Source organism: Telopea speciosissima, chromosome 9 (genome assembly GCF_018873765.1).
Source record: "Telopea speciosissima isolate NSW1024214 ecotype Mountain lineage chromosome 9, Tspe_v1, whole genome shotgun sequence".
In the NCBI taxonomy this organism is placed as follows: domain Eukaryota; kingdom Viridiplantae; phylum Streptophyta; class Magnoliopsida; order Proteales; family Proteaceae; genus Telopea; species Telopea speciosissima.
Window position 1 is genome coordinate 19,828,092 of NC_057924.1, and position 144,179 is coordinate 19,972,270.

The 144,179-nt window shown below is 40.4% G+C and overlaps 3 protein-coding genes and 1 pseudogene across 5 annotated transcripts; 1 reads left to right on the forward strand and 3 right to left on the reverse strand.

Annotated features, from left to right (window-relative positions):
* Window positions 1-4,320, reverse strand: part of LOC122638727 — a 9,195-nt pseudogene extending 4,875 nt beyond the window's left edge.
* Window positions 4,321-15,062: 10,742 nt separating this feature from the next.
* Window positions 15,063-100,413, reverse strand: LOC122640969 (probable pre-mRNA-splicing factor ATP-dependent RNA helicase DEAH9). 3 transcript variants are annotated; one of them, XM_043834268.1, is made up of 19 exons: window positions 100,316-100,413; window positions 100,145-100,230; window positions 90,544-90,613; window positions 90,311-90,406; window positions 83,621-83,726; window positions 75,508-75,554; window positions 75,347-75,430; window positions 72,736-72,789; window positions 66,371-66,471; window positions 60,925-61,015; window positions 59,474-59,638; window positions 41,250-41,339; window positions 41,005-41,076; window positions 40,218-40,316; window positions 40,013-40,099; window positions 30,843-30,896; window positions 18,747-18,826; window positions 15,365-15,547; window positions 15,063-15,322 (listed from the first exon to the last, which is right to left on the reverse strand). In XM_043834268.1, the coding sequence occupies exons 1-18, from the start codon at window positions 100,376-100,378 to the stop codon at window positions 15,400-15,402; spliced, it is 1,593 nt and encodes a 530-aa protein (XP_043690203.1). In that variant the 5' UTR covers window positions 100,379-100,413; the 3' UTR covers window positions 15,063-15,322; window positions 15,365-15,399. The 3 variants fall into 3 exon arrangements, with proteins under 3 accessions (XP_043690203.1, XP_043690204.1, XP_043690205.1); XM_043834269.1 differs by having other exon boundaries at window positions 15,063-15,333; window positions 15,374-15,547; window positions 100,316-100,405; XM_043834270.1 differs by lacking the exons at window positions 15,063-15,322; window positions 18,747-18,826 and having other exon boundaries at window positions 15,371-15,547; window positions 100,316-100,405.
* A 14,812-nt stretch (window positions 100,414-115,225) lies between these two features.
* Window positions 115,226-116,585, forward strand: LOC122641158 (epidermis-specific secreted glycoprotein EP1-like). Its single transcript, XM_043834494.1, has one exon. It carries the CDS (start codon window positions 115,226-115,228, stop codon window positions 116,573-116,575), a length of 1,350 nt encoding a protein of 449 aa, XP_043690429.1. The 3' UTR covers window positions 116,576-116,585.
* Window positions 116,586-141,600: 25,015 nt separating this feature from the next.
* Window positions 141,601-142,149, reverse strand: LOC122638729. Its single transcript, XM_043831579.1, has one exon. The coding sequence runs from the start codon at window positions 142,147-142,149 to the stop codon at window positions 141,601-141,603; it is 549 nt and encodes a 182-aa protein (XP_043687514.1).
* Between the last annotated feature and the right edge of the window lie 2,030 nt (window positions 142,150-144,179).

Here is a 144,179-nt window from a genome sequence, read left to right on the forward strand (position 1 = left end):
ATAAAAATTACCTATAACTGAACTGGGGATAAGTTAAGTAGGGTTTCAGTTGAAGGTCAATAACTCCCAGTAGAGTGGAAATCCGGGAATGAAATTCCAGGTCTTGAATCACCCAAAGGTGTATGCCCTATGCTCCAAGTTTGAGCAAGAACAGAAAAGGATTGTTACAATTGTATTCAAATCTAGTTGGTTGCACGTACCGCACAAAACAGAATATCCATAGTAACAAACAAGGAGAATAGGAAGAATACTGGAGGGCAATAAAGAGAAATTAAGAATAATGGAAGAGAAGATTAACCTGGAAGGAGGAAATCCAGAAAAAGAGTGAAAGCTCGGATGGTTTCAGGGTTGGGCTCTAGGAGCCTCACATAGGGGATCTTGAGTGATCGGAGGACTGAGGCGAAATGTTCTGGATGGGGAAGATGTGCTGCTGTATTAGTCGATATGGTGACTCCAACTACTGGACGTGAAGATGCGCTGGAGATGGGGAGATGGAAGTGTGAGGAAGAAGAAGAATAAGCATGGAGGTTCTCAGAGAGAGACATTTGGGTGCTTTCTTCTCAGATCACTGGAGATGATTTATTTCTTGCAGATTCCCAGAGAAGAAAGGGATTGGTGGACGAAGATGACTAAGGGTATGTCAAAAATTGAAGGGTAATATGGTCATTTTTAAATGCTAAACTACACCTAACAGTTTAAACTTAATAGAACGGACTTATTTGAAAGCTTCACAATTATCCAGGGGAGGTGCATGTAAATGTTGAAAATACGGGTGGTGTTCTGTTATTATTTCAAACACTAGGGGGTGCATGTAATTTGCCCTTTAAAGTAATATAAATTTGACAAGAGTTTCTGATTTTAGACTCATTTGTCTTTGTAATGTCTCATATAAAATTTTGGCTGGTTTTACTATACCTAACCACCTTATAGGACACTTATCCTCCTTTATTTCGCCGTTTTAGAGTGCATTCATCTCTGGACGTCAAATTTCTGATAACATCATTATCGCCCACGAGATATATCATTATCTCAATCATAAGAAAGGGAAAGTGATACGATTGGAAGAACTCACCCTCATAAACCGGTCTACAAGGGGAGGGAACCCAATATTATATATGCCCACATCCAATCCCTTATGGGATCGATGTGGGACTATTGTACATAACATTATCCCACCCTTTAACGGCCGACGTCCTCGTCGTCCCTCTCTAGATTAGGTAGCCCTTTCTAGGCGGCTCCACCCTACTCCAGGACCCTTTCCCGACAGCAGGTAGCCCTTTTCTAGTGGCTCGCACTCTAGCACTAGGTCGCCCCTCCCAAGTAGCCAACCACAAAGGACGGGTCAATGAAAACACCAATTGATACGATTGAAATAACTCACCCTCATAAACCGGTCTACAAGGGGAGGGAAACCAATATTATATATGCCCACATTCAATCCCTTATGTGATCGATGTGGGACTATTGTACATAACAGAAAGGAGGATTTGTGGCCATTAAACTTGATATGACCAAAGCCTATGATAGGCTTAAATGGGGGGGGGGGGGGCTTATTAGTGTTGTCTTTAATTTCATTGGCTTTGGCAACAGGTGTTGTGATCTCATTTTGAATCTTCTATCTTCCCCTTCATTTTCCATCAAAATGGACGAAAGCCCTTTTGATTGTTCTAAGGCTTCAAGGGGCATTTGACAGAGATGTCCTCTAAGCCCCTATCTTTTAATTTCGGCCATGGAAGTCCTCTCCCATTTACTCTCGGCCTACAGAGATCTTGGGCTTTTCCATGGCATCAAGGTGGCTCGGTCAATCCCAGAGATTTCTCATTTGTTGTTTGTAGATGATACCTTTATTTTCTACAGAGCCTCAATGGATGACATCCTAACAATTAAAGCAGTGCTTGAGCTTTTCTCGGATCTCTCAGGGTTGGAAATAAATCTTAGTAAGAGTGTTTTCCACTTTAGTGAGAATGTTTCTGTTTCTGACCAGAGGAACATATGCTCTTTAATTGGTATTAATGAGGCAAAGAATTCTATATACTTTGGCACAAATCTTGTTCATTCTTGGTCAAAATATAAAGATTTGTGTCCAATGATCAAAAGAATGAAGAACAACTTGTCTTCCTGGAAAGCCAACTATCTTTCCTATTATGGAAGGAAAGTGCTTATACAATCAATTTTGGCATTCATTCCGTCCTATTTGATGTCCTGTTTCCTTTTTTCACTCAAAATTTTAAGAGTATTGACTTGGTGTGCCTCAATTTTTGGAATGGTAACACAGGTTCTAGCAAGAAAGCATGTTTAGTGGCATGGGATAAAATTTGTTCCCCCATTAGTCATGGAGGTCTGGGTATCAAAAAGGCTGAAATCCACGACAAGGCGTTAATTCTTAAACTTGGGTGGAGGCCTATTTCAAACAATAATGATCTTTGGGTTGAAGTCTTGAAAGCTAAGCATTTCTATAACTCGTCTATTTTTTATCCAATGATTATGGTTAAGAGGGGATCTTGGCCTTGGAACAACATATATAGCACATGTCCTACCTACTCTGAAGACCTTGGTACATCGACATACCGGTAATGGAAGGACCTCCTTTTTCTGGACAAATCCTTGGATTTCTTCCTTTCCAGGAATTAATATCTCTTCTATCTTTCTTGACTCCTTTAACTGTAAGGACCTTGTTTGTAATTATATGACTGCTCTATAATAGGCTGCCTTTTGCTTGTGCTTATGTAACTATTAATGTTAATGTTTCTAGTGATGAGGGAAATTTTCTACCAAATTAGCTGCTAAATTTTTGTCTTCGTCTAAAAGACATCCCACAAATTCTCAGTACTCAATCTGGTGGTGTTTTGTTACCAAAAAAATAATAATAATAAAAATTGGTGGTGTTTCTTTTGGAAACTTCCTTTGCATCCAAAATTTAAGTTATTTTTTTTAGCGTGTCTTACATGCAGGAATTCCAGTTAAAGCTAATCTATCAAAACTGGAATCAGATTGACCCCAATTGTGTTTTTTGGTGGATCTTGTATTGAATCCATCTGGCATCATTTCTTATCGTGTGACTAGATTAAGCACATATGGGCTGTAGGTCCTCTGGGACTGAGACGGAATACCTCTCCCAACCTTCTGTGGAACATGTTTGCAACTCTTTTTTTCTCTAGTAATAGTTTGGATAAACCACTTCTTAAGTGGTTTTCTTCTATTTTTATTATAAGTTGTTACTTCATTTGATACAACCAGAACAAGATAAGTCATGGGGTTGTTAAACCCGACCCTACTTGCATCCTCAAAAATATTTCTTGATGGCTAGGTGATTTTAATATCCTCCCCATCCCCTATTATTCCCAATGATATATCTATTCAGGTTAATCTTGATATTTCTATCTCCGATGTGCTCAAGTCATTACCTAAGTTACATTATCCTATCTTGATATGCAGGATCTTCTAACTTGGTCCTAGACAAAGTGGGGTGGACTTCCAGCATTCTGTTACAAGAACTTATTGTTTTGGTTGCTGCAGGTTTTTTGGACATAGGTCATTTTTTGGAGCCAATGATTATAAATTTGTCGAAGGGTCTTGACCATGTTGTGAAACTTTTTTTTTTATCCCGAATATTCTCTTGGACCTGGGCTGGCCCCTAGCCTTTTATTAATAAACAAATTAATCAAGAAAACATATTACAAGGGAGGACATACCCGCCTTACCCCAACCCGAGATGATTATCTCTCAACCACACACTCGCACAGCTGAGACCTCACTCCCATACAAAACCCAAATAAACAAATAACGTTTTCTCAAAACTGGAATACCAACAACATCCTCATGCAATATCCGCCTAAGCCTCGGAGGGAGCTCAGAATCAAAAGAGAAGAAAGTGTCATTTGCCAAATCGCATGCCAAATTTTCCAGCTAATCTACTGCCCTGTTACCTTCTCTACAGATGAAAGAGATCATTGGGCGGAGCGAGTCAATCAAAACCTGAATTTCATGGAACCAGTACCAACCTTTCCAAAGATTGCATCTTTTCGAGGAAGAACAACGCACAACCATGGTAGAGTCTAAGTTCACATGAAAATCTGAAAACCCCATCTCAATGCAAATTTGGAGACCATCCCTCAATGCTCTAATTTCTGCAATGGAATTGGTACAATCCCTATAAAAGTTAGCAAAAGCAGACAAAAAGCGACCATCATAACCTCTAAGAATGCCCCCTCCACCTCCAGGCCCAAGGTTCCCCCTGCTTGCACCATCCACATTGAGCTTGACAGCATTGAAGGGGGGACACCAGTACACAAGAATAGGTATTTTGTGGATAACAACCATGTTGTGAAACTAAATATGAAGATTAGGGAGATTTGGTGCTTGAATGAAGGGATGCTTGATCTTCTACCTATCCCAAAAATCCCCTATCTTTGGCATTTGGTTCCACAGCTTTTGAAGATTATAGATACTATCATAGGAATTCCTCTATCATATTATCAAGACTCTAACTTGTTGACTCTCACTAACATTTGATTCATTTTTCCTTAACAAATAGGCAACAATTTGTATTAAATGGAGACAATGTATATAGTGCTCTTTCTTAATACATTTGTTTATTATCAAAAAAATATATATAAATTCGATATTTGACAATTTGTCTCTTTAAGATATAATGGTGTTCTCTAACAACCATTTTGTTCTCTCTTTTTTTTTTTTCTTCTACCAATTACAATCCTAAAACACAATGAAGTTAAAAATGAATGAATGGACAACTAATATTGAAGGTCATATAAATACAAATGTCTAAATGCCCATCTTTCATTGAGCATCTCCTCTCTCTCTCTCTCTCTCTCTCTCTCTCTCTCTCTCTCTTATATATACTAGTAAACTCGCACGTGCAAATGCATGTGTGGGCAAGAATGTGCGTGTGTGTAAGAGAGAGAGAGAGAGAGAGAGAGATGTAGCCTTAACAAAAATACCATGATATGAGTAAGCTTTATGTACAGAATTTTTTGAGGCGCTCTTGTACAAGGATACTTTCCAATTATTTCTTTGAAAAAATGAAACATTGAAATACCACCAGAGAAAAAGAAAAGGGTGGGGGTGGGTTGGAGAAACTAAAATATATTGTTTATCATTAATGGACAAATAAATGTGAAATCTAGAAACATGATATCCACTTGAAAGCAAAGTAAGGCAATAACAGATGGATTGATGATTTTTTATTATTTTCAAGTTTGTGGGAATATTTGTTGGACTAAGAGTTATATGATCAAGTTCTCCATTAAAGATGAATATCATCTTTGCTTCAGCAGGTGCTGTTAATAATTCAAAACCCAAGAAATTTACTATGAAATTGCAAATAATCATAAACTAATTTTCCATCTTTTGTATTCTCAAGGAAAAATAGATAGGAGACTATAGTTCGAAGTCTCAAGAATAATCTTAAAGAAACTATAAAAATATGAATCACATATTGTATAAATTCAAAGAACCCCTGACTAGATTTTATCATTTTATATATATTGGGTAAATTACATGGAGACCTCCTGCATTTAGGCCTAAAGAGGAAAAGTCACCCAAAAACTTTCAAAATTTCAACTTTCCCCCTGAAGTGTAATATCGTTAACTTAAAATTTGAAATGTCCATTTTAACCCCCATTACTTATATACATAAAAGCCATTCAAATTGTGTTCTAACCTATCTAAACTCTTGGAGACCTACAACTCAAAGGGAGGCGACCATAGAAGACTTGAGAACTCAGGCGACCTGTACGCTACCACCGACGACTTGCAAACTCCCTCCTCCCCCACCTGCGACCTAAAACCAGGAACAGTAAGTGAACCTCACTTCTCTTTCACTCCATTGGGAGACTACGAGACCTATGATCGATCGATAGAACCCATATCGCTGCTTCTTAGGAGGAGGAGGAGGCTGGAGGGAGTTGGTAAGCTCTTTGTACAGAGGGTTGTGTATGTAATAGGTTGTCTCATGGTCATGACTACAGAGAAAAAGGCCATTGGAAGAACAGATATAGTCGTGCCCACTGGGAATTAGTTAAGATGATTCCAAATTGATGATGATATCTTCAACGTCTTCTTCTTCTTCTTCTTCTTTTTTCTCATCTCAAATTTGTCAAATACGAGGACATCTCAAGTTTCTCATCTCAAATTTGTGAACAGGAGGGCAACTCAAAGTTTCACACCAAGAGGCTGCTATTGCATCTTCTTCTTCTTCTTCTGTTACGGAAAGAAGGGTCAAAGATAAGGTGGTGCCACCTCTTTGATACACATTTGGATGTGAAGACTGATTTGAGTGGCAAGTGAATTAGAATCTCAATAAGAATGTCATCATTGCATGCAACACAAATCTGCCCCTTCATCTTCTTTGCTAGTGCTAGGCATGATTAATTGTTGCTGATCAGAATATTGCATGTGATGTTGTTCATAACACCGACAGATTCCAATTCAAACACGACCTAACTAGCTACCTCAGGATTAGGAAATGGTGGAACCTAATTAAGAGTGAGAGAGATGAAGTGAGGGAATGAAGATAGAGATAGTATCGCGATGAAGCCAATACTACAAATGCTGAGTCGGGAGCGAGGGAGAGAGAGAGAGATTTGGTACCTATTCAAATTCCTAGAACTGAGAATTTGTGATGTAGATGAGAGGATTAGGGACAGATAGAAGGGGGAAAACATACCTTCTCAATGCGCACGTCTTAGGGATGCTTCAGCGATGAACCTTGGTTGGAGATCGAAGCTTTATGGCTGGATTGCAGGTGTTGCGTCAAAAAACCTCTGGTGGGTCCTTCAAGAGTGGGACATGCACATGGTAGTAAATAAACAAAGGAAATGAATGTTGATGGGGTGTCGGCGAGGGACTCTCCGATGCATAAGTTAGGTCTCTTTTACACACACATGAAACAATAAGGGTTTCAAGAGTCCGATCCCCCTACATGGGGTGTTACCTTCCCTTTTATAGGGTTATCGTGTTGATATAGAGGTCTTCACGTGACCAATGATGGAGCTCTCCTCAAGGGAGGAATTGGAGTATTTCTCTATCTTAGATACCTATCGTAGGTCTAGAGAGTCCTATGTGGAGAATGCTTTATTGGGGAATGCCTCCTACATGCGTAAGGGCTCCTTTCAGTGTGTCACATTCCAACCCCCCTAGGGTTTTGGTATGACTAGGATGATTCCCAACATCCCAAACCACCACCAAGATCTCGATGCAGTGGCCTGAATCACAATCAACTAAAATATAACTCAAATGTATATCAGAGTGTGGAAGAAAACACATTTACAGTATAAACAAATGTAAAATCGAGAGTGCAAAAGGGTTTATCAACGATAAAAAGGGTTCAAAAGTATAAGTTATAGATAATATTGTACCTTACATTTTAGTCCAATAGATTAACTAAAAACTAAAAGCAATAGTAATATTCAAAAATTTATACAATGCAAATGATAAACTAAAAAGAAACAAAAGATGAAATTCCTCGATCCAGGTGCCCCTTTGGCACAGTCCTTGAATGTACACCCAGCATCAGAGTTCTAGGTCACTGAATCCGAACGGAACATAACCAACAAAAAGAGCACCGTCAAAACATCACCTGCACACATCTAAAATGGTTGTGCAACGAGGGATAAGCTTCACTGAGCCTAGTGAGGGGATGGGGTGTACACACACACATAAATACACATAATCTATGATGGATGAATTTATTAACATATTTTCACCTAACACACAATCTAGGTCACTAGGTATATGCTATATAACCACTCGGGAGACACCGTGGATCACTTATTTTGTCACCACAGTGAAACCTCAATTGTTAGCTTGGTGCAGCGCCGGTCGAAGCCCCAGATCACCCAGAGGTAGACCTCGATAACCAGTGATCATCCCTGACCTGGCCTCTACTAATCTCCTCAGGCCCGTAGGGAGTCCGGTTTACTCAACACCTAAACCCCTTTTGGTAAGGATACCGGGTTAGGGTTTGTGGCCTTATGGCGACAAATGGTCTTTAGTTTGATCATGGCATATCATTTTGATACATCAACATAGGGGGTTGGGGTCATGCTTCATAAATTAAAATAAATAAAGTCGCCACCTAGGATTCGGGCCTAGGACCCAATGGGTGTAGCCCTATCTGGGATGCACGGAAAGGGCTACATGATTCCATATGGTCTGGTTAGAGATTCTAGGTAAGTGGTCATATTACGAGCGTGGGAAGGTATTAGCACCCCATCTCGTCCGGTTAAACTGACCTTTCTATTACATGCTAAATTTAGAAAATTCTCTCATAATGACACATCCTATACCAACATGCAATGCTATATTATGATGCATCAAACATAAGAAAGAAAGACATTCATTTACTATGTACATTAAGTGAACTACTTTAATGGTCTACATTGTGACAAAAATATTAAGAAGGAAAAAGACAGATATCTGTGAAGAAATAAAAGAAAAAGAAAAATGTACTAAATATGAACTAGGCGATGTCCTACGGCTTAGGTGGAGATGGACGATCAACTTGCTTCTCTCTTGTCGGACAATGTAAGGGCTATGTGAGATGGGTTTTGTTACTCAGACTTCGAGTAGAGTAACGGCTATGAATGAAATCTTGGTTATCTGTATGTGGACAGAATAACGGCTGGGGTAAAGGCTAGAAAATGAGATTGGTAAGATCACTCCTCAAGCGGGGTAATCGATGGATCTACCCCTGGCTAAGGATGATCGAAGCTAGCAAAAGGGGGATTAAAAGGAATGAAAAAATGTTCAAAAGGAGCAAAAATGAGAAAAAAAAATGGAGGTGGAACCCACCCAAGGGACTTTCTAGCTTTTTGATAGAAAGTGAAGAAAAATTCAGTTACTATATTTAGTATTTTTTTGAGTTATTTATAAAATTGTTATTGGTAATGAATATAAATTGTTATTTATTTGTTTTACTTCTTTTCATTTTAGTTGCAATTAGACAAGACATCATTTGTTGTGGATTTGTTTAGGATTCAGATGAAACTGTCTGTAGACATATAGAAGCTGTTCACCACATGGCCAAATGGAAGACTGTGTTTGAAGGGGAATATTATGGAGTATAATTCCTTTTGCAATGCTGTAGGGTTTGTGGAATGAAAGAATATTTGATAATAAGGTAAAGTCATAAGGTAGTCTTAGGGTACTTATGCATTGCATGATAGAACCTTTCTTTTGCCTAAGAAAGTAATTCTCTTTTCCTGATTATAGGACTAGTGACTCATTTCCTTTGATGGCATTGTAGTTGGTTTATATTTGATAAATTTAAATTTTGGATGAATCTCAAGTGCATAAAATGCAAGGTTGATCATATTTTTACTATAACTAAATATTTTTTTAGAAAAAAATCATTTGTTGCGTTTGACTTTTTTTCCCGTTATAGAAATACTTTGAAGATAGATAATTTTGTTGAAGGAGATACCCTAGAATCATGGTTCTAAGTATCGGTATTGTATCGCCCGTATGATATGTATCGGTTTTACAAGTTATCGATACCGATATCATATCGATAGCACGGTACGAACAAGGGGTAAAATGGTTAGAATTCATTTTTTAAAGGAAATTTAGGGGTATTTTTATCCGATACAACCGATCCAGGCCGATACCGTATCGATATCATATTGGTTTTGAGTATTACCGATACTCGTTCCGATACCGTGCACTAAAACCATGCCTAGAATGACTTTAACGGAGCCTTTCATGAAGTTTCTTTTACTTTTTCTAGAGAAATATGAAATTTGGTTGAAAATTTTAACTTCGGTAGCTTTGGTTAAATCACTGAAAATCATTTGTAAAAATCAAACATGTTGAACTATAAAATGGAGATGAGACCTAAATAAAAATTGAAATGTAACTAATATAAAAAGGGATCCTCATTATTCAATTGTCAAAAGGATGGACCATCAAGAAATAATAATTGCTCTTTACTAAATATATATATAAATATATATATATATATATATATATATATATATAGAGAGAGAGAGAGAGAGAGAGAGAGAGAGAGAGAGAGAGAGAGTTTTATAATTTATTGAATCACCTTATAACAGTTGGTGATTGTTCAAGTAGTCAACTATTAATTTGGAACTCAAATGACACCAAGGCGCCTATGTATAATTACATATTAATGGCTTAATGCCACATGATCTCCAATATTCCAAGTATTCAAAGGCTCCATTGCAATATTTTCACATTCCTTCTAAATTGCTGCCAATGGATGTGTTTGACACCATCCCAATATTTTATGAAGGAGAAAAAAATATGCCAAGGATCTTTGGCACATGGATTTTGTTAATAATTCAAGCATATATATGGCCACTTTATTTAGACATGCATCTTAACTGTTTCAGATATAAATTAGGATGGTTTTTTAGATTGACCTTGAGTTAATTTTCAATTCAAAACTCAAATTAGGCCCTCATATACAAACAATGGAAAGATCTCCCTACCTTTTATAAGCTTTTGTTTTTTTTTATCTTTGGGATCCATTGTGGTGGTGTCTCTTTGATCATTGAATGCTGGGTGGTTTGAGCTTAATATTTGGCACGTGGTAGATTAGTAAAGACCTAAAAATCTATGTACAAGTAGAGACAACCCGGATCCTCTCCAATATGCATCCAACGGCTGAGAGCACCTGGACATGCATCTCAAGTTCCTCTAATCATCGGATGTGTGCTAGAGAGGATTTTCACGCCGAGTATAGGTCCCCAAGTACTCTTGACTATTTCTCAAGTTCAAACTTGGTCTAAATCTGAACTGGCATGGCCACATGGAGATATAAGGCGCTTTTTTTTTTTTTTTTGTCTTGTCATCAAAATATGGTAATAGTTTTGAGGGTTCATAATTTTTTGAATAAAAAAGATGGCTGAGAGAGTACAAGGAAAAGATGTCAATACATAAAAAGGGCAAATGATCGAGTTTTCTAAGAAATTTTACATGTGATTAATCCAAACCATATCCTTTCTAATTAACGACAGAATCTCCCCACTTACTCTTCATAGAGGATGTTAGGTGGTCCATCCAAGGAAAAGAACCAACAAGATGAACTTTTACCTTGTCAAACAGAGAAAGAAAGATGTATAACTATAGGTACTACAAGCATTTTATGAATATACCTATACATCTAAAATATTTTACTTTGAAAATTTAGAAAACAAAAGCAAAAAACGAAAGCTCTTATCTAGTTTTTTGGTGAATGGAAATAAGTTAAAAAAAAAAAAATTGCAGTTTGTGAACCTCTCTACTTGCTAGTTTAGAGGACCTAGCTATGATTCACGGAACGTCAGATAATAAAGCAAACACAGACCAATGCCATTCAGGAGAGTGAATAAATTGCAACCATCCCTCCAACTAAAATGAGTTTGTCCAGCTTTCTATATCCTTGAAGCCTTTTTTTGCTGCATCTTTAATTCATTCGTCAACAGCTCACCCTTTTGTGGATCCTAATATACCATAATCAAAGACAATAGAAAATTCATGATTCCCTAAGTCTATGTTTGGATGTCAAGAAAAGAAAATAAAAAATTAATAAAAAAATGAGTTTGAGAAGAGAGATAGACACATAAAACAGTCATTGCATTATCACAATTTTTGTCTTGTTGCACGAAGAAAGATACTATTCAGCTATGAGGTTTCCCTTTTTGCAACACTAGAACTAGTAATGGAAACAAAGAACTCTCTTGAAGCTTTCTTGATTTCTCAATTGATTGAATCCCCCTAATCTGGGGCTCAATGGCCTCTATTTATACAAGTTTCATCCCTCCAATCCCCCTTTACAAAGATCTGTCAAGTCGCTTTCCATCCTTATCAAGTGATTGAGTCATTCTCGGCTTAAGATCCTCTCGGGAGGAATGGTCTTCGATCTCCTATCTTTCAGCAATTAGGAATCTTTCCTTACGTGGATTATGGTTACCATTCTTAATGCCTTCTGGATATACGAGTCTTGGATGGAATGTGTTTCTTCGGCGTCAAGCTTCCAAGTGTCACCCTAGGACTGGGTGAATAAAAAAATATGATGTATGATGTCTTATTATGAATTTTTCTTTTCTTTTCTTGATATCCAAACATAGTCTAAATGGATCATGATGCCCACTCAGCTGGCCTCATAAATATGTTCCAAAAAGCTGCCATCTATGTTGATAAGTATGCGACCATCTATTGGTTTTAATTGTATCATGTCACCATGCATCAAAGGTAAAGGAGGAGGAGGATCCTCAAATTGTCTTAACTTAATCAAATGGCAAGAGGATCCATTGATAAATTAGATGCATTAAATGGATGGAATTTTGATTTTTATTATCTAAGCATACTAAATTTCTTTCATGTCAAGTGAAAAACATAATTATTTTAAAACCCAAAATAAAAAATCTCTTGAGATTTGATTTAAAAATTTTTTCTTTTAAATATTAATTAATCTTGAAAGGAATTAGCCACCAAATGTTCAGTAATCAATCCTAAAGGACCTGCGAATAAAATCCTCTGCGTATGAACAGCTAAAAAATAAATGCCAAAAAATTCATTATTTTGTTTTTAAAAATAACATGAGTGTCGACTTGGAAAAACAATGACAAAGTTCCTTAGTCAATAATCCTTTATTAATACACTTCCAAAGAAAGATATTGAATTTTGGGTGTAAACTAAGCTTCCAGAAAAACTTCCTTGGAAATTGACTTGGATATACATTAACATAAAAAAATTCTTTTGTGAAGATAGAAAACCACAATTTTTGTAGGCAAAACACCACTTGCAGAAATACGGCAAAAAATTGGTTCCTGAAGTCCAGATTGTGGAACTAATTTGAGTACTATGACTGACAATATTGTGAGGAAATAAAAACTCCAAGAAAGGTAGATTCCAGTTACAAAAATCTAAAAGCTTAGAGACAATGAAAAGATTGGTTAACCTAAACCTGTTCAGGTACTCTAAAATTTGGAAGAGAAGGAAACTCAGAATTAGACCAAATATGAACGACCTAGGAACTAGTTCCTATTCTCCAATACAACATTTGTTGGAAGGCCTTTTTTAAGGTCAATACACCTCTCCAAAAACCTGAATAATATCTGTTTTTAGAAGCCTTCAGAAAGTCAGTGTTTGGGAGATATTTAGCCTTTAAGATCTTCATCCATAGGAGAGATGGGTTATGTAGAATCCTCCAACATGGTTTGAAGAATAAGGCTATATTATGTACTAAGCCCCGTAACCCTAAACCATCAATGTTTTTAGGTCAACACACTTTATTCCAATGAATCGTATGAAGCTTTCTTTGATCCTTACTATTACCCCCCCATCAAAAATGACTTTGGATTGATTGGTTTTGGGAGTTTGAAAAGAGTCATCTGGTAAGTAAGAATGGATTAATTTCAAAATTGACTTGACCAAAATGATTCTCCTTGCTAGAATAAAGAGTTCATTTTCCATGATAACAACTTAGCTTTCATTCTAGAGATTAAGAAGGAAAAATTCCTACATTTAGATCTATCCATGAAAATCTTAGACCCTAGATAAAGGGATGCATGATTTATATTTCAAAAATCCAAAGGCGTGATGAGCAGTTTGTTTCCTCAAAAAGTTACAAAAGTAGGGGTTTAATGGTCAAATCATCATATTCTATTGCTCTAATGAAAATGAAGCAACTATCAACAAAGAAAAGGTGTGAGATTAGAGGGTCTGATCTTACCATTTTTATACCTTAAAAAGCCTCTTCTTGAGCTGTCCTTAGCATCCTTGAAAGGTGAAAGGCCTTCCATAATGCATAAGGACAAAAAAGGGAAAGTGGATCACCCTGTCTTAGTCCTCTAGAAGGAGCAAACTAGGTAATGCAATCCCATTTTGCTTCATGGAATATTTACAAGTGGACATGCACATTGAGACCAAGTCACACTATTGGTTATTAAACTTAAACGAATGAAACCTCATCAGTTCTATCCTAAGCTTTAGACATATCAATCTTTACCACAACACAACCTAACTTGCCCTTTTTATGATTCATGTAATGAGTAATCTCATGAGCCAATATTATATTATCTGAAAAATGTCTACCTCTAACAAAGGCTCTGGTACATGATAAATAAATCTATCCAGGAAAGGCTTAAGCCTATTACCCAAATTTTTGGAAATGATTCCATACAAACTATTCAAGGACTAATAAGACTAAACTGATCAATTTTTAATTCATTTTGTTGTTTTGAGATCAATGTAATGAAGGAATTATTAATCCTAGGGGGAAGATTACACTTACAGAAAAAATAAAAAACTTTTGAAAACATCAGGCAACGAGTCCGAACATTAGGAAATAAATTACCCAAACATTTGTCTAGAAGCATCAACATTACAAATAGGACTTAAATGTTTGAAACTTTTGACAACACAATCTACTTTATCTAGTTGTTTCTTATCTACTTCAAGGAGACCAAAGGAAGGATTTCGGATGGTGTGCAGTGGGTATCGGGATCAGGAAAAGATATTATCGACTTCGTACTATAGAGGGGTAGAACATTTATGATCCTAGATGAACATACTTTTCCTTTATTTATTTTTTGGGTAGCGAATTGGGAAAAGCACAGTTGTTTTTTATCCTTAAATGTTAGAAAAGGAAAAAAGGAATACTAGGCTGTTTAATTTTTTTTTGTTCTTCTTCATTTGACTCATAAAGGGGGCTTTGATCCTCTACAATAGACAGATCTTGTATCAAGGCATTTCCTGAACATGTGGATGGCTGACATGGCCAATCCAAACCTATGGATGTATAGCACGTGACCATATGGCTCCTCTTGGTCTACATTCTTTACCTTATGTAAATTTTTGGCTTTATGCAAATATTTGAAGGCTGTATTAAGTATCAAACTCCTATATTACAAAAATGGGAAGTCTCTGAGCAAATGGTGTATGTTATGCCATTTCTCTCTCTCTCAATCTTTCTCCTTTCTGCTCCCTATTGACGAACCGTGCATATGCTCAACTTCTTAGCTCCACAAACAGAGTCATGTCTAAACTCTCAAAGATATGATCAAATGTAGACATCCATAATGAAGAGCAAAACTGCAAAACAATGAAAACCCAGGATGCTTTGAGACAGTATGTTTTAAAGGAAATAATGACCTATTCTAACATTTGCTTGTCTATATACTCATGTTGCATTTTTTCTTCTTGATAAACCAACAACAGCTCTCTGTATAATTTATATTGTAACCAAGCCTGAAGCACGTTTTCGGCAAGGATTATTCCACTGCATCTTTTCTTGACCCACAAAGTTGCAGTTCCCTGTTAGGCCCAAATACCGGTCTGTCGTCATTTAAATCTTTTCCTGTCAAAGGTGATCTGAGCATGTGTACCAGACTTTTTAATGGTCAAATGGCTTTGCTCTCCTCCCCTTCAATGGAGTCAGTGAGCAATAGAATTGACCATCTGGTGCTGATAAAAGTGAGGAGCAGCCTCTATTAACCATGAAGGATCAATAGCAGTTACATTGCGCAAATACTGCCGATCAGTGGAGACAAGAGAATGGTAGATAATCCACTTCGGATTTACCCTGCAAAAAATATAACACTTGCATAAACTTATATTTGGATTCTAGGCTCAAGTCCAGCTGCATGAAAATTAAAGAAAGAAATGACAAGGAAAAGCAACAGAGAAAAAACAACATATCACTTGGAAGTTCAACTTCCTTGCATGCTATTCATAATACTATAATCGTATGTAGGTGTCAGGACACGAGGACAAACAGAAATAAGCCTGCTAGATCTGAAAATTTTTGATACTTTTGCCTATTTAAGGGACCTCATGGTTCTTGTGTGGCAATGGTTGAAATATCTGTTGAGACATTATATGTTAAAATGTGTTTTTGGTGATTCAAACTTGTGTTCAATTGTAAAAGCCCTAAAAGGCATTGTCCTATTTAATCTCTCAAGCTTCAAAGTGTGCAGAAATTCTGCCGGTGCAATGGGATGTTCTGTTATCAAGCCTCGCACTTGGAAGATCTTCAAGCTTGGTCAACAACATCAGTGGCATGAAGTGCCATAGCTACATGGGAAATCTCAAGACTCTTTTGTAAGCCCATCAAAGGCATGAAGTGCCCTGACACATCAGTAAGTCCATCATCGGCATGTCATGGCAACAAAGTTGAAAGACTCAAAGCCACTACAATAAGTCCACTCAAGGCATGAAGGTGAGAAGCTGAACGGTAAAGTCAAGCTTCCTTCAGTAAGACTATCAAGAGAATACATCGAAGCTTACTGGACACATGTCACGTCAGTGTACTGAAGATCGGATTTGTTCTTAAATTTGAAACTTATTGCATTTATCCTAAGTTGTATTGTGATTCTCCACTAGGGTTCCTAGACCCATTTGAACTGAGTCATTTAAGGCCCCAAATTACCTTAATTGGAAAACATTGGTTTGGGGATTCGGAAAATGGCCTTGGGAAAAACATTGCCCTTAAATGGTTAATTGGACTTGGTATATTTAACAAATCATTTAGAAAAGTCAAATGTCAAATTGCCAGGCTTTAGCAGCCTGAAAAATCGAGCCAATCAGTGTACCAGTCAACGGCCTGAAGTCGGTCGGTGTTTCACGAGAGCAGCCTTGTTTCACTTGGGCTCTCGCCTCTCGGTCAGGCTGTGAACCATGGTTGATGCCCGGTCGGACTACCAATGGACCAGTGACCAACCAGTTGCTGTAACTACCATTTCCAAGGGGGTTGATTGGCTATGGGGGTGGCCGATCGGCTTTTCTAAAAATAGAGCCATTAGACTCTCTTTGGCCACTCTTTTGGCCATTCTTCGACTCTTTAAATAAGGGTCATAGGAGAGTTTAAAGAGGACTTTTGCAGTTTGAATTGGAATATCTTCATTGAATATTAAAGCCCAAATTGTGAGAATCATACATTTATTCTTTCATTTGTATACTTGCCTAAGTTAGAGGTTTATTATGCTTCATTTGTATACTTGGCTTGTGAGCCAATTTCTTTGTATTCTTCATTGGAAGAGTGTTGTAAGGGTAGTTAATGGTGAGCCTTAGAAACCATTGGGTTTATTGTGAGTCCAGAAAAACAATTGTGAAAGGCTTGATCAATGTATTGAAAAATTGATTGGATAGTGAAAATTCCAAGGGTGAAATCTCTTGGTAGTGGATATAGGCAAGGTTGCCGAACCATTCTAAATTCATTGTCTCGCTCATCGTCTCTTTCCCTCCTCAACAATTTTTATTTCACACATTTCGACAACCTTTTGGGTTGCCAACAGTCTAACAATATCGGTATAAGAAAATTTTTTCAGCCACAAAAGTCCACCAGCAAGAAGATTCAGGGATCACTTGTCCAAGTTGTTGCAAACTACTACCCACTTAACTAAAGTCCTTACTGAAGATCACTCCAATCAGAAATGGGAAGATAATTCTGTTTTGTTCAAGTTTTTTTTTTTTTTTCTTCTGAACAGGCACATCTGTAGAACCTCACCAGAAGGGCACCTAGTTCTTCCAGGGTGAAGTGGCAATTCTGACTGTTGAATATCTAAGGAATGGTTGCAATTGGCCACATGTCAAATTTAACATTTGATTATATACCCTTCCCACGTATTGGCATGCACCCTCTCATAGTTTTGGATTTTAAAGCTTCATTTTGGTACATGGCCAACTCCATTCTGAGTGAAACTTGACAAGTGAATAGAGACTTGGGGTCTACATGTCCATAAAATTTCAGCCCCATCAACTTGCATGCTGCAGAACTAGGTGCCCATCTACAATAATCTTAGAAGAGTAGACTTGTATAAGAGTCAAGAATATTCTCTGGGAAGGGTAGATCTCAAATGAGATGGCTGATGAGTTAGGCAAACAAAGAGTCATGAGGCCAACAGTCTGTAGTGGGTCTTCATTTCCATTGAAGAGCTCTGTTGTCTTTGCTATTTTTTTTCTCCCTTTTTTCTAAAGACGTCATAGTGGTTGTCATTGTTTCAGGGCTTATACCACCTTATTCTTTCTCCTTGTTCAATAACTGGTTACACTGGAAGAGGAGGGAAAAAGGGAAAATTATGGAGTACCTTTCAAGTTTTCAAGTATTATTACAGTTGTCATGGTGCCAAGGTGATGACCAGGTGCCTAGGAAATAAGTCCGATGTCTTTAGGACTTCGTAGAATAGAGGGGAAAGGCAGCAAGACAGCGACCTTTTCTCCTTCCTCTAGATGCTGGATGATAGAGAGGTAATGAGACCAGGTATTCCCTTTTCCTATTTCTTCTTCTTCCCTGCTGTCTCCCCATCCTCCTTTGTGTTTTTTCTTCTCCTCCTCGTCCTCCTATTTCTTTTTCTTTTTAATTTTTGTGGGTCATTGGGTATTGAAGTCCCGGACACTAGGTGATAACACACCTTGGCCCCAAGAGTGCATTCACTCCTAGATGATGCTTTGGGCAACTATGGTACACAGAGAAGAAAATTTTGCATATAAAAGATTTGAAACAAGTATATAAAACAGTGTTTTTTTTTTTAGATTCTGACACCATACCATTCAAGAATCTTCATTAAAATATAAGTTGCTGGTAGAATTTTTTATTTTTTGGAAGAGTGATTAATTAATCCAAACAACAATGGCAAGAGTAGCAGCTGATACTTAGCACAAACTATCATAGCATGTAACAACACATCCACTTGAATTTAAGTCACAAAGCATGGACCAAGATAGCTTTTTTCGAAAGTTCTATAACAATCAAGTATGGCAGCAGAAAATTACTCCATACTGACCTGAACAGCACAGACGATGGATGGATATAAACTTCTTGAGAAGTCCTGATAGTCTTGTACATCCCACTCTGACTGAATGTCTTGAGATGAAAAAGAAAATAGAACCATCAGAAAATAGCCAACACAAGATTTTGTTTCAAAGGAACAACAGTGATCAAATGCTAATGAAGGGCATATAATCATAAAGATAATGCTAAAAAGACTAAAATAGAAATTATCCATCCATCAGATGAATGTTTATATGCAGAAATATATGCTTCGTAGGCAAGGTTCCAAATTACAAAAATAAATCCATCAGATGAAGGTATGTTATGCGCACTTGCGCAGCAATACATTCTTCGTAGGCAAGGTTCCCTCATGACCGAAAGAATCACCCCTGGACTTCCATGAAGAAGCAACAATCAGTAAACAGAAGATATCCATCCTCAGCACATCCTCACACAACCAATTCTCAACTTCCACCTCCTTTTTAAACAAATTATCCATAATCAACACCTTATCCAACACAACCTACAAACAGTTCAACAGTATGCAACATCTTTAAAAAAGCCTAAATCAAAAGCTTCCCATTTCCACCATCCATCCACACCTTTACATTCTTTCCCCACACCTTCTTCAGTCACTACAGCTTCCAAAACGCTCATCAGCTTCACCACCTGCTCAACTTCCAATCATTTAGGTTCCTCCTAAGTCCTAAAAGTAGAATAATGTAGATCGAAGGAGGTGGAAGAGAAGAAAGGTTCAGCAGCTAGCCAGCCCCATCAAGCTCATCAACTAGCCACCTTACAGCCAGCATGGGCCCTGGTCTTTGTGGTCTTCATGGACGAGACTTAGGCCCAATACTACATGTTAAACAGTCCACGCGTGGGGGATTATTATAGGATCTTATTTTCTTATTTATTTCCATATTAATTACTACATGTAAGTAGTAGGTTGTTACAACATATTAGTCTCTATTTTTGTTAGATTATAATCAATTGTAATTAGGTATGACTCTCTTGTAAATTCCACCAACAACTTAAGGTAATTTCCATTTCTTGGTTTCTATTTGATTTGTATCTATAAGTTAAGATCTTAGATTAAGATTAGCTTCCATTTTAATATTGTACTACTGTGTAAGGGGATTCCTTCTCTACACAAGAGGGGAACCCTAGTTGCTGTTATCAATAAAGAGGGGGCTTTCATACTAGACTTCATACTACACCCCACAATTTTGAGATTGAAGAATGAGATTGGCTATCATTGCCTTTTGGTGTGAGAGACAATGGTGGGGGTGAGAGACCCTACCGGTTGGTGAGAGGCCTTGGTCATATCCCTTCTTCCTCTTCTTCTTCCATTTTTTCTGGATCTGAAATCTTCAAACCTGTGAGGCCTGTTGCTGAGGTGTTTTCAAACCTTTGTTTTGTTGCTAATTAGAAGGCCATTGGTGGTAATAACTGCTGGGCACATGTAGTTCTTGCATCTGATTATTCCTGCTGATCAATAGAGGGCTTGCGGTACTTTGTTTTGGGAGTTTTCTGGATTGCTACTTCAAGGACAGGTACATCATCTAGCCATTGGAATGGGCTGAGGTTTTGAAGGTTTAAACGACTATTCCTATGCTACCATCGACCTTAGTTGTAACCTTATCGGATCAGTGGTTAGGGAGATACAGGTAATTGCTAAATTCTGCCCTTAGTTACTATGTGAAACTATTGATTCATGGTGAAGCATTGTTGTCCCGATCTACAAAAATAAAGGTGATATCCAAAGCTGCAATAACTATAGAAGCATAAAGCTTATGAGTCACACTATGAAGCATTGTTAGAAGCTTATTGAAGCCCGTTTGAGAAGAGAGACTCATATATCGGAGAACCAATTTGGCTTTATGCCGGGTAGATCCATGACAAAGCTATCTACTTATTGAGGAGGCTCATCCAGGATATTCTAGTGAAGAGAGGGGTATCAAGTGTGAGATCTATGGGAGGTCAGGGCAAATCATGATTCGGTTACATCAGGGATCAGCCTTAAGCCCTTATCTTTTTACGCTCATCATAGACGACCTAACCAAGAGCATTCAAGACGAGGTCCCATGGTGTATGCCCTTCGCCGATGATATCGTTCTGGTGGTTGAGACAAAAGTAGGGATTAACGCTAAGTTAGAACTTTGGAGATCAACCTTAGAAACAAGAGGCTTAAGATTAATAGAACGAAGACGGAGGTTATGACGTGTAATTTTAGTCAGACTATGATAGACACTGACATGGTGTGAACTGAGGAAAGAGAGATTCCACAAAGTGACTGTTTTAGATATTTGGGGTCAATCATAAATAAGGAAGGTAACATAAAGGACGATGTTTCACAGAGAATTAAAGTGGGATGGTTGAAGTGGGGAGGTGCGTGCACAGTGTTGTGTGATCGTCGTATTCCTTTAAAGCTTAAAGGAAAGTTCAATGGGACTGTTGTTTGACCGGCTATGATGTATGGGGCAGAATGTTGGGCAATTAAGAAGTGTCACATTGAGAAGCTAAGTATAGCACAGATGAGGATGTTAAGATGAATGTGAAGAAAAACTAGGACGGATAAAATAAGACGAGCGGATTAAAGCTAACTTAGGAGTTGCCCCGATCAATGACAAGCTCCGAGAGAGTCATTTGAGGTGGTATGGTCATTGATACAGGGATTTCGGCTGTCCCTAACAGCCCCAGCCCAAGGCACTTTAAGAGGTACCATCTTAGGCCCAGGCCCAGGACCAAGCCCAAGCCCAAGCCCTACCTGCCCCTTGGCTGACCCTGTAGTTCAGCCCCAGCCAAGCCCAGACCCTGCGGATGGCCTGGCCAGGCTTCCCTAAGCCTGCTGTCAAGTGGTTCAAGTGGTTCTTTTTTGGTTAATTATTAGCCTTGCTTGGAAGGCATTAGAAAAGTATTAATTATTTTTAGTTTTTAGCAATAGGTCTTTTGTATTCCTAGGAAGCATTTATGTAACTTTTCATTTCATGTTCCTAGGCTATAGTTATTAGGAGTTATTAGTCTTTTAATATTCCTAGATTCATGTGTTATGTCTTTAATGTTTTATTTGTTTTAGTTTCTAGGTGTTGGAAGTCCAAAAGTCAATAAATGTAATTGCATGTAACCAAGAGGCATTCAACCTCCATCATATGGCTATATAATACAAACCATGGGCTCTCTAGAGCACACCAGAATTTTAACAAAAGAAATCTTCTCTTGAAGGACTACATCCTGTGGACTCAGGTGGGCAGTGGATTCAGCGCTTATATCCAAGGTGGATCTCCTTGGTGGTGGCCTTGGTGGATCTCTAGTTGCCACATATCTATCTTCATTTACCTTCATCAAGCTCATCACATCAACCACTTCATCTTCAACCTCCAACATCAACAAAGGTACTCCAATTGATGCAAAGACTAATTGTCAAGCAACAAGGATCCCACTCTTGGCTGGGGCTGAACCGCAGGGTCAGCCAGGGGGCTAGTAGGGCTTGGGCTTGGGCCTGAGATGGTACCTCTTGGAGTACCTTGGGCTGGGGCTGGTAGGGACAGCTGAAATCCCTGCATCAGTCATGTTCAACGGAGGCCTAGGGACACCCCAATAAGGAGTGATATGATCCCGATTGAAGGGGTTAAAAGAGCTAGGGGCAGGCCTAAAATGACCATATGAAAATTTGCATGGAAGGACTTGCATAGCCTACGTTTTGTACCAAGACCGACCTCGGATAGAGCCTATTGGAGGGCTAGGATCCATGTAGAAGACCCCATTTAGTTGAGATTCTCTTGACGTACTGGGCTGTGACTTGTTTCTCTTACTTACATCTTCCATTTTTCTTTTATTTTGCATCTTTCATTTGTCATTTTCCATTTTTGCATTTCTCATCTCATTCCCCATCTAATGTAGAAGGGGTTCAAGTAAGAACCACTCTACAGTAAGATCGATAAACCCACAAATCCAACATAGAAACAGAAACAGAAATTAGAAGGATAGGGTTCTAGCCAAACCAGCCAACTAATTGACACTTCCTTTGGATCGAAGGTAGAGAATACTAGGGAGAGGCTATCTTCAAAATTTGATTCACTTCTGATGGCTCGATGTGAAGTTATCAAGGAACCACCAAATAGAAGGTTAAGGAAAAACCTTCCAAATCAAGCTGTGTTGGTCTCCAGCAGCAATGGCAGCAACTTAGAATAACTTGGAGCAGCAGTAACAGAACTCGGATGGCTTTCTGTGCAGTGGAGAAGCTTCACAGCAAACCAGGCTCGATGGAGAAAAAGAAGAATGGAGAAAATAAGAAATAGAAGGTTGGGGGGATAGATGGATTTAGCTCTCCCAGCAAGGCTCCTTCAGCCCTTAGGTGGTGGGGGACAGAAATCGAGAAGAGGATTGAAGGAGATAGAAGAAGAAACCAGAGGGGGAGGGGAGAAATCACATAGAAGAAAGGGGAAGAAGGAGACGCAGCAGGAGAAGGGAGCGTCCAAGAAGGGGGGGGGGGGGGGGGTTTGCACACATGCACAAACTTTCTTTTCAATACATTCTTGCATGACAAATACCGTGGATTACAGCCCTATTTAAAGAAAATAAAATCCTAACTATATGGAAACTTACTAAGAAACCGGAAACACAATCTTATCTCCCTACCCAAAATAAAAGATATTATCATGCTAAATAAAATAAATTCCTAAAATATTACTAAATCAAAAGACCCAAATCTGACCCGGTTCATCTTGGTCTGGGTTCACAAACAGGTTCGGGTCAATCCATTGAAATTGTCCTCCATCAACTCTCCCGATGTTGAGAAAAACTCGACCACGAGTTTTAAAAAAGGAGAGGATCAATACCACTCGGTCGGCGTCCACGAACAACGGCTTTGATGGAGCGATGACCCAGGGCATGTCACGAACATCAACAATCAGTATAGGGAGAAAAGGATCGGTTGCTACAATCTGCTGAAGATCATCCATCAACTTTATTTCGTCGATTGGAATCTCGCCGTGGAGGTTCAAACTATCATTTAGACCGTTGATCTGTTCTTCAGGTTTGACCTCGATCTGACCGTTGAGTTTATTCTCGATCACTGGGTCATCCTTGTGCTCTTCGACAACCTGTAGGGGAATTGGTTCTTCATGCAACTACGGTGTGGTTATCTTTGGCTTTAATCCTCTCAAAATATGACCCTTGGTCAAATGTAATGGCCTTAGAATACAAGCGTTGTTGAGAAGCTCAACGTTGCCACAACGCTCATTCACCCAATCAGGGCCCACTTTGTTGATGCGCCTTGAGGATGGAAATATCCGACACCAAGCCCCATCATAATATGCGGTATGAGCAAATTCGACGAAGTATTGATCAACAAGCTCATCATTACATATCTCGCCGGTCTTCGACAACATCTCTACTACGGGTTGCGAGACGAAATTGCTACTTTGCTCGTTATCGACAAGGAATACGACACCTTTTCCATTGGGCAATCCCAATCGAGTTTGGAAAATATGGGTTTCCATAGCCAAGGTAAAATTAGAAGGACAAGAAAATTTTAAAAGGAATAAGGTGGGGGCAGGGGTACTATGGGAAGGAAAACAAAAAATAAAAAGGATTGAAGGGAAGGGAGACATGAAGAGGCCGAGGGTTAAATATGGAAACAAATTAGAATATGGATAGAAGGGATAAGTGGGAAAGGGAAGGGCAGTGCTGGAAAACACAAAGTAAACTTAAAAGTAAAGTATAGGGGTAATATGGGAAGAATGGGAATTCCAAAAAAGAACTTATCGTGGAAGAGGGGCAGACTACTTTGACTAGGAGTCTCTGCGTCTGGAAAGCCTGAAACTGGAGTCTACCGAACCAGAGAGGAGACGGTGAGAGAAAGTGTTTGGCCAAGGATGCGAGGGGGTCGACCAAGGATGGGATGACTTGCGGCTGGGAGCTTCAAACCAGGTATGTAAATTTCTTCCTTCTGCTACCTCGTTTCTCTATTTCTCTTCTTCTTAGTTCGGTTTTTTTTTTTTATTTTTTTCTGGTTTCTGGCGGAACCAAGAAGGGGTGATGGGTTTCTGTGGAAACGAAGGGAAATTTGGGGTGGCCAAAGGGAAGGAGGGGCTTGCGGTAGAGGGTTTTTTTTTTTATATTTTGGGTTCATTGTTGCTGTGGGAAGAAGGGATGAGATGGGGTTTGGAGTTTCTGCGGAAGGAGATGGGGTTGGAGTTTTCAACAGAATCCTTTTTTCACTGTATCGCTGGTTTGGGTTTTGCAAGAAACAAAGGGGAAGGTGGGAGTTGGTGCTGAATGCGAAGAGGGCAGCAATGACATGGGGCGGGGAGATGGAGAGCTAGTCGTAGAGCCAGGTTTGGCTCTGATACCAAATTGGTGGGGGACAAAAATCGAGAAGGGGATTGAAGGAGGTAAAAGAAGAAACCAGAGGGGGACGGGAGAAATCACACAGAAGAAAAGGGAAGGAGACGCAGCAGGAGAAGGGAGCGTCCAAGAAGGGGGGGTTTGCACACACGCACAAACTTTCTGTTCAATTCATTCTTGCATGACAAATACTGTGGATTACAGCCCTATTTAAAGAAAATAAAATCCTAACTATATGGAAACTTACTAACCAATAAACCAAAAACACAATCTTATCTCCCTACCCAAAATAAAAGATATTTTGCTAAATTAAATAAATTCCTAAAATATAACTAAATCTAAAAGAACCAAATCTGACCCGGTTCATCTTGGTCTGGGTTCACAAACGGGTTCACAAACGGGTTCCGGTCAATCCATTGAAATTGTCCTGCATCATTAGGTTTCGGCTCTCCCAGCCAAGCCCTCTACCCTTCAAGCTTCACAATAAAACTTGAGAATAACCATGCTTACAGCAGGAAAATAACTTTTATTCAACTTGATAAATCGTGGGGAGGCTTCTACAGCCTTTACATAATATGTAGAGGGCTATGCTTGCACCTCAAGTTACAAGAAAAAATAGAAACTACTAAACTGAAAATTAGAAACTAAACTTGAAAATAGAAACTAAGAAAATTGTAACTAGGATTGACTCAAAAATAGGAACTAGATATAATCTTCAAGTCTTCAAAAGAATCTCCTAAATCTTCTTAAGTCTTCAAATCTCCTTGTGGGACCCATTTGGATGACTTAATTGTTGCAGCCGAAATCTCCAGCCTGTGGTCCCCATCAGTCCAACTTATTAGCTTTAGAAGAATGACAAAATTGCCCTTCACTGATGGACTTGAATAACTAATACTTAAAAGACTAATCTGCCCCCCACAATTTTCAAGAAATATTCTCACCAAGCCAAAAATAAGGGGCTACACTGTTCACATGAACAGTAATGTGTACAATGTTTTGGCCTCTTCTTCTTCAGTTTTTGATCTACATCACCATCTCTTCATCCCCCCCTTCTTTGTTTTGTTTGGATCCATGTAGCCAATCCCATTAAGTTGGGATAAGGCTGTGTTTGTTGTGTTGTATTGATTCATGGAATCTGTCCATCAAATGAGGGTGATTTTATATATCATGTTCTAGTTAAGTTGTGTTATTGCAACCTGTTGGTTCTGGGTTCAAAACTTGGAAACAGCCTATCCTGAGAAGCAGGGGGTAAGGCTGAGTACATTTATCCCTCCTAGACCCTACAGTAGCGGAAGCATTGTGCACTGGGACACTTTTTTTTTTCCTAGTTATTGAGTGGATGATATGTTGTTAATTTGGAGTTGAGTTACTGTGTTGATGTGAAGTTACAATTAGGGGCATATCAGACTTGTCGTTTGAATATATGTGAAAACCACTACAAATTTGAACTTTGGAACTTATGTGATTTCAGGTTCTAGTTCTGTATCCATGGTTGCGTCGATGCTGTGGGCTGCATCAGTATAGGATGCGGATCAACTTCTCAACACACCTATGGAGGATTCCAGAGAGTCTTCCCAATTTGCTATTCTGGGGTCTGAGGACCCTACTGGTACCTTGCACCAGAGCTACTTGTGTCGGATCTGCTGGCTTGATCACATGCAGAACCTTTCTATTTCCTAATCCTACTGTAAGTATTAATCTATCCTATTGTATATTGTATAATATTGATCGATTAGAGAATATAGGGGCAGAATACTAATTTTTCCTTGTGGGATCCACATCCCCAGTGGGGAATCCAGTTCCCAGTAGTTACCCAAGTTGGATTTCAAGTTGGATTTCCCCCTAATGTCACATGACATAATTTTATACTTAAAAGAAACTAATTAAGTAAATAATCCTAATTAGAATCAATTTAAGAAATTAATTTAGAAAACAGATTTTAGTTAATTAAACAAACAAGCCTTAATTAACTACTTATATAACCAAAGTCATTTGTACTATTCACTATTCCTTAAACATTAGAATCGATCCAGCCTTAAGAACTTGGGAGAAAACTGTAGAAGGAGAAAAGAGAAGAAGAAGAAGGGAAAAGAGAGGGCTATACTTGGGGCTTTGATCTAGCACTTGAAATTGAAGCTTTGGGACTTCCATTGGAGACCTTGCTGCATAAATCAAGGCCACCTTCACCCTATTTCTCACTGCTGTTCTCAGGTAAGCCATAATTCTGCTGTTCCCATCTTTATCTTCTCCATTCTTCAGCCCTAATTGACTCTTAAACCCAATTCAGCCATTAAAGCTTGGAATTAATGGGTTAAATTGATCAAATCCCATATTTTAACCCTAAATTGAATCAAATTTTGGTTCAGATGTGGCTGTGACCTAAGAATTTCATCTTAAGAACCCAATTCACATCTGAATTGTCCAAATTACAAACCCTAGGTTGCTAATTAGGGTTAATTAGCTAAAACCCCAAATTGATTATGAATTTTTAGAATTAAATTGTTTATTGGTATTGACCCACCTTAGAATAGGTCCAGAAAGTGAAATTGGGACCTTGCATGTCAAGATCCATGAACCATAGACAAAAGCCCCAATTCTAACTTTTGGACCAAATGGATTTGCAGGCCTGCAACCGGTCGACCGTAGGGCCTGGACTCTGAATCCGGTTCAGTATTTTTACCCCATTTTATACCCTAATGCTTGGGTTATGACCTAGGACTCTTCCTAAGTCTAATTTATGATGTTTTGTGTTATTTAGGGCTGTATAAATCTGTTCTTGTGTGGTTTGTCTGGATCATTGGAGTTTTACTGGCTTAGACTAGTCTATCGTATCAGGTAAGGGAATTTTGACTTAATTTTGTGTGTTTATTGACTTAATTGTATCTTTGTTGAGTATGCCATGTCATGCATCATGAATATAACTCAGATTCATGTAGTTTTATAGCTTTTGATTCTTCGCATTAGTTGCACGTGAATTAAGATGCATTGGCATGTTGCATTGCATTGATATTTTGTTTGGAACTGTATAAATGATGATGATGCACTGGTTAACTTGCAATTGCTCTATTTGATACATATGCCATCATGTTAGACTGCATACGGTTAGGATTTACATTGCCCAGTACTACGTCCTTTACCAACAGGGGAGAGGTGTTGGATAACCCGTGGTAGGTCCGAAGGGATGATTCCGGAATGCCATTCACTGTCCCATTACCGAAGAACACTCAGGTGTGGGAACAAACAGTAGGGTTAGTCACTGGGGGTTCGTTAGCGTCAGATGTATGATGCCTGAGCTGCCGGGTCTCCACCATAGTAGAATGGTTTCGCTAGGGTGACCGTCCGGGACCCAGGCTAGCATTCTATTACAGTAGTACTTATACCTCATGTGACCTAGTATCCATGTTAGGAGCATGTTGTTTTAGGTCATTCATCATGGATTATCTGTATGTGCTTGCATGTTTCTCCTTACTGGGCTCAGTAGAGCTTACCCCTGTGTACACCTTATTTTTCAACTGATAGTGTTTCTGTGGGAGTCTCTTCTGCTCAGGACACCCCTTCAGCTTTCAAAGTTGATACTCCTCTTGTGGTGGAGCACGATGCTTCGTGCTCGTGTGATGACTGCGCGTTCTCTTGAGCTGCCTGACAGACCAAGCTTCTTCCTTATTTTTGTTATACACTTTTGTATATAGACTTGTGTAGATATGTCTTTTGGTTATAAACTACTATATGGAACAATCTTGTAACTCAGTTTCTCTTTTATATACATATTAGCTTTATTACTAGTTTCCTTTATTACTAGTAGCCTTATCTTATATTTAAATTGCTTCCGCTGCATTTAAATTCTGTATTATGATAATGATTGTAAATAGGGTACTGCATTTGCAATCCTGGTGGGTTGGTTGGATGTCAGAGACATCCAGTCACACTTGGCCCTTATAGACCGAGCCAGGGTGTGACAATATATCAACAGTTTACTTTGCTGGTTGTGTCCATAGTACTAAAACTCGCGAAATTTTGGTCGAGATATCGAATATTTCGAGTATCTCGACCTGTCCGAAACGAAACGCAAGTCCGAAATGAAAAAATGCAATATTTCGAATATTTCGGAAATTTCGGTCATCTTGTTTCGGAAATTTCGGAAATCTCGGTAATTTCGGTCATCTCGTTTCGAAAATTTCGGAAATCTCAGACATTTTTGGCATTTTACACCCACAGAAAAATACCACATTTCGACCGAGATTTCGACGAAATTTCGGTATCTCGGAAATTTCGGTCAGACCTAAACACCGAAACGAAACGAGATTTAGTACCATGGTTGTGTCCATGTGCGATTCTGCCTGTGGGAGGATTCTAAAACCTGCTAAGATGTTAGCTTGAATCCACAATAGAAGCCCCACACCTGACTCCCCTCCAATTCTCCATATGATCATCCACCACTGCACCTGATTCCAAACAATCGGGAGCAAATCAGGCAACATCTCCTTCAACAGACATTCCCCAATGGTCGTGCCAAAATTTCATTCCCTTCCCATCTCCCACCAAGAATCCAAACCCCCCTCAACTGCTGGGATTCAATACAAATCCCCTTCCAAATCCCTACACTAAAGGACCCATTGAGTCATCCACCCTACCTGTTTCCCACGCCTCTCTAACATACCACACTTAGCCATTATAACCTAGGCCAAAAAGTTTTCCGGTACAGAATTTGACATGCTCTTTGGCTAATTACAAGTTGATGTATTGTTCAAGACCGACCTACAACTTTGCCTTTTCAAGTCCATTCCACAACCCGGTCTCCCTTCATAATAGGAGTTTTCAAGTATTCTGTTAAAGTGTTCCATGTCGCAGAATCATATAAAACCCAAACTAAATTACACTAAGATCATTGAAAAAATTATCCAGGGCAAATACCTGTAGATGGATGCAGCACATTTTTAACAAAATGACTAGAATCTACCACATCGTAGGTATTTGGACAAAGCATTTAGCATGTTATGTAAAACAAAAATAATGCAAATCAGATTTAACAGAAAATTGTCTATGTTTGCTTCAGGGCATCAAGCAGGTAGCCTTTTTTTTTTTGGGCGGGAGGGGGGGGGGTGGGGCGGGGGTTGTGGGTGCGTGGTGGCCGAGCCAAAGCCAACTAAGAAGACACTGCCTTAGCCTAATAAAATTTTCAAGCTGCAGTCAGACAGGATTTCTTGGTTCGTCATGCTTTGGCAGGTTCCTTGGCTATATAGCTTTATCCATTGCCAGTAAGTAGAAACCATATAAAACGGTTGACCAGTACTTCCCTACCTTGTATCTACATCATTCATCTTATAAGGTTAATAATGGTTGACCAGTACCTCTACCTTTTTTTTTTAACCCAAGCCCAACCAAAATCCTGGATAATCTAGCCAAGCATGCATTTTTTTTTGGGTGGGGGTTTGTGTTTGGACTCCGGCCAGTTCCCACCAACCTCTACATCAATAAGAAAATTGAAAAGGAAATATAAATAAAATTTCTGGTGGCACAACAGATCTTCACTCAAGGGGAAAAAGTGAGGGGGGCATAGTTGTCACAGTGTCTAGGCGATCCTAGGCATTGAAGGAGCGAAAAAGCCTAGGCAACCAAGGGCACCCTTCTAGCATAGGTTGCCTGGATGCCTAGGAGGCCCTTGTCAACTATGGAGGGGGGGGGGAGAGAAAAGAAATAAATAACATCAGGAAGTTTGTGAACAAGTTGTAATATTGAATTGAAAATGAGACAAGGTAATTACTTCCAAACGACATGCATTAGCAAACATTCCAGCAGTAACTGCCTTCCTCAGTACCTGCAAGAATTGAGTGTTAGTAGCTCATACCTCATCAGAACAAAACAAAAACATAAGACCAAAATAGAGAGCATTAAATGAACAAAAGATTGGCATTATTTTTGTTATATCTCTATTCTTTGTCCCTTCTTTTTTTTTTTTTTGGATGTTGTGAATTAACAAAATTAAAGAATTTTGGAGATGCTAGCCTACAGGCTCCTTCCCATCACAATATATCTTATTAAAAAATATTTAGGCTAACGGCACACTGCGCTTCAATCTTGAAGCAGTACCAGGAAGTTGATTTAATGAATTTTACAAGTAATTTGGATAATTTGTCTACTTCTGATCCTGATACTCAACAGACTTACCACAAACACCAAACACAAAATGTTAGTAAGACTGCAGACAAGTATTGCTTGGTCACTTCCAAAATATAACTTTCTCATCCCTTCATTTTATAACTGATTATTTCTCTTGAATTCTAAGAAAAAAAATATATAGTAAATTTAACAAATCGCAGCATGATGTAAATTACTTGAAAAAGATTCTCAGTGTAGAGAGAGCAGGGTATCGATTGGCACATTGATGGGATGACCAAATCGAAGTCCTAGAATTAAATGAACGGCTGAATACTACTTCAGATATCAGTCCCCATCCATTTATCCTAAACAGATGGATATGCTCAGGATAAATGCAAAATATTTTTTGAAGCATAATACTTCTTAAATAAGCAGTAATTAGGTCCAACTGTCAGGATGTTAAGTGATCGGACCCATTTTCGACATGGAAAATCAGTTAAGGCCACAATTTAGTGTACGACTATGTCCCATGATACCCTGATTACCTGTCAATTTTAAACTCAATCAGAGATGGTCATAAGGCAATATAAAGCTATCAAGATTCATTATATATTTTGAAAAAAAAAACATGGATGGCTAAAACTAAAGGGAATGATGTCAATACAGAGGGGGTAAACAATTGATTTTTCCTGTAAAAATTGACATGTACCCAATGGAGACCATGCCCTTCCTATTCAATGGTTGAATTTCCCAAATCGTACTTCCATGTGGTACATAGGTGGCAATGCATAGAAGCTTCCATGGGTGGCCAAGATAGATTATTTAATGAACATGTGTTGGATTAGAGAATAAGTGTAATGTAAATCTAGGTATGAAATAACATATCCCCAGATAGGATCACATGTACAACCCAAACAGCTACTGTTTTCAGAATTAATAACAGTATATGAAAAAAATAACATACCCCACAGTAGGTTAAAATTTTCCTTACAACCCTGAACAACACCTAACCGAGTAACAGAGGTGTTGATAAACCCAGCCCAAAGGGAACAACAAACAGCAGCCTAATAAGGCCTATTGCAGAATAGAAATAGGGTTCTGAACCTGAAAATAAACTGCTCTTCAGGAAACACAGCAATAGTGAGCAATAGAAAATGATATTACCATCGAAGGGCAGCCTTTTTTTTTTTTTTTTTCCCTTCAAAAAAGAGAAATTTTATTGAATATATAAAAGGAGGCAAACAAGCCTATGATAGAATACTGGCAAAGAAAGCTAAAGCTTCAAAAGGGGGAACTCAGTCCAAAACCATATTGGCGAGGGCTTCAAGCCACTCGCTTACCCGAGAGAAATAATAAAACAAGGCTACAGGGGATCTGCAAGGCGCACCGAGGGGGTCCTTGTCCTATTTGATCGTCGAGGGATCTCAGCATATACACCAGGCCGGTCAAAAGCCACACGAGCCAAAAGAGCCTCCTCCTCTGGTGAAAAGGGAGATGAAGTCTCCTTTTCAACCAGAGGTTTTTCTTCTGCCATGTCCACCGCTTCAACACCAGGCTTTGCTTTCTTTTGACGTCGAGTTCTACCAATAATTGGAGTTGCCATACGGCAACCCACACGACCACCTCGAGGGGCATTCCTACGACCATCACGATTTTTCCGACCCAACACCTGAGTCCACCCTCCTTGCTTCTCCTCTTGATCAAATTGGTCATAATCCGACCCACCCACATCTGACCCAGATGCACAAGCAGCACCCATACCCATATTTAGACCCGAATCCACTCCATCTGACCCACCTACGTGAGCAGATCCCTCCTTATTTGAATATAAAGACTCCTTTCCCAACTCAATCTCCCCCTCATCATTACTTTTAAATCCAATATTCCTTGTTGCATTAAATTCTCTATATTGATTACCATCATCCTCATCTACAGCCGTATTAGAATCCACAATGGGATCAAGATGATTAACATCTTTGATAGACAAATCTTTACCTACCAAATCAGCGCCAATATCTTCAGTATTGGACTCCAACGAATCCTCCTCCAAGTCCGCCAACAACGCAAAAGCGTTATCAACAATAACCGACTTCCCTCTATTATCTCCAATGGCTCCAAAATTTAAATTTGAATCTTGAAAATGTGAAATTTGTTTCAACCCCTTGCCACCCTGGCCGGCTGCCGGATAACCATCACCTCCACTCAAAACCACCACTGAAGACGGTGGAACGCCACCCTTGGCAACAACTTGGGGAGCATTACCTTCAGTACCCCTCTTCAATCTCCACTTCGTCCTCTGGTCACCCCCCTGAACGGTTTTCACAACCACTTTAGCACCTCCATTCAACCCGCATTGGAGTGACGAGTGACCAAAGACACTACAATGCTTACATCTTGGCGGTTTCCATTCATACAGAACCTTTTGATTGAAGACCATCCCTTCATCATCATGGACAGCCACTGAATTTGGTAAATCATTCGCAGCAGAAACTTCAACACAAATTCGAGCAAAAGACAGTCTTTCCATAGATTTTGTCATTTTATCAGTAGTGATTGGTTTACCTATAACACTACCAATGATACTTAAGGTTTCAGCCGTCCAATAATGGAATGGTAAGTTAGGCAAACTAATCCACACAGGCACAGTGCACAGATCAATCTTCTCCATTGAGGAAGAAGGACTCCAAGGACGTAAAATTAACGGCCGCTTCTGAACATACCATGGCCCCCCTTCCAAGGCCTTTAATTTGTCTTCCTCCAAGTTAAAGCGGAATACAAACCATCCACTGTCAAGCAAATTAAAATCAACATGACCAGCGATCCTCCATTGTTTCACCAAACTTTCTTTGGTAGCATTAAATGATGGCCTCCTCCCAATAAAATGACCCATCAGGGTATTCTTCCATTTCACCATCCCACCTTGAATTGAAGATAAAGAACACCGTGCAACAGCATTACCATCAACTATAACCGGTTCAATAAACGAAAGATCCAGACCTTCATCTCTTCTGTGAGAAGAGGGAGGACCAGGACACACCATTCAATCTCTTACTAACCGCTACGCCACCACTTGGACCACCACCATGTGCAGCACCGTCAACATTCAGGCCATCTTCACCACCATGTACAGCACCAACTTCTCCTATCACTTCAACCTAGAGCCCCACAGCACCCCTAGAAAATTCTTCCGCTTCACCCATCACCCCATTGATCGAAGGGCAGCCTTGAGGAATGGAATCAGCCTTCAAAATCTCAGGCCAAGCTGATGGTCCAATGCTGAGACACATTGATTCTTGAATTAGGGTTCAAAATAGAGATTTCTAGGATCATATACACCAGGCCTCAGAATAGGTCCTACTCACCATTGAGTGGAGGTCCTTGGAGGGGGAATGGAACCCCAAAAGATCAGCCTCAATTGTCCACTGGTTGATGAGATCGACACCCTTGAAGGTTTCAGCAGGAAATCACACGAAAGAACCGGAGAGAGCAGCTGGTCGAAGTTCAGTGCATATGGCCATGTCACTGGCGTACTGGCATGGAGGAGCATGCATCTTCTTCAGCCATTCCCAATTTCGAGTATGAAACCCACTCATAGGGACATACTGGATCGTCTTTTGTGGACAGCTTCTCCTATCCATCCCACCAGCCGTACATGCTGCCAACACCATCAAGTCACAGTGGTTGATTCTTCATATTGTGGTGACCTATAGACTAGGATAGATAACCTATAGTATGTAGATGAGGCCATTTACAGGGCAGATGTGGAGGACCACACACGTTTCTTCCCGCACACTAAGATGTGGCATGCATTTGTCATGCAGTCGGAGGAAAATGCACGTCGGTTCCATCGGACTATGAGCGGACTCGATCCAGCATGTTATAGTTCCTATTAGCACTTAGTAGACAGTATTGTATTGTTGGGACTTGGGAGACTGTGGACTTGGGTGTTTATGTAAACTGTACTTGGTAGTTTATACTATTACATAAATAATTAATCAATATTATGTTTCTTCATTCATGGTGCATAATTTACTTATTTTACTTGCCTATTCTGTCTTCTAGTATTAAAATAATATGTAGAAGAGGCAATATTACATAAGGTATACAATAGGGTTCAACATTTATTGCCAACCAAGGGTGCAAATCCAAAACACCACTTCGTGTGACATTTGAAATATGAAGGTTTACACATGTTTATATAGGCTAAAACAAGGTTTCCATGAAGCATCGGAGCCTAATATGGCCGTTTGCCCACCGAAACGGCCAACCGAAATAGACTGCTCAGAAATACACTATTTCGGTGAAATGTGGCGAAATTTCGGAGTTTCGGTCTTCTTGGCAAGACCGAAACCAGATTTTGAGCCTTAGGATCAAGTACAATCTCGAAAGATCACCCACCAGGGTGATCCATAACTTTTCCCAGTAAATATTTAAGACTTTACTAGGTGCCACTTATGCATCAACTAGTCAATGCCTCACCTACAAAAACCAAACCCCCAAGGCTTTGTTTAAGCTAAATAAAAACCAAGTCACATAAATGGGCTTTGTTTAAACTAAATAAAATCCATGTAACATAAATGGTTTTCTCAGAAAAACCCAAGTCAAAGTCAGACCGAACAAGCAAAATGGCTACATCTAGTGTTAATGCTGAGTAAAGTCAGTAGACTGCCAGTGCTTTGACTGGGACCAGGATCCCACTCTAACCTCCAACACCCTGCCAAAACCATCCCAAGGCAGGTCCAGCCTGCATCCAAGACCCCAAGAAAAATCCCACTAATGCAGGAATGGTTTGGTCCAGATCTGAACCGTTTTGGTTTGATACTTTGATCTGGTTTATTGTTGAACTAGTTTACTGTTCACGTGAATAGTAGTAACCTGTAAGCAACACATGACCACCCCTTTCTAAAAATCAGCACTCGTGGGATCCAGTTTGAAGACCTAAACCATAGCTTGGATATGGGGATTCTAGAGGGCCCAGTTGAAGACTTTTTTAAGGCATGTGGTTGGTGGTTTCCTGATTTTCAGGAAGCTTGTCTGCAGAAGATCTGGGCTACTAATAAAGTCCTCATTTAATAAGGTTGTTGGGCCAGTTTAAGTCATGAGTTAGTTTAATTAATATAGTCCTAGATTGGTTAGGGACCAACTAGGAGCCAGTACAAAAGGATCTGCTATGAACAGGCAGTCTAATTGGGGCAGAATAGGGATTTAGGTCAAAATTAGGGTTGGGGTTAGGTTAGGGTTTGAGGTGATGGTTATGCTAGGCAGGTGAAGGGGAATCTATCAGTGAAGGTCCAGTGATGGTTTGATAAGTAGAAGTGTGAAAACTAGAATGGCAGCAAGTTAGGGTTTTGGGTGTTTGAAAAGAGTGAAGTGAGGGGATCTAGGGTTTCAAGGGGGAATTTGGGTAAGGGCTTCAGGTCGAGTTCTCCAAGTGTAGAGAGGGTCACTCGGCCAAGGTTTGAGGGTCTAATGATGGCTGAATAGTGCTGGGCAGGAATTTAGGGTTTTCAGGTTAATGGGGGAGTGGTGGAATCTAGGGTTTAGAGGATTGGATGGGAGCAGAAGTGTGGATCGAGTGGAGGGCCTTGGTTGGAGATGCTGTGGTTTGAATTTGGTGTCAAACTGATGGAGGGTTAGGTTTGCAGAGGCAGAGAACAATCGGCAGCAGAATTTCAATAAAAATAGCAACTTGAACAGAAAACTAGAAGGAGAGCTTGTACAAACCACCCGGGCTTCACACCGCAAGGTGTCGATTGGATCACACACCAATCCCACCTGCTTTGATCAGACAAAGCAATCTTCACAGTGGAAGAGAAGCAGCAGCAGCTTGCACAAGCAATTTAATTTCAAAAACTGGAGAGTACTGAGCTTCACGATTTCTATTGATTTAAATAGGGCTTAAAGCCTTACACCTATTCAGCCTTGGAGTCTAACCACCCCTAGACGACTTAAACTAGTCCACACTCCTCTCTAAATCGTGGTAATGTGGTGTGGACCCAAAAAAAAAACAAACGAAAATTACATAATAATAAAAGGGGTGACCCAAGTCACTAAAATTGAACCACTGGTTCAACCAGGTTGGGCCGGTTCAATTTAAAAACATAAAAACTCTTAAAAAAACTGAAGTATAGGTCCACTACTACTACTAATACTACTAATACTTTTACTTGGGCAGCAGCTTCTTATTCTTCTTCTTCTTCCGGATGTAGTGCTTCAGCACTGCATCATTAATGACTTTATTTCTTTTATTTAAATAATTTCAAGATGTCCAATCGATAAGTCTAGTCCTTTATGTAGGTTGTTTAGTCTGATCAGGTTACTCCTATGATGCAGATTCATCACCCAAATGTGCTTATTTTATTAGGAACAAGTTTAGGGTTGGGATATATATATATATGTTGGGCCTTTGATCCCACGGGTTTTCTATGTAATAGGCCACTATAATGAACCTAAACTAGGGGTATATAGGTTGCATACAAGATTAGCCCAATACTTAGTTTATTTTTATGTTTTTTAATTAAACCAATTCAAATTGGTTGCATCCAATTGGTTCAATTTAAGTGATCATGTGACTTGGTTAAGTGGTCATGTGACAACTTAAGTGGTCATGTGATGTAAGTTGGGCTGGATTAGGACTCTATAAGTCCAGCCATGTTTTGAGTTTATTTCCTTTAGTATTCTAGTTTCCTAGTCAGTTTAAGTTACCTAATAGGTTAGGGATAGGGTTAGGACATTCCTTTTTAGTGTTTAAGTCTATTTTTGAGTCTTCTATACAAGTTTGTAAGGGAGGCCAGCATTGAATACGAATTTAATTAATGAAAAAGCTTTTGCTTGTTGCCATAGCTGCTGCTCTGCTCTGTTGAGTGAACCTTGTGAGTAATATCAATGCTACCTTGTGGGTAATATCAAGGTGAAGGGATTGGTGGACTCCGATCGACTCCTTGCATCTTGTAGATCAGGAGGTCCTTCTTCTTCTTCAATCGAACTTCTTCAAGCTGCTGCTGCTGCTGCCTTTGAAGGAGATCAAACAAAGTAAGTAATTTTAGTTTCCTACATATATCCTTTCCCTCCATCCATCAAACCCTAACCTCCATTAAACCTGCAACTCAATTCTGTCCAGAATTGCAGAATTTTAAAACCTTCCCAAATCCTATTATTTATATGCCATAAAAGCACCCTAGACCTGCACATTAAAACCCCATAAACCCCATTGCCATTGTCCAACCCTAACCCTAGTTTTGACCTAGATTTTTGAACCCTAACCCAATTGGCCAGCCTCTGTGTAACCTAAGTCCTAGTGCTGTCCATTCGAACCAGCAACCCCTTTTGCGATTGATCCTGTTGTCTAGCTCCTAGTAGGTCTCCAACTTACATCACATGACCACTTAACCAAGTCACATGATCACTTAAATTGAACCAATTAGATGCAACCAATTTGAACCGGTTCACTTAAAAAACATAAAAATAAACTAAGTATTGGGCTAATCCCGTATGCAACCTATATACCCCTAGTTTAGGCTCATTAAAGTGGCCTATTACATAGAAAACCCTTGGGATCAAAGGCCCAACATATATATATCCCAACCCAAAACTTATTCCTAATAAAATAAGCCCATTTGGGTGATGAATCTGCATCATCCTATTACTCAGGCTTACATGTCCTTCGCTTATCGGGAAAGTAACAGGGCAACTAATTGGTTGGCTAATCTAGTTTGTGATACGGGGTCCTCTACCACTCTCCAGTAGGGATGTCTGCCTACGGGTGTCCTTCAGGTTATTCTCCGGTAGGACAAGGCTGGACTGCCTGTTCTCAGAAAGTAGTGTTTGTGTCTTCTTTTCATATCTCTATGGGTTTGCAAAGTTCTTGTTTTGAGAGACCATGAGTGGTTTTGCTCCTTGGGTTGGGGTAAGATGGAATGTCCCCCCCCCCCCTTGAGTTCTTTAATTAATTTTGGTTATCAATAAAATTCTAGGGGCTGGCCCGGGTCCCAGGTAATATTCGGGGTAAAAAATAAATAAATAAATAAATAAAAAGGTTACTCCTATTACTGCCCACGCATGGGAACCTCCTTATCTTTTCTTTCATTTATCTCCTTTCTAGATAAGGTTAGTTTGATATTATAAATTATTTCCTTTAATCTGTCACTTTTATCTTTCACTTTTCTTTTATTTTCCACTGCTCATGTGTCCTCTTCCATTTTTCACTTCTTATCTCATTTCCCATCACTCTTGTACATCTCTTCATCCCTTTATTTTGTCTAGACCTTAGTTTTACCTACTTTGTTTGCTTGGATCCATGTAGCCGACCCCATTAAGTTGGGATAAGGCTGAATTTGTTGTTGTTGTTGTTGTATGTAAGGCTAACAACCCCCACGATTGGATTATGGATTGAATTAAGGTTTAGTTTTAATTTGTGGAGGTTGGTGCCTCTCTTTTCACTCTCTCCCTTTCCCACGATTTGGGACTTTCTTTCTTCTCTCTCCCCTTATGTGATCTAGTCTGTTTCCTCTCTCTTCTCTCAAACCTGCAATCTAAAAACCCACCAGCAGATCCTTCCATTGATCTCCATAACCCACTGACATGAAATAAATAAAAAGTAATTCGTTTAATTGAACCCAATAGAAAAAGACCTAAATATAGAATTGGAGCTCATAGAGTATTCTAGAAACACACTTCCAGATGTGCAGGAAGTCTTGATATGAATAAACACTAGAACCCAAGCTTACTACTGAAAGAAAACTACAGTTTAAAAAATTCTTAACAATTGTAAGTGAACCCAATATATAAAAATATGGCCAACCATATTACTCTATAAAAAGGGAAGAAATATATTACCTCTGTTTCCCTATCACATGATTTTGATACTATACCTAGCCTTTGTGCTATCCTGCGGAGTTGCTCTCTAATTTCAATAACCTTCTTCTGCATTGACATTACTTTCAATGTTAGCATCACATAGAATACCACAGTTAAATCTCCTGAAGCAGATCACAATCATTCTAAGAATTTTCTTAAACCAACAGAAACCATAGAAACTTACCATTGCTTGGTAATTAATAAAGTTTTTATGACACCACTGAGAAGATTTACCAGACTGAAGAAAACCTTTATATACATTCAGGTATGTCACAAGATCACCCTGCATAACATATATCAGGGGCAAGGGGTCAAAAAGAACACATGAACCGGAAAGAGAGGGAGAATGATGCCGACCATTTGTCTGAGATTTAGAGGACACAAAAATTCTCATCTTATTTCTTATAGATATATGAATTGGTCTACAACTAACTTATCAAATATCAATACGAACTTTCAATGGTAAATGTTTATTGAGTTCTAACTGGTCAACTGGGTGTAAAACTCCCCAACTCCAATAGGATCTGAGATTGGAAAAATAAACCTGCATTTCACCTTTATGATAAGTTCTACTTTCAGATGTAATTGCTTTTCAATGGCATATCTGTAGCACTCTTGATAAACTTAACAAGAATTTCGATTTTCTCTTTGAAGTAACCCATTGATATCGATATCAATACTCTTAAATAATGGATAATGCCCCAACAGAACGTAACAATATTCTAAGCCATGGAGGAAACTACTGCTTATTCTACTATCCGCTTCTTCCTCCCTCCTCCTTTTTCTCAATTCTGGTGTTGATGTGCTGCACCCAAGTTGGCAAGTTATCATGTCCAAAAACACCTATGTGTGCTACTCCCAATATGGGACCCATCCATACAACTCCCAAATCATAGCTAGACTGAGACATCGTACATTTATTTAAAAATATGTTCATTGGCACAGATCAGTAGGGATTAAAGATGAAAAACCTCAGCAGCAGCAAATCGCAGCTTGGCTTCATCCAACTCTTTTTGTGCTCCCCTAATAGAAACCCAGATAGACTGCGAAAAGGGAAACAAAAATATCAACTTTATCACAACAAAGTTAACAGATTCAAGTGCTTCGATTGATCAGAAAGAAATTTTAGGATCATAAGGTAATGTATTCCATAAATTTGATATCATAATGTAAAATCGGATGAAATATGGTAGAAAGGAAGCATGACACACTTCACCTGAACAGACAGAGTTGCTGCAATGGTGATAATTTCCTCTGGACAACCCAGTTGATTTGCAGATAAAATCATTTTTGAGATCATTGGATCCTAAAACAATTAGAGTCATTAAATACAATGAAATTAGTTTTTTGTAGGACTGAAAATCAGCAGACAGCTAGAAATTTAGCATGCATTACTCAAGGATCAGATACACGAGCAGATACTAAAACAGAAATAGCAGGGGAAAAACAAAGCGCTGATAATAGCCACATTCATTTAGATAAAAGAGACACTGTGTCAAAAAATAGACTTGATGGAAGTAAAAGGAGAAAGTAATTTAGTTGGACTACAAAGTTCACTTAAACTACGTATGTTTAATAAATGGGAATAGATACTATTTAGGCATTACTTAGTACACAGTTGACACAGCATCTTTTAGACAAACACATGCATACCGTTTAGTCAATACCCATTTGGAACAGCTTAGCTTGTATTTTGCGGAAGTACAACAACATGATTTACTACTTACAAGCTAATTGTCTTCAACACCATGAAATCAGTTCCTAAATTCTCTGTTTAAACATCTTATGACCTTGAGTTCCGCAAAAGTACAAGCTGAAGCTAGTTTAGCAGCTTTGCCCAAAAGTGAGGATTTGTCTTTCACCTCTACGACCTGTCGTATTTCTAGCCATTCAATATTTGTCTTGCAATGCAATTGCACCAAGTTTATCTATAATTTATAACACTATTTGGAAAACATTTCTTGGGTACCAATAATAGGCAAATGAGGCTTTAATTTCTTCTAATTTCAATTGTCTGAAAATGTGGTTCATTCTAAAGGTCTTAGTGACCCGTGCCCTTCAACACTTACTTGGGATCCTATCTTTCTCTGCTCGTGTAGCAGAGTAATTATTAGCTATAGGAAAATGGATACACAAAGCTAGCATATTAGAAGGAACTACATCAAGGCCCTCTCTCATGGAACTTATTCTCAAGTACAGAAATTTGGACAACCCAAACCCAAGATCTTGAGCAGTAACCAACCCCGAGATATTAACGAGTAAATTCATTTTGATGCAAGGTGCAAAAACAGCCATAATCAAGTTCACAAGTCAGTTAATTAGACCTCAATTAACTAGCCTTTTTGTGATGCGGTAGGTAAGCTGGCGTTTGGTGCTGCTATCCATCACATTTAGTATGAGTGTAACCTCAGTAGGCGGGACCCCAAGTCCAGGTCTTTCCAACAGATCTGGGACTCCATAATCTTTGAAGTGAAAGCCAAGCTTGAGGCGGCTCCCTCTTCATGTGCCGTCACCCCTAGAAATAGTCTTATTGTTGCTTCTTGGGGCCTCTCCCCTTCTATTCTCCAAGCTATTGCCTCCCCTTTGTAAAGCCATGGCCTTATATATTGTTTTCTTCTTTGTTTTTGGTAATGAATTATTTATTCAACCCCCCTCCCCAAAAAAAAAGACTTCAATTTAAGTGAAAATTGAAAATAACTTAAGTTCAGAACTTAAATTATGGATTGAGGTTTCTCATCATGTTAACATGCCAAATCTCTTGTTTTTGTACTGTGAGAAAGGCTGGTAGATTGCCTACCAAACATGCTAAAGAACAGGAAATTCGACATCATCCTTAGAAATAGTTTTATGACTGAAGGTTTTAAGTTTTTTTAGTCTAGAAAGGCGCCATATATTTTTTTCACAAGAAAGTATTTTACTTCTTTTCTTTTCCAAATTAGGAGCTCTAGTACGTCTTTCAGTTAATACAGTCAATAAAAGGAAACAAGAGCAGGGATAAATGCAAAAAATTGGAATTATGGAGGTCAACCTAGGAATAAAAATGTTTTAAGATAAGAAGAAAAAAACACAGGGTATATAGGGTGAAACTTTAGTAACAATAGGATTGAATGTGGGGTGGTGAAAATTGATGATAGAGAGATACCGCAAAGTGAGTTTTAGGTACTCAGGTTCAATCATAAATAAGGAAGGAGAAACAGAGACGATGTTCGGCAAAGAATTAGAGTAAGGTAGATGAAGTGGAGGGGTGTGTCCGGAGTGTTGAGTGATCGACGTATTACTTTAAAACTCAAAGGAAATTTTAGAGGACAGATATATGGCCAGCAATGATGTATGGAGCTGAATGTTGGGGAGTGAAGCAACTACATATAAGCAAACTTAGTGTAGCTGAAATGAGGATGCAGAGATGGATGAGTGGTAAAACTAGAAAAGATAAAATATGGTTTGAACAAATTAGAGCTAATCTAGGAGTAGTCCCGATAAATGACAAGTTGCGAAAAAGTTGTTTGAGGTGACATGGACATGTGCAATGGAGGCCTTGAGTGCAACAGTATAGGGGGGATTTGATTCAGATCAAAGGAGCTAAAAGAGCCCAAGGTAGTCCCATAGTTGTCAAGGCGGCAAGGCGACCTAAGGCGGTCGAGGGGTGCCTAAGCGCTTAACCGACAAGACGCCCAAGTGTAATTTTTTTATTTCCCCTCTTTTCTCACATTATTTAGTATGCTACAATATGTATCTTATATCATCAAAAATCAACATTAAGCCACATCAAGTCATAAAAAATCAATATTAAGCAACATCAAATCATAAAAAATCAACATTAAGTCACATTAAGTAATCAAAAATCAATATTAAGCCACATAAAGTCATCAAAAATCAACATAGAACAAGAAGACAGCATAACTGAAGAAGCAAGCTATTGGAAGTTTGAAACAATCAAAACATACATTTGGTTTATACTGTTCTTAGAAAATATGATCTTACCAATAAGTAATTAAATTGCTCTCGATTTAGATAAATGTTCTTGTTCTCTAAGAAGTTTGACTAATCAAATGATTTTATTTTTACATGAGACTTTTTGTATTAGGTAGAACACAAAACTAGCTTTCTAACAAATCCAGGATTGCTTAAATCTGATTTATATTGAGGAGTTATGTTCCGGTCAAACCTTATTTGGTGTGTGTGAATGCTTTCAAATAGCTCTGAATGAAAATATATATTTTTTAAATATCGAAACAAATGAATATTTTACCGCACTTAGGTTTTTAAAAATGTTTTACCATATTAAGATTTATGGAATTTTTAGATTTGAGAAAAAACTCCGCATTAGAAATTTGAAAATTTCACCTACTGCCAAAAATCCAGTTTTTGTTCTTGAATTGGGGGGTGACTTTTTTATCCTTTTGGAATTTGGTTTTTTAATTATTTTTATTGGATTCAAATAGGGGGTATTTTCTTAGTTATGAATAATATCTTAAGTAAATGAACATTTACTTAAATGATAATTGATACAAATAAGTGCCAGAACCTGGTCCGATACCAATTAAACCAGTGCAAGGCGCCCTGCTTAGGAGTTAGTACTAGTAACAAGTATGGCTCTGAATAGAGCTGATTGGAGAAAAAAGGATCCGAAAAAATATCAAATACAGACAACCAGTGCTTAGGAGTTAGTACTAGTAATAAGTATGGCTCTAAATAGAGCTGATTGGAGAAAAAGGATCCGAAACAATATCAAATACAGGCAACCAGTGCTAGAAAAGAAAGAGAAAGAGGGAAGAAGAAGAAGAAGAAGAAGACCAAAGGAGAGAGAACTGTAGGTCTTTGGAGAGAAAAGATTGCTCATGATTTGGGGAGAATACAAACCCGTGAGTCCTCAAATATATTTATAACTCAAGGAAAATACATGTGGACAAGTATACCCCTATTACACTGTTATAGACTAAAGACTAGAATTAAAACCATAAAACCTACTCCCAAGTACAGACATTGTACAAGAACTCGCGAGATCTCCCTAATAACTTGCCATTTAAAAACAGCGAGACGAGATGAAGGTCGAAATGGAAAGTTACATGTCTCAGCCGAGATCTCGATGGTTTTGGTCATCTCGGTAGGAAATCTTGGTATATAGACACCTATTTATGCAAACCTTGGTATACACACACTTATTTATGCCAGAAACCAGGACAAACACTTATTTATGCCGATAGACACGTATTTATGCATAATATCATTTAAGTAAATGTTTTCACTTAAGATATTATTCATAAATAAGCAAATACCCCCTATTTGAATCCAATAAAAATAGTTAAAAAATTCAAATTCCAAAAGGATAAAAGTTAACCCCCTAGTTCAAGAACAAAAACTGGATTTTCGGCAGTAGGTGCAATTTTCAACTTTCTAATGCTGGGGTTTTTATCAAATCTAAAAATTTCATAAGTCTCAATATGGTAAAACATTACTAAAAACCAAAAGTGCGGCAAAATATTCATTTGTTTTGATGTCCAAAAAAATATTTTCATTCAAAGCGATTTTGACAACATTCGCCTACACCAAATTAAGTTTGACCCGTACATAACTCCTTCAATTTAAATCATATTTAAGCAATCTTGGATTTGTTGGAAAGCTTTGATTCCAATTTAAGATTTATGGAATTTTTAGATTTGAGAAAAACCTCACATTAGAACGTTGAAAATTGCATCTATTGCCGAATATCCAGTTTTTGTTCTTGAACTTGGGGGGGGGGGGGGGTTGATTTTTTTATCCTTTTGGAATTTGATTTATTTAACTATTTTTATTGCATTCAATAGAGGGGTATTTGCTTATTTATGAATAATATCTTAAGTGAAACTCTTATTTGAACTTTCATTTTTCAAAATCTGATAGTGTCATTGTGTTTAAATGGTCCAAAATAGATTGTATACCAACTTTCATGACCAAACTAGGTCTAAAACCCACTGAAACCAGCCATCGAGTTCAAAAAAAAAAAAAAAGATTTACCCCAACTCACCCAGATCTCGGCCCAACTCACTTTTTGGCCAAGTCAAAACTTGTACTCGAGACGAGTTCTTGAACCTTGAGTACAAAAACACCCCTGCGGTAAGTTAATACTCCCCCTCATGCTGGAGCATATACATCATCCAGCCCAGCTTGGAACAACTTTTCCGGAAAGCGAGACTAAACAAAGGCTTGGTAAACACATCACCCAACTGATCAGCAAAAGAAACGGAAGGAGCATCAATAAACTCTCATCACTGCATCCCTCAAAAAGTGACAATCAATTTCAATGTGTTTGGTCCTTTCATGGAACATGGGGCTGATGGCAATATAGATAGCAGCTTGATTGTCACAAAACATCTTTATAGGTTTAGTAACTGGAAACCCCAACTCATGAAGCAGTGATTTCATCCACATTAACTCATCTATTGGACCTTGCCACAGTTGTTTGCTTCTTGCTTCTAGATGTGACAAGGTTGCCACCAATGAACATACAGTAACTTATAGTAGACCTCCTATCACCGTAAACACCAGCCCAGTCTGCATTAGAGTATCAAACCACATCAATATGCTAATTAGGTCGGTAAATGAACCCCTTTCTTAAAGCCCCTTTAAGATACTTTAATATTTAACATGTCGCCTCCCAGTGAGCCTTATTAGGCGTAATGCCCCTCATTTCTAGTAGAATACTTTAATATTGATTTGGATTTTTTGTTATTAATTTAGTGTCTATTGATTGTTTTATTTATGTATGATGAATAGTGCAAGCGAGGTGGCATCTTTATATTAATCTTACTGATTAATTATTGATTAGTATTTGATTAATTAAGTTAATCCTATTTAATAGGGGGATTAATAAGGGATTAGAGGTTTTGCTTAGCATGATTGGACCATGTGTCCTACTTAAGGGCTGCCACATGGTGCATGGAGAGGATGAAGTTGTGGCATAGTTAGTAGCCACATGGCATAAGGGTGAGGTACAATTAAGGGTCAACCACTTTGTTTGACAAAGTCTAAACAACCACCATTTGCTTGGCCAAGGGGATGGCAGCAATAGGAACCCAGCCACATGGTTGGAAGGAGAAGGTGGCCATGGACCTGATATCACTAAGCACCCTAGTGGATCACATGGTGGCCTTAGAGGCAACCACCATGTGCATGCCTAAGTAGGTGGTAGCAAGGGCTGAAAATTCCCAAGGCTGCTGAGTTCTTGAGTCAGAGAAAAGAAAGAAAGAAGAAGAGGAAGAAGAAATAGAAAGTGAAGAAGAAAAGGAAGTATAGGGAAGCTTAGTTTCTTCTTCTCCTCTAGGCTCTAGCATAGTATTTTTATCTCTTTGATGGGTTAATTGATTAGTTTGCTTACTGATTACATAGGGGTTAAGGGATTTATATTGCTGAAAGCCTAAATTGAAAGAAGATATTGAAGAGGAAGTTGAGAAGAGAATCAAAGTTTGAAAGACCTATTTAAAGTGTAGATTGAATTCTTGAGGGGTAGTTACACATAATTATCTACCGAACGTAGAGGTGATCAAATCGAAAGGAAACAAAGGCGAGGGAATCATGGATATTGTATATATGTGATTGATGCACTGTTTAGTGACGTGTATGTAAAGTATATGTATATGTCAGTTGTTGATGATGCCTATGAGAGTGTTGTTATGATGTGTTCTTTGGATGTAATGCATTGATGAGCTTGTAGATAATGCTATATGTTTATGTTAATGTTCTAGTATGAGAATGATATGTAATGCAATGTATGGAATGAAGAGATGATAATGAGGTATATGTATGTAATGACATGATGATGATGATGTATAAGCAGGAAATGAGATGATGATGATGACATTTAAATCATAAAATGGAAAAGAGAAAGAAAGAGAAAGAAATGTATAACATGAAAGTTAATACAATAACAATACCCTGTGTCTACCGTCCCTTTACAGTAGGGGGTTATGTACTAGATGAGGTATTATGTATTGGATGAGGTATAATGTAATGGTAATTCTAGAGCATGGCATACGGGTCATGTGGTCTAGTACAAACCATTTAAATTCTAGAACATGATGTACGGATCATGTAGTCTAGTAAAGAGAGTTAATGATAGAGCATGTCCTCATGGTCATGTGGTCTATCCGAGATGATGTGAGGCCTTGTTTACCTCAACATTTATGTGCACATTCGGTAGTACACTATTGACTTGACTTAACCCAACAGTAAATCTGTGTTCTTATTAAATATATACACAATGTACATGTTTAAGATTATTAGCATGTTCACCTTGCTGGGCTTTTAGCTCACCCCTGTGTTCTTATTAAATCTATATACACATGTACACGTTTGCAATTATTAGCATGTTCACTTTACTGTACTTTTAGCTCACCCCATTTTGCATGTTGATTTTACAGATGAGAAGGTACGAGAGTGTATATACTGAACCAGATACAAATGGATGTTTGCAAGGTTCGAAAACTCAGGTCTCGGAGCCATCTCTCGGCCCAGCCCAAAACCGAGTCGAGCCGAGATCTCGGCGAGTTTATGTATTTTTTTTTTTTTTCGACTCGTAAGCCCACCTCAGTGGGTTTTAGACCTCTTTTGGGTCTGAAAATTTGTATACAGCCTATTTTAGGCCATTTAAACACAATGACATTATCAGAATTTGCAAAAACAAAATCCAAATAGGACTTTTACATCGGACCCCAAGTTGGTAGGCGACAACGTACTAAAATACCATACTATATACATTAATGACATAATTTAATAATAGAAAGCTAGCAAAACATTCAATTAATAGTAAAACAACTTAATAACCATTACAAATGTTAAAGTGAATAAATGATACATCAAATTGCTTAAGTTTAACAATGTTACAAGTTACAACTAGCATCACATAAAATGAGATTGAATAACATATTCATTCCCCACTTGCCCCACATAGTCTTCCCACGACATATTGTTGCTCCACTATTGCATATAGTTCTCCTCAGGAGTCATATAAGAGTTGTCATCCACATATCGCAAGGCCCCTATCCTAGGGTATAGCTGTTGCACAGTGGCATGAGACGGTTGCCATGAAGTGTGAGATCCACTACTCTTGCTACTGTCATATTGAGGAATGTATGGGACTTAGAATGTGGACCCAATGCTAGACCCACTGCTTTGATAGTCATACTTATGTGTTGACTGGCCAAACTGACCATAGGTACTATATTCAGAACCGGTGCTCTCCTGACCATAATCATAGTGATGATGAGGTTGAGATAAATGCCACGACTGATGCTCACTACTAGTATCCATACTCATGCTTCCAAAACTTGCTAGCATGGTGTTCTCTTGTATGTTTTTTTTGTGGCCACCATGGTCTTGATCTTATGTGGTATGTGTAAACTGAGACTCACCTGTGAAACGCACAGGGTCCTCCTGCGTTCCCACATCATGCTGGTATTGCTCGCGCATCCCCTCATGACGATCATCATAATAACCACCACTCTGCATGCCACCACCACCACCACCACCACCAGCATCACCACCAGCAGGGTCATTACCATCACCATCACCATCACCATCACCACCACCATCATCATCATCATCAGGAGCAGTTCCTGTTGTAGCCTCAAAAGGTCTCGGTGACTCTGAATGTGCACGCCCCTCTTGCGACATATAGTCGTCAACATCTGTACCGGTTACGGACGCAATGGTGGAGTCGGGCCTACCTCCAGGCTCATCCATCTCTGGTGCACCACGATCCCTCTCCCACTGGAATAGGGGATCCTCATCATCATCAGAGTCCTCCTGGAATACGTTGGCTAGTCCGATGGGATCTTTGTCATTGGTCTCAAATTCTTAACGTATGTGCCTCATCCTTAGTCTCATATTATAATGCACATACACCAGCTGCTCCAGTCGTTGACTACCCAATCTGTTTCGCCTCTTTGAGTATATCAATGCGAATATACTCCAGTAATTGATATACTCCAGTTGCGCTCGCACCCAGAGGATGAACAAGTTTGTAAGAGCACTTTGACTGCTACCTTCTCAGGTTGGGTGAACTTGTACCATAAAGCACTCACCAGTCAGCTGCATTATAAACATAGAATATTAAGAATATGTGCATTCTAAAGGGACAAAATTATAATTCATAAGTGTAATGTCATGCCACATTGCCACCTACCAGGGTCTGACTTTTGTCTACCCTCTACTGCAGCTCTTCGACTGAAACTTGCTGAGGCCTCTCTGAAGAATTTGATCTATTTTCATTTTAAATTTCAAACAGTGTTAGAGGCATTAGTATTTGCTATTTAGTAATTACATTCCTTTACTTACTACCAAAGTCCCATACTCTCACCTCATCATTGCAGTCAGATTGTGTCTTGGCATTGGCCTCCAACTTCTCAATAACAGTTTGAACTGCCACTAACAAATCCGTGTCAAGCCCAAGATTATGCGAGTACTGGTACTTTGGATTCAAATAGTATGCTAGTAAAGGGGAAACCACAAATATAAGTTGTTAGTGACTTAATACTTTTGAGTTTTGAATATGTAAATGTAAAAACTCATATAAAGTTTTAAGTAAGTTGAAGTGTTGAACTCAACAGCTTTATGCAATGGATTATTCAAGTGCTTCTCCCATCGCTCATCAATGATGTTAATGTATGACCGAGCACTTCGGGTTATTGCAGCTCGGACCATTTCCTTCATCTTCTCCAGGGTAACATATATGTGGGGCAAGGTAGACTTCTTTTCCGTGTCAACCATCCTTAGTACTGCCACCACTGGCTCTAATATGGCAACAACTTTATACAAGTCCTTCCAAAATTGATCACTTGCAATGGTCTGTTGTGCTGCATTCCCTTCTTCTATCCTAGAACCTTGCCAACCAAACCATTGTTCACTTGCAAACATTGACCTCAAACCTATCACCTTCGTCTGAAAGCTCTTCAATGCAATGTAATTGGTGGCAAATCGAGTAACACTAGGCCTCACTAAATCCCGCTTGCATTTTTCCCTCATCATGGCTAAAGCATAACCATGGTTATACACAAAGTTGGTCACTTGCCTTGCCTTATTGACCACACCAGCCACCAAAGCTTTTTTTCCCATGTCCTTCAGCATTAAATCAATAGAATGGGCTGCACATGGAGTCCAAAAGAGGCGGATCCTCTTACTCTTCTTGTTCATCAATTTCTCTCCAGCCTTCTTAAAATTAGAACCGCTATCCGTCACAATTTGGATAACGTTCTTTGCTCCTATATCTTCCTCCACCACTTGCTTCAGTAGCTTATACAAGTATGATGCATCCTTTATATGCTTTGATGCATCAACAGACTTCAAGAATACAGTCTTCCCATTACAACTCACCATGAAATTTATAATGGACTGTCTAGTAGGTCCAGTTCAACCATCAGCCATAAGAGTAACCCCATATGTGTCCCACCTTGGCTTCAGACCCTCTATGTACTCTTTCAGCTCCTCTACCTCTTGAGGCAAATATACATTATATAACTCATATGGTGTAGGCCCCTTCCATCCTGGGCCAACCCTCCCTGCAACGTCAAGGAATGCATTATAATATGTTCCTTGTGCTACATTAGCTGGAATGCCATTGTATAGCATGAACTTGCTGAAGGCTTTCCGTGGTTCCTCTTGTTTACCACCAAACACTTGCGGGATGGTTGGCTGGTAGACATCTTATTGCCTAAAGGTAGATGGATCCTGCTCAAAAATGGGATCTGGGGAACGTGCTCGTGGTCGGGCTTGGGGCCGTGGGATATCTCTCGTGCCAGTGCTTCTCCTCCTCTCATCTTCTTGCACTGGTGCAGCTGAGCCAGATCCACCAGCTCTTCTTGCTTGCTCATATGCTCTTATATTCTCAAAATGAAAACTTTGCCTACTCTCTGCCAAAGTCTGCTGGTAAATCCTCCATTCAGCCTCTGATTCGAACTCACCAGGTGTAGGCCTATATTCAGTATCATCTCCTACTCCTCCACGGATCTCTACATCAGGCCTCTCTAGAACTGCCTCATCAAAAGCTATTTGTTGTCTTTCCCTCTCAACTTTCTTTGTTCGTACTCCTCTCAAGTTTTGTGTCATTGCCAGTTTCACTTGGCTCGGAACATTTCGGCATGAGGCAACATCCTTGCCTATACCAGACAAATATTGCTTTAACCTAGTTGCTCCTCCAGAATTTAGAATCTTTCCACAGTAGTTACACTTTGACTTCTTTTTGTCCTCAGACAGTGGGACTCCATGTAGCCATGCTATATCCCCCATTGTGTAAGAAATATCTTATTTTTTACATTGTTACATAAAAAAACATGTATTAGTGACCATTACAGACTTAAAGTAAAGTATTAAACACTTAAAGTATTGTATTCATAACTATTAAACATAATATGAAGCTACTAGAACAAACAAATACCTATCTCTTATTTATTCCCTAACCCTACTATTTATTTCTTAATTATAAATAATATTTACAATTTTTATTAAAAATAATTATACCTTCAAGTATAAAATATTATAACATAATGATGTATTTGACACCATTTGAAGTTGGGCATTATGTACATATGTTGTGCATAATTTTCCAATAAAAACAGGTATTTTTTCTTAATTTTATATATTTTTTAAACATTTTAATAATATTATTATTAAATCTGAAAAAAAATATTTTTTTTTTAATGGGTGGAAAAAAAAAATGACTTCATGAGGCTATAGAGCATGCAAACTTGTCTAACATATATGAAAATCACATCCAAACAATAAGTATTTATCCTATTTTTTCAATTTCTTTTTTGAAAAAAATCATTTTTTTTCCAGAAATTATAATAAAAATTTAATAACCAAAAAAAGATTCGGACTCCATCAAGTGATAGATCGACCAAAGTTGTGTAACATAACTCAAAATCACATGAATCTACCAAGGTTTCATCAATTTTTTTGAAAAAAAATAGATTTAGGGAAAATGGGTTACCTTTCAAAAATCCTTCAAAAACTTGATCAACCTTGCAAAAGTGAGCTTCAATCTTCAGTTTGACAGCAAAATCACCTTCCAAAGCTTTCAATCCATGCAAAAAATGAAGAGTAGAAGAGAGGATTTGAGAGAAGAAGTGAGAAGAGAGAGCTAAAGAGGTCTCTTGACAGAACTCGGCGAGTTCTGTCGAGATGGCTTCTTTTAATAAGTGAAATGGGTCAAAAATATGGCCCAAGACCCGAAACCATGCCCCATGACCCGAGATCTCGCCAGGATCTAGGAGAGATTTTGAATTTTTTTTCAATTATTTCCCATCTCACCCGAAACGAGAAATCAACCAAGATATCACAGAGATCTCGACGAGAAATTGTAATTTTATGACTCGATGCCCATCTCGACTCGCTTTTTTAAAAAACCGAGAATCTTGGCGAGATCTCGCCGAGATCTCACGAGTTCTCGGTCCATGGATGTTTGTGAGCCAGGTGCATAAAGTTGAGAGACAGGGCTGAGTAGCCGATGAGGGTTGCTAATATACTTTGGTGTTTGTAAGAATGTATAGGATAATTTCAAGAAGTAAGAGAAATGTAACGGAAATGTATTAAACTTTGGATACTTAATGCAATTATCTGCCACCAATGTTACTGTTTGTTTGTAAATACTCTTTGGAACTATGAAGTATATCCAACTCCAATTAGTAAGTCTTCCGCTGTGTATGTTATTTTATATGGGAGTTGTGATAATAAATAGAGGTATGTAGAAGATCATTTGATCAGCAACCGTGAGATTCCAATGTTGTTTGGGTCCTTAATTGTGTACACAGGATTAAGTCCATGGATAAGATTGTGTGGGTCCCATTTATTGGATTTTTGTTAGCTAGTCGTAGGATGTTTGGAGTCTTCTTTACTCTTTAGTAGGTTAGTTTATTTTAGTTGGAGTCTACAACTTAGTTTCAACCTGTAGGAAAGTTAAGAGTCCTTACCAGGGTCTATTTCTGATTTTTGGTTTCTAGATATATGTAACCAACACAAACCACGAGGTGGCTGATCTGCATTAATTGCTTAATCTCGTTTCTCCCCTCCACGGTAAGACTTCCCTTGTCCTCATCTCCTCCTTTTTTCCTCTTTTTATTTCTCCCTTCCATAACCGATAGCTTCTCTTTCTTCTCTCTTTTATCCATTATTTAGTTTTAGATCCTATTGTTGATGTATACATTTACGTTGCCCTTCCCTATAGTTCGAGCTTTTAGGTGAAACAGTAGCGAACACAGTATCAGAGCAGGAAAGTTTTGTGTTCGACTCCTGGGAAGTGCATCGGAAGATTTTTCCCGATATTTCTTCTCCCTTTATGCCGCGCGAAGGAAATGCCACGTGAGCTCCACGTGCAAGGACCATGGGATCTTGGCCTGCACGTGTGGGGGAGTGTTGATGTATACATTTATGCTGCCCTTCCCTAACAGTTCGAGCTTTTAGGTGAAACAGTAGCGAACACCTCATTACTCCCCTATTTTCTCTCTCACATGCATGGCTATTTATCTCTTCATTCATTGGACAGCACAATATTTCTCTTCCCCTTGATTTTCTACACTATGGATATGCTTTGAAACTTTGCCAAGTTATTTCTTACTTAATCTGGATTTCAAGCATTAATCTGTTGTTAATGTCTTTTAAATCTGACCATTAGATCTGAAATTAGATCTAGCTTATATCTGCCATCAGATCGGGATATTTTTCCTCCAATCCTTAAGTGAGCCCATTACTTTCAGATCCATCATTTGATCTGCATTATATATGGCACTGGAGGAAGAGGAAACTCATCTCCAGATCTAAATATTTTTTTTAGTTACTAACCCAAACTGCCCTTTTCCCCCACAGTGGATAAGTATCCTAGATTACAATTACATTTGTTAAGAATAGTCATTTTATATTTACTAGTTGCTGTGGGTATTTTTGTGTTATTTATATTTCTGGTTTATTCTTTCTGGGATTATTCTATTGTGAGGGTATTTTGGGGAGTTCACTTGTAAATCACTTAAGTGCTGTGTTTATAAAGAAGATTGCTCTCTCACGATTTGCCCTCAACCAAATCGTGAGAGATTTGACCCTCTCAATCGATCTCTCTTTTCCTTTCCTTCTCTTCTCTTCTCTTCTCTTCTCTTCTCTTCTCTTCACTTCTCTTCTTCTTCTTCTTCTTCTTCTCTCTCTGTTATTCTTTTGCTGCTGATCAGACTTTTAGGGCTCTAATCTGTTACATGGTATCAGAGCACTAATTCTGATCGATTGTTTGTACCTTGATTGCTGTTTTAAAGGTCTCTCCTTCCCCTTACTCCTTTATCGTGGTTCACAGCAACCAGATGTTGTACTTCTTGTTCTGAATCTTAGTCGTAGCCCAATGAAAGACTAAGATTCCTTGATATGCTGAAGATATTTTTTTTGTGTGCCTATGCCTGATGCTGCTCAAGAGTTTTTTGTTGATCGAAGTGAGGCTTGCTTGCATCTGAAAAATCGATTTTCCAATACCCTGTGAAGTCGATTTTTCGCTTTTCTACTGGGATTTCTTCTCAACATCGACTGCTGGTTTGGGGTTTTTTTTTATTCCTCAATTTTTTACTGATTGGACTGTCCAGCCTCCTTCATCTCAAGTTCATCGATTTTGCCCTTGTCAAGGTTTTGGGCTGAAATCGATTTCTGCCTGATCTGCTGGTTTTGGCTGCCTCTACTCTATCTATATCCAAGGGGTTCTTTGGCAATTTTTTATGTGATCTTATGGCTGATTCTAAGCTCCCTACGGATAACTTCAATGTACAGATTACCACCATCAAACTGAATGGTGCCTCCAACTACCTCCTTTGGTCTCAAGCTTTTGAAGTTTACGTTACTGCTTGCCGGAAGATGACTTATCTCACCATGACACCATCAGATTCTACAGATGACAAATATGATGATTGGAAGGCAGAAAATGCAACTCTTCTTTGTTGGCTTAACCTTCCATAGCCTCTAATGTTATGTTTCATAAAACTGCCAAGGGAGTTTGGGAAGAACTCAAGGAGAGGTATTCTCAAGACACCAATTTATCTCGAATTTATGACCTGTATGAGAGGTTTTTCTCTTTCAAGTAAGACGGAAAGTCTCTTGGCGAATATTACAGTGCTCTGAAGAGGATGTGGGAAGAACTCAATGTATACCAGCTAATATCTACTGATGCCTCTGTGATCAAATCCCAACGTTCAGAATTTTTGGTTGCGAAGTTTCTCTCTGGATTGGATCCCGATCTTCAATCCATCAAAGGCCAATTATTGGCTGGGGAGAAGATCCCGTCTATGAATGAAGCATATTGTCGAATCCAGAGAGTTGTTTCTCCTTCAGTGGTGAAATCTGATCCAGCGCCTGTCTCTAAGGATAATTCTGCTCTCTTTGTTTCTACTGGAAGACGTGGTCGTGGTGGTGGTACCTCTTCTCGAGGTTGTGGTTTTGGATCTGGCCGCAGTCATGGGGCTGGTTCTGGTGGTCGTGGGGCTGTTTCCAACCCTGCTGGTTCATCTTCTGGTGATGGTGCCTCTCGGTGGTGTTCTCATTGTGGTCGCCCTAACCATACTATTGACCAATGTTGGCTGAAACATGGCAAACCACAATGGGCACGAGAGCAATTTGCAAACGCTGTAGTTTCTGATGGGGTGGCTGATCCTATGCATCCTCCTGACACTACTCATAGTTCTTCTACTGATGGTGGTAGTTCCTCTAATGACCTGGTTTCTCAGCTATTACAACGAGTTCAGCAACTTGAGGCATCATCCTCTTCATCTACAACTGTCCTTGCCCACTCAGGTACATCTACTGCATGTCTCGCCTCCTCCTCTTCTCCGTGGGTCATTGACTCCGGTGCCTCTTTCCACATGACTGGTAAGCCCAATTTATTTACATCCTTTACGCAGTCCACTGTTCCATCTCAGATTTCTATTGCCGATAGCTCTTCTATACCCGTTATTGGTCATGGGGACATCCCTTTAACTTCTGATTTTTCTTTGACTAATGTCCTTCATGTACCTAAGCTTTCTTTAAATCTTCTTTCTGTTAGTCAATTAACTAAGAGTTTAAATTGTTCTATAACCTTTCATCCTTCTCATTGTGTCATACAGGATCTTGCAACAAAGACGACAGTTGGTGGCGAGCATGAGAAGGGTGGCCTCTACTATTTTGATTTGGCATCTACTACTACGGCAGCGGTTGCTACCTCTACTGGCGTGTCCCTGTCACCTCTACCTATGGGGTGGACAACTTTGAGACTTTTTGTCCTATTGCGAGATTGAATTCTGTTCGTATTTTGCTTTCCTTGGCGGTCAATCTTGATTGGCCTCTCTATCAGATGGATGTGAAAAATGCCTTCCTTTATGGTGATCTACAGGAGGAGGTCTACATTGAGCAACCTCCTGGTTATGTTGCTCAGGGGGAGGCTAGTGTCCGGGTTTGTCGCCTTCATAAGGCAATTTATGGACAGAAACAGTCTCCCCATGCATGGTTTGATAAATTCAGCAGTGTTGTGGCTGGTTGTGGGTTCTCTCAATGCTGCTCTGATCATTCTATATTTGTTAGACGTCAGGGGTCTAAAGTGGTTGTCTTACCAGTCTACGTCGATGACATTATTGTTACTGGTAATGATGCTTCTGGGATTGCACAGTTAAAGACGTATTTGCATAACAGTTTCCAGATCAAGGATTTGGGTAGCCTCAGGTACTTTCTTGGCATTGAGGTTGTTCGTAGCTCTCGAGGTCTTCACCTATCCTAGCGGAAGTATATTCTTGATTTGCTTGATGAGACAGGAACGTTGGGTTGCAAACCTATTGATACTCCTATGGATCCCCATGTCAAGTTTGGCACTTCTGATGACAAGGAATTTAGTGACCCACATTAGTATCGACGTCTGGTCGGTAGACTTATCTACCTTATAGTTACTCGACCCGATATTTACTTTGTTGTGGGGGTTGTTAGTCAATTCATGCAAACACCTAAGCTGCATTGGGATGCTGCTTGTCGTATTTTACGCTATCTCAAGGATGCTCCAAGTAAGGGGCTGGTTTATCGTCGCCATGGTCATACCAGCATTGTTGGGTTCTCTGATGCTGATTGGGCTGGTTCTGATGGTGATAGAAGATCCACTACAGGCTATTGCACTTTCTTTGGAGGTAATTTGGTTACTTGGAAGAGCAAGAAACAGACCATTGTTGCTCGTTCCAGTGCAGAGGTAGAGTACAGAGCTATGGCTCATACAGCTACAGAATTAATGTGGGTTTCCACTACAGGCTATTGCACTTTCTTTGGAGGTAATTTGGTTACTTGGAAGAGCAAGAAACAGACCATTGTTGCTCGTTCCAGTGCAGAGGCAGAGTACAGAGCTATGGCTCATACAGCTGCAGAATTAATGTGGGTTTGTTCTTTTGCTCATAAGCTTGGTTATTTCAGTGATCAACCCATGGAGATGTACTGTGATAACCAAGCTGCCATCTATATTGCCAACAACCCTGTTTTTCATGAGCGAACCAAGCACATTGAAGTTGACTGTCACTTTGTTGGAGATGCTGTTCAGAAAAAGCTGATTGTTACTTCGTTCCCAGTTTCAGCTTGGAGATATGTTTACGAAGGCTTTGTTTCGACCTCAGTTCTTGAGTGGTTGTTCCAAGCTGGATCTTGGTGATGTCTACGCTCCAGCTTGAGGGGGAGTGTTAAGAATAGCCGTTTTATATTTACTAGTTGCTGTGGGTATTTTTGTCTTATTTATATTTCTGGTTTATTCTTTCTGGGTTTATTCTATTGTGAGGGTATTTTGGGGAGTTCACTTGTAAATCACTTAAGTGCAGTGTTTATAAATAAGATTGCTCTCTCACAATTTGCCCTCAACCAAATCGTGAGAGATTTGACCCTCTCAATCGATCTCTCTTTTCCTTCTCTTCTCTTCTCTTCTCTTCTTCTTCTTCTTCTTCTTCTTCTTCTCTCTCTGTTATTCTTTTGCTGCTGATCAGACTTAGGGCTCTAATCTGTTACAACATTCTTTTCAACTGCATATCAGTTAACCTGTAAGATGTAGTAAACCAGTGTTTTCATATTAGTTTCAATACTACTTTATCATTACACACATTGTGAAGATACTTTTATCTGTCCAGATGCCCCATTCAATAGAGTTTTAAGCATTATACTGGAGAACCCAAATTAAACCACAATCAAGAAACCAGTTTAACAATAGAAGTGGAAACTTACCCTTCCAAAATCCATCCTTCCATTAAATAACTACTGCAGCAAATGCTATAATATGATCCAATTCAATTGTTTATTACAGTTTATAATCCAATTAAATGTCCTAAAATATTTTCCTTAATTATGGTATCATAAACAACTTTTTTCTGATGTTGCTTACAACTGTTTATCACAAAATTGCTAATGATCTTGAGAACAATGTCACAAAAATAAATGGAAAGAAAAACAGTCACATACTAATGGAAACTCCGCCACTTGAAATCCAGTGGGTGAAGTAAGCTTTGCATCATCATCAAGGATCCCGAGTGCATAGAGAACTTCCAGTGCTCTAATCATTGCTTCTGGCGACGGACTTGCAGGCCAATCAAAGCCTAAAATATTATCTATGCCTAAGGCCTTTAACTGTAAAATACAAACAAATCAGTGGTCTATATGGAGAACTGCAGCTCATGAAAACTTACACAACGGAAGCACAAAAACTATCTTAAGGATAAAAGTACAGTAAGGACAACCAATTTGCCAATAGCACAACAGTGTCTTTCAGCCATTCATCACTAGCAATAAGAAAATTGAACACTCTATCATCAAAAGCGTCTTAAATTTCTAGTAAGCAAGACTAATTTAAAGAGAAATCCTGAAAAAGAAAGTAGCTCTGGTAGAAGTTGACAACATATTTATTTATTAAAGAACTATGGGACACAATAAGGCCCAGCTTTCAAGGTCTGAGACAAGTCACATCATCAAAAATCCACGTTTGGGTATCACAACATAACATGCAAAGACTTCAACCTTTTGTTTCATTCAAGACAAATACTACCTCTTGAAGCAACATCAGAACCTTACATAGGTTTAACAGTTTATCAACAAAAAGGATCCCAAAGACCCATAGCATTCTCATGTTGAGCAAGATCCCATAAACAAATTTGAACTCCCTTTCATCTGCCAGACACCACACCACAAATATGCTAAAGCAATAACACTACCACACTACTACAGTGCAGCCACAGTACCCTGCTATTTAATTACAAAAAAGGAGGCACTGTACATCTGGAACGATCATGTCTTCATCTGCCACAGTTAATACTCTTCTTGTTCACCCTTTTCTACTCCTCTTTCATTTCCCCAGTACGAGCGTAGGACTTTTGGTCTGTGACTCCATTTCCACTATTTTTGAGAACAATGCCACACACACACATAGTTGTCACGGCGTCTAGGCGACCCTAGGTGTTTGAGAAGGGAAACAATCAAAGTCAATACCAACAAGGTGCCTAGGAGACGCCTAGGCAACTATGCATACAAACACATATATACCCACACACACACACACAGAGGAAGGCAGGGTATAAGGTTTAACTCAGAGAAGGGAAGTAAATTTACAACATAAACTTATCAAAATGGTACTATATGGAAGGAATGATATAAGAGGAGAAAGAATCCTCTGCTTTTCTAAATGTTATTAGTTTTGAAATGAGCTTCCTTATTTCTTTTTTCTATTCCATTTTTAATTGAAAAAATCCTCCAAGGTTTCATCAGGAGTTCCATAGTAGGGATAAAATCACCACTAAAGAAAAGACTACTTCATCCAAACTCAAATGATTTTGAAGGTGATCACACTTCAGCAGGAAGTAGTAACAATTAACAACTGAAAAATCAACAGAAAGGCCATTTGATGCAGTAAATGTGCATACGTGAATTACACAAGGAACAAGATTTGATCTCTGCATCTCTGGGATTCCTTCAGCAGGCATTTCCTTCACAAAGTACTCTTCTGTATATAGCCTGATTGCAGCCCACCAACAAAAGCAAATAGGTAAGTCCACTAAAAATTACTGACCAGAAGAACGAGGTGTTTTTGTGCATATACAAACAAGTAACAGTACATTAATAATTTAAAAGTAGACTATCCAGCTATTATGGGGATGGTATCACAAAAGTAACTAATGGTACACTTGTATTCATATATCTATTTACGAAAAATATACTCAAAAGGGAGAAATCCATATGTGCAATTAAAGCATACAACAACAACAACAACTCAGCCTTACCCCAACTAAATGGGGTCAGCTACATGGATTCTTACCCTCCAATCAGCTCTATTCAAAGTCATACTTGACACAAGGCCTAAGCTAAACATGTCTTTCCTCACCACTTCTCCGAAGGTCATTTTAGGTCTGCCCCTGGCTCTTTTAGTTCATTCAATCTAAATTTTTATTGAGATTCATGTGAGTCTCGGTATTAGCGCCAAGCGCTAATACCAGACGATAATACCGAGACATGTGAGGAGAGTAGTTTTGTCAAGCTTTGTAATTTATCTTTTATTTTATTTTCCTGTTATGCCCTTATTGGTTATATATATTGAGGTTTAGTGGGATATTACACACATTGTGTAACTCCCGAGCTGCACATCAGTTCTCTCTCTCTCTCTCTCTCTCTCTCTCTCTCTCTCTCTCTCTCGATTTTCCCTTCTCTTCTCTTTCTTTTTCTCTCATTATTAACATGATATCAGAGCTATAGGCACTGTTACAGCTCTCTTTGGTTGTCTTCTTCACTTTTCTTAAACCTACTATTGGAGTTCAAGTGTTCGTGGGAGATTGAAGGTTTGCGGTTTCTTCTATTTTTTGTTTGAAGGGGTGCAGCACCCTATGCTGTTTTTTGGGACTGTTTAGAGACTAGTTCATGCTCTAAATTAAGAACTAGGTCTCTCTTTGTGTTTGTGGAAGTGTTTGATGGAGTTTGATGGAGTGAAGATTACATTGGAAGCTGAAGAATAAAATCGGCAGCACTTATCAAGGTTTTGAGATCAATTTTTCCAGGGTAAAATATCAATTTTCTTTTCACAGGTTTTTGAGATCGATTTTTGGACTCTTTCTTTGCTTGACTGGATTTTTTGCAGTGTGCTCGCCTTTTTCAGACATTACTTGGAAGCAGAATTTTGCGTGGATCACCTTCACATGGAATCGATCTTTTGTCAGGGTTTTGAGGTTCGAATTTTCCAGAATTTTTAACCTCCTAATATTTGCATCTTTACTCCATCGAGTTGATTGTACATAATGGTTGATAATTCGAAGTCTGTGATGACCGAAGTTTTCTCTTCCTCCTCCAATCGTATTACTAAAAAGAAATTGGAGGGGATCACCAACTTTCAACAATGGAAGAAAATTGTTAGTGAATAATGAGAGAAAAAGGAAGAGAAGAAAAGGCAAAATCAAGAAAGAGAGAAGTGATGTGCAGCTCGGAAGTTACAAATTGTTTGTAATCTCCCACCAAACTTTAATATATAGAATCACTAAGGGCATAACAGGGAAATAAAATAAAAAACAAATTACATAGCATGACTAACTACCCTCCTCACATGTCTCGGTATTAGCGCCAGGCACTAATACCGAGACTCACATGAATCTCGATAACACTCCCCCTCAAACTGGAGCATAGATGTTAATCATGCCCAGCTTGTACAAATATAATTCACTCTTTCACTCCCCAAAGATTTTGTAAACACATCTGCAAGTTGCTCTCTTGTACGAACATGACAAGGAGAAATCAGCCCTTGTTGCAGCTTTTCTCAAACAAAATGACAGTCAACCTCAATGTGTTTCGTTCTTTCATGAAACACCGGATTTGAAGCAATATGGACAGCAGCTTGATTGTCACACCACAGTTTCGTCGGAGAATCATCAACAAAGCCAAGCTCAGCCAAATACTGTTTCACCCACATTAACTCACAGGTAGCATGTGCCATAGCCCTGTACTAAGACTCTGCACTGGAAAGAGCAACTACTGTCTGTTTTTTGCTCTTCTAGTATACCAAGTTCCCTCCAACAAACACACAATAACTCGTAGTAGACCTTCTGTCAACCGGAGATCTTGCCCAATCAGCATCCGAAAAACCCTCCATCCGCCATAGTTATCAAGGTGGCAAGGTGACCAAGGCGTTTTCGAGGGTCAAAATTCAAGGAGACACCGCCATGACGGCAAGGCGCCCAAGGAGCTTGGACGCCATGGCAATGCCTTGATAACTATGCTATCCGCCCAAGGGCATGATCACTATAGAGAAGACCACATCCAAGAGCCTTTTTAAGGTAACGCAAGATATGCACAATAGCCTCCCAATGAGTTGTCCGAGTAGCAGATAAAAACTGACTCACTACACTAACAAGAAAGGCAATATTAGGTCGTGTCACTGTTAGATATGAAACAATGCAGACTTGCAAGTGTAATCAGTAGAGAAGAAGAGGGGAGAAGATGCAGGGAGAAGAGACGAAGAAGATGGAGGGCGAAGAGACGAAGAAGATGAAGAAGAGAGATCGATTGGGAGAGCAAGGGAACCTCCCTCACGATTCTAAATAATTGAATCGTGAGGAGAGGCAATATTATTTATAACGACATAACTAAGTTACAAGGGTAAATAGCCAAACTGCCCTTAGTACAGGAAATAAACTAGAAACATAACTAAGATATAAATCAGACCAAAACACCCCCAGACTACTAATAATTGAATCGTGAGGAGAGGCAATATTATTTATAACGACTTAACCAAGTTACAAGGGTAAATACCCAAACTGCCCTTAGTACAGGAAATAAACTAGAAACATAACTAAGATATAAATCAGACCAAAACACCCCCAGACTACTAATTCTAATCGACATTCTTAACACTCCCCCTCAAGCTGGAGCGTAGACATCACCAAGAACCAATTTGGAACAACCATCCAAGAACTGAGGTCGAAACAAGGCCTTCGTAAACATATTTCCAAGCTGAAACTGTGAACAAACAAAAGGAGTGACAATGAGCTTCTTCTGAACAGCATCTCGAACAAAATGACAATCAACTTCAATGTGTTTGGTTCATTAATGAAAAACAGGGTTGTTGGCAATGTAAATAGCAGCTTGGTTATCACTTATCACAGTACATCTCCATGGGCTGATCACTGGAATAACCAAGCTCAATAAGGAACGAACGAATCCACATCAATTCTACAGCAGTATGAGCCATGGCTCTGTATTCAGCCTCAGCACTGGAACGAGCTACAGTCGTTTGTTTCTTACTCTTCCAAGTAACCAAATTTCCTCCAAAGAAGGTACAGTAACCTGTGGTCGATCTTCTATCGCCATCAGAACCAGCCCAATCCTAATCAGAGAATCCAACCACGTTGGTATGACCATGGTGACAATACACTAATCCCTTATCAGGAGCACTTTTGAGGGATCTTAGAATGCGACAAACAGCATCCCAATGTATTTGCTTAGGGTTCTGCATGAACTGACTAACAACCCCTACAGCAAAGTAGATATCAGGAAGAGTAACTGTGAGATAAATAAGTTTACCGACCAGACGTCGATACTGATGTATGTCACCAAACTCTTTGTCATCAGAAGCACAAAACTTGACGTGGGGATCCATAGGAGTATCAATAGGTTTACAACCTAACATTCCTGTCTCATCAAGTAAATCAAGGACATACTTTCTCTGGGACAGGCTAAGACCTCAAGAGCAGCGAACAACCTCAATGCCAAGAAAGTACCTGAGGATACCTAAGTCCTTGATCTGGAAATTATCATGTAAATAAGTCTTCACCTGTGCAATTCCAGAAGCATCATTACCAGTAACAATAATGTCATCGACATAGACTGCAAGAATGACCACGTAAAACCCCTGACGTCTAACAAAGATAGAGTGATCAGAATAGCACTGAGAGAACCTATAACCAGCCACAACACTACTGAATTTGTCAAACCATGCACGAGGAGACTGTTTCAGTCCATAAATTGCCTTATGAAGGCGACAAACCCGGACACTATCCTCCCCCTAAGCAACATACCCAGGAGGTTGCTCCATATATACCTCCTCCTGGAGATCACCATATAAGAAGGCGTTCTTCACATCCATCTGAAATAGAAGCCAATCAAGATTGACTGCTAAGGAAAGTATGATACGAACAGAATTCGAACGCGCAACAGGAGAGAAACCCGGACACTATCCTCCCCCTAATCTGATTGTTTAAACATGTGTAATCAACTAATCATGCTTAATTAGGCACTCCCCGAAGTTTCAGGATAAAGTTCACCATTTTAGGAACCATTTTTGACATTTCTGTATAGACCATATTTCATTGGGAATTCGGCAATTTCATTGTTACATTTTGGTTTCGGCAAGGGTCAAAATCCCAGCAAAATCTGAAATTTTTAACTTTGGACATGATTAGAGGGTGAAATTTCACAAATATACAAGACCACACGCATGAATGAATAATATACTTAGTACTGGGCCTACCAGCCATGGGTCATGGCCCCAATTCACATTTAAACCATCCCTAATTAGCACAATTCAACACATCGAATATCCACTTTCGAGACGGGCCTAAATTCACCAGTACATCACAATATTCAAGGCTGGTTCAAGGCTGGCTTTTGGCCCATAATATTCTGGTAAGATGTGCTGAGACCCAGAGGCTTGGACTTTTCATATGCCCAGACCCAGCATCAGTTTAATCTTAAAAACTATTGACTGCAACAGGCCACCTTGACCCAGCCTGAACCCAGCTTGCAAGCATGCCTAGACAGCTAATTGTACACCAGCTTTGACCTGATGATGTACATAATAATATTAATAATTAGATATACAGAACTCTCAAAAGCTAGCCAAAAGAAAATAAAGAATTCTCTAACAAACACAAATCAAAACGAGTTGCATTGATTATGATAATCCTTCAAGTTCTAGAGTCATCACAGCCCTGGGCTATGGAAACATATTCCAAGCATGTCAAGTTAATACATTCACTTATCACATACATTGTCTCACAATCAAGAAGAGGCTGCCTACAAGTGGAAACCATCAACATTCAATTAAGTAGCTGAAAGCATGACACCCTTAGTTGACATCATGCATGACCATGGCTTCAACACACACAATATCAGCAGCCAAAAACTCCAAATGGGATTTTATTATGCCTTTCGAAATCCTAAAGATTCCAACATTAGCAAAACATATGCATGATGATAAAAATAAATCAAGTTGACCTAGTGTCAATACACAACTATCTCAAGTCGATATGTTTTAATAACTAAACTGGATATCACTTGTAGAAACATGAAGCATTTTTAATGTAAATTAGCCTGTTGTTTTATGTTAAATACCTATAACATTTCCCAGGACGTACTCTTCCAGCTCTACCAGCCCTTTGTCTGGCAGAAGCCTTCGATATTGGTGCCACTACTAAATTTTCAATATCTGAAATCTGTACGAAAAAGAAATGTCAAATGAAATGAAAAATACAAAAGTATTATTCGAAGAAAAGTAAAATAATACTTTCCAACAAACACAAGCAAAATGCATGTATGATAATCTAGAAAGAGGATGGTTCATGGAAAGGATTGTTTGGCAGCTGCAAAATATATCAAATTTAGTAGAATGAAAAAATCATTATTTCAAGATATAATACTATTTTATAATAAATACTGAAGGAAGATCCAAGAACGCCAATTTAGAGATATGGCAATTGATGTAAATAAGATCCTAAGCAGAGGTCTTTGTTTTCTCTTTTAAAAAAAGTAACTACATAAAAATATATTAATTTCTGGAAGAAAATGTAATTACAATGAGACAATAACCATAAACCTCCAAAAGAAAGATATGTCACTCCTAAAGCAAAGAAACACAGGTGGAAAATTTAGAGGCCAAAACCCACTCAATTAAATATCAGTCAATGTCAGCATAAATTCTTCCAAAAAACCTCTAGGATGGTGTTCAAAACCCCTTCTACTCCCCTCCTTCCATAGTACATAAGCCACTACATATTGTAGGAACACACGGCACTTCCTTTTCCAGTGATGGGACTCGAGTCCCAATGAAAAATAATACACCATCATATCCAAAAGCGTATGTCCACATCACTGCATTGCATGATAAAAAAGTACAAGCTGCAGATTCTCAATGGCATAAACAGAAATTTTACTGAAGTCATACCAAAGTATTCAACCTGATGGGCTATTCTATCCTCAAAATATTCAGCAAGGACAGTCAGTTCATCATCATGCAAACAGCAACCTTATGCATTTGATATGTGATCAAGTTTTGCCAGATCATTTAATGTCCAGTGGTTAATGCCAGTAGATTTTCAGACCTCGTTTCCCATTGGGTTCTAGGGGCTATATGACCCAGAGAGAGACTCTTACAGAGGTCAGTCCCTGCAGAAGTGCTGAACGCGGATGGAACTGTACAGAATGTAATTAAACTGCACCAACTATAGGGTGATACAAATGTTGAGGAACTATAGCATTTCGGCCACTAACTTCCAAGACTTCAAGCCTACCACGACAGCAGATAAAACAGTTCATGTGTGCACAGGTAAGACATGACCAAGAAGCTAAAGAAAAATCATCCCAGAACCAGTCACAAGTTCATCCGAGAAGAAAGGAAGAAAAACTTCGGAATCTCCCCCCCCCCCAACCCCATACACACAAATTAAAAAAAAAAAAAAAAACTCACGATGAAGCTCCATAACAATATCTATAGGTTTTCTCAAAACCCTACTCAAACATATCGAAATTCAATCACCGATAGAGAATACTTAAAAGTTTTGATCATTGGACTAAAATAACTTGAAAAGAATAAATGATTAGCATAAAACTGAGATACCATTAGAGCAAAAGACTGTAATTAATGCAGTACTAAATTTGAATGATCAAAACAGTAGCCAAACACGATTCTTTCACAGAAATAATTCAAGATTTGGAGAAATTATCAACAACACAAAATCAGCTGGTTGAATGGGCCTATAACTCCAACCACGTTCAGTATAAGGGTAGAGGAATAGTTATTGAATGTTTGAACCCAAACAGGTGCTTAAATTAGCAACTAATAAGGTAACCCTAGTACTAGAAGGAGCAGGGGTAAAACAGTAATTTAGCTAATGAAATGAGTGTTCAGGAAGCAGGAAAGGTGGATGGAATAAATCATGAACAAAACACATGATCAGTATTTGAATAGGTTCAGCAAATCAGAATTGACTCAAGCATGAAAAAGGGCTTTAATAGACAAAAGTGCAAAACAGAAATTTCACTATAGCAGCCAATCAGCAGGTCTACACAGCCTGAGTTTTTGATCGAGCTCTCCAATTAGGGTTCCTGAGATTTCAACAAAATGGAATCAAAATTTGAGCATGATCCAATGGTTGGATTGCCCAATCTCAAAAAAACATAGAGTATGGATCCTCATACGAGATAATATCTCATATTAGGATGGAGGAGATTGTTGGAATTCGATTATGAATCAGATTCCGATTCCCACTAGGAAAACCCAGGGGTAATTTGGTAATTACCCCATCACTTAGTATTAGGGTTTTGCATTATATGATCTTCTAGAAGGAAGTACTCTAGGTGCTGAAAATTTCTCAGAACTGAAGTTACTTGTTAATGGGAGTGATAAAAGAAGAATAATAAACCCAATAGCACATTAGCAGCAAAACAACATGAGCATAAGATGATCCACCAGGGCTTCTCACCGCAAGGTGTCAATTTGATCAAACACCAATCTCTTCCCCTTGGTCAAACACAAGGCTCTGCAATGGAGAAGACATGCAGTGGAAGCAACAACTTTAATTTCTAAAATCATGGATGTGGGAAGCTCTCCACCCATACCCTTTATAAAACGCAAAAGTAATAGACATAGTTTTCGGTATTTTGTGACTTTTGTGGATGATTATTCCAGGACTACTTGGCTGTACCTTTTAAAGGATAGATCAGAATTTTTAAATGTGTTTCCACATTTTTGCAATGAAATAAAGACTTAGTTTAATACTTCTATAAAAGTGTTTCGGTCCGATAATGCTTTGGAGTTTGTTCAATCTGAAATATCCTCTTTTTGTGTTACTAATGGAATCATTCATCAAACTAGTTGCTCCTATACTCCTCAACAAAATGGGTTAGCGGAACGGAAAAATAGGTACTTACTTGAAGTTGCACGGGCTCTCATGTTGTAAATGCAGGTGCCTAAACATTTTTTGTATGATGCAGTTCTTACTACTTGTTTTTTGATTAACCGAATATCCTTGTTTGTTCTTGGTGACAAGTCTCCTTTTTCTATTTTGTTTCCGAGTGTTTCGAGTTTTAACTTACCTCCTCGTGTTTTTGGGTGTGTCTGTTTTGTTCATAATCACCATCTCCATGATGATAAATTGGACTCTCGGTTACTCAAGGACCCAGAAGGGATATAGGTGTTATGACCCTCTTACTAGAAGACAATTTGTCAGTGCGGATGTGATCTTCTTTGAAGGTACATCCTATTTTTCTGATCAGCCTACCATGTCCAGTGATCCATTAGCTGTCTAACTCTCCTCCCAGTCCCGCCATTGTTCCTTTATCTACTCCTCCACTACAGATGTACCGGCACAAGAGGCACTTTAGGCAGCTCCATTCAAGTCAGAATGGCCCCTCTGCATCGCTTCCTGTACCAACTTCAACCTCTGGTGAAGATCCGATCTTACCTGCTCCTTCTGACTTACCAACTGATCCGAATCCTAATGACTTCCCTTTGCTACTTGGAAAGGTAAATGTTCCTATACTCAAAAGTCTTTAGTTGTCTATCCAATTGAGAAATTTGTCTCTGTGTCCCATCTTCCATCCTGTCCTCATAGTCTTGCTACTTCCTTGTCCTCTTATACTGTTCCTCACACTCACACTGAGGTTCTTACTATTCCTGCGTGGCAGAATGTAATGGATGTGGAAATGGATGCCTTACTGACTCGACATACATAGGAGTTAGTGGATTTACCTCCTGGTAAAGACCTGGTCAAGTGTCAGTGGGCGTACATTGTACACTATTAAGTATCATTCTGATGGATCTGTTGAGCGGCTTAAAGCACGTCTAGTTGCTAAGGGGTACACTCAGACCTATGGGGTTGACTATATTGAGACCTTCTCTCCAGTGGCTAGGCTGAACTCTGTTCGCTTTATAATATCTCTTGCTGTGAATTTTGAGTGGCATTTGTACCAATTGGACATAAAAAGTGCTTCTCTATGGTGACCTGCTTGAAGAGGTCTATATGGAGCAACCTCCAGGGTATGTTGCTCAGGGGGACAATAGTAGACGTGTGTGTAGGCTGCATAAGGCTATTTACGGGCTGAAACAATCTCCCCGAGCATGGTTCGAGAAGTTTAGTTCCGTTGTGACTGATTTTAGATTTATCCAGTACTTCTCAAACCATTCTATGTTTGTTTGTCGCCAAGGAGAGAAATTGGTTGTTCTGGTGGTTTAAAGTTGATAATATCATTGTGTCAGGAAATGATGAGAGTGGGATCAAGGAGGTGAAAAATTACTTACAGCAGCATTTTCAAACTAAAGACTTGGGCCAGCTTCACTACTTCCTTGGGATTGAGGTTATCCGAAGTAAAAAGGGAATCAGTCTGTCCCAAAGGAAATATGTGTTAGACCTCCTGACCGAAACTGGTATGCTTGTTGCAAAACCAATAGATATTCCTATGGATCCTAATCACAAGTTTGGCTCTAATGATGGTGAGGATCTTAAGTATGTTCATGCCTACAGAAGCTTGGGTTGAAAGTTGTTATATTTGACAGTCACTAGACCAAACATATCTTACACTGTTGGGGTTCTCAGCCAGTTTATGCAATCCCCTTGTAGGTCTCACTGGGATGCAGTAGTTCGGGTTCTTCAGTATTAGAAGGCAGCCCCCCTAGGAAACAACTGATTTATCATCCAAATAATCATATGGACTTGTTGCCTATTCTGATGCAGATTGGGCAAGTTCGGCTAGTGACCGTCGGTCTACTATAGGGTATTGTACCTTTGTTGGAGGAAATCTGGTTACATGGCGAAGCAAGAAACAGACCATTGTTGCCAGGTCCAGTGCTGAAGCAGAGCATAGAGCCATGGCTCATACCACTGCAGAGTTGATGTGGATTAGAACTCTCCTACTTGAGATGGGGTTTCCAGTTCCAACCCCTATGAAGATGTTTTGTGACAACTAGGCAGCCATCTATATTGCTAGTAATCCAGTCTTTCATGAGAGGACTAAGCATATAGAGGTGGATTGTCACTTTGTTCGCAGCGCCGTCTTGAAGAAGCTAGTTGAGACTCCGTTTGTCTCTTCGTCTAATCAGATTGCTGATGTGTTCACAAAGTCTTTATTTGCCCCTGGTTTTCGGTCGTGTTGTAACAAGCTGAGCATGGGTGATATATATGCTCCAACTTGAAGGGGAGTGTTGAGATATGTAGTTATAGGGGCAAAATATTCTTTGTACTTAGCTTTATTTCTGCTCTTAGCTATGTCGTTTTTATGTAAGGGCATACTTGTCCTTTTATTATTTAGATTCTATTAATAATAAATAAGAGGAAGACCTGCGGCAGATTATTCAATTCTGTCCCCAGGTTCTCTCCCCCTTGGGACTTGCGTAATCTTCTTTCTCCTCTCTTCTTCTTTCTTCTCTTCCTCTCTCCCTTTATGCTCTGATCTGATTACAAGGTTCTGGTTTACTAACATAACATTGATATTGAATTAAAGAAGTGAAACTCAATTACTGAAGCCTTGCTAGCTTAAGTAATGCATTGATCACCCCCCTTCCACTCTCACGTTTTGGTGAGTTCTTTCTCTATCCTACCCTCTCTCTCCCATATTTTCTTCTCCTTATCTTCTTTAACTTTCGATCTACCATCTTCTTCTTCTCTTCTTGAATTTGACCCTTCATCTTCCACCTGACCCATCATCTTTTCTCATCCCAGCAGCACCCTTTTGCTACCCCTAAACTAGATTCTGATCTATTTCAGATCTTAGCCTTCCAACCTGCACCAAATTGGTATCAGAGACGAAAGTTCCTACAGTTTATTGTTAGCTTAACCTGACAGGGCTGTAACAAATCGGCCTAAACAAATCAGCCTAAACTTGAATGAAGTTCTCCTATGGACGCAGCAAGGCAACATCTCTGTGCCTCACCATTTCAATACCAAAAGCGTCTGAGTGTTCAAATTGAAGAGTTATGTGTTGATCGCGAGGACTTTAGAAGAAGCCTTAAAAATTCAACGAGAAATATTTGAAGTTCTTATGCAAAATGAAAAGGAAGCCCTCTCACATGAGCCTACAACTGAAGTTTCCCATGAAGAGCCGGACAATGAAGCTCTGCTGAATGAAGATTCTGATAAATTGATTGAAGATCCAATTAAAGATGCTAAGACCTCCACTCAGATTCCAATGCTGCACCACTTAAATCAACGTCCTTTTGGGCAGCTCCCCAATCCATTTCTATTACATTGAAGGGATTCATCTTTGGGCATGGTTATGAAATAAAAAAACACACAAAAAAAGTTTTATGAACTACATATAAATATCCCGCAGGGAAAAGATAAGACACCAAAGAAACAGGACAAAAAAATTACAAAACCAAATATTGATGACAGACCGAAGCAATTGAGCCAGATTTGACTAAACAACTCAATATATAAAAGATGCACCCTACAAAATTACTGCAAAAAAGGAGGGAATGCACATACCGGATTATAGAAGCGTTGTTTTGAAAACCCACTATCAACAACATAAACAATTCCCTGCATAGTTTGGACAGAAAATAAGCAGAATACTGGCTAAAAAAGCTGTCACAAATAATGTTTAAGAAAGGTAGAATAGGCTGCAGAGTTCATCAACATCAGAGCGGTTCATGGATTGTCACAACTAACATTTCTGACTCTATCTCTTCAGGCAGTATGGTAAAGAACTAGAGTCAGATTGTTCAATCTGGCCACCTAGCCAAATGATTCGTCAAATTGAATTTCGATCATAGTTGTCAAGGTGTCGCCTAGGCATCCAGGTACCTTCTTAGGTTCCAGATGACAGCACACCTTGTTTGATGCAACAAAGGTGACTGCCTTGGACGTGAGATGCCTAAGGGTCGACGCATCGCCTTGTGGCCTCATGACAACATGCCTCATATTCATCATTTATTTGACACTTCACGAGTTGACATTTATTTATGTTTGAAATGCGATGCCTAAGCATCAATGCATTGCCTTGTGGCCTTATGACAACATGCCTCATATCATCATTTTTTTTTTTACACTTCACAAGCATACATTTATTTATGTTTCAAAATGCTTCTCTCTCTCTCTCTCTCTCTCTCGAATTGAGAGTTTACGTTTTTTTTTTTTTTCACATGCATCTATTTCGAATATGTTTGAATATGCTTCTCTCTCTCTCTCTATTTGACAAATCCCGATCCAAATTGGACTCAAAATGAGGAATTCTAATCAATTTAGGAATCCAACACACTATTCTTTCCTACACTGTCCAGATATCCGTATTAGATTAGCAGATAACAGTGATTAAATAACAAAGATCTAAATCGATAACAACATATATAAATTTAAAGAAATTAAATCTTCGAGGATGGGTTGAAGAATTCAGACAAAACTTGGAAGGAAACAGCAGATCAAATTGTTAGAACTAGGAAAAAGCTGCAGAGAATTAGAATTGGATTTATAATAATATGGTTTCAAAAGTTCAGATATGAAACTTGAGCATAAACAGATTAGTATAGGCATATAGCAGCAGAATGGATTAGAAGAATTTGAAAGAAAATAAAACTAAAACAGTATCACAGGGTATGACAGAAAACTAGAGAATTGACCGTATCTGGAAAGATTGAAATGAAATAAGAAGAAACAGAAAATAATAATAATAATAATAATAATAATAATAATCATAATAGTAATAATAATAATAATAATAATAATAATAATAATAATAATAATAATAATAATAATAATAATGATGATAATAATAATAATGATAATAATAGTAATAGTAATAATGATAATGATAATAATAATAATAATAATAATAATAATAATAATAATAATAATAATAATAATAATAATAATAAAAACAAGAGATAAGACTGAGTCCACCTTAAGAACTTCTAAAAATCCATCTGCCTGAATGTCTAGGCACCTAGGTACATATAGCAATTTCAAAACTCACTCCTAAGTCCTAAGGCTAGAAATAGCCTAAACCCTATATTAATCAGACTAACAACTTAACTGACCAATAAAGACTCAAAAATAAAAATAAAAACAAAAAACCCTCCGATTCCAACTATGACTCCAACTTAACTAATCAAGTAAATCACATATCCAACACCCATGTTATAGGCCCATTAAAGTGGCCCATTACAGTTTACACACAACCCATTGATCCAAAGCCCATACTTTAACCCAATCCAATACTTATTTGAGTGTCATTTTGGTGTTGATGTCACAATTTGACTAACACAAAGCATCTCTTACTTCGAATTCTGAAATTTCCAAGTAACATTGATCAAATTTCCCCATTTTGCATGACTTTGATGTAACTTGGAAGCTCACTAAGTTACCTTCCAACAAGATGAACTTGCAAATCCAAGTTTATACGGGAAGTTGTAACCTAAGTACTATTAAGGTATTTACATGATGGTGTTTCTATTAAAAGCATAGTACTAAAACTCGCGAAATTTCGGTCGAGATATCGAATATTTCGAGTATCTCGACCTGTCCGAAACGAAACGCAAATCCAATATGAAAAAATGCAATATTTCGAATATATCGGTGAAATTTCGGAAATTTCGATCATCTCGTTTCGGAAATTTCGTAAATCTCAGTAATTTCGGTCATCTCGTTTCGAAATTCTCTGAAATCTCGGTCATTTTTGGCATTTTACACCCACAGAAAAATACTATATTTCGACGAAATTTTGGTATCTCGGAAATTTCGGTCAGACCAAAACACCGAAACAAAACGAGATTTAGTACCATGATTAAAAGTCCAAAGTCAATATATACCCATCTGCCCTAACAGGTATCATTTCTTAATATAAGCAACCTTTGCTGTCCAACATTAACATCTCAATAAACAGGTTCCTAGATCAGCTCATGAAGAGCGAATTCCTGCAAGACAAGTACAGCTTTCAGGGAGAAATTGTTTTTGGGGCGCTGTACAAATTAAGTTGGTATTATTTCCACCAGGTTTGGGACTGAGCCCCAACAGCTCTTTTTTTTCCCCCACCATCTTATCTCAATAAAGGCCTCTTTATTTACCCAATAATAAAAGAAATAAATAAAAACACCAACTTTACCTCCAACGTCAATGATGTTTCAGCAATATTAGTTGATATTATAACCTTCCTCTGTCGACTAGGTGTGGGAGAAAACACAAGGTCCTACAAAGAAAGGATAAGGTTGAGTAACTTGGAGAAAATTTCATCAACCCAATCAAAAAGCAAGAAATATCACAGACCTGCTCTGCACGTGGAAGTCCCGAGTACAAAGGCAGGATGATCAACCCTGTAATGAATAGTTTGGCAGTACAAGTTAAGTATACAGTCCATAACAAGTTCTGAATATATCTACTGTTACATTAAAGGGTTTAATTCAAACAATAACGGAACAAGCAACAGTGCAAATTGATTCTGTTTTCTCTATTTTTTTCCTTCTGCTGTGACACTTCACTTGCTAGATCTCAAAGAAAACCTACGTAGTTGTGCTATTGAGGCTATGAAGGTATGCTATCGGCCATGATGAAACAATTATTATTGGAGGTGACCATGTTGGGAGTGATTGTAGAGGCTATGAAAGTATCCAGTCAAATAGATTTCTTCCTAATTAGGAGGGCAGACAGAATGTTGTGCAAGGATTGTAAGGTTATTTCTGGGGAAAGTCTAACTACCCAACATAGATTGGTGGTCTTGGATATGTGCCTCAGTGCACAGAAGCGTAAGAGGAGGGAACCCATGTACCCTAAGATAAGATAATAGAGACTAAAAGGGGAGTCCCTAGGCACATTTACCCAAAATGTGGTCAAACAAGGAAAGTAGGACTTTAAGGGAGACACCAATGTGATGTGGAACGAGATGATGACTTGTATTAAGAGGGTTGCCGAAGAAGTTCTAGGGGAAGCAAAGGGTAGGCGTCATGCCCCTAGGGAGACTTGGTGGTGGGATGAGGAGGTACAAGCAACCATCAAGACCAAGAAAAAGAGATTTAAGATATGGCAACGGACTAAGTAAACAGAAGATAAAAGAGGTATAATGAGGCCAAAAACGAGGCTAAGAAGATGGTGGGGATGGCTAAGGAGAGAAAATATGAGAAGCCTAAACACAAAGGAGGGGGGGAAAGCCATTTATAAAATACCTAAAATGAGATAAAGGAAGAGTAGAGACTTTGACCAGGTGAGATGTATAAAAAGGGAGGATGGAAGAGTGTTGGTAAGGGATGAGGACATTCTAAGGAGATCTAAACACAAAGGAGGGGGGGAAAGCTATTTATAAAATAGCTAAAACGAGAAAAAGGAAGAGTAGAGACTTTGACCAGGTGAGATGTATCAAAGGGGAGAATGGAAAAGTGTTCGTAAGGGATGAGTACACTATGACGAGATGGGATGAGTATATTTGTGAAAATGAAGATAGTTCGAATATGTCCAATCACAATGTCCTAATCCCTTACCAACACTCTTTCATCCTCCCTTTTTATACATCTCACCTGATCAAAGTCTCTACTCTGCTTTTATCTCATTTTAGCTATTTTATAAATGGCTTTTTCCCCCTCCCTTGTGTTTAGATTAATATAGAGCTCCTCATCTTTCCTCGCCCTAGCCATCCCCACCATCTTCTTAGCCTCTTTTTTGGCCTCATTATACCTCTTTTTATCTTTTGTTTCCTTAGTCCGTTGCCATATCTTAAACCTCTCTTTCTTGGTGTTGATGGTTGTTTGTACCTCCTCATCCCACCACAAAGTCTCCCTAGAGGCCTGACGCCTGCCCTTTGCTTCCCTTAGAACTTCTTTGGCAGGCACTAATCACGATTTTCCTCCCCTCACTTTGATGATTTCTAACACTCCCCCTCAAGCTGGAGCATAAATATTAATCATGCCCAACTTGTTACAAATATAATCAACTCTACCACTCCCAAGAGACTTGGTAAAAACATCTGCAAGTTGTTCTCCTGTGCGAACATGACTTGTAGAAATAATTCCCTATTGTAGCTTTTCCGGACAAAGTGACAATCGACCTCAATATATTTTGTTCTCTCATGAAACATTAGATTCGGTGCAATTTAGGATCAGATGTTGATGGTGGTACTGGTACTGGTAGAGGTGTTGGGGCTGCCCTCACACTTTGTGATCTTGATTAAAAGATCTAGAACCTCTTGAACTGCCAGCTCCTCCACTACCCCCTACTCTCTGTCTCTGCTGATCATCTTGAAAACTTACTCTACTCCTTGAAACAGTCCACCTAAAATCCCTAGCCTCCTCTGCTGTTTGTATGTCATCAGGTACTGCAATGTCCTCATCAGAGGAGGAGGAGGAGGAGGAGGAGGAGGAATCATGGCATCGTCTTCCTCCTCCCATCGAACTCCTTACTGTATCCTCAAGTTGTTCTCTTATCCTTTGCTTGTCAGCCTTCCTCTTCTTCTTTCCCCTCAAACTATCACCAATCTCCCTAGCTACTTCAGTAGGGACCATATGACAACCTACAATATCTTTAGATCCTCCAGTCAGATATTGTTTAAGTCTACTGGACCCACCTCCTATAAATTGCATGTGACAATAGTTACATATAGATTTTCTCTTATCCCCATCAATGGGAGTGCCATGTAACCATGCAATGTCACCCCTATGCTGGCTGGCTGGTCTCTCTTGTTCCCTCTGTTCTCTTCGTTGAGTTCGTTCCCTCTGCCCCCTTTGTTGATTACTTTCCCCCACCTTTTGCTTGCCCTTCGCACGTTGTCTATCACGATCCGCCATAATGATACTTATTTACTGCAATGTAAATAACACAAATAATTAAAAAACTTAATGTAGATGCACTTCAGTTGACACTTTTAGATTACTAATACACTTGTATAGTTATTTAATATTTTTTCCCTAACCCTTATATTTTTCACATAATTAAAAAAAAAAATTATATATAATGTTAATATAAGTATTAACCTAACACAACAAAACCGAAAATTAGTAAACATAATATACATGTAATGCATTTCAAAACATATAGAAATAACTTTAATATTTTTTCATTATTTTTTAAACTTAAAACTCATATTTTTCCCTATTTATTTCTTTTTTTTTCATTTTTATATATTTTTCTTAATTTCCGAAAATTAAAATAATTATTTCAGAGCATAAAAATAAATCCGACACCGTAAAGCCGTAGATCGGCCATTGGTGTCTAACATATATTTAATTCATTACCATCTAAGTCATATTACCCCTAATTATTTCCTATTTTAGTTGTAGGAAAATGAATTTTTAAAACCACAAAAAAATATATATATACATATGGAAAAAAAATTTTGACACCGTGAGGCTGTAGATCGGCCTCCGGTGTCTAACATATATTAATATCATCAACATCCAACAACATTTGTACAAAGTATTTTTAAAAAAAATAGTTTTAGAGAAATAGAATTTACCTTAAATAGTGAAAATAGGCTTGGATGATGAGCTTAGATGACCCTCCAACGTCTTCCCGGCGACAAGGAGCTTCAACAATGCGTGGATGACGCTTGGAAGGGAGGAAGAAGAGCAAAAAATGAGGAAGAAGAGAGAAAAACAGAGTTTCAGCAACTCTCGGTCGAAATATCGACCAAGAGCTGCGAAATATGGTATAAAATGGCCCCTCACGTGACACTGTTTGTTGCTTTTTCAATATCTCACGATATATCGTGAGTCCACGATATTTCGTCGATATCTCACGATATATCGTCGAAATATTGTATTTTTTCAATTCGGATTGATATCGTATCTCGAACAGCTCGAGATATACGAAATTTGGTGATATATCGCCGAAATTTCGCGAGATTTTGAACTATGGCATTACCTATCTGGATAAAAGCAGCAGTAGAAGCCGGAGTGGGCTAAGGAGGCTATGGAGGCCGAGAAATCTGAAATTGGATATACCGGACAAATTCTTCATCATTAATCATAACCATCTTACTCTCAGATTGGACAAACTGAGGGGAATACTCATTACTGACTGTTGAATTAGCAAACTGCTTCTGAGGAGGTGCCATGAAGTTTCCAACAAAAGCGTTGGATATGTCCTGGTTTACCACAATGGTGGCATGTGCATACCGAACCATCTGAAGAGGTGGAATTACTAGTAGGTTGCCCTTTGGTATTCCAACTACCAATACCACATGCAGGACCACGATTAGTGGTCTGAGAAACAAGTGTTGAGCTGTCCGCTGGTTTAGGATCATGAGAACTCTCCCAAGATACCCGTAAGACTCGGGAAAAGGTATCGACAAGTGAGGCAACCTTGACGCTGCCCAAAATTTGAGAACGAACAGAATCATACTCTGTTCCAAGACCACCCAAAAACCCCATAACTGCGAGCTGCTCTCGCTAAAGTTGCATCTTTTGCACATCATCACTAATAGGAAGTAGAGAATTTAATTCTTCATACATCCTTTTAAAATCAGCAAAGTACTGGGTCAGAGGGCGACCTTTCCGGTCAACCTGATAAAATTCCTGTGACAACTCGTAGATACGAGAGAGATTGTTTTGTCCAGAATACCGAACATTCAAATATTCCCATAACTCCTTCACAGTGTCAATGTGGTAACAAGATCAACAATGGAATTATCCATTGAATTCAGAAGTTGCCCTTGTAGTTTCAATACCTTGGGAACAACTCTCAATGTCTTGAGGATAGTTTCTATGTCTAGGAATTAGTATCCATGTATGGGTTTTAGTTTCTAGGTGTGGGAATTCTAATTAGTCTTGGAATTCCAACAGTCTTTTAATTCAATTGATGTAATCCAAGAGGCTATTAAGCCTCCTTCTAACCTATATAATAGAATTGTGGGATGTTGTTTCAGCGCCCAAAACTTTTGAAAGAAAAAAAAAACTCTCTCGTGAGAACATCAAGTAGGCTTAGATGAGACTCCAAAAGCGGGAGCAAGGTGGGATTCCTTCGATCGTGACCTCGGTGGCACTCCGACGGTTGGGCAACTAGTAGGACTCTAGGCTGCCACCTATATATCTTCATCTCATCTTCAACTATCATCATCCTCATCATCTCCATCATCCATTCCTTGCGGCCACCCTCCATCAACCTCCATCATACCTACCCATAACCCACTCAAACCAAATTCAGATCAAAACCCACTTCCAGATTCACTATTGTCTTGCTTACCCTCTCGGGTTTGCATCATTTTGGTATCAAAAGAGATCCTCCTAAGGACTCCTAGACACCTTGGGAGTCCACCTAGGTCCACCAAAAGAGATCCACTTTTGGATATATTTGCTGAGATCCACAGCCACTTGAGATCCACAAGTAAAATTCTCAAAGAGAGTTGTTTTTTTTTTTTAATTCATGGTTTCCTTAGAAGCTCCCACAATTTTGCTTATATAGCCATAGGCATGGAGGCTAATGCCCCTTGGATACATGTACTTAAAATAAATAGACTACTGGAATTCCAAAACAACTTAGAATTCCCACACCTAAAAACTAAAATCCATAAATAGAAACTAATTCCTAGACAGAAACTATCCTCAAGACATAGAGAGTTGTTCCCAAGGTATTGAAACTACAATCAAAATCGATAATGGAAAATATTTAATGCTACTTTGGAATACGAAAAGACAAAGAATCTGCCAGAATTTTGACTACTCAAGGAGTCCACGAGTTGGGAGGTGAAGGGACTGGCTAGGCTGGAATTTGAAGGGGCCAGCTGCTGGATCAGATGGATGCTCTGCATCAAGATGAGCTTGGGGCCGAGAAGAGTTCTGTTTCCCACCATGCTCAACTCCTTTGGGGCGACCATGAAGCTTCCAACAAGTCTTTATGGTGTGCCGAGGATGCCCATAATAGTCACACTTAACCAGGTCCTTTGTAGAGGAACTGGATTTAGTAGAAGAACCAATAGAACCTGAAGCAAGAGAAGCCTGAGGAGTAGTCACTAGTCACCAGGGCAGAACGAGGAGGGGCAGCAGGGGGCATCATGACAAAAAGGCAGCGGTCTTCATGTTGAACACTTGAACAATATTATAAGCCTGTAGAAGTGTGGGAAAAGTATCTCTACTAAACACCTGGACACATATCTGATCGTACTCTGGGTTGAGACCAGTAAGGAAGTCGAAAACCCGTTCCATTTCTCACTCCTTCCTATATGTGTCAGCATCAGAGGTGCAGACCATGAAAACGGGGTGATAAAAGTCCAACTGCTGCCATAAAGTATTAAGGGCTGAGTAATAAGCAGAGATAGTCAGATAGATAGCTCTTTCAGAGTAGTGTCGCGAACCTGATGGCGAAGCTCATAAATCTGGGCATAATTGCTAGTCTGCTGATATGTGTGCTGAACAGCATCCCATAAATCCTTCGCAGTTCAATAGAACAAAGCTCTGACTAATAGAAAGTTCCATAGAATTTAATAAGGACATAATCAAGGCATCATTAGCCAGCCAATTATCTTTGCCAAAAGCCTCAGTAGGCATAGGGGTGTTACCAGTGAAGTGAGGTGCCCCGAAAAATGGTTACCACGGATGGTAAGGACACATGCGCATGACCATGCAAGATAGTTGAGTTCATCAACTTGGTCGGTCCTGGCTGAAGAGAGTGGTGATGGAGAATGCCCAGGCGGCTCAAAGGACCACCCACCCCCAGTACCAAGGAAGTAACAGAATCTTCCGTCATAGAGCCAAGGAAATAAACACAGCAAGTCGTAGTAGAAGTACGTCACAAGGAGAAACTAAACGTAGAGCTATCTAATGACCGACAGCATGCATAAGGGCCAAGCACAAGGACTGAGATGATATGGGAATGCAGCTGAGAGAAGGCAGGAGGTTTTGTGAGAGCTAGCAAGGGCCTGAGAGGGTAGGTGAAGGGCCTTGCAGGGTCAGGCGAAGGCAGCAGGGGACCAAACGGGGCTGCATAGGGCGGCAGAGGGGCCAGGCATGGTAGCGTAGGGCAGCAAAGGGGCCAGGCGGGACCTACGCAGAGCGGCCAAGGGCTAGGCAGGGCTGTTGAAGGGGGCAGGGGCCAGACGGAGGGCCTGGGAGGCGGCGGTGGGAGGCACCAATGGCAGACGGAGCCCCTGGGAGGGCTGACAAGCCAAGCAAATGGCTTGATAGAGCCGTCGAGCGGCGGCAGGAGCAGACGAAGGGCCAAACAGGGGCTGACGGTGGCAAGAGACCTAGACAAGGGCAAGAGGCCGTTGGGGCAGCGGCGGTGGTGTCCCTGGAACGAGGCATAGGCACCATGACGGTTAGGGATGTAAATGGATAATCGAAAATCCGAATCCGATCCGCATCCGTATCCGTTTAGGGAAATCCATATTCGTTTAGAGATATTCAGAAAAAAAATCTGAATACTCCGATAAAAATCCATCCGGAAAAAAAATTCGAATACTTAATAATAAAAAATTAAGTAAATAATGATCTTGAGGGTTTTTGAAGATTCAACAGGTTCTAGAATATGAGGAAAAGAGAATCATGATCTATGAGATATGGATTGAGAGTGAATTGTATCCGCTAGCGGGAGGAAGGTCCAGGTTTCACAAGGCAAAGATGTAAACGGACGGTCGCAAATCCGAATTCGATCCGCATCCAAATCTGTTTAGAGGTATCCGTATTCGGACAGGGAATATCCGGATCCGATCACATCCAATCCATATCCGAGCCGAATCCAATCCGTTTACATCCCTGATGACGATGGCAGGTCAGTGGTCAGCGGTCAGCAGTGGTTAGCATGGTGCAACATGCATTAACACATGTTCAATCAACCATGTTAAAACAAGAAGCCAAAGCCTCGGCGGCGGTAGTGGAAGAGAAACCGTTGGCGGAAAATATTTGAACCCAAAAGTGGATTGGGCTCTGATACCAAGTTGAGAAGAGAAATACCGGAGAATGATTTGGCTTGTCAGAAGAGACAGAGGCCCTTTATTATTTATAGATGGGATATGGATTACAAATATGGTATGCTTAGCTAGGGCTGAGTGATTTTTATACGGTCAGCATCCTTAGCCTCTACATATATTGACTCTAGACAGGTAACCTATATCCTTAACAGTTAGTCCGTTCTTGTTTTGTTGTGGAGCTTTCTCCTTGTATTGGTTTCATTTTCTTTCCCCTTTAATTTTTTTGGGGGAAAGATTCTTTGTACCTTGTTGAATATAATTTTCATTCATCCAAAAAGAAGTACACTTTGTTGAGAGCATAAAGATACGCAGGTTGATACAAAATGAAATGATGCATCCAATTCTCAGATCATTTATCATGAACCATTAAATTGATAAATGAATAAAATGGAAGAAAAACCATTGATTAGTAAATATCTTCCAAGAATCAATTTGCTTCACAAACATGTATCAAACAGTAAATTTGAGAAATAAACTTGAAAATAAAGCTACTTGAGGACTGCTTTCTTTGATTGTGTATTTCTTCTGTCAGCAACTGAACAGCAGCATCAATATCATCTTGACCGGTGAGGAATACCAGAATATCGCCCATAGGTTCCTAGTGAACAAACACAAACAACATTAAATTAAAGAATACCACATGCAATTTATTTATTTATTTTGGGTAGCAAAACCATATTAAAATCATGTCTATATAGGGAAGGGACAAAAGTTTCATCAAGGAAAGGAAGCAGAAAAAAGGAAAAGAAACACAACAAATCCCTTGTCCTTCTACCACTACTCTGAAGACCAACAGCATCCTCCTCATCAGGACTTCCCAGAGTAAAAGAAAGCAGCCATTCTTGAAGAATGCAAAAGTAAAGCAATGTTTTGAGAGAAAAGCTATTGATAATGTTTGGGTGCGCAGGTTTAAGTATTTTAAATACAAATATTTTAGAAAATTCAGAGTCAATCAGATATATCAAAACTGAAATAAATCAAAGTTTGAAATTTCAATCCAAATGGTCCAAATTTAGACAAGTATTTCAGTTTCTCTAGACCTCGAAATGAGATGACATGCAAAACACAAAGAATACAATATTTCATCTAAAATTTAGCGAAATGTAGAAAATTTGGTCAAAAGAATCGAAAATGAAACATTCATTAATATAAAATGCCAAATTTCAAGTTAAAATTGGCAAAATGAATGGAAATTAGAGAAATGAGTCAAATTTGCTAGAAAACTTCAAATTTGTTCAAAACCTTAATAAATCTTATTCAAACCTCTCCAAAACTCATCTAGGGCTCCCACAACAAGATTGCATAGGGACATTTAGATTGAAACTTCAAGAAAGAGTGCAAGTTCCTAAAAGTTATTATCTTGGTCCTAGTTGTCGAGGTGACACCTAGGCAGGCGCGTTGGTAGCCTTGATGGTGTCACCTTGCATCTAGGCCCCCTCCAATGCCTTAGGTCACCTAGACGCCATGACAACTATGATCTTTGTTCAATTTTTTTGCAAGATTTGAGCAATGTTTGAACACTTTAGCAAAATAAGGTGTGAAACCAAACTACCACTTTGGGTGTTCTTTTTCTTTCTAACATCTAATCATTCATACAAGTGTAAAGGGCGTACCCAGTGCAAGAGGATTACTGTAGAAGGGGGTCAATAAAGAACCACTCTCCAGTAGGATCTTTAATAGTTGCAGCAGATCATCATTAATGGAAGCAAATCAGAAGCCCATTCTGTCCTTGCTCCTGTTTCTGACTAGTAATCCAATCCTCCAATTCAACAGTGACATCCTCTATAGTAGGCACATTAACATCTAGAGAAGCAATCAACAGGACCTCTTCATCACTTAGAATCTCCCCCTGGAGAGGTATCGGCGGTGTAAAGTATGCTTCAGATTCCCGAAATACCACATCCACGGTGACAAACAATTTCCGAGTAGGAGGATGATAGCATTTATACTCCTTCTAGGTAGCCGAGTAGACAAGAAAGACACACCGGAGTCCTTGGGGGTCGAACTTCCCGTGAACATGGTGATTTCGGGCAAACATCACACATCCAAATATCTTGGGAGGCACAACAAAGTTGGAGGATCCCAACAGAATTTCCAAAGGACAGCAGCCTCTTGAGACTCTGGAAGGAAGCCGATTTATCAAATATGTGGCTGTAAGAACCGCATCACCCCATAAGCGAGAAGAGACAGCCATAGCAAACCTAAGGGAGCGAGCCACCTCCAACAAACGCCGGTTCTTTCGTTCTGCAACCCCATTTTTGAGCAGGAGCGTCCATACAAGAGGTCTGAGGAATAATTCCATCGGAATCCACATAGGAGCGAAGGCACCATCCATATACTCTTTGCCGTTGTCAAACCGTAAAATCTTCACCTTGGCATCAAATTGGATTTGGACCATCTTATGAAATAAAGTGAAACAGGTAAATACATTACTCTTACTATGCATCAAATAAACCCATGTAGTGTGACTGTAACAGTCAATGAAGGTGATAAACGACCGAAACCCAGAGGTAGAAACACATCAGACAAGGTCCCATACATTAGAATGAATTAAACCAAAGGGAGACAAACTCCTACTATCAGAAATTGGATAAACACTTCTAGTTTCCTTTGCCAAAGTGCAAGAATCACAAGAAAAATTATTCGGATTACAAAGTTTCAATAAACTAAGAAAAAGAACTGATAAAACTCCCAATGGGGATGGCCCAAACGACAATGCCAATTATTCAACTTAAGTAACGCAGAGGTGGGATCAGAAGATGGAGACTGAGATGTCAAAGCTGCTGGTGAACCATCAACCATGAACAGACTACCAACCACCTTACTACATGCAATCGTACGACCTGTGTGTCATGGAACAAACAGTGTTTGGGAAAAAATGTTACTTTGCAGTTTAATTAGTAGAAAATTGAGGAACATGTAAAACAAAGGAAAGGCACAGAGAAGAGGTGCACTGAATGGACCCCTTTCCCGATATAGGAGAAAGAGACCCATCAACCACCCGAACCATGTTATAACCAGATAAAGGAGAATATTTGAAAAAAAAGAGAGGATAAACCTCATATGATCGGTTGCCCCTGAGTCAATGACCCAAGAATCAGGTATGACCGAAGTGCAATTCCCACCAAATGGAATAGCTGTGGAAGAAGCGGTAGTATGGTCGGAAGGTAAAGAAACAGCCGAAGCAGCCAATGAAGGAGACAGATGCCGAAGAAGCATGTTCAATCGAATCATCATATCCCGGAGATTTTGCAGCTTAGCCATAACTTGGAAAAGAGATTGTTCGGGCTGCTCTTCAGTAGAGGTCTGATTTACACGGGCATTGATGGGCCGATTGGAACCACCCTTCCCACACCCACGAGTATCCGCAGGGCGACCATGAAGCTTCCAACATCGGTCCTTGGTATGTCATTCCTTCCCACAGTGATCGCATTTAATAGGGGGGCGATCACTAGTCGTCCGATCACCACCAACAGTACGGGAAGAGTTCCCATGGGAAGAAGATTGAGAACCAGAAATAAGGGTCGATCGTTCTTGAGTAACAAGAGTAACCATGGTTGTACGCCTACTGTCTTCAACCGAAAGAATCGCATAGGCTTGCTCAAGAGTGGTAGAGGATCACAAGTTAGAGTAGTGGCCCTGATCTGATGAAACTCAATATTGAGACCAGCCAAAAAATGGCGCAAACCATCTTCCCATTTCCGGAAAGTTGTTGCGTCAACATCACAGGTTGCAGTGAAGGTGCCCGAAAAATCCAATTGCTGCCACATAGTGCACATTTTATTATAATATTTAGAAAGGGACAGCTCCAATTGCATGGTAGAGTGGATCTTCTGAGGGAGCTCATAGCACTAGGCGGCATTCCCGACCTGAGAATAGGTGTCCTGGGCTGTCTTCCATATCTTGGCAGCCGTATCAAGGAGAATGTACCACCCGGCAATTTCTTGGTCCATGGAATTAACCAAATAGGACATGACCAAGAAATTAAAATTCATCCATCAATCCTGTGCATGACCAGCCTCTGTAGGCCTGACAGCAATGCCCGTGATGTAACCAGAGAGACCACGGGAACCAATTGCTAACAAGCAAGAACGAAACCACAAGAGATAGTTGTTGCCATTTAATTTAATAGGGTTCACCGGAAACGGAAGAAAATCACGTTGCGATGAACCATCGGGGCCAGAGGAAGCAGAAGTGATCTCCGAAACGTCAGTCATGGTGGTTGGTGAGAAAAAAAATCACAGGAACAGAAAATTAATCCTCAAAAAAAAATCAAATCATATGGAGGGCAATAAGCAGCCCTTGGTGTGAGTCAACTCACCACCAAGGGTGAAAGAAAAAAAAAAAGGGCAAAAGGGAGTGGAGATCCCGCAAGAAAGAAGGGAGGTGGGAGGCTGGAAGGGGCTGTTGGAGGTGGTGGAAGGCTGTTGGACGTGGTGGAGGGCTGGCGGAAGGTGGCGGAAGGGCTGGCAGAAGGTTGGTGAAGGCTGGCGGAAGCTGGCGGAGGCTGGCGGTGGAGGGCTTAGGGCGAGATCACGAAAGGGAGAGAGAGAGAGAGGAAAAAAAAGTTATATCCCATATTCCCGGAAGATTTTTGGCTCTAATGCAATGTTGAATTCCGTGATTACTGGCTTGATCAATGTGACCACAGCCATGCTTTTTTTATAATATGATAAAGAACATTCTAGAATAGGTACAAGGACACAATTACCCCTAGGACAATTTTACCCTTGAACCCATATTACAACAAGAAGGTAACAAATGCTAGGTAATCCAGCCAGCAGTTTGATGTCAAACTAGGATCGAATGGAGCAGGGACTGGGTAGGTCTTGTGTTTCAAATCTCAGCCAGTTCTGATGGCTAACAAGGGAGATATGAAGGGAATCCCAAAATAGAAGGTTAGGACAGATCTCCCAAACCAGTGGAATTTAGAACACCAAACTTGGGATCGAGTGTATCGCTTGATTGTGTGATTCTGCTCTCCAAACCTCTGCTGAGTATGAGCCTTGGTTATAGAGATATTAGCACTTGAAGTTTGCTGGAAAATCTGGGCAGAAACTGGAATCGCAGGAGAACTGCAACCCTCTGTTAATAACTTGATGGGAGGCAGTAACAGCAATTCACAGGGATGATTAGTAGCTGATTAGGTCTTCAAGAGTGTAGCACATTAGCAAGTTGGAGTGTCTCAGCAGCAGCAACAGCAAAGGAGACAGAGTAGGGTAGGAGGAGAAGATAAAGGGGGATAAGGAGATTCGGCTCTCTCAGCCCTTCGGGTTTTGGCTCTCAGCAACCCTTCATGTCACACACTTGGACAGGAAACATGCTCAAAGCAATATTCAACTTCATTAAATCGTGGGCTGGTTGGCTCCTAAAAGCCTTACATATTAATAGAGGGCAATAGCTTGCCTCTCAAGTTACAAAGAAATAGAAACTAACTTTGACAATGTTCTAAAATTAGAAACTAGGAAATAGAAACTAAACTAAGAATTAGAAACATAGCATGACAAGGTTTCTAAAATAGAAACTATGAAATTAGAAACTAAACTAAACTCCCAAGTCCTAAATCCTCACGCATAGACAAAATTGACCCTTCTAACAAAGTCTTCACAAGAACTGGTCTTGGACTCTTGGGCCCCACAGGATCTTATAGTAGCATTCCCACCAAGGCAATATGTGACACTGTTCACGTGAACAGTAACATGAACAGTGTTGGGCCTCTTCTTCATGTTTTGATCTACATCAAGGATCCTGCGGGGTCCGGGTCATAATGTACACAGCCTTACCCCCACTTGACAGAGAGGCTGTTCCCGACTCAAAAACCTGCGCCTACTAGGTCGCAATGCAGTAACCATATCATTGCACCGAGGTCCACCCTCAATCATTCATACAAGTGTATTCATGTTAAATAAGCATCCCTTAAAGTTTCAGTGCAAAATTCTTAGTATTCCCCACATTTCCTTTCATTTTTCAAATTGCAACCAGATATTAACCATTTCAATAAAATATTCGATTTCGACAGCGGTCAAAATCTCAAACCTTCACTCACATCATGAGAGACATAACTGGAAATGACCTATCATGTCGAAATCTCAAACCTTTACTCGTATCATGAAAGTCATAATGGGAGACGGTGGACCTTGGTGCAACAGTTAGGTTGCTCCATTGTGACCAACTGACCAAGTGGTCACGGGTTAAGAGTCTCTGGAAACAGCCTCTCTGCAAAGCAGGGATAAGGCTGCGTACATTATGACCCTCCCCAGACCCCGCAGTGGCGGGAGCCTCATGCAGTAAGTACGCCCTTTATGAAAGTCATAACTGGAAAGGATGGAACACTGTTGGTAAATGGTAATAGATCCATGTAAGGCGAGTCTTTTTATGGATTGTTGCATAAAGCAGCCAAGCAGGTGATCCTTCTCCCTTTCTCAAGTCTTCTGAAAAAGACTTGTGCATGATTTTAGCCCATAAAGAAGAATAAGGCTCATCAATTCCAAAAAAGGATCAATATACATTACTAAACCTCATCAGGGTAGAAGTTACATGGACTAAGCTTCTCACCTGGAACTATATTGGAATCCCACCAACCTGCCTTATTATCTCACTAAGGGTTGCTGCTGCATCTCACAAAAGCTATTCTGAATTTACACAGAACATAGAGGCAAAAGCTATTCAAATTCGTGTGCCTCAATGGCCGGTTACATCTATCTATCTATGTATGTATGTATGTATGTATGAACTCTTCAAATATGACTCCTAACATGACTCGAAACAGCCTAAACCAACTACTAATCAACCTGGCAACATAATTGACCAATAAAAGACTGAAAATAAGTTCTAAAATGACTCAAGAACGAACAGCTATGTTTGGATTCCTAAACCGACTAGGACTTAACATAATGAAAGAAAATCAACTTATAACAGCGCTGGACTAATAAATTCCTAATCCAGCCTGACCTAGGCGCATAAAAATAATCAAAATAGGAAAAGAAACAGAATACAGAATTCTACTTAAATAGAACTCCATAGTAGATAAGGAATAGGATTCCTAGAGAAACTAAGAAGTCTAAAGCTCCCGAAACCACAAGCTATTCTTTTTCTCTAGGCATTGTTACTGGTGCCAAGATACTGCATCACAGACTTATTTCAAAGTTAAAACTGGTATTATACATGTCAAAACCTGGCTACCTGATCATGGATCAACAAGACAGTTGAAACAGCAGCTTGCAGATAGTCAGAAACAGGTTCTTCAAGATAATGAACTTGTACATTAAACCCTCTACCCTGCAATTAAAAGAGAGATAACCCTCGCTTAGACTCGTTATACCTTCTTTGTTAATACAGAAGATAAAGTCATAAAAAAAAAACACTAGGAGACACTAATCACTATCAAAAGGAATATATAAATCGACGTGTCATACTTCAACTGATAGAATAGCAGGCTCTGGTCTTGGTACATGTTCTTCACCTCCTTGCCCCTGATGTCGCTTGCTGTTGACCAGAAAAACAAAACAAAGGATCAGAATGCATATTGGGCCGAGAAATCCAAAAATGAAAACACTACAATCCTGACTAAAATTTAAAACCTGATAGATGACATCACAAAGACTAGGTTCAAATTTTCGAATTGCCTTCCAATGGAACCTAAGAAGTGCTACTGATGCAGATCGAAGAAAGAAGAATAGAAAACTCCTTCTATTGCAGGTGGCAAGTTTCTACAATGTAGATAAGTTCTACTCCAAGCAGTACCATTGCAAGAAGGGAGGAACCAGGCCTATGGTTCATTGAATGAACCTGTTCTGGTTCAACTGAATCAGGTTCAGTTGGTTCAGACCAGACCAACCAGGTCTGGGTTTTCCGGTTCACCCAAAACCAGTCCTACTTAATCCAGTCCATCTTAGTCAAAGAAAGATCAACAGTAATTAATGCATGTGTACAGAATTTGAGAAGCATTATCTAGTTAGTTACAACTATTATCTAACGTCTTAGAAGATATAATTTTAGTCAATGAGTCAGTCTATTGATTGTTGTAAGTCCTTAAAAATGTGCAGTTCATTAAATGGTCAAAGAGTCTAGGAGAAAGACCCAATGCAAGTCTAGAACCCTCCTAGCCACTCTATAAAAGGACTGCCTGTAAGCATTTCGAAGGAAGTTATGAAGTTGAAAAGAAAATTCTGGTTTTATGCCAAAAGCTATGAGATGCTGTGGAGCCTAGTGAGATGCTAACAATGTTTGAAATTGCACAAAAAATTTCAGTTTCGACATAGGTCAGAATGAAACCAGGTGCAATACCTGGGTCTTACCAAGTTGCAGTCGAAATTTCACAGTTTCGGCGAAATTTTTTACCATGTTTCGGGTTTCATATCGTTTCACTAGTTTTCACAGCTTCAACTCCATAGAGGGGAACTTCCTAGAAACTCCATGTTTCGGGTTTCATATCGTTTCCTTCTTCGATCTGCATCAGCTAATAAGGTAGCAGATGACTTGGATAAAGGAGTGGCGACACCAAGACTATGATTAGGGGATATCAAGGTACTAAAACTCGGGTCTCGGTACGGTACCAACTCGGCCCTTGGGAAAACCGAGTCGAGTTGAGATCTCGCCGAGTTGGTGCATTTTTTTTTTCAACTCGAAGCCTCAACTCAGTGGGTTTTAGACCTAGTTTGGGTCTGAAACTTGGTATTCAACCTATTTTAGACCATTTAAACACAATGGCATTATTAGATTTTGTAAAATAAAGTCCAAATATGAGTTTCAATTCGGACCATAGGTTGGTAGGCGATGATGTACTAAAATACCCTACTCTACACATAATTTAGTAATAGAAAGCAAGCAAAACATTCAATTAATAGCTAAACAACTTAAATAAGAATTAGAAATGTTAAAGTGATACATCAAATTGTTTAACAGTGTTACAACTATCATCACATAAAATGAATTTGAATCAAGTATTCAGTCCCCGCTAGTGTCACATAGTCTTCCCATGACATAGTGTTGCTGTAATGTTGCATATGGTGCTCCACAGCAAGCATATAAGAGTTTTGTCGAGTTAGGTAAGTAAATACATAGTAGATGGGTCATTTCCATGGGTCAACCCGAGATCCGAGATCTCGCCGAGATCTTGTATTATTTTGTATCGTATCCCATCTCGTCTCGGTTTCTCAAAAAAAGGAGAAACTCGCAGAGATCTCGCAAGTTCTCGAACTATGGGGGATATGGATGTATGGGAATGATGCCAGGCCCACCTGTTGTTGTTGTATTAGCATTTTGTACTCTATTTCCTTGTCATCAATCGTAACTTATTAGGAAAAAAATCACAAAATTGTGAATATGATAAAACTATTAAGCTAACTCATTGCACACAATTATAGCTTTAAGAGAATATCCAAATCTTGGATGCACTCGTTCAAAGAAAAACAAATATTGCTTTGTCTAAATTAGTTTTACTATTAAAAAAGTGTCAAAACTTAATAAATACTCCAACTCAACCAGAAGACAATCTGAGATATAGAGAAAAATATGCAAGCTGGGGAGAAACATTATTGTATAGTGCCTCATGGGAAAAAGCAAACCAAAAGAGCCACCACATCCTATTTCCTAACATGCAGATGAAGGTTTTAGGAGGGCCATAGGCATACATTTTGCTTTACACAGAACATGAGGGCTAGAATCGGAGTTCCATCTCCTCATTAATAATAAAAAGTATGTCTAACATGGCAATCCATAAAAAAAAAGCAATTTTAAAGAGAAGGAATTAAGAGAGCCCTTTGAGATTTCTGCTATACGTCAACGCCCATCTTCAACTGAAGTCAAAGAAATTTTATTTTATGAACAAATGGCCACACAAATAGTAGCAGCAATGCTAACAATAGATTACCTTCTTTTTTTTTTGTAAGATCTAACAATATCTTAACACAAATAAAAAAAGGGCAATACATCTGATGAATAGAATTACAGTGACTAGAAATCAAAGAAACACTGTGGGCCCTGTCCCACTAATGAACATCAGTATGACTTCCCAGTTCCCATGCAATCGACTATACTCCATCTTTGTTGGGAACATTAAATTTAGATTAAAAAAATAATTCTCTTAAAAGCACTCAATGTGCAACTTATGAAACTACCGTATTCCAATTATTGCCAACAGAACATATTCTGGTAAGATAAGTTTTCTGGTATGTACAAGGTTTGGATACGCTTCCCTATTTTGGTCAACAAAGAAGATAGAGAGGAGGAGATGTTTTAGGGATCAGCTAAATCGAGGTAGCCTGCTTCGTCTTTATTAAGAGAAGTTTTAGGATAATAGTCTAATAACCTCCTTCATTCACAATAACAATTAAATAGTGCTGCCAAGGCTGGACGTTACATAACAATGACATAAGTAACTCATTATAACCCCACTAACACCATGCTTCTAAACTACTGATAACTACTCCACATCATCTCCACTCTACATAACTACTAATAACTGATCCACATCATCACCATTTTACGTAACCCACCTATACCTGATAATAATAACCCATGCATGGTGCATGACAATTGACGCATGTAACAATCCCTTCCCTAATGGACAGCCTTGTCCTCAAGGCCCAATTCAGGAAATTGACATGCCATCCTGGAATAGTCCTCCCAAGTTGCTTCTGCCGGAGATAGACCCTGCCAGTGAACCAATATCTGATACTTCCTCTTAAATAGCTCTAAGACGGCTTGAGGTTTTGGGTGCAACTTCATCATCACCCTGGATAGTTCAAAGTTCAAATTGAACTTGTACAATGTTCACCAATCTTCCCTTTAAGCTGAGACACATGAAAACCAGGACGGATTTTTGAGTCCTTAGGTAAGTCAAGCTTGTAAGCCACGGCGCCAATACGCTGAAGCACCTGATACAGCCCATAAAATCTGGGCGATAGTTTCAAGTTTCTTCTCAAGAATAAGGTGGCTGCCTGCTGCAGCCTAAGATACACCCAATCCCCTTTTGAAATTCCCTCTCGTGGTGGTCTCATAGAACTAAAACTCCCGAGATCTCGGTTTTCCAAGGGGTCAAGACGAGACTTCATACGAGTTCTAAAAGTGCAATATCTCAGTCAAGATCTCAGGTAACTCGAGATCTCGTCTCGGGTCGACCCAGATCTTGACCCATCTTATCCTTTAAAAGTATCGTAACTCGACAGAACTCGAGATATCTCGATCGAGTTCTGTCCAGAACCTCTTTTCTTCCCATGTGAAGGTTGTAAGCTCATTTTACCTCCGGATTTCAACGTACAACCTGCCGGAGAGTTGATTAGCTACACAATTGAAGGATTCAGCTACAAAATTGAAGCATTTTTCAAAGGTAAACAATTTTTCCCCAAATCTATTTTTTTCAAAAAAATTTGTTCAAACCTTGGCAGTCAGCACTTGAGTTTGACAATCAAAGCACTGGGTCAGGTTTTGGGCCCATATTCCCAGTCCCAAACCAGCCACACCCATACATGCCACAATATGACAGTAGCAGTAGATCTCACGCCTCATGGCAACTGCCTCCCATGTACCCTAGGATAGGGGAATTGGCATATGTTGATGACAACACTTATATGAATGTTGTGGCAAACCATGTGCAACACTACAGCAATCCTATGACATGGGAATTCTATGTGGATAGTTTTTGGGACTGAATTCATTAATCAATCATATTTTATATAATGTAACATTGTTAAACAGATTGATGTATTGTAAACTTTAACATTTCTAATGCTTATTTAAGTTGTTTTACATTAATTGAATGTTTTGATTGCTTTCTATTACTAAATTATGTGTAGAGTAGGGCATTTTAGTACGTCGTCGCCTACCAACCTAGGGTCCGAAGTGAAACTCATATTTGGACTTTGTTTTAGCAAAATCCAATAGTGTCATTGCGTTTAAATGGCCTAAAATAGGCTGAGTACCAAGTTTTAGACCCAAACTAGGTCCAAAACCCATCGAAACCAAGTTTCGAGTCAGAAATGCACCAACTCGACCGAGATCTCGAGATATCTCGAGTCAACTCGGTTTTCCAAGGGGTCAAGTTGGGGTCGAGTTCCAAGTTTTAGTTCTATGGGTGGTCTCAATCATACACCTGCTTCATTCAACCTTGTGCCCCCTTGTGTTGTCCCGCATTGTATGATGAGATCTTGAGCAATCAACTGTTGTTCGACAGAATCAACCTGAACTGAACCTCGAACATAGGACATTAAGGTGGGTGGAGGGTGGCCAAAAACCACCTCAAAAGGAGTTGCCTTAATCGTCGAATGCCAACTGGTATTGTAACAGCATTCTGCCCATGATATCCATCTTCCCCACTCCTTGGGTTTAGAGTTGCACAAACACCTTAAATACATTTCCAATGTGCGATTCACAACCTTACTTTGCCCGTCCGTCTGTGGATGGTAGGCTGAACTATAATTAAAGCTGGTGCCGTTAAGACAAAACAGTTCCGCCCAAAATTTCCTAGTGAACGTAGGGTCTCCATCACAAACAATGGTGTGTGGTATTCCATGGAGCTTGAACACTTGCTCAAAAAAGTCTTGAGCAACGCTTGTTGCCGTATACGGATGGAAAATCGGTATGATGTGGTATTACTTTGACAACCTGTCGATAACAACAAATATGACAGATTTACCTTTGGAGACTGGAAGACCTTCTACAAAGTCCATTGAGATGTCTTCCCAGATTTCGAGAAGGAATCAGTAAAGGTTGAAGAAAACCGGCAAGAGAGGCTTGCCCCACCTTATGACATTGACAGATATCACAAGCGGCAATGGTCTTCCTAGTGCAAGCTCTCATGCCTTGCCAATAGAAGGCATAGTTGTTATGGCGCTTAGGCGAATCAAGGCAGCCGGGGGGTTAAAAAACAAGGTGACAACAACAAGGCGACAAGGCGTCGCCCAGGCGAGCAAGGCGACACCAGAAATCAAGGCGAGAGCAAGGCGCATGGATGCCAAGGCATCGCCTAGGCGACGCCTTGACAACTATGATAGAAGGTTGACCTAACTCAGTGGAAAGTCTTCTGGTACCCTTCGTGGGTACTACCATGGAGGTGCTCAATGATATCCTTTATTAAGGGTGAATTCTTAAAAAAACATGAGTCCTTCTCTAACCGGCCATGGCCTGACGGCTTCTCCTTCCTCTATACAATTCTTCAGGGCGTGTAGAGTTGGATCCAATTGAATTTCTTCTTTGATGGCCTCGGTCAAATCAGATTTGGGTAACGAAATTGCCTCCAACTTCCCTTCCTTATCTTTATCTTCATCTCTTATTTCTTCTCTCCGTGATAAGGCATCAGCCATGATGTTCTCCTAGCCCCTTCTATACTCAATAATGAAATCATAGCTCATCAACTTATAAAGCCACCTCTACTGAGCTGGAAAAACAATCTTCTGGTCCTACAAGTATTGACGGCTTCACTGATTTGTTCGCACCATGAATTGGCATACTAACAAAAAAGAAGTGTCATTTTTGTACAGCTATGACCAGCGCAAGCATCTCTTTCTTGTATGCGGATAAGAGAAGGTTCCTTCCTTGTAGGGCCTTGCTAAAGAAAGCGATTGGTTTGTCTTCCATAAGGACAGCTCCCACCCCTGTGCCACTTGCATCGCATTCTATGATAAATCCCTGGGAGAAGTCAGGTAAGGCCAAGACCGGTGCCCATGTCAAGGCTTCTTTAAGCTTTTGGAAGGCTTCTTTGGCTGTAGTCGACCACTAGGAGTTCTTTTTAAGCATGTTGGTAAGGAGCCAGGTTATCTTCCCATAGTCATGAATGAATTTGCTGTAATAACCGGTTAGCCCCAAGAAACCCCTCAGAATCTTGGGCATCTTTGGCAAGGGCCGGCCTGTCGTGGTGGAAATCATGTCGGGGTCCCCTGCTACTCCCCTATCAAATATGATATGGCCAAGAAAATGTATGGAATTCTGATCAAACTAGAATTTCTCCTCTCAAGGTTTAAAGTATCCTTCCTTATCCGCCGATACTAACCTTGGCGTATCGTATCTTTAAGGTAATGATACAATACGGTACCAATACAATACCCCCAAAAAAAGTGGTATTAGTACATGTAAGAAACCTCATCCTATATATATAATCAATTGAATGCCCTTGTCTCATTGTACTTTATTCTCCTTTTTATACATGATGATGATATATTACTTATTTATAGTGTTTATGCTTCAAAACTATATTTTGCATACATCCTAAGCATTTCCATATGTTTCTTGACCATTTCCATACGTATCTAGTATATCTTGCATTTCTCTTATACGATACGAAATGTCTCTTAAAATCACCCTTCCGATACAATACACGATACCGATACTTTAAACCTTGCTCCCGCTTGACAAACAGCTTATGATCTCTTAAGATGGTTAACACAGCTTCTAAATGTAGATAATGTTCTTCCCAAGTCTTATTATAGATCAATATGTCATTAAAAAATACTAAAAGGAATTTCCTTAAGTAATTTTGAAATACCTTGTTCATCAGGGACTAGAAGGTTAAGGATGCATTGGTAAGGCCGAATGGCATTACCAGGAACTCATAATGATCATGGTGCGTACGGAAGTCTGTCTTTGCTATATCTTCTTGCACAACACGGATTTGAACTCGATCTCAGGTCCACCTTCGGGAATACCTGCGCTCCATGTAACTCATCCAAGAGTTCATCAATAACTGGAATGGGGAACCGATCCTTAACAGTGAGTTTGTTTAAGGCTCGGTAGTCCATGCACGTCCTCCAACTCCCATCATGTTTCTTGACCAGCAATACTGGAGAAGAGTAAGGACTATTGCTTGGTCGAATTACCCCCATGATCAACATCTCCTTCACCAATTGCTCGATCTCCATCTTTTGATAGTTCAGGTATCAGTACGTCTTGACACAAACCAGATCACTTCCTGGTTTGAAGGGGGTTCGGTGATCATGTAATCGGGGAGGTGGAAGCCCCTTGGGCTCCTCAAATACATCCTTGTAATTCTCCAGAATTTGATGTAAACGGTAAGTATAAAGCTCCTCTTTATCCCCAATTGGTATGGCTGAAAAGGAATACAATTGTAGTAGGACTCCTTGCCTACTTTTGTTGACCATGCGGTTGATATGCACCTCCCCTACTACCTTATCTTCAACTGTATTTACTTCTTGTAAGTCCACTTCCTTTTCCATAACATGGAACTTCATCCTTAGTTTGAAAAAATCCCATACAATTAGACCAAGAGTCTTTAACCATTGTACCCCTATGATTATCTCATATCCTTCAAATGATAAGAGTTAAAAGTCCACCATGATAAGGACTCCTTGGAGGAAGAGATTGACATTAGAACACTTACCGGAACTTGGTAATTTCTCTCCGGACGCCACCATCACTTCAAATTGGTTGTCTTTGTCCGGTTGAAGACCCACTCTTCTTGCAAGTGTTTCACTCAAAATTATGAGTGCTCCCAGAGTCTATTAGCACTGTGGTTGGAACTTGGAATGCGTCGCACCATTTTCCCTTAACTTGCATCGTCTTTGCTACCCTCGTTCCGCAAATGGCGTGAAGTGATTCCAATGTCTCATGTACATCATCACTCCTGACCACGTCCACTTTGGCTGCTGGAACTCCTCCATCTTCTTAATAACTACCTTCAATCAAGAACAGCTTTTTGCAACGATGCCCGGGTACAAAGCGTTCGTTGCAATTGTAAGTTGTAACACAATCCCCTGGACCACCTTTCTTGCAACTCGGTAGGGGTCATTCTTTTCACCGGAATTGAAGAACCGTATGTGTTGGGTTCCTTCACGGGAGTGGTGGCCCTTTTTGCTTCTGTTGTAGCCACAACCCGTCTCTGGGTCAGATTTCTGGCTTCAAATAACCTGGCAAGCCCAATGGCAGCAGATAAGGTCGTCGGACATCCCATCATCACATCAACCTTCAAATTATCTTTGAGTCCACTGATGAAACAGCTTACTTGGTGATGGGGTGGAAGGGCTCCCACCTTTGACAATAATCTTTCAAATTGTGTCTGATAGCTACGAACAGAGCCAATCTGTTGCAATTTTGTTAACTCCCCGAAGAAGTCTTGGAATTGTGTTGGTCCATACCTTGCATGCAAGCCTTCACAAAAGTGTTGCCAAGTCAAGTCTCCCTCTTCTTGTCGGAGAAGCAGGTACCATAATTGGGCATCTCCCTCTAAATGAAAGGAGGCAAATGCCACCTTTTCTTCCTTGGTGTTTGGTGGAAATGGAAGAATTGCTCAACTCAACAAAACCAACAAACCATGTCTTCTTCACCATTGAAGCGTGGGAAGTCCAGCTTCACTAATTTTGGAGTGAAACTAGGTTGATTTCTGGTTAGCTGACTACCTGTAGTACCTCCAGGTCTATCTCCATGGTTCAGGAGCAGAGCCATGGACATCTCTCCCTCATGCTCCATAGGTGCTGTTCTTGACCCAAGCTTTTCGAGTACATCGTTTAACTTGTTCATAATTTGCTGCTGCCCTTCTGAGAGAGACTCCACCTCAACATCTAACTTCTCCACCAGCTCATCCATGCCCTTGTGCTGATACCAAGCTGGTATCTTACCTATGTAGAAGATAGAGAGAAGAGGGAGGTGTTTTAGGGATTGGTTAAATCGAGGTAGACTGCCTCGTCTCAATAAGAGAAGTTTTATGATAATAATCTGATAACCTCTTCATCCACAATAACAATCAAATAGGGCTGCGAAGCTAGCCGTTACATAACTACGACACAAGTAACTCACTACTCCATGGTGGTTATAACCCAACTAACACCATGCTACTAAACTATTGATAAGTACCCATCATCATCTCCACTCTATGTAACTACTAATAACTGATCCACATCATCACCATTTTATAAAACCCACCTATACCCAATAATAATAACCCATGCATGGCGCATGATGATTGACGCACATTTTCTTCATGTAATAGTAAAAAGAATCCAACAAAATGTAAACACCACCTGAAACAAACCAAGGGCAATATCCAAATCAAATGGCCATGACAGATACCTGTTGCAGAAGAAATCAGACATTGATTTGGCTTCAATTGTAGCAGAGGAGATTATCAGACGCAACTCAGGTCTACGTCGTTGGATCTGGAATTAATGGATGGTGGTAATTATACCATAAGTGAATTATCAAATGAGTAACAAAAACAAAAATATTTGTTTAAATTAAGACCTTTTTCAGGAGACCCAATAAGATATCAGTCGAAATGGACCTTTCATGAGCCTCATCTACCATTATAACACTGATAGACACAAAGCATTAACAAATTTGGGGGGGGGGGGGGTGTCAGTAAACTTTGCTGTTTCCACCAAAACCTAAAAGCTTGTGAAGAAAAAGAGTGTATTGATTAGTTCATTTATATCAATTAAAGTAGCTTACACACTTGAATCATAAAACTGGGAGAATAATAGACAGGTTGGGGAGCCAGGAGCCAGGAATGACATATGCAGCGAGTAGAGGTAATTAAAACGTGAAAAAACCATAAAGGTTTTATGCAAAGGCATTTTTGCAGATGAAGCAGTAGGAACTCCTCATTCTATACAATGCGAAGTTTGTACACAAGTGAAGTGTCTCAACAATTTTAAACTCTCTCTCTCTCTCTCAGAAAACTATAGGCTGAGTTATTTATTTATATGCAATGACATGTTCATAGGTCTTTCTTTTTCTAGGCGCTACAAAGCAAATACAGTGTTACAAAGGCAGAATGTTGCAGCAATCCATTTGTTTCTCAAAGTAAGCAATATAGCAAGGATAAAAATCCAAAGCAGAGTTCTGTGGTACAGAAAAAAACCAAGTAGAAGGGGTAAAATCCTCTGCATTATAGTAGTTCACTGAATGAATGATCTTTTCGGATTACAGCAACATATTTAAGAGAGAGAGAGAATCTGGGTGGGAAGGTTTAGCAATTTCAGAAGCAATGTCACCTGTCTTTGTGTCCAGGGAATAATGCTTAACAATAGTGGCATCAAGCTTCAAATATTTAAGCATTGAAGAGGGCGAGCCTTGGCGCAATGGTTAAGTTGCAGTATTGCAACCATCAGGGTGCAGGTTCGAAACATGGAAACAGCCTCTCCGCGAAGTGGGGGTAAGGCTGCATACATTTGCCCCTCCCCGACCCTGCAATAGTCGGAGCCTCGTGCACTAGAATGCTCTATTTTACAAGCATTAACTTCTAAAAATCTTAAGATGTTCATAATGATCTGGAGCCATGGTACAAGATCTTGGCAAGATATCACCAAGATCTCGAAATTATCTCGATTTCTCTAGGTCTCGAGACGATACCAGTGGCGATACAGAAAAATGACAATATCTCAGTCGAGATCTCTGTATCTCGCCAAGATCTCGGCACTTAACTTGGTCTCGAGTTGACCAAGCTATAAAAAGGCACTCTCTCGGCGAGATTTCGACCTCAACTCGAAATCTCGCCTCTATAACTTTGCTGTGAAGGGAAAAACTCTTGAAGGTGAGGGTTTTGGTGCTTTTTTTGGGCAAATATCACCTCAACTGAAGATTAAAGCTTGGAGATTCAAGATTGAAGCTTCCACATCAGGAAAGGGAGCTGCATTGCATCTCAAGAATAGTTTTAAGTACACTTGTATTTGTTTAATCTATGCCTCTTTCCAAGTTTCTAACAATTATTAACAAACTGTCAAACCATCACCGTGTACGATTATGAATATGATGCCTAATGCTTAAATGGCTTATACTTCGATGTTTTTTAATTCTTAATGCTTATTTAAGTTGTTTTACACCTCTATTATAATTATATGCGTTCTAAATATTGTGTGGAATAGCCTAGCGTAGACCTCACGTACATCGTAGACTACAAACCTAGGGTCCGTCAAACCATCACCATGTCTAATTATGCAAGGTTCGAGAACTCGGGTCTCGGTGGCATCTCGGCTAGGCCAGAAACCGAGTCGAGCCGAGATCTCGGCGAGTTGGTGCAATTTTTTTTTTTTGGACTCGGACCCCCAACTCGGTGGGTTGTACACATATTTTGGGTCTGAAACTTGGTATCCAGCCTATTTCAGGCCATTTAAACACAATGGCATGCCCAGATTTGCCAAAAAACAAGTCCAAATATGAGTTTCACTTTGGACCATAGGTTGGTAGGCGACGAGTCGTACTAAAAGTCTAAAACAACATAATCTATATATAATTTAGTAAAACATAGCAAATTAGCAATCAAAACATTCTAATTAGCACACATCAATCAAAACATTCAAATAAAATGTACATTACATCAATGTTCACTTAATTTGTTACATAAAATGAGATTGAACAAGAAAGTGTCATTGCCACTTTCACTTGGATAGGAACATTTGGGCATGATGAAACATCCTTGCCTGTACCAGACAAGTGTTGCTTTAACCTGGTGGCTCCTCCAGATAGCAACTTCCCACAATAATTGCATTTGGACTTCTTTTTGTCTGCGGACATGGGAACTCCATGTTGCCATGCTATATCAGACATTGAATACAAAATGTCTTATGTTTGACACTGTTACATAAAAAAGCATGTATTAATAACCATGGATCACTTAAAGTAAGGTATTCAAGACTTAAAGTATGCTATTCATAACTCTTAAACGTAATGTCAAGCTACTAGAACTATGAAATAACTATATCTTATTTATCCCCTAACCCAAGTATTTATTTGTTAATTAAAAATAATATTTTGAATTTTTTTTAAAACTATTTATACCTTAAAGTATAAGAAAAATATAATGTAATGATGAATTTGACACCATTTGAAGTTGAATATTATGTACATATGTTGTACATAATTTTCCATAAGCAATAAGTATTTTTCCTTAATATTATATATATTTTTTTAATTTTTATAATATATTTATTAAATCTGAAAAATAAAATAATTTTTTTAATGGGTGAAAATAAAAAATTAATCCATGGGGCTGTAGAGCATCCCAAGTAGTTTAACATATATCAAAATCATTTTCAAACAATCACTATTCATCCTATTTTTTTCATTTTCTTTTTTCAAATAAATCATTTATTTTTCCAGAAATTATAATAAATAATTTATTAACTGAAAAAAAAATCCGACTCCATGAAGTGATAGATCGGGCAAAGATATTCAACATATATTAAAACCACATGAATCTAACAAGGATTACAAAATTTTTTTTTGGAAAAAATAGATTTGGGGAAGAAATAGAAAACACCTTTGAAATCTTGCAAATAGGTGATGATGCTCCAAATTGGCACTTGAATCTTCACTTTGGCACTTCAATCTAACTCCAAACAGTGCATTCCATCCAACAATCGAAAGAAAGAAGAAGAAATTTGAAGGAGAGGTTTTTTCCCCTTGGTTTAGAGCCTAAGAACTTCTGTTCCTGCTCTCTCTTATGTTGGAAATGGTTTTTGGGTGAAAATTGGGCTAAATACAACTAACTAGCATCTTTGGGCCCAACCGAGATCTCGCCGAGATCTCTGCGAGATATTGGTTTTTTTGTACTAAAAAAACCATGATTTTCACCTTCGAGATCTCGGTCGAGAAATTGTAGTTTTTTGTACCGACTAGGAACTCGACTCGGTTTTGCCCAAAACCGAGAAACTCGGCGAGATCTCGGCGAGATCTCGCGAGTTCTCGAACCTTGTAATTATGAATATGAGGCCTAATGCTTAAATAGCTTATAGTTCGATGTTTTCTAATTCCTAATGCTTATTTAAGTTGTTTTACACCTCTATCATAATTATACGCATTCTAAATATTGTGTGGAATAGCCTAGGGTAGACCTCACATACGTCGTAGACTACAAACCTAGGATCCGAAGTCAAAGTACCATTTTGGGTTTGAATTTGTAAAAACTAATGATTCCACTGTGTTTAGAAGGCCTAAAATAGGGTCAATGTCAAGTTTCAGGACCTATCTTGGCCATATGGCCACCGAAACCAACCATCGAGTTGAGCCAGAAAAAAATGCAAGATCTCACCGAGATCTCGGTATATCTCGGTTTCGTGGCCTTGTAAAACCAATGGTGAAACCGAGACCTAAAACCTTGTCTGGAGCAGGGGACTGCCTACCTATTGTTCAATACAGTTGCAGCTTAATTGTACTTTGTCTTTTCTTTCTTAGTCTGCGTACATTATGACCCTTCCCAGACCCCGTAGTGGCAGGAGCCTCATACACTGGGTACACCTATTTTTTCCTTAATAAATTTTGTCATGTTAATGTGCTTCATGTTTAGGCATTACCTTTATATGAGTTTTTGGTGATTCATCATGTGTGTTCAAAGTTTAAAAAGATTATTATTCACTGTTATATTTACCTCACTTGTTCTCTTCAAACTTCTAAGTATGCAGGATGGTTTGTGGCAATGACTTCTTGGTTGGTTCAGGTTCTTGATCATCCATCAATGGCAGCAAGTGACAATTCAATGATGATCATTTGCCTTGTGTAAGACCAAGTTTGCTGGTGATGTTCCATTCCAACAATAGGTCAAGAGCTTCAAAGTTTCATTCATCAAGGACCAAATTAGAAGACATCTCTAAGCATAGGATTTTTACAATGTAATTTGTATATCTCTTGCAAAATCCAATGTAAAGTGATTCTCACACCATGGACACCTAGGACCTAACCAAAGACCTAAATTAATCTACAAAGGCATACCTTGACTTAGGATTTTTTGGTTGACCGGCCTCCGGAATTAATTTGATCAAAATTGTGTGGTTTTGACTTAAACATAGTGGAATAACTTTTGTGTCTAAGTTAGTCAAAATCAGAATCAAAATTAACTTAAAGAGGAATCCGATCACTTCACCGGCTCACCAGATTATTAACAGCTGGATCCTATACCCGAGAGCTTTGATGAACCGGCAGCTTCACCGGTCCACTGGCAGCAACCGGCTGCAAACCCACAGAGTTGGCCTTTGTCGACTCCTGTACCAGCAACAACTGGAAGTCTTCTGGTCGCTTAGGCATTCCACCAGTGTCGATCCAGCTACTGTTCAACGGCTATATACAGTAACAGTCACTGACATCCGGACAACTGGCTGAAAATGGTAGTCGACCAGTAAGGCAGTTTTTTGCCTGTTAGACTCTGTTTTGCCATGGGCTTTTGAGCCCCCTTTGAGCATTATTTAAGACCCTGGCTGGGGCCTTTTGGCAAGAGAGTTTGAGCATTATATTGAACATCTTTAAGTCTTCTTAGCGTCCCTCTCGTAAGAATCACTACTGTGCATTCATTTGAATATCTACCTTCTAGAGATTTTTTGAGCTTTTTCTTGTAATATCTTAGAAATGGAGCCCTTCTTGTTCTTCTCTTGTTGAGAATGAAGTTGTTTTGGGTTGTGGTGGTGATCCTTGGTAAAACCACTAGGTGGATGTGCCTTAATCACCTGGGTTTGTGTTGATTCCGTAAGAGAGCTTACATCATGTCAATATGTGACAACTATTGACCGAATTGCGCTTCAATAATAGGTGACGGTCGACCACCGAGCTACAATACTAATGCCAAGCCATTTTGGTCAAGTTCCTCATCGTTCTAAGGCTGTTGAGTAGGAAGGAAAAAAGCCAGGTAATTTCGAGTTACTCCCCCCCGCCCTTTTAAACTACCCTATATTGCACCCTTGAAACCTGCCTTCGATGTAACAGTTCTACCAGAAGTTCAAGGCACCGATGTTGTGGTGCTTTCCCATGGGCTTGGTGAGGCATCAACTGGATTATCAATCAAGTCCCTGTCACCAAAGACAAATGAAGACTCTATACCTCTTAGTGGAGATCCGTCGCCGAAGAGTCCGACCTCCAGTAATGATATCTTCGATGATGAAGAAGTCGAACAACCTCTGAGGGTATGTCTCCTATCCCTATCTTTATTTCCAAGCATACTGCTTCTTGACCAGATGGAAATTGTTTACTTTCCCATCCACGCTCTTTTCACAATACCCCTAATTCTGATGGAGACTCACCCTGAAGCTCACCCTTCGGTCTATCTTTCGCTTTGATTCCCTAAGGAAATTTGGTTGATGAATCCTTGATAAATCTGCCATAATTAAATTAGCAGGGAAATTCTGCTCCTCAAAAACTTCTTTGTCATCATTGGGTAAGGGCAAATGGATGGTTGTTTCCAAAGTAGCTAGAGTAGGATCATGCCCCTCAGCCAGTACTTCAACCTTAGCATGATTCCCTCCATTATAGCCTTCTTTGATGAACGTTATCTTGACTCGATCATCATCAAGCATTACAAAGATATCCTTTGATTCCTCATCATCACTTATGAAATTCCTTTCCCTTTGTTTTGGCTCTAGGATTGATTTTGCACCGTCTTTATAGCTACCATCCCTATGATTCGCTCACTGGCCATACAGTCTACTGGCCGAGAAGGCCCTGTATGCAAATTCAAAAGATTCATATATGGGGCTTGACTTGGTGTGCCAAGTATGCTTTATTTCCCTCTATCAGCCATAGGTTGGCTAGGATGGGGTGCAACACTAAGTGTCTCATTACGGGGTTCAACTGAAATGGAGGCAAAACAATCTTAGCTCACACTAAAGCCACCATTTGCTCTAATTGGCGATTTCGAGCTTCGTTAGAGGTAGTTAATGCCACCGTCAAATTGTACATACTATGCATCATGGTGGCAACCTGCTCGGGGCGTATATCTACATATGCTCTAAGTTGGGCACCAAGTTGTGATTCAACGTCTTGGTTGTGTACGATGTCCTGCTCTTACGAGGGAACTCGTCTTGTCCCTCGTTTACCTTTTTCTCCATGCCGTCTCAATCAGAGGGTCCCACCGAGCATGCCAAAAATTGTTTGGCTCATTTTCCGGTTTGCTCAAATAATCGATTAACCGTGAGGTCGGTCTACCGTAATCGAATGGTGTTGATGGAGAGTGTGGGCATGCTAGAGTTTATAAGACTCAAAGTAATAGAAGTTTACACTTCTGTCTTCTATCAGGCTATGTGGATCACCCTCTTGCCTCGATTGCTCCATGGACTTTAAATTAAAGACCAGATTGCAATGTATAGAATAAGGATAATCACAGAACAATTGATAGTGAAAATGGGAAATCGAGTAATTTGTTTTTAATAATCAATACAGTGCATGCTAGTTTAAAACATGAATCAAAATTCAAAACAAGTAATAACAACAATGTGTTTTTAATAAGAGTTATAATATCAACTGTATCCCTATCCTTTCGAATAGGAATTTACAGGTCTTATTTTTTTTTATTATTTATTTGTTGACTGTGAAGATAATACAAACTTTTGGAAATTCAATTATCTTTGGGCAAAAGAACCCCTAAGTCATGTCCCTTCTTTTATAGGTGTTAAACACTACAAATTTGATGACATCACCTTTGGAAAAATGCCATCTTTACTATGAAAAGAACACCAACTTTTAGAATTTAATCACCTTTGGGCAAAAGAATCCCTAAGTTAGTGTCCCTTCTTTTATATGTGCATATGCCTATGCTTGATGGCATTACCTTTGGGAAAATGCCATCTTTACTATTAGGGAAAGACACAATCGAATCAAATGTACCACTTTGGTGGATTCCACTCAATCCTATCATGCTTTTTCCTATTGGAGATTTGTATATACATGTACATGTATGGGAACATACAATTCAATGTGTTTCTTAGATATTAGAATCCAAATGCGGCATAATATTGCACATTTACAAGATTAGAACATTTAAAATTTTTCCAGAACAGGTCGGAGCAAAACAAAAACAAAAACCATGCTAAAATAGTCTCAAAACAGTTCTGAAATACATATTCTGTTCTGGAACAGAAATTTGTCTCGAAACAGAAAACAGAAACAGTAATATGTTTCGAAACAGAAACAACTCTAAAATTCATTTTGTTTCATAACAGAAACAGTTACAGCAATATGTTTCGAAGAGAAACAGTTCTAAAATTCATTTTGTTTCATAACAGAAATAGAAACAGCAAAACTTGAAATAATAAATAAATCAAACCAAACCCCTTTTTTTTTTTTTTCTTTCTTCTTTTGTCAACACCTGTCAACCACCGGAGTTTTGTCGCTGGCAATTGGATTCCGGCCGGGTCTCCAGTGACCCAATGGGTCAAATATCCGGGTCATATGTCGGGTTTTCGGGTCAACCCGAGTACCCGAACCAGGTCGGGTATGGTCTGAACCAGTTTGGTCCACCCGATTTGGTTGCCTTTGGGTTTGTTTACTTGGTTTGGTTTGACTCGATTCAAACTAAACCTTTATAACCGTTTGACCCCTTTTAATTTATTTACTTTTTATTTTTTGCCTTTTGTTTGGGTTTTCCCCAAAACCCCGCAAAGCACAACCGTATTCCACGGAAATGCAAATCTGAAAACCAAAAAGAATCTAACCCTTTTAGGGTTTTGCAGCACGAAAAAAAGCCGTGATTGACGGCCAAAGCACCGTGATGGTGGATTTTTATCCTCTAAGATTCTGATTCTATATGGTTCGTGAGGTTTTTTGTTGGGATGCTTGACACGTGTCAAATAAGCATCCAAGGACTGGATTTTGAAATGCCTTTTTAGATTTCCCAACGAAACAGTGACTCTCTCTCTCTCCTCTCTCCACTCTTTCCTCTTGGAGAAATAGTAGTAAGCTCCGGTGAAGCCGAACATGGTCAACTCTGCAATCTCCGGTGAATGTGAAGAAGGCGAAGGCGAGTCAAGGTGAAAGCGGAGGTGCTGGAAGTTGATGTTCAGCAAGGGTCTTGTGTTCAGCAATGCGAACAAGTTTTTCATTGTGATTTTGTTTTCCTCAATACCTTTCATTCAGTCACTCTCATGTCTTATGATAAGCTATATCATTTTCACAATGCTCTCTCTCTCTCTCTCAAAATAAATATCTATTGAATCAAAACAACGATATCTACAATATAATTGTAGGCTTTGTAGCTGTGGAGTAAGCAAAAACAAAAGAGACGATAAAAAGGAGAAAGAAGATATGATCAATAAGATGATGAGTTCTGGAAGAGTGGAGACCCACCCACAAGACCCAGAACAGAAGAATCCAGATTCTCTAGCGATTCTGATCAGGACAGAGAAAGTACCCCAAAAAAAAACCTTTTCTGATTTTCTTTTTAAGGAATTTAATTCCCTTTTCCTCTTCTTCAGTTCATCATCAGTTTCATCCTCCTCTCTTAGCTAAGATTTCTCAAGACCAGGAGAACGAGATACAGAACAAGAGAAAAGAAGAAAAACCCCAAACCCCCCCACAGGAAGGCAGAAATAGACGACGTCATGCACTGGGATCTGGGTTTTCTCTTCTTTTTTTTTTTGGCATTGGAAACAGAATCATCCTTTGGGTTATTGTTGAGATTTTCCATGGAGATTTTCTTCTTTCATTCTTTCTTCTTTGTTCTTTCTTCAGTGACATAATGTATATGGATTACGGAAACAAAAAAGGAAGAGGATGATAATGATGTTTCATTCATGAAATGGATGGTTAACACTAAATGTGCAGCGCCTTCACTTTCACCTTGACTCGCCTTCGAGCCGGAGTGGAGAACCAAAAGAGTGAAGATCGGTTTATGGAGGGCCGAGAGTGAAGGTTGCAACGCCTTCGTCGCATTCGTGGGAGTTTGCAGAGGTGACCACTGGAGTTTCTCCAAGCTCTCTTCGTTTTTTCTTTGAAAACAGTATAGAGAGAGGAGAGAGACTAGAGAGAGGAGATGTGAGAGTTGCAGTTTCATTGAGAAATTGCAAACGCGTAGAGAGAAGAGAGAGAAGAGAATGATTTTGAGGATAGAGTGGAGAGAGGAGAGAGAAGAGAGTGGTTTTGAGGAAAGAGCGGAGAGAAGAGAGAGAGAGAGACACTAGTTATTTGGGAACCACCATGAACCACCATCGTGAAGTGTATTTCACCTCACAATCGTTGGATTTCTCTCTGACATGTGTCGAGCATCCCTAAAGAGAACCTCACAACCGTATGGGTGAGGGAACCTTAGAGGAAAAAAATCCCCGTGATGGCAGCCCAAGATTCCGGCGAAGGCATCAAACACCATCATTCTACAATACGATTCCTTATCTTGCTCTTTTTCACTTGTTATAACTTCAAATAAAACTGTTTCCATAGGAACTTAAATCTATGTTCAGATCTGGTCTTTCATGCTTACAGATTGAATATCATGATAAGACTTAGGATTGAATCTATGACAGACCATGAGAAAGGAGTCGTTCACGGCACCAAACACATCGGAAACTTCACTGTGGGCGTGCGCTGCCCTGGTTGCCTAGTTTTTTTTTGTTTAAACCAAAACTCAAATCAATTTAATAAACATGCTTTATTCGATTCCATCCCTGTATGGGTGGCTTTGATGCCAAATGTAAAATCTAAATAGGGGTTTTCACATAATCCCTAGTGGTGTCCCATACAAGAACTAGAATACGAATCAATCAATCAACAGTGAATGGAAGCGTACCTCGCACCGTGGTATATTGGAGACGATTCGATGTAGTTCCCAAAGGATTTATGCTCCCTGATCTTAGATCTTCCACAACACTTCAAGCCTCTTTGTTTGCTCTCTAATTTTAGTGGTAAGTGGAGAAGAACGAATGAATGCTGTGGGGACCCAGAATTAAATATATATAATAATACTGTCCTGACTTTAAACCTTAAACTACCATGGGTTGGCCCAGCATATCCCTAAACTTGAGAGTGAACCGAACCAGTTTGTGTAACTTAATTCCCACCAACTGATCAACCCAAATTGTTGATCCCAGGTTGACACTGAGAGGGGGGTGAATCAGTGTTCATAAAAAATAATCCCTAAATTCCAACCCTGTGTTGAAGTCGATGCAGAAGACTTCAAGCAAACCTGATTGGCCGGGGCAATCCCATAATTACCAATTCCACAACACACATGCACGTCCACCTCGCAACCACTGTGTGGTTAGGTCTACCAGATAGTGCACCCCACTCTGCAGATCAAACACACTCTAATATATGCAATGGAAAGTAAAGTAGACAAGACACCAAATTTACGTGGTTCGGCCATACTGTCTACGTCCACAGAGCAATATCCTACCCAGGGTTTCGTATATTGCTTAATACGCTACTCAAATTTTTGACTACAACAACAGCCCAAGAACTACAATCCTCTGCTTCGATTTGTGCAACAACACAAACGATGGCAACTACCCCAATCTCTGTACAAGCCCTCACTTGACAGAGTTACAATAATTAATTGCAAATAACATAACCAAATCCCCCAATACAATGGCCAATATTGGCTTACAATCAAACTAGGTTTTTTCAACTAACCATGCAACCTAGAAACTCACAATGGGGATTTACAATCGAGGATTACCTCTTGTAGAGTAATCCAACAATCATGAAGCCTCTAACGCATAGAAATCGTGTCTATGTACGCTCCACTGCTCAAACCATCTTCAATACGGAGTCATTGAGCATAAAACAGTAATATCATCAACTTTCTGTGCTCAAACGATGTTGCAACTCCTTCCAATGGCTTCCTCTCGAAAAAATTTTTTTTGTCCCATTTGGACTTCGGATGACCAAGATATGGCTTTCCAAAGTTGGATGCTCCAAAACAGGTAACCAGTGGTAGAATCATAAATAATGGGATTCTTCATGACAAAACCATGTGTAACGAGGACACATGTCAGAGAAATTAACAATGCTATCTTCATTTGAAATAGGATGTGATGTCATGCTGATGTCACACTCCACTACCAAATCCCTTATTTCCTTTCTCTCTTCCTTCTTTTTTGAAAAGAATCTTGCATCAATCTGCGACATCCAAGAGGAATCTTGCACTAGATGCCGATCCGACACCCATGGTGATTCTGGAACTTTAACAGACAATGGGAAACCTCTGTCTCCAGTAGCAGTTAAAAAAAAGGACCAAAAATTTTGGCTAAGTATAAAAACTTTTGCCTATTCCAGATTTGCTCTGTTTATGCGCATCAACACGTAAACAAATGTAAATTTCTCGTCCGACACTGAAATGATATGAGATCAGTTGTGTTGGAACCATGACTCGACAAAATTCATTTCTTATGAAGACCACATCACCCATAAATACCATTAAATCTTCCAAAAATGATCTTAAAGTCACTGCCATTGCATGAACCTGTGAAATCACAACTTTAACAGAATAAAACCTTCACCTGCTGCTTTGCGCCTTTGCCAAACACTTTTTAGGGACCCAACATACTGCCAATATACATTCTCCATGCTTGGATGCCATTATAACCTTGCCAAATTACCAAATTGCCCTTGACACTGTATAGAAGCCTGTTTGACCATTTCAACTCTTCCAACTCACCAAAAACCATTGCCGCATCATCAAAATGTCTAGAAACGTTGCCAACAATGACAACACAACTCCAAAATGCTCCAATTGTCCAACACAAATAATTAATTTAGCCCAAATCTTACAGTTCTGACGTATTGATTAGCATGGTAAAATAATTTTTTTTCCCCCTTTACAATCAATAAAAAGATAAGAATTAATGATGAAAAATTTGGTCCAAAAAAATTTCAGTCCACAACTGTTTCTATTTAATGCAGGTTCTCCCCACTCTCTGTAGAGTATTTAATTATTTATATGGTATGGAAAACGAATCCAGAGAAGGTAACTCAGTGGATGACCATCCAGAATCAATGTTAGCTGCAACTGATTTACGCAACCAAACACAACCTTAGGCCGGTGTGTATGGTTGTGTAAATATAGGGAAAGTCATTCTATAAAATTATAAATCTGAATTATTAAAATTGTTTGGTTGCTTTACGAGTTGATTCGTTTTAAAATGATGTGAATCTGGGGAATCGTTTTCTTCTGAAAAATGAAACTCATCAGAATTCACTTCAATAGGTGAATTCAGAATTGAATCACATAAATCCACCCTAGGTATAAAAACCATGGTTCGAAGTGGAATCACTCTTATCGGGCTGTGGTTTCATTCACATGAAAGACCACATTCCTATTTAGGGGATTGGGATCAGATCAGATTGGCCATAACAGCTGAGTTGATTTTGCGAAATGTGATGGACTGATAGGCAATTTGCAATTGTCCGTTTACATTTCTCACTAATTTTAGTTACTGTTATAATATAACCTCATGCTGAGAGTACTGGAAATTGGAATGATCTTGATTACCCTTTTCATTCTTTAATTCAACTTGAGGAAAAACATTGTTAGTTAATTGTTATCAATTGTCAATTCTCATTTCTGATTTATGATGGAATATGGTTTCTAGTGGATGATGTTTATGATTTATTTAATAATTAATTTTTCAGTTGCTTTTTTTTTTTTTTTTCACGATTATTCAATTTATTGGTAATTATAAATGTTTTCTTTGATAGGGTATTAATTTATTTATAAATTATAGTGTTTCTGATGTAGTTTGTAGTTGACTCATTGTTCTACCATATTGTGTTGTTTTGGTTTCTATATTAATTCTTGATGTAGAATATAAAGGAGATTTATTTCATTGTTATGGATACCCTTTTTTTTTTCATAATTATATGTTGTGATGATTTTAGTTTATTCTTTACAAAAAAATAAAAAAACGCTTTTAGTTTGATAATTTTTTTTTTGTTGAATATAATTTGACATCTTCGTTCATTCTTGTTTTTCAAAAATAAATTTGAATGAGTGTCTTTGTGTATTGATTTACATAGTTATGATCCTTTCTTAAATTTGAGTCCCATCCCACATTCCCACTTCCCAAGTGGATAGATATCCTTGGCCCAACAAGATAACCCTTACTAGGTATATCTATTTGTCTGCATTTGTAAGCTTCCAATTGGGCCTCAGGACCTATCCACAGCCGAACTGGTGGGAAATTCGGTTTGAATGGTTGGTTTGAGTCTTCGGTTCACTCCTTTTGGTTGGAAATGTAGAAAGAGTGTCTGGGGCTTTCTTTTATACTCACCAGAAGATGAGCAGAACAATCAACAAGCAAAGACAAAAGGATGGAATGAAAATAAAATGGGAACATCCAACGGTGTCGAGTTTGAGAAGAAATTAAAAAATAAAATAAAATTGACTCAATCGATTTTGGACCGTTGGATGTCGTGCTTGTCAGATGTCAACCTCTCAACCTTGAACTACACTGCACTCGACGATCAAGGAATTTGTGATGATTTTGATTCATTTTAAAAAGCCTAGTCCAACCTGGCCCTGTTGAAGCCGTAGGCTGTTGGATTTTTATCCTCTCTCAAGTGTGGTGCACTGCCTAGTGCACCACACTTGAGAATCCAACCGTAAAAACATGGGTAGTGGCGTCTTTTTATCTTCTCAAGTATTGGGTGGACGGTTGGATTCTCAAGTGTGGTGCACTAGGCAATTCACCGCATAAACTATCATTATTGGGGGAATATTTAGGCTGCATTTGGTATGCATTCTTGGCATGCATTTTATCTCAAGGTGGTATTCTCAAATAATAAAAATAGTTGTCTGTATCTCTAAATCGACCTAAAATGTATTCTAAGAATGCCTACCAAACATAGTTGTCATCCATCAAAGTAAATTCCAATTGTAATCCTACTTCGCACCATCCTTTCCGTCAATTTTTTTTGGAGCATCACAGCACCACTTGAACAGTTGACTGACCCATGATATAATCACTACCAACCGGCAACCACCAGCTTTCCGTCAAATTAAGTCCCATGTCTTTACTCTTAATTCGGTTCAGCTGCGCGTACATATGTACGTGCAGCTGTGCACACATGTCCCATTCACTATTTGGAACCACACAAACTTGCCAGGCCAGCTGGAGACTGATCAAAGTCAGATATACCTTTGATAGAGGGATCGTAATCTTCTACGGCGCGCTGTCTGTGGTCTGTTCAGCCCAGACACATTGTGCGCAGCGATGTGTCTGGCCGCAGGCCGCTACAAGTAACATGCTGTAGAGAATCTGTATTAATTGGTCGATAGAGACTCATACACCCGTTTGTCCCACATACACGAGCCCACGCAATTTAATGGCTGAACAGCCAAAACAACTTGACTGTCTCAAAAGAAACCCACCATGTGCTATGGATGGAAGCGTTTTCAATTCTTAATTTCTCATAGCAAAGCCATTGATACACACCGACGCACTAGTTTTTCAAGAAACCATCAAAATGTCTTCTTCTTCTTCTTCTCAACTGGCACTACGTCTCTTCGCCTTCCTCTTCCTAACCATCTTATCGTTCACAGCTCAAGCCATTGTCCCTGCTTCCAAGACCTTCAAATTCATAAACCAAGGCGAATTCGGCCAATACAATGTCGAATTTGCCGCAGATTACCGTGTCACACATCTCCAAACATTTCTTTTCGCTCTCTGCTTGTACAATACCACTCCCAATGCTTTCACTCTTGGCCTTCGAATGGGCGGCCGTCGTTCCGAGTCAATGATGCTTTGGGTGTGGGACGCCAACCGTGGCAACCCGGTTCACGAAAATGCCACTCTAACCTTCGGCACCGACGGCAATCTCGTCCTCACCGACGTCGACAGTAGTGTCGCATGGCAAACCGGCACCGCCAACAAGGGTGTCGTTGGGCTAACACTCTTCTCCAACGGTAACTTGGTGTTATACGATCAGAAGGGAAGGTTTGTTTGGCAAAGCTTTGATCACCCAACTGACACACTCTTAATGGGCCAATCACTTCGTCCAGGGGGACCCAACAAGCTTGTTAGTCGTCTCTCTGCCGTTGATGGCTCAGAAGGAACTTTCAGCTTTGAATTGGAGAAGATGCGGTGGGCCATGTACATAAAGAGCAAGAATTCTGTTAAGCCCTTACTTTATTATCCTCACCCTAATTTTACATCTGAAGGGGTTGGAACGTTGACACGTTTGCGCTTCAATAGTGAACCTGATACGAAAGAAAACAATGCTTTTGATTTGATGTTGGAGTTAGAGATCGATAATGTGTCATCCGGGAGTTCTTTCTTAGCCCGGCCAAACTATAACGCAACTCTTTCTATGCTAAGGGTTGGATATGATGGTAATTTAAAGATCTACACTTTCTATGACAAAGTTGATTGGGGTGCATGGGAGACCACCTTTAGTCTCTTTGAGAGGAAAGGGACGGAGAAAGGGAGGGAGAGTGAATGCAAGTTACCTACAAGATGTGGGTCATTGGGAGTTTGTGAAGATGATCAATGTGTGGCTTGTCCTACTCGAAAGGGCATGGTGGGGTGGAGCAAGAGCTGTGCATCACCTGTGCTGCCTGCCTGTAATAAGGGTAAGGGTGGGGCCAAAGTGGATTACTATAAAGTTGTGGGTGTGGAGCACTTTATGAATGGGTATATAGAGGGAGATGGGCCTATGAAGCTGGTTGAGTGTAGGGACAAGTGCAATAAGGATTGTGGATGCTTGGGTTTCTTTTACAGGGAAGAATCCTCTAAGTGCTTGCTGGCTCCTGAGCTTGGCACTCTCACTAAAGTCTCCAACACCAGTCATGTTGCTTTCATCAAGTTCTCTAAATAAGCTTCGGTTTCTTTTCTTTTTAGTTTTCTATTGTATTGACTTCTCGCCTGCATTTGTTGAATGAATTGTCTTTTATCTGGCATGAGGAAAAAAAATGTATTTAAATTGAAGGACTTTGCATCTTTGTAACAACAAAAAGCAGCAAGCCTAATGGAATTTTTTTTTTTTTTTTTTTTTTTTTTTTTTTCACTATGCGCTTTAAGTGAAATATATTTTTTTAAAATCTATCCTAATAAAGGGCTCATAAGCCAATTCAATAGAAAGGGGAGGGACGACCCATAATGCAAGGGGTGGAGGTCTCAAACACTAGACATGCCACTGGTCACTACTTCATAAATAGCACCATAACCAATTGCGCTATGCAGTTGCTGGCCCAACATTCAATTTTGGACCGAATTTTTCTACACCCACAGCCCACAATCAAGGAAGAATCCCTTGACCAATAGGGTGTCTATTACGTTTTCCATGGATAGTTAAGTCTAGCTAGTATACGGTTAAAAAACAATGGGCACAAAATTCAACATATATTAAAACGGATTAGATGGCAATAGTATTTTTCAAAAATCTAACACATGCAACAAACCGCATACGATAATGATATGGAATGTGAATTATAAAAAGAAGAGATAAATGACACTAAGAGACACAAACAATTTAGAATAGTTTGGATTTATCAATCCTATATCCACTATTCAGGTCACACAGACCAAAGATTTCCGCTACGAAGGATCTTGTTCCAAATTATAGGAATCAAGCCTTACACATTCCAATCATAATCCCTCGGATTGAGCACCCGAAAAACTCTCTTGTTCAAGGATTTCTTTACCCAAATCACAGAGATCAAAGATTTCCTGCCCAGGGTACACAGAGTAAGGATTTCCTTATCTGTAGTGTCCCCCGGAGGCTTCCCATGATGATGTTGAGCACCTTTCAAGGTGTATAGCCAATGTATTTGTTGATGTAAGGCAAGTGTGCACTTCCTTATTTCATTCACAAATCGTTCACCCAAAATAATCTTGAGTGTGAGAACCTTGCAAACCTTCACCGCAACCAAAACACGAGCCCTTGGACATTCCAAACCACCCCTGAAAAGGCTAAACCCGACCCAATTCAGTTTAAAACCAGCTTGGTCCCACACAGAACCATCCTAATTCAAGCAGCCAAAAATCCCTTGTCGACACTTGATTGATGGGTATACTGAGGGAGATGGGCCTATGAAGGTGGTTAAGTGTAGGGACAAATGTAGTAAGGATTGTGGATGTTTGAGCTGCTTTAACAAGGAAGAGTCCTCTAAGTGTTTGCTGGCTCCTGAGCTTGGCAGTCTCACTAGTCTCTAACACGACTCATGCAGCTTTCATTAGGTTCTCTAAATATGCTTCGATTTCTTTTCCATTTTAGTTTTCTATTGTATTGACTTCTTGCACACCCTCCTACTTTAGTTGAATGAATTTATTTTTTTCTTTGGTACGAGGAAAAAATCTTGGGTGCCCTAGTTGAATGAATTTGTCTTTTCTTTGATATGAGGAAAAGAGAATATATTAAAATTGAAGGATTTTATATTTTTCTAATAATCAAGAGCAGTAAGTTCAATGTAATGGTGATATTCTAAAATACAATGTGCGTGAAAACCGCCCCTAACCCCTCTTCTCTACGGACCAGGATCCTCTACAATACCAGCGGGCCGGCAGTGCACATCCGATGGCACAGCAGTGGCCAGGTGGCACACATTGCACACATGGTCTTTGCTGTGCCATCAAATGTGCACTGCCGCCCCGCCGGTATTGTAGAGGATTTTTATCCCTTCTCTACCTATTGAGTGTGTTTCTCTTCTCTGTCTTCCATGAGTGTGGTTAACTTGCTTCGTTTCTCCGCCCTATTAACCAGTGACCTTCCACTCTGTTATACCTCTTCTTCTATGCCCTATTAGCTCGTATTTCCCTCTAATCTCCCTCCTCTATGTTCCCTTCCTTCTCTATACTTTGTTTCCCACGACTTCTCTATTTCCCTTTCCCTACCCTTGCCACGATTCCCTTTTGTTGTGATTTCCCCCCTTTTTCCCTTTCTTTTCAACCCCTTCGCCCCCCTTGGCCCATCATGTGTCTCATCCGACTAGTCCTTGTGACCTTGTTGTTATGGACATCACACCATATGCTGGCGTGTCTAGCTCATCCCTGGTGACGTAGCATATTAGTTAGAAGTCATGTGTATAGTTGTTTGTATTCACTTGGTGCTTAGCTGTCACTGATGTCTATATATATGTACTGTTGTAAGCCTTGATTAATTAATGAAAGATATTTCAGTTTCTCAATATGGTATCCTAAGCCACGTCTCCAACGAGTTTCCTTTCTTTGTCTCTTTCTTTCTTGGTTTTCGTTCCTGGTTCTTGCCTTTCGCCTCTGTTTCTTGATGGCTTTTCCGTCTTCTCCGGCAACGATGGAGTCTTCGACGCCATCTTCGTTGTTGATCTCCACCAATGTTTCACCGCAACTTCCATTGAAGCTCAACTCCACCAACTATCTGTTGTGGAGAGCCCAGTTTCTCCCTCTCCTACGAGGTTATAACTTGCTGGGCTACATTGATGGTTCTTTCATTCGACCATCGGGGGATGGTGATTCTGATGCTGCACTGTTGTGGGAACGTCAAGATCAATTGATCTTGAGTTGGATTATCTCATTGCTTTCTGAATCTACTATTTCTCATGTCGTTAGTGCGACAACGTGCTGTGAAGCTTGGGATATACTGGCTAGGGTTTTTGCCCCTTCTTCTCACACTCGTGTTATGGATCTGAAAGATCAACTCTATCGTCTTCAACGCAACAACAATTCGGTGACTGATTACCTTCTTTCAGTCCGATCTATTGCGGACACTCTGGCGGCGATTGATGAGCCGGTTGGCAAGGAGGATCTAGTCTTGGCAGTACTACGGGGCCTCGGGGCGGAGTATCGTGACTTCGCCACCTCTATTCACCTGCGCGCGACACCAGTTTCTTATATGGAGCTCTCTGGCTTACTTCTTAGCCATGAGAATTTTTTGAAATCTTCGTCGGAATTTGCTACACAATTTTCTACGGTGAATCTTGCCTCAACCACTAGATTTGGTTCCACCGCTGATTCAACTGCAAATTCTAGATCTGGTTCCTCGTTTAATCAGCGACGCCCTACCTCTCCTGGCAACAGATATCGTGGTAATTGTCGGTACTATCGTCAATCTGATCAGGGGGATCGTGGCTCTCGCCGGTCTGATTCACAAAATACATCTCGTAATTCTGATCAGTTTGTTTGTCAGCCTCCTGCGTCTCGCCAATATGTCTCTCCATCTTCGCCTCCGGCCTCGTCTAGCGCTGGTTTGCTATGTCAGATCTATCATCAAGAAGGCCATGTGGCTTCTAACTGCCCTCAGTGTTTCAAACATGCTTTTGTTGGTACCTGTTTTTCCACTGACTCTTCCTCTTCTACATCTTCTTGGCTTTTAGATAGTGGATCTAATAACCATCTTACTGCAGACATTACTAATCTTGCAATTAGTTCACCATATACTGGCCCTGACCAGATCATAATCGGTAATGGCACTCCCTGTCCATTTTGGCAACTGGTTCTTCAACTATTACTTGCTCTGGTCACTCTTTTTTTCTTACAAATCTGCTTTATGTCCCTGGTATAAAGCGGAATTTAATCTCTGCAAGTCGTTTATGTGCTGATAATGATGTTCATATTGAGTTTCATGCTTCTTTCTTCTTGGTTAAGGACAATCAGACGAGCAGGACTTTGTTTCACGGCCAGAGTAACAATGGCTTGTAGGAGATCACTTCCAGTTCTTCCTCTGCTTTATTCTCGACTATGCGAGCTCCAATATCAGACTGGCACTGCTGTCTGGGGCACCCGTCTTACAAGACTGTGCGTAGTGTTCTTTGGCAGTTTGATTTACCTGTGTCTTCAACGACACATTCTTCTTGTGGCGCCTGTGAGTGCTCCAAGAGTCACAAGTTACCATTTACTTTGTCTCCTTCCATTAGTGATACTCCTTTGGCTTTATTTCACTGTGATGTTTGAGGCCCAGCCCCTGTGACCTCAGTAGATCAATTTTCATACTATGTACTTTTTGTGGACGGTTTCAGTCGCTATACATGGTAGTATCCAATGCAACATAAATCTGATGTTCTTTCAATTTTTCATAAATTCAAATCCTTGGTTGAGAATTACTTTTCTTGCACTATAAAAGCCTTGTAGACTGATGGGGGAGGGGAGTTTCGTGCTCTTGATCATTTCCTCTCGGTCCATGGCATTTCACGCCGGATCTCTTGCCGACATACACAAGAACAACACGGTGCTGCTGAGCGCAAGCACCGCCATGTTGTAGAATCTGGCTTGGCTCTCCTTTTGTATGCATCCATGCCTTCGTCCTATTGAACATATGCCTTTTTCGCTGCTGTGTATTTGTTCAATCGTGTTCCTTCTTCTCACCCTGGGGGTGGTCGCCAATCTCCCCTACAGCGCCTTTTTGATGCTTCACTTGAGTATCAGTCCCTTAAGACCTTTGGTTGTCTTTGTTACTGTTTGAGTTTAAAATAATACTGCAAGCGTACGGGTCAATCGTAGCTACGGGTTGAACACGAGGAGGTCAACCTTGAATAAATTTTCACTTTTAATTAATGCGAAGTGGACAACTTATCAAATATGAAAACAACCTATATATGGAAACTACCAATTATGGAAACTAGTAAATATAGAAGCAACTAAATTACCAAAGATAGCAAATTAAAAATAGAAACTAGGGCAACCGCTAAGGGAATGGATGAATTAAAAGCAAGAAAGTCACTTGGGAATGGGTTCCACCATGAGAATTAGGGCAGATCAATGACTAGCATATTAGGGCAAAGCATGCATATGGCCTAAATCTATAAGATATGTGGCACGGCTCATATACGGCTAACATATCCTATGAAAATAGTGCTCATACAACATACAATGTAAACAAAAAAATACATGAACATAATGGTGTCACAATGGATACGGTTAACAAACTTATATTTAGTTCCCCTTGGAATGACATACAAACTGTGGGCGGTCATCCATTGCAAGTCCAATATTGATCATGTCCATTAATCACATAGACAATGTTAGCCATCAATTCTTCCTTCTCTCATGTTTTCACCCACTCCCAAGAGGAGAGGTTTAGCTAGCCATTAAAATAATGAAGAGGGAAGGAAGGATTGATGGAGAAAAAGACACCAAAATTAGTAAAACTAAAATTTATAAGATTCAAATAACTCCAATGAAGATGATTCCGTCACTTGAATCCCATCACTTGAAGCCGCATCCAATATTGAAGAATAAATTACCAAAGTATATAATGAAAATTACACATATGATCTTAGGGATGGGGAAATAAAAATTATCCTAACAATGATTCTAAGAATTAAAATTAAATATGATAACCTAATTACATAAGATCTAAAAACTAAAATAAAAAGAAAAGGATGAGAGAATGGGTATAACGAAAAGGAACGACACTGCTGCTGCTATTATCATTCTAGAATAGAAAATTAAAACTGAACAAGAAAACGAAGGACTGAAGGGAGAGAGAGCGGCTGGAGTGTGGTCAAGATGGATGTTATATGGGGAAAGAGAGAGCTCGTGAAAAGAGATCTGTAGGAGATAGGAGAGAGAATTTGAGAAGTTGGAGAGAGAAGAGATACAATCCGAATTTACCAAAATAAAAGAAATACAATCCGAGAGAGTTTAGGAGAGAGATTAGAGAGAAAAGATATTTTTCTCTTTTTTTTTATTATATTTTTTATCCTAAATTCCAACTTCACTAAGAATCATTTTTGGGCTATATCTTTTTATCCTGGGTCGAGATGGAACTAACCCAAGAATTAAAGTTACACCATTTTAAATTCCAGACGATATATCCTGGGTAGAGATGGAACTAACCCAAGAATTAAAGTTGCACCATTTTAAATTTCAGACGATATGAGCCCAATATCCAATATTTTCTGAAAGATTCCTAATTTTCCAAAATTACCCTTATGCCCCTATGCTTGATTTTTTTTCTCTTTCCTCTCCTTCTTCTTCTCTCAACTCGTATCGACTCGCTCTGGTCTTCAGCTTCTATCTTCATTGAATCTTCTTTTTTTTCGGCTCTTTTAGCTTTATTACTCCATTTCTACTAAAATTATCCTAAAACATGAAAACACAGAAAAATACCTCGAGTAGCTCCGTAAAATGCATGCTTATGATCCTAAGATTTCACACATTACTGTACTCATCAGTTACCCATGGTTACGACCGTATGGGCGGCATAAATTGCAGCCACACTCCAAAGCTTGTGTTTTTCTGGGCTATGCTCTTGACTACAGGGGTTACAAATGCTTGGATGTTGGTTTGAATAGGGTTTATGTTGCACGCCATGTCATCTTTGACGAGCGTGTTTTTCCTTTTTCAACTTCTCATTCGTGGAACACAATTGACCCTGCTCTCCTTCATGATTGGTTTTCCTCCTCCCCTCCAGTGGTGTTACCATGTTCAAGCCCAGGCCCACAGCCCAACACTCAGGGTCCTCTGGCCCTTAATCCAAGCTCCATTATTCAGCCCACAGTCCTACCTTCTCCAACAGCATCTCAGCCTCATTCTCCTAGACCCATGTCTGAGCCCACATCTCGGACTCATTCTTCTACACCCGTGTCTGAGCCCATTTCTGAGCCTATTTCTCCTGTTGAGGCCCCAGTTGTACCTATTTCGGTCCCCACACATCCTATGGTGACCAGGTCACGTACAGGCTCTCTTAGGCAGCCTCAACACCTCAACCTTGTGGCTGCAGCTCCTCCGGGTTCTTCCCTTGAATCTCAGGAGCCTACTTGTTATACTAAGGCGATGGGTTCTCCACATTGGCGTCGTGCCATGCAGGATGAGTTTGCCGCACTGTCATAGAATGGCACCTGGGATTTAGTTCCTTATACACATGGTCAGAATGTTGTGGGTTGCAAATGGGTTTTTAAACTCAAACGAAAAGCGGATGGGACAGTCGAGCGCTACAAGGAGCGCCTTGTTGCAAAGGGGTTCCATCAACGCCCCAGGATTGACTTCAATGAAACTTTTAGCCCAGTTATTTGCACGACAACGATCCGGCTGGTTATGTCTCTATCTGTTACATACAACTGGCCAATCAAGCAATTTGATGTACAAAATGCATTCTTGCACGGAACGCTAAATGAGACTGTGTTCATGTCTCAGCCGCTGAGCTTCGAAGATCCGGAGCACCCCACTCATATGTGCCGTTTACATAAATCCCTTTACGACCTTAAGCAGGCCCCACGGGCCTGGTTTAATAGGCGCAGTGGTTCACTTCTCTCTTATGGGTTTAGGGCGTCAAAGACAGATACGTCCCTATTTATGTTTTGGAAGGGGTCTGTACTTCTGTACCTACTCATCTATGTAGATGATCTGCTGTTGACATGCAATGATCTTGTTGCTATGGCTTCTCTGGTTTGACATTTGTCCAAAGCCTTTGCTCTCAAAGAGCTTGGGGACTTGCACTATTTCTTGGGCATGGAGGTTACACGTACTTCCTCAAGATTATTTTTAAGCCAAAAGAAATATATATCTGATTTGCTATCTTCTTCTGCAATGGTCTCGGCCAAACCTATTTGTTCTCCAATTGCAAGTGGCACGGCTCTAACTCTTATGTCGGGTGAGCTTCTGCCTGATGGTACGGAATATCACCGGGTTGTCGGTGCCCTACAGTATCTCACGGTTACTAGACCCGACATCAGTTTCGCCGTGAACCGGGTAGCACAATTTATGCATCGGTCTACTGATATGCACTGGACAGTGGTCAAGCGTATATTCCGATATCTATTACACACACATGTACAGTTGTCTGTATTCACTTGGTGCTTAGCTGTCACTAATGTCTATATATATGCACTATTGTAAGCCTTGATTAATTAATGAAAGATATTTCAGTTTCTCAATACCTGTAACCCCCCTTCTCCTTCTTCCCCCTCATCTCCTATGTAGTAAACCCTTTTCACTTGCCCAGTCCCCCAATAGTGAAGCATAATCTCCTTCAGAAGACTCTGTTGACACATTAGATGAAACCTTTGTTATCTATTAAGAAGCAGATATTTGTACAGTGAAGCTATGGGGGAATACCTTGGTGGGATACATCTTGGAAGGCCGACCTTTCAGAAGGCAGGCAGTTTCTGAGGCTCTGATAGCGGCATAGAACCCTAGGCATCAAGTTGAAGTTTCACCACTCGCAGATCGCAAATTCTTCTTCGAGTTTCACCATGCCATGGATAGAAATAACTTACTACAGGAAGGGCTGTGGGCTGTTGCTGGAAACCTTATTATCCTAGAGTGGTGGAATCAAATATCATGATTGGGCTAGTAAGAAAAGTCAGGGAGGCCAAAACCATTATGGTCATAGATGGAATGCAGTTTGGTGTCAAGGTAAACTACATTAGAGCCAGAGTTCGACTCAACATCACCAACCAACTATATACATCAATCGTCAGTAAATGCCGGCAAGGTATTTCATTCCATGTTAATGTCAAGTATGAGAAACTGCCAATATTTTGCTTTTATTGTGGTTTGATAGGCCATGATAAGAATCCCTGTGTGGCCCTCTTGTGCCAACTCAAAATCAAACCATTATGATCAACAAACCTCAATATCATCTTCTTATATCAGGTCTCAAGAAATGCAATATAGCCTAGCTGCCTCGATAGTTGAGCTAATCATTTTGCAATCAAGAGAGAGCCAACTCAATATTTCAAGCTCCTTACATGATTACCTTTTGGAGTGCCAAGAGCACTATGAAGCTATTTGTTATTTGCTGCACCATGTGGCGGATGTGAGTATTTCTAGTTTATACCCTTCCTCACACTCGGAACCAATGACTCTTAACCTTCCTATCCTCATTGCCCTCCCCTTGACCTAAACCCCATACTCTATCCAAAGCCCAGATAACCAAGTTTCAAAGGCCCAAATCCACCTTACCCAAGCGCAATCAAACTCTCAGAGTAATGTTAACCAAGCCCACCCTCAATAACTCCTATTCCCACCATATCGATCCCCTCCAAGCCACAACTTAATCCATCTACATCTACCAGGCCAAACCCAAAATCATTCCTTTTCTATTGTTAAACCCGCTACTGAGACTGTCAACCTCCCATCACACTCTGTACTTCCCCAACTTCATCACACCCTAGGATCACATACTAGTGTGATAACCAACAACCCTAATCAACCCCTCCCCCTCAACTTCATCGTATTGATCAGAGAGTGCCTCAGCAACCAAAATCCTGTCATATCCTGGACATTTCAGAATTAGCAAGCTCCCCTGGTAAAACAAACAATGGAAGGAAGATAGTAATTGATTAGTTTGCTCAAATGCAGGACCAAGGAATGGATGAATCGTAATAGAAGGACATCAACTTGGAACATTTTTTATTGTTTGGACCCGTGGTGATTGGGGTATATCAGTCCCAAGAGAAGCCATGAGGCTTATTAGCTGGAACTGCTAAGGGTTAGAGAGCCCTCGGTTAGTTTGAGTCCTTCAGAATCTCTCCACATCAGAAACTTTGGATATACTATTTCTAATTGAGACTAAAATTCAGAAGGAAAGAATGGAATTCTTGAAATGAAATATGAAATTCGATGGGTGTTTTTAACTTAACGTTTGTGGAGTATCAAAAGGCTTTGCACTCTTGTGGCATCAGCATGCCAATGTTGATATAACCTTTGCAGATGATAGAATTGTTGAAGCAGTAATCTATAATGAACAAGGAGGTAAATTTCACCTATATGATGTATATGATTAATTGGAAATAAATCAAAGGGTTTAGGACAAGTTGATCTCTCTTGGTGCATCTAGACTTGAAGCATGGCTTTGCATTGGAGACTTTTAACTCCTTTTTGGGCTGGCATGAGAAGGTGGGTGGTAATCGACAAGGGATGCATGATATAAACCAGTTTAGAGGTATGATGGATCAATTTAGTTTGCTAAATTTAGGTTCCAATGGACCAACATACACTTGAACTAACAAGAGGACTGATGATTCAAACATTCAAATTAAATTGGATAGAGAGATTTCCAATCTGGAGTGGAGACTTTTGTTTGGGAATGTGGCAATTTTTATTCGTTCGGCAATTTGCTTCTGACCATAACCCGCTGCTCATTGATACGAATGAAGGCAAGTCATGGGGTCCGTGCCCTTTCCGTTTTGAGGCTTTGTGGCTCCGCCACCCAGGCTGTATAGACATAGTCTCTCATTCCCTGAGTCTTCCTTTATCAACAGATAATACCCCCTCCTTTAATTCAAAAATCAAAGAATTGTGAAGTGGCTTCCAAGAAGTGGAATTGCGAGACTTTTGGTCATATTCAAACCAAGATTATATCTCTAAAGCTCCAACTTGTAATGCTTCAAAGTCAATTGGCCACTACTTACTTTCAAGAATCCACTAATGTTGTTACTAGTAAACTAGAGGAGGAAATGGCTAAATAAGAAGCTATATGGCACCAGAAATCGAGATTAGAGTGGATTCAATGAGGTAAAAAGAATTCAGGTTTCTTCCACACATCTACAATTATGCATCGATAGAAGAATCATATTGTTAAAATAAAAATTCAAAGCGAGAATGGGTCATGGCCGAACCTGTGACTATCACCAAATTATTAAAATATTTCAGCAGTGCAGTTTCTTCCCAAGGAATTAATTGGGATATTATGCAGCAAGCCCTATTGTCGGTGTAATCGGCTGATGTTAATATACTTCTTTGCACCAGCCCTACGGTGGAGAAGATCTTAGCTGCCATTATCTCTTTGGGTCCTCTTAACTCACCGGATCCAGATGGATTTCCTTCCTTTTTTTTTTTTTTTTTTCTTTTCCAGAAGTTTTGGGGCTTAACCAAGGAGGACATGCATTGTTTTGTCACTACCTTCTTTTTCATAGTCACCCTTCTAAAGGAGCTGAATAGAACATTGATTTGCCTTATCCCAAAGACCCCATCCCCGGAGCTTGCAGAGTAGTTCCGCCTGATCAGTTTGTGTAGCGTGGCGGTGAAGGTGATATCTAAGATTTTTGTTGATTGATTGAAAAATGTTTTAAATAGTATTATCTCCCTTTACCAGTCAGCTTTTGTTCTTTACCATCTTATCTTTGATAGCATTTTTATCGCCCATGAACTATTCCATTATATCAAGAATCAGAAACAAAAAAGTACAAAGAAATACTTAGGTTAAAACTTGGTATGTAAAGGCCTATGATAGATTAGAATGGCCTTTAATTAGGGCAACCCTTCTTTAGTTGAGCTTCTCTAATTAAAGGGTGGACCTTGTTATGGAATGTATATCTTTTGTCTCGTATTCCCTTCTTGCTAATGGTGCAGAGAGGGGATCCTTTTCCCCATCTAAGGGTATCTGGCAAGAAGATGCCCTATCTCCTTTTATTTTCATTCTATATCCACAGGTCCTAAGTGCAGTTATAGGAGTGGTGGAGGAAAGCAATCTTGTTAAGGGATCAAAGTGAGGAACAGTGCTCCGCTTATTTCTAACTGACTTTTTGTTCCCCTCGGATAGATAGTCTTCCTTTTCCTTCCACCTTTTGTTCTCGGCTCTCTTGCTTGCTGCTCCCTCCTTCTCTCTTCACAAACTTGTTCAATCGACCTCTTTGGATCAAAGCTTCTATCTCATCTTTCAACTATCTACACTCTTCAGTATCATGCCCATGGTCTTGATGAAACCTGCAATACTTGTTTTTATTGCATTCGCTGGCAGGCTTCACCATCTTAGTCGGCCAACGCAGGGTCAGCTGATCCTTGACTTCATTCAATATGTATGCTCGCCTATGCGTGAGCGGTGTGTATGCTGGTTCTGGTTTCACATCGCTCCTCTAAACCCAGGCTCGATCATCTCTTTTCCTCTTCCCCTCTCTCTGCTCCCTGTTCTCTTTTGATTTGTATCCGCTAACTAGCTATTCTTTCCTCTCATTTTTTGACTCTCTTTCTTGCTCTGCGGTGAGAACCTCTGCCAAGTTGGTTTGTTTCTCACAGTGAGAATAGAGATCACACATGTCTATGTTAGGGAAATGATCCTACATTCTACACCCTCCAAGTCATCCCCATGATGATATTTTGATGATAACAAATAAGTCTTGGACTAATGCTTTTGTTCTAAGTGTGTTAGAGTCAAAGCATAGCACCAAGTGAGGGGGAGCATATACAAGTGTTCAAAGATCTTTAAAAAGATTGGACCTTAGAAGACAAAGTCAAATATATGTTGGAGAAAGTCAAAAGAAGACCTCTTTTGAAGACTTTGTATAAATTTAGATGTTTGTGTAAATTTTCTATTTCTTGAGTCACATTTGATGTAATGCACACACACACGCATGCATGCATCTAGAATGACCTTAGGAGGCCATTTGACCCCCTAACTATGTGACCAAGTGGGTCTGAAATACCCAAATTAACCCCCAAGGAAATTAAGCTGAAATCACACTATTGCCCAATCCGGCATACCGGATCAGGGGTAAAATCTCAGGAACTACTCACAGTGTTTAACTTAAGCATGCTGGATGAGATCCAGCATACCGGATCCTTGAGGTACTGCAGTGTACACTGATCTGGTATACCGGATCCCTATACAGCATACCGGATCACCTATAACTGCTTAGTTATATCTGTTATTCCTATTTTTATAAGGGAGTTAGGTAATCCGGCATACCGGATTCCCATCCAGCATACCGGATTACTTATAGACTGTGGGATTCGTTTCTTAATTGGATTCCTAAATTGGTTCTTAGCCTCCAGCCTATAAATACCCCTCTTGATTAGTGTTCTATACACTACAACAATCATCAATCAACAGCTTACAACAATCAAGCATTCCCTAGTGAGATTATTCTTTTAAGATCAAGAAGATCGAAGAAAATTCAATCTCATCCTTGCTCCCTCATTGCATACTTGCATCCAAGCTGCACTGACTAAGAGGTAGCACTCATTCTACTAAGTTTTAAGGTAATCCTAAACTACTTAGTACTTTAATTAAAGTTGTTGTTGAGTCCTCTTGCTCCAAATCAGGAGAAGGAGTCATCTTGCTCATAAATCAAGAGTAGTTGTGTTTGAGTCCTCCTGCTCAGTTTCTCAAGAGTAATTGTTGTAAGAGTCCTCTTGCTCACTCAAGATTCTATATAGTGAATTCTCTCTAATGTGAGAGGAGTGGATGTAGGCACATATTGGTTGAACCATTATAAATTGCTTGTGTCTTTTCTTAATGCTTGTCTCTACTCTTCTCTACTTCTTGTATTAAGTTTTATTTTCGCATTGTTGTTTCAATTCTTGACGTCCACCTATTCACCCCCTCTAGGTAAATTTACATTTGGTATCGAGCGGGAGCTCAAGACCTTGATTATTTTAATCTATTTAAGAGTTAAAGACTATGGGAACCTCTCGCTAATCGTAAGTTCGAAGGTTACAACATTACCCGACCTCCCTTTTCGAAGGTGAAGGATTCTCCTATTGGAAGAATCGATTCAAGAACTTCGTATGTGCCAATAACATTGACGCATGGAAAGTTATAGAGAATTAACCAAATACCATAGACACACCCAAAGAAGAATGGACCCCAGCTGAGAAAGCTAAGATGCAACTCAATTATGTTGCTATAAGTTATCTCCAATGTGCATTAGGAGAAAAAGAGTATAACCGGTCATGCATGTGTGACTCCGCTAAGGAGATATTTGACAAATTAGTAGTAACTTATGAAGGTACTTCTAAAGTGAAACAATCCAAGATTGATATGTTAGTGAATGAATATGAATTGTTTAAAATGAAAAATGATGAAGATATATATGCTATGTTCACTCGCTTTACTAACATTGTGAACAAGTTGAAAGGTTTAGGGAAAGTCTATTCCAATGGTGAAAATGTTCAAAAGATTTTGAGATCTCTCTCAAAGGAATGGAGACCCAAGACTACAGCCATAAGGGAATCAAAAGATATTGACAAGCTAAGCCTAGATGAGCTGTTGGGATCACTTCAAACACATAAAATGGAGCTAAAGCAAGACACCAAGGAGGATGAGCCTAAGGAGCCTAAGAAGAAAGTTATCGCATTCAAAACATATGACATCAGCGACGATGATGAAGAACTCTCAGATGATGAGATTGTCTATCTTTCAAAAAAATTCTCAAAATTCTTGAAGAACAAAGGCAAAACTTCATTTAACAAGAGAAGGTTCTCCAAAGACCAAAAAGGTAAAAATCCTTTTAAGGATAATTCTGATTCCTCTTCAAAAGAAATTGTGTGTTATGAGTGTAGGAAACCTGAACATTTTAGAGGAGACTGCTCTAAGATGAAGAAATATAAGAAGGCCTACAAAGCTGAACACACATTCGACTCTAGTGATGAAGACGAAGCTAATGAAGAATCACAAGAAGAAGAGGAACAAACCAACCTCGCCTTAATGGCTACCAAAGAGGAAGAAGAAACTCAAAATATAGTAACTCCTACTTCTCCTTCTAAAGATAAAGATTATTTAGAATTGGAAGAAGCTTTTGAAGGCCTATACCAAAGTAGTATAGAATTGACCACTACTAAGAAAAATCTCTTAAAGGAGATAAACACCCTCAAAGACCAAAATACATCTCTAACTTCTCAAGTAGAGACTTTGGAAGAAGAAAAAGAGAAATTGTGTAAAGCATTAGAGTCTTTTACAAATGGTAAAAAGACTCTTGATATTTTACTCGAAAACACCTCTAAAGCACCCTTCAACAAGGAAGGAGTAGGCCATGATGTGAACAAGAGTTCAAATCAAACCAATGAGACAAGTTCAAGTAAAATAACATCTAAGAAAGTGAAGAAGAAGTTCTGCAATTATTGCAAAAAGAAAAGACATTTGATTGAGGAATGTTATGTTAGAAAGAAAATTCCTTAGTTAAACAAATCAAATCCCAAAGGGAAGACTCTTTGGCCAAATATTCCTCAAACTGTTGTATGCAACAATTACAACAAAAAGGGACACACTATTTGGGAATGCTACTATATGAAGCAACCTTTTCGACTTCCTAGAAGACCCTTCAATGGTCAAAAGAGACCCTTCAATGGTCAAAATAGGAGAAATCCACCAAAGGTGCAAAGACCACCCAACAACCAAGGGTCATATAGAATGTCTCAAAACCAAAGACCTTGGAACCTTCAACCATATACAAATTGGTTTGGAAATCAAAAGGCAAGTGGTCACCAAATGGTGTGGCGACCAAGTAAAACTTCTTGCATTTGTTCCTGTAGTTCTATTACCCTCTCATTCAGAGCTTGCTCTCCCTTTGCATCTATGATCCAAATTTCTTGTTACCTTCTTGTACGTCTTTTGCTTTTCCACATACCTAATTTACATTATTGTGGTTTATGCTGTGTTTCGAAGACGCGATCCGTTCTCGTTCCGACTCTGGTTGAGGCATCTTCTGAGGGATTCGTTGTAAGATTGTGCGCTGTAAATTCATCATTTCTTCCATTTGATCTTTCCATCTTCCTTGCATTGCCTCGAACTGCTCTACCGTAACATAATGTGGTGGATCTCCAGTGGTCCTTCTCTGTGAGTTTCCTTTCTCCGAGTTGTTCTCCTCCGAGATCACATCATCCTCTCGTTCCTCACGAACTCTCTTGATTGGTGGATCTTGTGCGATTGCTTCCATGATAGTTGCGTTGGTCACCTTTGCAGCCTTCGATTGATTTCAATTATTTGTCATTGTGGATCTTCGTAGATCGAAGTTCTCTTCCCACAGACAGCACCAAAAATGTTGTGCAAAGTAAATTACAGGAATCCTTTAACAACACTTCAATTAAAAGATCGAGGATCCAGAGATCTCGATGGACTCAATTCATTCGAATTAGAATTGGAATAGACAAAGATTGGTGAAGAGAAAAGAGATCCAAACATTCATGGAGGTGTGAGAGTGAGAGGGAGAGGGAAAACAGATTTGGATACTTTTTGAGGAGTGGGAGAAATTTGCGTTCTGGTCTCCTTTTTCTGTTTTCTTTCCTCCTATTTATAGCCTTCTCCCTCATTTCAGTTCTCATAGTGCGTTTCCAAGAATGCTCCTACTGGGATCTTGATTCCCTACTTGCGGGCTCACCTAATCTTCGTTGTAGTAGATCCTTTGCCCCTTTCTTCTATTTATCATTCCTTTCTAGATTCCTTCTTTCCATGTGTCCTCATAGGACTAAATAACGAGAAATTGTTCATATCAATTGTAAATATTTTAAAAAAAAAAAACTCCATCTTCTTCCTCACAATGGAAGAAGTGAACCAACGGTAACCCACATGTATGTCGATCGAGAGAACTCTACCATATGGCCTCAAATCAAAGTGAAATTTCAGAATTAGGTTGCTATTCCACAATTCTATGAAATCCAACCAATAGCCAGTCAAATCAGTAAGTAGAAATTAATAAATAAATAAAAAACTAAGTAATTATTCTTGGTGTTCAACTCAAATCCAGCCTTGGTTGCAGCCTTGGAGGTATGTTTCTCACAACATTAGGGGATTTTGGAAACTAGTACCTAGAGTTTGAATCACCCAAGGGAGCTGTTGCATGTGAAAACCTCCATCACCCGGTTCGCCCACGGATGAGCCTACAAAAACTGAGTGAGAGCAAGAGAGCCGGTGTGGCTCCGATCGAGGATTCTTCGACGCTCAAGTTAGGTCTCCAGTGCAACAGCGTAATAGCTTAGAAAAAGTGAGATGAGCGTTTGGGCTCCATACCTTAGTATTTATAGGATGAGATGAGGCGGTTGGAGGAGTCCTAGTATGGTAAGAGTCCTCTGTTTGTAGGGCTCTTCCACGCGGAGTGGGGTGGAGAGTTATTTTCGGAGTCGGTCTCTTAATGAGGTAAGAGTCCTTATGGGACTGTGATTCGATTCCGTATGAGATTGCGACCTGATTCATATCCCATGATTGTCAGGACATGCTGACGTGGCTCCGTGATCTCCGGTACGCCGTTATTGAGGTTTCTAGAGAGGGCTCGGCCTCAGGCGGCCGTGGCCTCCGTGCTCGGCCTCGGGCGGCCGTGGCCTTAGTGCTCCGCCTCGACCTCAGTGTACGTGGCATGGAGATTGCCTCCGAACATGCGGGAGCTTGGCTGAGCCATGGCGGTCTTCCTATGGCCGACTTGTGTGGGCCCAGCTCAGGGCTCAGCAGGCCCGATCCTCTGCTATGGAACTTGGTCATGTTGGGGAGATCATTTTCTTGTTCTAGGCTCGGTGTAGCACCGCGCATCGGGTGCTCGGCCCGATTCTCGGTGGGCTAAATGCTCAGCCTAGGTACTCGGCTAGGCTAGAAATGAAGTATTACCTTTCTCCGGGTGAACGGTTCAGTCCGGCCTTAGACGGCTCAGCTTGGTCCTGGGATTTGGTCTCAGCACATCCACGTGGCGACTTTTGGTTGGTTTGGAAATCTATGACTCATCACAGGCCCCCCACTCATAGAGGGTCAGCTCATCCTTGATGATTATAATCTCTCTGTTTGTTGATGGTTCCGCCCCGAGACCGATTCTGAGCCCTTTTTCTTCGGTGATTTGACATTGTATGGACTGAATCATCCTTTGATCTGGACCATTGAATCTTGTTGAATTCTCCTTGGTCGTTGGATCTCGACAACTCAGAGGTTATAAATAGGCGACCATTCTTCTATTATTCTTCACTATTTTAAATCTTGGAGTGCTCGGCTAGCTCAGAGTCTTTGGATTGTCAACTGCTCGGTGCCCTCAGCCTTCTAGTCCTTGCTCAGCTCGTCTTTCAAGCTTCCTTCAACCAGTAAGTCCTCTTTCCTCGACATGTCAGTTGGTAGTGGTCACGGAGGCGACATGCTTGCTAGGGTGGGTGAGGGCGCGAGTCTGAGCCGAGATCTCCCCACCCACTCTCCTATTATAGACTTGTTGGGCTCGACCTCGGACGAGCCCGTCGCAGTGCAGCCTCATCAGGCTAATGCTGCCGAAGTTCCCCTGCCCATGGAGTTCGGCCATGAGGCCCAGCCAATGATCGAAGAAGCCGAGAGCTCGGGTTTGTCCTCAACAAACGACGAAGAGTCAGATGAAGAGAAGTCTTCCCAGGATGGGGTCGGCTCGCTCGACTCTTCCAACGATATTCCCTAGCCGGAAGAGGGAAACATCGGCACAGTTGAGAGTACGATCACCGAGGTCGACCTCCGACGCCTGAGGGCCACCTATGCCATTCCCGAAGACATCGAACTCCGAGCCCCCAACCCAGGGGAGATGGCCTGCTTCATTCGGCCCGGTGAGGTGGCCTTATATGAGATTGCGTTCAGATATGCCTTTAGGTTCCCAGTGCTCGAACTGGTGGACCACATTTTAGATCGTTTCCATTTGTCCCCGAGTCAGCTGATGCCGAATGCATGGTTGCTGATGTATGGCTTCCACGTGTTCTTCCATATGATGGACCGAGCCGCGAGCATAAATCTCTTCGCTCGGCTCTGGTACTTGAAGCAATCCACCAAGAAGCGGTGGTATTACTTCACTCGCCAAAAATAGTAGTGCACAGCGCTGAATAAGCACATGTACCTAGGCCAAGTGTCGAGCTCCAACAAGTATTGGAAGCCTCGGTTCTTTTTTGCCACCAACCCTGACTGGCCCTTCCACACCGAGTGGAAGGAAATAAAGCTCAAGTATGTCAATCGGGCGCTGTCGTTGAATGAGAATGAGCAGACCTCGTACAATATGATTCTCCAGCAGCCCCCGTTCGATGTCCAGTAGCTCCTACACGACCAGTTTTTGTAGAGGTGGAATCTGACCCCGGGTAAAGGATCTGAGCCGAGCTCTTTACTTGCAATTAATTGATCTTGTGCTAACTTTTCTTTTTGGCAGTGGTCGGCAACGTTCCTCAGATGGACCAGGCCAGGCTCCGAGCTGAGCTTCCCGAAGAGAGGAGGAGAAAGGCCGCCGAGAAGAAATCCTGAGCCGAGTCCTCCAAATCTGGGAAGGGCAAGGCCGTATTACCGAGCCTGAAAGATACTGTGGTCGGCCTTGAGGCTGGGAAGGGCAAGGACCCAGCGAGCCCACCGAGGAAAGGGAAAGGCAGAAGGGAGAGGGGCGAGATGAGCCCGCCGAGGGATTTGAAACAGTCCAAGATCTTTGTCAACCTTACGGGCAGCAACCCTCCCGGGTTTCCTCGCCTCTGAAGATTGCTCGGCTGGCCTTGGGGAGGGTCTTGGCTAGCAACAATTCGATCCAGCCGAACTGGCACCTTTTCCCCGGGGACTCAGCCCTAACTTTTGCCATGCACTCCAAGGACTGGCTCGATGAGGGACGGCTCCCCGCGGACAGGGACATGCTGGAGGGGCTGACCGATCCCGAGCTCCTCTCCACACTTTTCCAAGACTTTACCATGGCAAGTCTCTACTCGGCTTTCATTGAGTAACACTACCTTTTGGGCTTAGCCCTTCTCATGCTTGGATGAATTTTCCAAAGGTTCTCTAAGGCGGTGGAGACCCTTCTGCTGTTCGAGCGGCTCCTGACCACGAATGCCTCCCTCGAAGCCCAATGTAAGCAGGCCAGCAAGGAGGCCAGCACGGCTATCGTGGTGCGCTGCGAGCCGATAGCGAAGCTCGAGACTGCCGAGGTCGAGATCAAGGACCTCAAGGATGCGGCGGCAGAGCACAAAGAGGAGATGGAGGCCCTGAAGGGTGGGCTGGACCAGGATAAAAAGAGGGCCAAGACCGAGCTGGAATGCGCCAGGGCCGGAGCGGTAAGCGAGTACCTCGCTTCAAAGGAGTACGCAGAGCTATGCCACAGTCTACAAAAGCCCTCGTACGAGTCTGAGTAAGATGGGGGCCGAGCTGATCTGTTGGTCGAGCTCCGAGCTGCCTACCCCAACCTCAACCTCTCTCGGTTTGATGATGATGCAGCCACTGTGGTCAAAGAGTTAGGAGACGAGGAAGGGGCTGAGGTTGTGCAGACTCTGCTGGCTGAGGTCACCCAACTGGCCGACCCCTCCATCTCCGCTGAGGACCCTGAGACCCCCTGCCGAGCATACTACTGAGGGCGCCGCCGAGGAGATCGCCCCCTAAAAACTTTTTCCTTTTTCGTCTCTACTGTATATGTCCTCGGGCTTGGGGTTTTGATAATTTTCTTTTTCTTTCTTTTCTCCCCTTTTTTTTTTTATTTTTATATTGAGCCGAAAGGCTCCTTTTGTACCACGCCGAGCCATCGGCCTTTAATGAATGAAACTTCTTTTTTCTCCAAATTTGTCTAAGTGTTTGAGCTCGTTAATTCTCCTTTTTATTTTATGAATGTTATTCTATTCGTCCGAGCGCCGAGGTCGAGCAGTCGGCCTGTTCTATGAGCCAGGGTCAATGACTAGGCAATTTTTAACCACGTTGTCCTTGGTTGTCGGCTAGGCCTGGGCGGTTGGTCACGCCTTATTTGGGATAGGCCGAGGTTGAGCTTTCGTCCACCTTATTTGGGATGGGCTCGGCCTAGGCTATCGTTAGTTGTCAGCTTGAGTTGGTTGCCACGTGGTCGACGGTGTGGCCGAGCCGTCTTCATGGTTGACCTCAATAAGTTGGGAATTTTTTGTTTGACTTTAGTTTTCGTTCTGCTCGGCCGTGATGAAAGTTTGCTTGGGTTGGCCTGCTAGCCTATGAGGGCTAGTCTTATGACCGTGCTACCGGCCTATGAGGGTCGGTCTTAGGGGTCAGCCAATCTACGAGGATTGGTCTTACGACTTAGTTGCCGATCTATGAGGATTGGTCTTTGACGTCGGCCAGTCTATGAGGACGGGTCTTATGACTAGGCTGCCGACCTATGAGGGTCGATCTTTGACGTCGGCCAATCTATGAGGACTGATTTTACGACTCGACTACCGTCCTATAAGGGTCGGTCTTTAACGTCGATCAGTCTATGAGGACTAGTCTTACGACTCAGCATGTTATAGATTAAAAATGAACTAAATAATGGAGGAGAATCTTGATTTATTGGATCATCAAAGTCGAGGCCGAAGCCGAGAACATAGGTTCTCGTCACAAATCGAGCTGAACAGAACACTTTATTGAAAAATTTTCTTCAAATTTTTTGAGTTCCATGGCCTCGGTACCTTCCTGTTCCCCGGAGTCTGCAAGCGATACGTCCCTGGGAAAATTTGCTTGGAGACTATATACGGTCCCTCCTAATTCGATGCTAGCTTTCCTTGCTGTCTTGGCTGGGACGCACTGAGCTTTCTGAGGATGAGGTATCCTTGGTGAAAATGTCGTTCCTTTACCCTTGAGTCGTAGTACCTCGCGGTCTTCTGCTGGTATGTCGTATTCCGGAGTAGGGCATTCTCCCTTACTTCATCGAGGAAGTCAAGGTTAGCTCTTAAACCATCCTCATAGGTCTTCTCGTCGAAGTTGAGCACTCGGTATGATGAGGCCTTGACCTCTACTGGGGTGAGGGCTTCCGTCCCGTATGCCAGTCGAAATGGGCTCTCCCCTGTTGGTGTTCTTACTGTCATCCTATACGCCCATAGGACGCTCGGGAGCTCTTCCACCCATCTTCCTTTGGCCTCATCCAACCTTCTTTTGATTCCTGTAAGTAGTGTTCGGTTCGACACTTCCACTTGCCCATTGGCTTGTGGATGAGCTACCGAAACCAGGCAAAAGTCGATGTAGAAGTGCTTACAAAATTCTCGAAAGCTCGGGTTATTGAATTGTGCACCATTATCTGTGATGAGCACTTTGGGTAGCCCAAATCGATAGATGACCTTATCTCGGAAGAATTTCTCCATGTTTTTCTGATGGTAGCCAAGGGCTCAGCCTCAACCCACTTGGTGAAGTAGTCGATGGCTAAGACCACGTATTTTCGATTTTCGGATGCTGGGGTGAAGTCTTTGAGAATATCCATCCCCCACATAGCGAAAGGGATCGGGCTCAGCATCGAGGTCAGCTTTGTTGCAGGTCGGCTCAAAACCGATGCGAACAGCTGGCACTTCTCGCACGTCTTCACGAACTTTATGGCCTCTTCTTGCATTCTCGACCAATAGAAACCTTGCCGAAGTATCTTGTATACTAATGCTCGGCCACCCATGTGGCTTCCACATATTCCTTCGTGTACTTCTGCCAAGGCGTATTCGAAACCTTTTGGTCCTAGACATCAGAGGAGGGGAGCCGAGATGGCTCTCTTGTACAATACTCCATCGATCATTGTATACTTTACCACTCAAATCTTGACTTTTTTTGCTTCGTCTCGATTCTCTGGGATTTGATCGTTTTCCAAGTAATTAATGATCGGGTCCATCCAGGTCGGCCCATCTCCTTCAATGTGCTTCACACTTTCTTCTTGTAAGGAGGGCTTCTCTAAAATTTCAATGTAGACCTACCGGCTCAGATTTGGGAGGTCAACTTCGGCTAGCTGTGATAGAGAGTCGGCCACTGCATTCTTTTGTCTCGATACTCGAATCATCTCAAAGTGATCGAGCTCGGAGATCAATGCTCGGGCTCAGCTCAAGTATGCTATCATTCTTTCATCTTTGGCTTCATACTCATCATTGACTTAGCTGACCACCAATTGTGAGTCGCTTCGTACTTTTAGCCGATCAACTCCTATGGCTTTGCTGACTCGGAGTCCGGCTAGGAGGGCTTCATACTCGGCCTCGTTGTTGGAGGCGAGAAACTTGAATCTCAGGGCGTATTATATGCGAAAGCCCTCGGGGATAACTAGCATCAAGCCCTCTCCACACCCGTCAGAATTGCTCGAACTATCAACATTCATGACCCATGACTGTTCGGCTTTGGGCTCGGCCTCAGCCTCTGGCGTTGATTCGACATCCCGCACCTCGGGGTCGGGTATAGTACATTCCGCTATAAAATCCGCCAGAGCTTGTCCCTTTATCGCCATCCTCGATTGGTAGCCAATGTCGTACTCGCTCAGCTCTACCACCCACGAGATCAATCGACCTGACACATCCGGCTTGTGTAGTATTTTCTTGAGGGGTTAGTCGATTAATACTGTGATTGGATGAGCTTGAAAGTAGGGCCTCAACTTCCTAGCGGCCATGACAAGGGCAAACGCTACCTTCTCAAACTTGGAGTACCTGGTCTTGGCATCGACGAGAACATGGCTAATGTAATATATGGGCTTTTGTGCTCGGCCCTCCTCCTTGATCAATACCGCGCTGACTGCGATCAGGGTCGCGGTGAGGTAAATTTGGAGCTCTTCTTTCGGCTCGAGTCAGGAGAGGAGAGGTAATTTCTCCAGGTATTTCTTCAAGTCCTCGAAAGCTTGCTGGCATTCTTCGGTCCACTTAAAATCCTTCGGGCTTCGAATGTTTTTCAAGGTTTTGAAGAATGGGAGACACTTGTCGCCCGATCTCAACATGAACCATGCTAACGCCGTGACTCTTTTGTTTAGCCTTTGTACTTCTCGGATCATCCATGGAGGGCTCATCTCTTGAATTGCTTTGATTTTTGTCGGGTTGGCCTCGATACCCCGTATGGAGACCATGAAGCTGAAGAATTTTCCCGAGGTTATGCCAAAAGCGCACTTGGCAGGGTTCAGTTTCATTTGGTTCTTCCTCAGCACACCGAAAGCCTCTTCTAGGTCAGCCAAGTGGTGCTCGGCCTTCAAGCTCTTCACTAACATATTGTCCACATAGACTTCCATGTTCCTGCTGATTTGCTCACGGAATATATGGTTCACCAATCGTTGGTACGTCGCCCCGACGTTTTTCAATCCGAACGACATGACCTTGTAGCAAAAATTTTCTTAGTCTGTTCTGAAAGCCGTTTAGGACTCATCATCTTCATGCATTAGAATTCGATTATAGCCAGAGTACGCATCCATAAAGTTCAACATTTCGTGCCCGACAGTGGCGTCTATCAACAGGTCGATCAGGGGAAGCGGGTATTCATCTTTCGGGCACTCCTTGTTGAGGTCAGTATAATTGACGTACATTCTCCACTTCCCATTCAGCTTGGGAACCATGATGACATTCGCCAACCAAGTCGGGAACTTTTCTTCTTCGGATGAACCCTATCGTTGGAGCTTCTCCACTTCCTCTCTGATCAAGGCTTCCACTTCCTCTCTGATCAAGGCTTCCACTTCCTCTCTGATCAAGGCTTGTAGATCGAGGGCGTAGTTCCTTCTCTTCTGTTGGATCAGATTTTGGCTTGGATCCACATGGAGTTGGTGCTTGGCTATGTGCCTCGGTATGCCCGGCATGTCTGCAGTTGATCGGGCAAAAACGTCGGCATTCACCTTCAAGAAGTTTTCGAGCCGATTCCTTTGTTCTTCGCTCAGCAATGATCCGAGTTGTACCGTCTTTGTTGGATCTTCATCGCTGAGGGAGAATGGGATGAGGTCTTCCATGGGTCTTCCGCGCCTTTTAGTGAGCTCATCCCACTGGTCTTCAGGGAGGTGCTCGATGCATATTGCCATTCCTCGGACATTTCCTTGAGCACTCTCGGGCCTTCCACGAGTCTTTCGCGCCTTTCAGTGAGCACTCTCGGGCCTTCTTTTGATCACCTCGGATTTCTTCGATGCCATTCTCCGTGGGGAACTTCATCTTTAAATACATTGGCGAGACTATGGCTTGGAGAGCGGTCAGCGATGGGCGGCCGAGTATGGCATTGAAAGCCACTACCGACCGTACTACCATGAATTTGACTTGTATCATCGCTTGACATGGAGCCTATCCAAACGTGACCAGTAGGTTAATTGAGCCCTTGATTATGGCGGCGGCCCCCGAGAACCCATGGAGGGAAGTTCCTTTTGGCTTGAGTGCATCATCGCCTAAGCTGAATTGTCGATACACGTCTAGCAACATAAGGTCCACGGATGAGCCCGTGTCGACCAATACTCGATGAACGAGTCTCCTCACAATTTTTATCTGCAGCACCAATGCATCATCATGAGGCAAACTTATACCTTCGAGGTCGGCCTCGGTGAAGGAGATTGTTGCTTCGGACTTCGGCCTTTTGCTCGTCATCTTCGTAACTCCAATGAACCGTGCATTCACCCTTGCCTTCCGAGTAGACTCCTACCCAGGTCCTCCCAGGATGGTGTCTATGGGAGCTCCTTTGTCATTGCTCGGCCAGAATCCGTCATCTTTTTTTCTAGCTCGGGCCTTCTCCTCGTCGCGCTCGGCCCTTCGACTCTCGGACCTCGGCTCAGCTTTCTTCTGGTCGCGGCCTTTGGGCCATCGACCTCCACGTTCTTCCCGGCCCCCCTTGATGTTTCGCTTCAAGTGCCCTGCCTTGATCAGCTCTTCGATTTCTCTTTTCAACTGATAACAGTCCTTGGTGTCATGTCCGCTGTCCTTGTGGAATAAATAGTACTTGTTGGGGTTCGGGGATGACCCGGCTTGCATCGGCCGAGGTCGGCGGATGTATCCATCGTCTTGAATTTGCATTAAGATCTCCTTCCATGACGTGTTCAAGGGAGTGTACTCGGGGCTCCAAGCTCGAGCTGTCCTCTCGGTTGGGCGGTCAGTCCTGGTCCTCTTCTCATCTTTTCGATCATCAGTTGCTGACCTTTTCTTCTCCGTCTTGCTTTCGCTTGTCTTATGTGCTTGGAGTACCTCTACCATGTTTACGAACTCGTTGCACCTTTCCAAGAGCTCGATCGTGTTTTTAGTTGGTTTTCGGGCCAAGTCCTTGATGAGGTCCATATCTGTGAGTCCGTTGCTCATCGCCGTATGATCCGTGGCCTGGTCCAAATCCTTGATGTCTAAGGATTCCTTGGTGAAGTGGGAGACGAATGCTCAGATCAACTCGTCAGGCCTTTGCTTTACGCTGAGGAGGTTAACCGTCGTCTTCTTGTGCTAGATGCTACTCTGGAAGAGGGTCACAAAGGCCTTGTAGAGTTGAGTATAGCTTGTGATGGAGTTTGACGGCAGCCACGACAACCATGAGGTCGCTGCACCTTTGAGGGATGATGGGAAAGCTCGGTAGGAGACAATTTTAGTCCCCCCGTACATGGTCATCATTGTATTAAAGTAGTTAATATGATCCGTCGGGTCGATCATCCCGTCATACCGGTCGAAGGGAGGTGGCTTGAACCTAGCCAGGTAGTGGCGCACTCATTATCTTAGGAGGATAAGGGTGTCGTTCGACCAGGGAGTAGGCGTCTGGAGTAGCCTGTTTCTTTAATCCCTCAACCTGCTCGGCCAACTCTCGTAGCCTCTTTTCTAGCTCAGACTCAGGGGCTCGGCCGTTCTGATCCCCAGCTCGGTATTGGTCCTCTACTTCCTCCGGCTGAGGTCGACCATTTTGGCCTTTAGCTTGGTGCAAGTTATCCTGTTCATTCGGCCAAGGCCGGCCAATCTGCTCTTCTGGTCGGGATCTGCTTGTGCTTTCGTCCCATCGAGGTCGACCGTTGTGGTCGGCTCAGTCAGCATCACTCCTTGCTCTTCTTTCTATTTGGAAGTTTGACCCACGGGGGCTTCTCTGTTGCTCTTCTCGGAGAGGCGGGCTTTGGCGTCAGGGGCTATGGTGAGATCTTTCTCCATTCATCGCGTCCTATCTCCCACGGAGCTATTCCCCCCGTTCTCGGCTCGGCTGTCCGTCTACCCCGAGCCGGCCAAAAAATACAGATCTTCTCGCGGCTGACGCCGCTGGTTCAATCTCTCGCCCCACTCTAGGGCTCCGACAATGCTCCAGCTCATCCCGTCGAGCACTCCTATTGGGGTGCGGGGGAGGTGTTTTCCAAAGGGGTAGATGAGACAATGTTGTCCGGCTCGGCTTGGCTCGACGCCGACTCCCATTTGGCTTCAGATTCCCCTCAACGAGTACTGGGGCCAAGGGGGTGCTGTCGACGGCTGGCCCACAACCCACCCTGGGCCATCTGTCCCATGAGAGTCCGCAGCATCTCATTAGTGCGAAGCACTTGTAGCTGAAGGTCCATAACTTGTCGATTGTTTGCTGGAGCCTTGGGATCCAAATTCTCCGATAAGGGCGGTGGCGGTGGCAGGTTCAGCCCATTTGGCTTGGCCTGATTTTGGTCCATTGCCACCGTGTCTAGCACATTTCCACCATTTCCTCCCTCCGGCGGTGGAACCAGGTTGGCGGCTACGCCCGTGCTGCGCTGAGTTACTCCCCCTCGTGGGGGTCTTCTGGCTGCACCTTCCCATGACGCCTCAAGGGGTGGCGAGTATCTCGCCTGTTTATCAGGTTGTGGCTCATCCCTGCGTGAGGCTAAGCTATGTTGCTTTGACCTTGTTTGCGCAACCATCATTCTTGCTCTTGCAATTGGTAGAAACGACGTTGACTAGCCGATGTCGTTCCCATAGATGGCGCTAAATCTATTGCGTGTGAAAACCTCCATCGCCTGGCTTGCCCACGGATGAGCATGCAAAAACTGAGTGAGCGCAAGAGAGCAGGTGTGGCTTCGACCGAGGATTCTCCGACGCTCAAGTCAGGTCTCCAGTGCAACTGTGTAACAGCTTAGAAAAAGTAAGATGAGCGTTTGGACTCCATACCTTAGTATTTATAGGATGAGATGAGGCGGTTGGAGGAGTCCTAGTACGGTAAGAGTCATCTATTTGTAGGGCTCTTCCACGTGGAGCGGAGTGGAGAGTTATTTTCGGAGTTGGTCTCTTAATGAGGTAAGAGTCCTTAT

Excerpts from the sequence above, each read along its gene's own strand:
- LOC122640969 (XM_043834268.1), bottom strand. The coding sequence starts at position 100,378 with ATGGTAGATGAGGCTCATGAAAGGTCCATTTCGACTGATATCTTATTG. Across the intron at positions 90,407-90,543 it reads CTGCTATTCTATCAGTTGAA|GGTAGAGGGTTTAATGTACA; the intron begins GTATGACACGTC and ends TTTTAATTGCAG. Across the intron at positions 40,317-41,004 it reads TGCGATTTGCTGCTGCTGAG|GGTGATCTTGTGACATACCT; the intron begins GTTTTTCATCTT and ends TATGTTATGCAG.
- LOC122638729 (XM_043831579.1), bottom strand. The coding sequence starts at position 142,149 with ATGGTAGAGGTACTCCAAGCACATAAGACAAGCGAAAGCAAGACGGAG.
- LOC122641158 (XM_043834494.1), top strand. The coding sequence starts at position 115,226 with ATGTCTTCTTCTTCTTCTTCTCAACTGGCACTACGTCTCTTCGCCTTC.